Source organism: Periophthalmus magnuspinnatus, chromosome 4, assembly GCF_009829125.3.
Source record: "Periophthalmus magnuspinnatus isolate fPerMag1 chromosome 4, fPerMag1.2.pri, whole genome shotgun sequence".
NCBI lineage: Eukaryota > Metazoa > Chordata > Actinopteri > Gobiiformes > Gobiidae > Periophthalmus > Periophthalmus magnuspinnatus.
Genome location: NC_047129.1, coordinates 12,259,014 through 12,393,718, shown reverse-complemented (window position 1 = coordinate 12,393,718; position 134,705 = coordinate 12,259,014). Strand labels below are relative to the sequence as shown.

General features: G+C 39.3%; 9 protein-coding genes across 9 annotated transcripts; 4 read left to right on the top strand and 5 right to left on the bottom strand.

Annotated features, from left to right (window-relative positions):
* Positions 1 to 11,105: 11,105 nt before the first annotated feature.
* Positions 11,106 to 18,804, top strand: LOC117370329 (ceramide synthase 2-like). Its single transcript, XM_033965726.2, has 11 exons — positions 11,106 to 11,180; positions 12,257 to 12,433; positions 13,797 to 13,914; positions 15,295 to 15,413; positions 15,495 to 15,552; positions 15,626 to 15,676; positions 16,989 to 17,081; positions 17,241 to 17,369; positions 18,074 to 18,180; positions 18,289 to 18,445; positions 18,520 to 18,804. The coding sequence occupies exons 1-11, from the start codon at positions 11,173 to 11,175 to the stop codon at positions 18,715 to 18,717; spliced, it is 1,215 nt and encodes a 404-aa protein (XP_033821617.1). The 5' UTR covers positions 11,106 to 11,172; the 3' UTR covers positions 18,718 to 18,804.
* A 562-nt stretch (positions 18,805 to 19,366) lies between these two features.
* On the bottom strand, positions 19,367 to 21,334 carry LOC117369814 (kelch-like protein 23). Its single transcript, XM_033965160.2, has 3 exons — positions 20,235 to 21,334; positions 19,752 to 20,160; positions 19,367 to 19,681 (listed from the first exon to the last, which is right to left on the bottom strand). The coding sequence occupies exons 1-3, from the start codon at positions 21,196 to 21,198 to the stop codon at positions 19,378 to 19,380; spliced, it is 1,677 nt and encodes a 558-aa protein (XP_033821051.1). The 5' UTR covers positions 21,199 to 21,334; the 3' UTR covers positions 19,367 to 19,377.
* A 153-nt stretch (positions 21,335 to 21,487) lies between these two features.
* Positions 21,488 to 22,591, top strand: lsm7 (LSM7 homolog, U6 small nuclear RNA and mRNA degradation associated). The gene is made up of 4 exons (XM_033965078.2): positions 21,488 to 21,530; positions 21,733 to 21,823; positions 21,914 to 21,985; positions 22,359 to 22,591. Exons 1-4 carry the CDS (start codon positions 21,525 to 21,527, stop codon positions 22,499 to 22,501), a joined length of 312 nt encoding a protein of 103 aa, XP_033820969.1. The 5' UTR covers positions 21,488 to 21,524; the 3' UTR covers positions 22,502 to 22,591.
* Positions 22,592 to 22,764: 173 nt separating this feature from the next.
* Positions 22,765 to 28,820, top strand: tmprss9 (transmembrane serine protease 9). Its single transcript, XM_033992121.2, has 15 exons — positions 22,765 to 24,006; positions 24,097 to 24,224; positions 24,302 to 24,369; positions 24,442 to 24,617; positions 24,701 to 24,745; positions 24,807 to 24,920; positions 25,173 to 25,338; positions 25,410 to 25,684; positions 25,778 to 25,920; positions 26,043 to 26,328; positions 26,417 to 26,530; positions 26,618 to 26,786; positions 26,860 to 27,125; positions 27,199 to 27,335; positions 27,828 to 28,820. Exons 1-15 carry the CDS (start codon positions 23,880 to 23,882, stop codon positions 27,987 to 27,989), a joined length of 2,376 nt encoding a protein of 791 aa, XP_033848012.1. The 5' UTR covers positions 22,765 to 23,879; the 3' UTR covers positions 27,990 to 28,820.
* An 83-nt stretch (positions 28,821 to 28,903) lies between these two features.
* Positions 28,904 to 29,840, bottom strand: timm13 (translocase of inner mitochondrial membrane 13 homolog (yeast)). The gene is made up of 3 exons (XM_033992123.2): positions 29,601 to 29,840; positions 29,283 to 29,351; positions 28,904 to 29,166 (listed from the first exon to the last, which is right to left on the bottom strand). Exons 1-3 carry the CDS (start codon positions 29,718 to 29,720, stop codon positions 29,068 to 29,070), a joined length of 288 nt encoding a protein of 95 aa, XP_033848014.1. The 5' UTR covers positions 29,721 to 29,840; the 3' UTR covers positions 28,904 to 29,067.
* A 2,025-nt stretch (positions 29,841 to 31,865) lies between these two features.
* enc3 (ectodermal-neural cortex 3) lies at positions 31,866 to 42,960 on the top strand. The gene is made up of 4 exons (XM_033992122.2): positions 31,866 to 32,152; positions 33,368 to 34,402; positions 34,478 to 35,234; positions 41,558 to 42,960. The coding sequence occupies exons 2-3, from the start codon at positions 33,380 to 33,382 to the stop codon at positions 35,222 to 35,224; spliced, it is 1,770 nt and encodes a 589-aa protein (XP_033848013.1). The 5' UTR covers positions 31,866 to 32,152; positions 33,368 to 33,379; the 3' UTR covers positions 35,225 to 35,234; positions 41,558 to 42,960.
* A 10,797-nt stretch (positions 42,961 to 53,757) lies between these two features.
* Positions 53,758 to 73,688, bottom strand: arhgef18b (rho/rac guanine nucleotide exchange factor (GEF) 18b). The gene is made up of 27 exons (XM_055221171.1): positions 73,573 to 73,688; positions 73,223 to 73,265; positions 72,122 to 72,196; positions 71,901 to 72,009; positions 71,418 to 71,598; positions 67,388 to 67,449; positions 67,261 to 67,306; positions 66,134 to 66,323; positions 65,929 to 66,035; positions 65,650 to 65,790; positions 65,182 to 65,432; positions 64,938 to 65,063; positions 64,741 to 64,858; positions 64,385 to 64,639; positions 64,192 to 64,268; positions 63,922 to 64,100; positions 63,759 to 63,832; positions 63,425 to 63,610; positions 63,226 to 63,360; positions 63,020 to 63,126; positions 62,666 to 62,734; positions 62,518 to 62,565; positions 62,163 to 62,444; positions 61,936 to 62,097; positions 57,204 to 57,513; positions 56,210 to 56,338; positions 53,758 to 55,896 (listed from the first exon to the last, which is right to left on the bottom strand). Exons 5-27 carry the CDS (start codon positions 71,419 to 71,421, stop codon positions 55,664 to 55,666), a joined length of 3,291 nt encoding a protein of 1,096 aa, XP_055077146.1. The 5' UTR covers positions 71,422 to 71,598; positions 71,901 to 72,009; positions 72,122 to 72,196; positions 73,223 to 73,265; positions 73,573 to 73,688; the 3' UTR covers positions 53,758 to 55,663.
* A 450-nt stretch (positions 73,689 to 74,138) lies between these two features.
* Positions 74,139 to 78,918, bottom strand: LOC129456173 (uncharacterized). The gene is made up of 4 exons (XM_055221172.1): positions 78,774 to 78,918; positions 76,066 to 76,211; positions 75,231 to 75,763; positions 74,139 to 74,597 (listed from the first exon to the last, which is right to left on the bottom strand). Exons 1-4 carry the CDS (start codon positions 78,847 to 78,849, stop codon positions 74,450 to 74,452), a joined length of 903 nt encoding a protein of 300 aa, XP_055077147.1. The 5' UTR covers positions 78,850 to 78,918; the 3' UTR covers positions 74,139 to 74,449.
* Positions 78,919 to 81,459: 2,541 nt separating this feature from the next.
* Positions 81,460 to 129,877, bottom strand: insrb (insulin receptor b). The gene is made up of 23 exons (XM_033965328.2): positions 128,696 to 129,877; positions 116,697 to 117,245; positions 95,737 to 95,945; positions 95,532 to 95,665; positions 93,266 to 93,405; positions 92,944 to 93,088; positions 92,649 to 92,863; positions 92,432 to 92,558; positions 92,107 to 92,357; positions 91,823 to 91,990; positions 91,543 to 91,741; positions 90,783 to 90,906; positions 90,468 to 90,621; positions 90,249 to 90,397; positions 89,593 to 89,749; positions 89,176 to 89,272; positions 89,004 to 89,071; positions 88,680 to 88,909; positions 88,277 to 88,387; positions 88,031 to 88,193; positions 87,817 to 87,946; positions 87,603 to 87,737; positions 81,460 to 87,148 (listed from the first exon to the last, which is right to left on the bottom strand). Exons 1-23 carry the CDS (start codon positions 128,787 to 128,789, stop codon positions 86,794 to 86,796), a joined length of 4,104 nt encoding a protein of 1,367 aa, XP_033821219.1. The 5' UTR covers positions 128,790 to 129,877; the 3' UTR covers positions 81,460 to 86,793.
* Between the last annotated feature and the right edge of the window lie 4,828 nt (positions 129,878 to 134,705).

Genomic DNA, 134,705 nt, shown 5'->3' with positions numbered 1-134,705 from the left:
GCATTTACAGTTTTTTTTCCTTATGTTACATCAAATATAAAAATTAGAATGCTTCAATTGGCTATGGTTGCAGAGCATTTAGCGCTCTCCACTGGGAGGTCATGGTTCTATCCTTAGCTTTGTAAGTCTGTATATAGTCTTTCTCCTCCCTCTATGGGTAGTTGTAGTGTCCTCCCATAGAATAAGTAAGCTATAGTAACAATAAAGAAAGATAAAAGTGTATAAAATCATCTATGAAACTTAAGAGCTAAGCGTCTCTGTCTTTAACAAAGTTAAAGGTTATGTTTAAACAATAGTGAGCATGAACATTCCCATTCAATCAGATTTGAGCATGTCTACATTTTTTGTGCAGCCCCAGACAAACATCGCCTCACACAGAAAACACATGCTGGCTTCATGCTGTTGAACATGGCATTTGATTCTAATGGGGAACATGCAGTTTGCTGGCAGATCTGCCTCTAATATGCTACCTAGACAAGCATTATCTTTACTACAGCTATTGGGCCTCTCACATGGGCAAAGAAAGCACATAGACTCAAAGGGTGTGCTCACATTTACACTAACGCTGCATCAAAATTGGGACTGAACTAAATATTCTTGGGACTAAACCAGGACCAAATCTACATTCTACATTAGGATGTCTTAGTTTCTGCCATCTTTCCATTGCACACTTATCATGGATTAGTTTGACTCAAGAGAGAAAAAGATATATTGTGCTGCCAGAGTTGATTGCTGTTTTTCAGGAGGTGTTTGCTTTGAGGCTTGTGACAAAAGCCATTTGTTTTACATTGTCCAGACACATGTAGTCTTCAGGCATTGTACCCCTACTACACATTTGAAATAAAAATTGAGAATCTGGACTAAATACAACTGTCATAATGGATTCATCCAAAAGCACAACATTCATTGACAAACATTTTTCAAATCAAAGTCTTTTCAAATCATTGTTTCCAATTCTGTTCTCTGGCAACATGGTTGAGCAAACCAAAGAAAAGCTAAAATTTTGACTCTTGTTGGATGCATTTTTGACATGGAGCCCAGTTTATGCTGAAACATCAAACCAGGAGAGACCACCAGAGCTTATGAGAGCTCTAAGAACATGTCCAACCCGTCCAGGAGATCACTGTATTTCTAAATCACTTCCATGACACTGTGAGTGAAGAAAAGATGGAGTGCCAGAATTAGTCATACCGTACTACTGCCCACTGGGGTGATCCAGTGCACACATGGGTCACAAAAGCCCCAGACGACATTGGTTACAACATAAATATTATTACAAGCATGTAACACAAAAATGGTGCACAAACGCTTGCTTTTTTGTGAGAATATAGAGCTCTAAAATTCCTTGCCTTGGGACTAAAGTGAAATGTAGTATGTACCATATGCGACATCTCTACATGATTTATTGACAGCAAAATACAAGCCCAGTGTGAGCTGTGAGTATGCAAAATGTATGACATGAACATAAGAACATACAGCACATGTTTGAATTGGCAGTGCTGGAAGTTAATGACAATCAGTTCTGCACAAGATGGAGTCATTGCTGATTGCATTCAAATCAAGGAAATCACAAAAAAGGAAATATACTCAGGTCAAAAAGTACAAAAGCCAAACTATCGGCTTTTACCATACATCAAGAAAACTGCTGGCCAATATAAACAAATCTTATGTCTGAACTAATACATTCGGGATAAGAATAGCACTGCTATACTAGTGACGATAATGCAACGAATCATTGTAGCAGTGGTAGTAGCAGTAGTAAAAGTAACTTACAGTCAAAGTACTAAAGTAGTAAAGTAGGAGATGTAGCAGTCCAAAACAAAAACAATTATTTTGTGTTACAGTTTTTGGTGGATGATGATCCTAGAAGAGAACGGCATTGTCCGTTTGTATGTTTGGACAATGAAAAGGTGACTTTACTTCTCACCTTTGTGGAATCATTGTGTGCAGGTATGGTTTGCCTCATCCTACCCAGAATGCCACTCAGCTGTACTCACTATAACAACCTGCCTCTCACAGCTGTGCAGTGATGCAGTACCGGAGGAATGTACTACTTCAAAGTACTTCACGAGCGGAGACAACGAATGACCGTGTTCAGAGAATCGAAATATGTGATCTCATAAAACAGTGCACAAACACATTGGTCTGCTTAGTGAGGATGAAGAGGGATGGCTTCTGCTGTTTTTGTAGGAAGCACTAGAGGAAGAGGCGGCCGATTGCCCATGATGTTACTCCCAAGAGGAACAGCATACTTTAACCCAGCCATGGCTAAACGACTGTTAAAACATACAGTGTGGACAGAATAGTGAGTGTGACACTGGAGTTCAAGCTTAGCCTTCTTTTGTTGACTTTCTGGATGGGAGAGACTTGAGATTCCTTGTAACTGCAAATGACAAGAGACTGGAGAATAGAAAGAAATGGAAAAAAGTCAAACAAAAGATTGCAGCATGATGCCAAGAGAGTGGAAAGAATCCTGCTTTCGAACAGTGCGAGGGGATAATGGCTTTCAGATGTGAAAGTCCTTTGTATTTTAAAAGAAGCATAAAACATTCCCTCTCAAAGGAATCCAAAATACGTCAGGAATTCCCGCTGAAAATCAGGTTGAAAATCCACAACAGAAATGGGGCTGAAAAGGTTGATCTTGTGTTTGCTTATGCGGGGGATAATCATGTTTTGAAGTGAAATATACAAATACATACAGTACGTCTGGGAGTTTGGATGGACATTTGGGCGGCATACCTCTGCTCCACAATGATGTTTTCTCTTCGGGAGAACGTAGCAGGGTGGGGGTGCAGCGGCACTCTCTATTTCCTGTTCAAACCTTGGGGGAGCTGAGGTGAGGTCATTCCTCCCTAAAACTGTTAAGTCCACAGCTCACAACCAGGAGCAGCACAATATGGTTCCCATAAAATATGTCAACAAGAATGTTTAAAGTTTTGGCTTTGGATAGTTAGTGGTAAGCAAGATGCAAGTCATTAGTCAAGTGAGTTTTTGGGAGTACGTGCTCAAAGTATATGTAAAAGTTATTTTCTTTTACATCAGGGAAAAATTGTGAGGCATGGTTTGGGTACCATTTGTAGTAGTGGTAGGTTGCTGAGAGATGTATTAACTTTTTATAAATTTATCAAGATATTTAAGAATTAATGCTGGGGTACTAGGGCTGTTTCCACTATGTCTAAAAACGAGGTGTGGTTTTACCTAAGTCAAAGGTGAAGAAATGTAGACCAAACCCCCTGTGAAGGAGCTGACCCAGAGGAAATAGGTTTAGCGTACTTTATTTTAAGAACCTAGATATATTACAATGATGTTTCATTTCCTCTGTTAAAACGTTTGCACTTCAGTATGCCATAAAATGTCAAAACCATTTGCCTTAGCTATAATTTCCACATGTTAACTATGCTTATATGTTGTGCTCTCAAAAAGAAACCAAACCAAAACACATGACATATTTCATTGTCTTGTTTTCCAGACATATCTTTAATGTTAGCTTCATAGTGGAACATAATGTGGGTAACCTGTGGTTGGCCAGAGTGTTTCAAACATTTCACAATATTATGATGATGAACCACCATTTAACTTTCTGAGCTTTGCCCTGTACCCATCGTTTACAGCCCAATGACTAATTTCCTGTCTTTACCCAAATCCCCAGAGAACATTGCCTCATAGTCCAATAACACTCTCAATGAACAGGTGAAACTAACTGTTAAAGTCATGAAGTAGTTTAACAGTCAAGAAACATGAGAAGTACTATTTGTGTCTGAATATCTGTGTAAAATCATCTCTGTGAGTTATTTTACAGTTGTATGGGACTGTAGTAAATCAGAGGTACACTGAGTAAATGTTAAGTTTTAGTTTGTTGTACTCCTCTGTGGTCATTATAGGGCTGGAAACACAATAGTATTTTAGCTGACCATGTTGTCACTTTTAGTGATTTTTCCTTGAAAGCAGCTGTTTTCACCTTGAATGAGTGGTCTTCCTGTAAAATGGAAGCAAATTACTATAATTACTGTACCGCTGGAAAATAAAGATTTGTCAGCAATGGCTCTGTAAGTGTTTTTGTATGAATCTGGATCGCTTTATGGGCTCTCAATCTTGTATAGAGTCATTCCATCTGAAAATGACAGACCACATTGTCAAATACAGAATACAAAATACACAACTATCCAGGTTAAATAACTAGACTAGAACCATGTGGAAGGACAGTGTCCACGTATGCATCAGGAGTTCAGATACTCTTTTTAGAAATGTTGTTTTAAGAGAATACATTAATTAACAAATATTATTTTATTTAGAATACATAAAATGCAACAATAATTATTTAGTCACACTTCCACTTCATGGAATACATTCAGCAATTGTTTCCCGTTGTGCATAATATGACATTCAGTGTTGGTTATTGCATTGTACCAGTGAGGAAGCTAAGTGTCTGACTTTTGATATTCTGAACAATCACTGGGGACTGCTGTGAATCTCATGTCCCTTTATGAACACAAACAGTATGTTTTATCTGTGTGCCACATTTGTTTAGGTTCACAGCTCTATTCTGGCGAGGAGTGCATTTGTTCTGAGCCCTATTAAAGCCATGTATCAATGGACCACCCAAGCTTTTTTACACAAACCAAAAGACAACACAAAGCAGGGAGGGGCTCAGTCTAAAGAGCTCTCAAAAGTGACAAGAGGTAGATCTGAGGAAGTCCAGAGTCTATTTTCACACTAATCACTAATGCATACAATGGGTCTGACACACAGCTCTGGTCACTAATGCCTTGGTGTCTCTCAAGGTCAAATCTGGAGAAGTGCAGTGGACCAGCTGTGTTTGCTACAGCGCATCACCTCATATCTGTCTCCATCACATCCTCCTCGCAGCATAGACAATATTTTCCACTAATTGATTTGAAATCTAGGTCAGAGCTGTCTTTGCAGCCTTAGACACCGGGTCTCCATATGGTTTTACAAAGGAGTATTCTATAGAAAGATTTTAATAGTCTGTCACGTGGCATTTGTGCAAGAGGAACTCAAAAACTCTAAGTGAATGTATTAAGCCTTATTAAAATAAAAAAAAACTCAAAAAGCTATATTGTGAGAAGTAGTCTGGTTTGTCAGGTGAAGTGCAACAATCTTTACTACCATCTAAATAGATTGCTAAAAAAGCATCTGCCTTTCTGATTCGCTGATGATCACAGGGAGAGAGAAAACAAAATGTTTTGTCTGATTCTGAAAACAATTATACATACAATATATTTGAAAGCAGATAAATGTCATGGAGGCCCAAAACACATTTGCATGACAGGAATATATTAAACAGCAAAAGTATGTTGTTACTTTCCACATCTACTTTCTGAGAAGTAGTAGTATAATAGTATAGTTTGTCTACCTACCTTAGCTCCCTCACAGGTCTTTGAAGTGCCAGGCCCCCCCACACAGAGGGTTTGGTGGGGGGGTGCTTCAGGATTAAAGGCTGTGCTGCAGCAGCCCAGCTGTTTGCACTGCCAGCCCAACTCCAGAGCGACACCTTAGACCTGCAAGAGTCAATATTTGTGAGTGTGTGTGAGTGTGGGCGTGTATTTAATCCATTGCGGGGACTAAAATCTGCATAAACACTCATGGGGACCTGCCTCCCTTGTGGAAATAAATAATAGGTCCCCAGGATGTAAATCTTTCAATATTAGATTGATCACATGGTTTCAAGTTAAGTTATGGATTGAAAAAGGTTAAGGTTAGGGTTTAGCTTAAGGTTAGGCAAGTAGTAATTACGGTTAAGGTTAGACAATGTAATGTCCTCAAAAAGCATAGAAACTCAACATAAGTGTGTGTGTTTAGGAGAGGCTGATAGACCCATTGAACCCCAGAGATTTGAGGTTGTGGATTTGCCACTTCATCATTCTTGTGGTTCAGTAAATACTTGATGCATACACACTATAGCACTTAAAGGAGTGGTAACACTCTGTTATAAACAGTGTAATCAGGGTGAAGTGATTTCCTGAAACTTGGAAAAGGAAAAGTTGAGGTGACGGTGCACTTGTGTGGTCTTCCTCAGTTTGCATTCAAGTCTCCAGCCTTATGCGACTTCTGGTGCAGAGAGCATTAAGTTAAGGATACAAGTCTTTTATGAAAGAAAGCATCAGATACTGGAAGTGACAGCCCAAGAATTGACCCTGGCTCTGAAAAACATGCAAAGTAATAAAGCACCAGGTTCAGTTGGAAATCAACAAATTCCCCATCCAGCAACCCCCCCCCCCCCCCCCCCCCCCATTTTCATTATTATTATCATTAATATTTCATATAATGTATCACATTTTTGTATTATTTATTGTGTGATGCTCTTCATATTCATATAAATCATTCAAAATTTGTGTGATTTTTTTTTTTAAGTTTTAGGTTTTGGTATATAAAAATGAAAAAGTGTGTATACATTTATTGTCTAAATGACAATCCTATATTTGTTCACACATCAATAAAATTATATGAAACAGAGAAAGCATCAGATGCTGCATTATAGTAATCAGATTCTTTCATCTGAACTGAAATAAATATTGTTACTTCAAAATAACAGAATGGAAGTAAAAGAGTAAAGAGCTACTTGTTACTACAGAACCTCTACTGCTCATACAATAATAATACTACAGCAATGATGATATTTCTACAACCCATAACAGTCCAAATAAGCTAGCGCCTATGACACCTCATTTGGCTTATTTTAGTGCACTGAAGTCAAACATACATGTTGAAGTTTGCCTGTTGTAATTTCTGTAATGGTGGAAGTATGGTTTGAGGAATGCAGCTCCCACTGTCAGCTCGAACAGCAGCCCGTCCATCTTCATTATGGCCATTCCCACATACTGGTCATGTGATTTACTACCCCGGGCCCCAGCACCAGTGATATAGGGCAAATTCCTGACCAGGATCAGCGAGGTTCCACACACACAGATGCAGTCTGGAATCTGGAAGAACCGGGAAAGTTAGAGGATAGGATGAGGGGAGAACAGTACAGTACGGAAGATTTAGGGGTAGAGGCATCTGAAACTCAATTTGGACAAAATTCATGTTTTGATGTCAGTAAAATATTGGGAGAGGACAACACAATTCCAGGAAAGATTAATGTCATGTCTTGTTTGATTGCAATGCAGAGTGAGGAATCCAATATAACTACATTCTAGTGTATCCAGTTATGCATATTTACTTTCACTCCTTTTGCTGTCAAGTGTTAATTTATTTTACATTTTGGTACTTTTCAAAGTCTTTTTAAAGATGTAGAGTTTTATAGTGCTCAAAATCTGAACTGATTTATAGACACAAGACTTCAACACAGACATTGCATTTTACCACATGAGGCCGAAGTCACGGAAAACCTTCAACATGTTATCCTTCAGTGAACGGGCCAACTTTAAAGCATGTTTTGTGCCACACAGCAAATTAATCTTGGCCTACATTTACATCTCTACAAAGTTATAAATTTATCACTGCAAAGTGTAAGAAACCTGGGGGTCATTAGTAAAGTAAAAGATCAGATATTTCAACAGGAAAATTCTTGAACAATGGAAATGAAAACCACAGCTGGTGATCATCATAAACACAATTTACATATGGTGATTGTTAGCACAAGGAATCTCCAGACCTTTCACTCAACCGCTGAACATTTTCACAGTTTATTCTCAGAGGATGTGAGCTAACAAGCAGCAGCTAAACTAGAGTCCAAAATTATGTACGCACCCCACCAGACGCAGTGTGTTCCGGTTATCCTCACATCTTCTCTTGTCTCATGTCTGGAGAGGGAGGAGGCCAGATATGATGCAGTCGGAGAAGGCTAATGGTGCAGAGCTAATGACAGTGATTAGAGGGATGATGGTAGAAGATGTGGAGTGCTGAGTAATTGGCTGATGTCACTGGAAGACAATGAGAAGGTGCACGTTCAAACCTGTAGGAGAGCAAGACTAGAAACAGACATGATGAAAGAGATAGAGGTTAAAAAGCGTAGGTCGGTAATGAACATTATAAATGATGTAAAGATGAAGGAAGGAAATTGTCCCATATTTTATCCGGTAACCTTTTGAACTTACATTCCTCCAGACAGATTGTGGATATCATTATAAATTATTGAAGAGATAGAGTAACAATTGATTTTATATCTTTGCATCATTGATTTTCCTTTCACATACGTTCCAGATGATTCAGATTAACGCTCAAGCTTAAAGATGCATGTAACTTTTCAGGTGACATGGAGAGAAGTTTAATACTGCATACCATGGAACATTCTAGGCAAATTAATAACCTCTCTATGGAGACAAGCAGGTGGCGGACCTTTCGACCTCTAGCAGAAAGGCTACATAGTGCCACTTCTCCTAATTTTAGAATTTTAGATAAGCTTATTGTTGATGTTTTTAGCATTTAGCAATTCAGGACTGGTTTAAAGTTTTTGTTTTACTGTAGCACTCTGAGATTCTATGGAATGAAGAGTGCATTATAAATAAAATATATTATTATTATTATTATTATTATTATTATTATTATTATTATTATTACATATTTTTAAGTTTAAGTTTGGTTGTTGTGCTATTTTTTATTCTATGCATGCATTTCCACCCTTATTTCAGAATATTTAAACGTTTAATCGCACAGACCTTTAATTGCAGCTTTAAACTTTTAATAGTTTAGTTTATTACCTTTATACTTGTTGAGTTTGATCCAGATTCCACAATAATGACATGTTTTAATTCAAATTAAACAGCACACCTGCAAATAAAAAGCACATTATTGTCTTATACCTTTTCAAGATGTGTGATTTTACCTTTAAAGCGCATATTGATGTAGTGACTTAAAATCATGGTTCAAGTATAAAGCCACAACGTGAACCCCCTCCACGTGGCCTAAATACACTCAGCTCAGGATGTGTTGTTGTATGCAGAGTACTGATTTGCATCGGGTTTGTCCATGTTCGGGTTTGTTCATCTATTCAAGCTTGAACTCATTCTCAACTTGTACCAAAATTAGCCTGTGAACTCCTTTGCAAATGCACTGACTGCTCTACTGTACAGATCCTTGCTCTACTACGGCAATACTGCAATATCTGCTGCCCTCCGCTGGCAGGACGCGCTTTCTCCCCAAAGTGCAAGAAGCTACAATTGGTTACTACTTTTTGGAATCATTCTGTGATTTTCCTTACTTTACAATCCAACTATTTCCTCCATTATATTTAGAGCTTATAGAGGGTGCAATACCACGAGCCCACGTCCTGCAAGACAAAAGCAGCTGAGAAGAAGGGGACGTCCAAACAGCAGAGAACAGAGGCTCCGTTGTTTTGGTGGAGCTGGCACATGGCACTAGGTACGGTGGGTGATAGAGGCTGTCAGGGCGCATTAATGTCATGTGGGTGTTAGACAAAAGCAGCGGTGCAGAGACTGGACAGAAGATCTGCCTCTGAGTGCTAATGAGAAATACTACACCAACATCATTTAAGTGGCAACGCAAGTTATAAGGCCAACATAGACCTATTTTAAACAGCCTCATTACAAAAAAGTAGAGGGTAGAAGTGTCTTGCTTAAGGACACAACAACAGCATGCAATCATTGGAGGTTGGAGGTTGCTCGTTTTCAAGTTTTGGATGTTAAACCCCCTAAACGTTTAACACTTATTCAAACTTTTTAAAGGGTTGCACATCTTCAGTCTATGGAAATATGGGGACAGAGATAGCCTACAGAGGTAGCCTACTCATCCTGTTCAGATTTCACAGGAACATAAACAAGAACACTTAAATCTTAGATATATAATAAGCATTTCGGTTATCAGAGGCAGTATCATCATGAGGTGTTGAGCATGTGTTATTGTAAGTGACTGTGAATGAGGAAATGAACTCAGTTGGCTGCCACACTGAGGCACATGTTCCACTCATTATAAGAATTATCTTGGGCACAGACAGTTGCACCCAACAAACTGGCACCTGAATTGACAAAACCTTATTAAAGACTGTTCAGCTGTGACTATAGCACTTACTTCACTTTTCCACTCCTAAAAATGAAAGAAGTTAAAATTACAAAATTGTACATGGCTGTATTAGCTATTATTTTCAAATGCCCTTTGAAAGTTGGGGATTAAAAAGCCTATCACAATGTACAGACCAAATGCCATAATAATTATCTGTCTCTGTAAAGATAAGAATTGCCCTGAACTTGACACTTGTAACTCCTCCACATCACATGACACAACTCAGAAATAACAAGTGTGATGTGTAGATATAGATCAGTGTATTCATCTGGGCCAGTATAGATGGAAATGTACTGTTCTATATTTCTAAAAACATGGCAATTCTTGCAAAAGGAAAAGGGAAAGTTTATCTAATCTATGTAAACAGCCCTGGTGTGGAATTTCCTGCCCCCTGTATCCTGTATGCCTCCTGTAGGTGGATATGGTATGAAAAGCAGCATCATGTGAGCTCTGCAAATCTTATCGGCTTTTCTAGCTGCTGACTGACGCGCTATATGTCTGACACAAAAGCCTGTTTCTAAGTTATGCAATATTAAAACAGTGTGGCTGCCACTGGCCACCTCACACTCTATAGGTGAGGAAGCCCATAAACCAATAGTTCCATAAACTATTGTTGTCTGATGCATTTATTTAAAGGTCTTGTTTTTCAGGAAGTTGGAGACCTTTGTTGGTGAGTAAATATTATATTAATCGCAGCTCAATTGCTCTTACCAAGATTTAACAATCCCTGATAATTATCAACAATAAGGGATGGGCTACTAGGCTAGAATTAGTCTATCAATAAACAGCTGCTGTTTCTTTCTTACCTTGTCCCATGTAGATTTTTAACTATAGCAACACTAAATGACTTGATATAGTTAGAGTTATATATTATACAGGCTGAATTTATAATATACTGTAGTCTTCTGGGATAAGAGGGATTTGACAGTAAGAAACTATGTGCATTCAGGAAAAAAGACCTACATTATTTCTGCTAATGACAGACATACTTTGAAATAAGAAGCTGAAATAAGAATCTGACCTCTCTCTAAGCTGCCCATTGTCCTGACCCGACTCTTCACCCTGCTCTGAAGCATTTGCTGCATGTTTCAGCGGTGACCACGCCCACGTCAGTAGCGCATGTGTGCGTCAGTGCGTCAGACGCGCTCGTCCTCTCATCTGCTGCTGAGCCCCTCTCCTCCTCATCGCAGGAGCATGGACAGGTACCTGCTTAGCCCTAGTGTTATATTCTTACTTGGGATGATATGGACTGCTAGAGTTTGGGGATCATATCGTTGTGGATTCTCTGGGCTATTTTGCGTAAGGATTCGTGCATGAGTCGTTTATGACGCTGACTGTATCAGATCAGGGTTTGTGAGTTGCGTGCTTTAACAAATATTACGTCTTTAAGACCCTTCTAAAGTAGCTTATGTGTACTTTAGTATCAAAGTCGGTGATGTCCGCGTTGATGCGAAACTAACGAATGCGTGTGCGCGTCAGCGCGTCCCACTAGTAGCTACAGTTATGGCGCAATTAGGCTTGTCATTTATTAAAATGTTGCTCTAAAATCCAATACTGATACTACCAGTGTCTTCCGAGTACTAATGTAATTTCTTGTTTCCCATTTATTGATAATGTTCTAAATTAATGCCTCTTTGTCTACTGTGTAGGCCTAAATGAAACAAAGTTTTGTCATGCATTTTATTGTTGGTTCAAAACAGGACTCATTCATGATTGTTATGACACTTTTAAAGGCTCCGCCTTTACTGCCTCTGTCATTAAATAGTTTTATGGTGTGTATCTTGCTTTTGTTGCACGTAAACCAGGAATTGATTAGCAGGTGCTAGTATGTCTGTCATTATCCTGTCTATGCTTGCGTCATTTAGTTGTATAATATGTCTAGAATACTGCAGCTTGACCTATTATTGTTTTTTCTGCAGATTTGACCGCATCTTCCTGTTAAATAATAATTTATTTTTAAATTGTATTATTATTATTTTCTGCCCATTTCAAAAACTTCTGAGTTTAGAACCATCTCCATTCAACAGTTTTGTTTTGTTTTTTTGTTGTTGTTTTTTTACCTCGTTTTTTTACCTTTATTGCAGTTTTATTTGAAGCTCTTTGTAGCACTTGAGAATAGCATAGTAAGTGTTAATATTATTGCTGAGGTTCTTATTCGTTGAATGTTTAGAAGTAGCCTAATAAAACACAGCAGGGCATATATTTCCTGTCTTTTATTGTAGCTACACTGAAATACTGCTTTTGTTTTATCTGTTTTTATCTGTTTTTTCTCCCACAGGATGGAGGCTGTGTTGAATGAGTGGATCTGGCGAGCTGACCTCTGGCTTCCTCCCGGGACGGGCTGGGAGGACATGGAGGTGGACCCAGAACAGGGGCACATTCCTCGGCCGCGGGACCTTACCTACAGTGTTCCTCTGACACTTGCCTTCATTGCCTGCAGATGTGTCTTTGAAAGGTGAGAGCAGAGAGCTTTCAACCCAGAACTAATGATAACAGATATAACAAATATTAATTTTAACTTTTTTTTTTTTTTTAAATGACCTGCATTGTAGTTAACTCCTATTGGTTGTCACACTAGTCAGAATCTTCTTTCCATTTGTTTTTCCATTTAGAAAATTATGTCTCTTTCTGTGCAATGACCTGTAAGTTATTGTACATTTTCCTGCCACAGCCTTTGATCCAAGATTAGGACTGGCAAAAACAGCACACTGACTTCAGACGCCTTATATATGGTTGGTTTAATGCTCTGAAACATGGAGCACAATTATGTTTTACATAATGTGTTTTTATACAGTATTATACCATTTTATTTTAGTATTTTATTTTTATTTAGTGTATGTATTTTCTGTATGTATATAAAAGTAGAAAGTGATTAAATTAAAGAAAAATGACATTACATTAATACTTTTGACTGGTAGTGTATGTGTCCATATGCTGTCTGTGGTAAACTTCCCAAAGATAGTATCAGTTTATGATTACAGGGAATCTGAGTAATGGCAATAGCACTATTAAGACAACCACATAGTCTAAATAACTTGACCTACAAACTTGTAAAGCCATTCTATAATGCTACTTTTGGATGTGTGCCAACAATTGAAATTCAAACAATGAAAAAAATCATTATCCTTAGAGAACAGGTTAACCTCCTTTATATTAGACTTTCATGCTAAAATATTTACCTTGTTGTTGTTAGTAAACCCAGAATTGATGACCAGATTGAAGCTTTTGTTTTGCAATGTAATATTTTGTGTGTACTTTTGTAACCTGTCGTCTCCAGAGACAGAGTAGCAGGAAACGTGTTTTTCAAGGTGCTTCCTCGTTGTTTTGTTGTTGTTGTTGTAGCAGTAGGTAAATGAACTTGAACGTATTATTTACTTGTGTCAGACAGCAGGTAGCCATGTCCTGTGATGATCCCATAGTGCTGCTTGGTCCATAAAGAGAAGTCCAGTCTTGTAACCTGACACTGCTCTCCTGGGTCATGATGCTGTGATGTCCTATTGTCTGTGATGCCTGCCCACTTTGGCTTGATTATCTGTGAGATTGAGTTGCACATGGCGGCATGTGCATGTTGTACACTCATTTATCACTACTGCATCTCCATACTCCGTCTGCCTCCCTATCACAATAACACACACATAGATCAGGTTCCTCTTGGTCACTTAACACCAAAGCCGTCTGTCACCAAAGACCCATGAGACTGTTTGTGCTTAGGTGAACACCCCGAATCACCTTTGACAGCTGTTTTATGATGTTGTTAATTATTAATATAGCCCAGGTTAACCCTATAGGCTAACCTATTGCATGTCTGTGTCTTTCAGGGTAGTTGCAGTACCATTAAGCAGACTCTTAGGTGTAAAGGACCGGGTTCGAGTTCAAGCCGTTGCTAATCCAAAGCTGGAGGCGTACTACAAACACAACAGTCGGCAACCATCAGAAGTTAGTACTTTCTTTATCTTTATTGCTGTGTATGGATGTCAAAATTATTTGGTTAATCAGTAATATAATCATGTATAATTTATATTAGAAACATAATTAAGTAATTTAAATTCTATACATAGATCAAAAAGATAAATATAAATGTATAAGCAGTTTTATTTGTCTGTTTATGTCACAGTAACTTCTCTTGTATCATTCAGAAGGTTTTAATTTCATAAAGATGATCATATAGTAGAGGAATGGTAATTGCACAGTTGGAATGAAAGTGAATTAAGGATTTCACACTTGTTTTGGCAAGGAGTCAATAATTTTGAGTAATTGTAAATATCATACTGAAAATGATATGCTACATGAATAAATGTCTCTCTAGTCCACCTCAAACTTGTTACTTTAGAGATCCATAAACTGCCCTGAAAAAGAAAAAAAAAAGTGGCCTGCTGCCGTAGTAATTAACAATTTAAAATTAAATATTATATCTTTTGAATTGCTCTCAAAATGTCACAGATAACAGTAAGCTGCCACCCATGAATAATTAAACCTGTCTTTCCCCGTGTGAGGTTCAAGTGCAGACAGGTTTGTTACAGGTGATTCCCATCGTTGCTCTCAGCTCCTCTCACTGTAGTTTACCTGTGTTTACTTGTGTCGGCATGCTGAGTCTTTGACCTGTTAGGACCTGAATCCTCTCAAATGACAATGCACAAAGTGTTAAACCACTATCTACAGTTCACACCTGTTGTTTTCTTTTCAATTTTGCAAACTCGTTATTACTAATTAGGGTTTAATAAATATATTTAAAAAGATCATATTTGTATTTTGATCATCATTATCATTATCTGGACTATACAGACTCTAAAACACATACAAAAAGACCTTTTTAGTACAAAAACAGTGGAATTACTAAATCAAAATGTCAAAAAAGAAAAAAATGTTTCTGATTATCTTCAATAATACACTTTATTTGTAAAATATTTAGAAGCTCCCAGTTATCATATTTCAACCTTTATTTGGATAACGTTTTTGAAAATCATTATTATCTCTACTGTTGTGTCTCCCTTTACTCTCTCCCTTTACTTTGACAAGTACCTAACAAGTACCATATTGAAAATATTGATGTTTGCAAAATAAAAAATTAAATAAATATATACAAAATAAAATAACAATAGCAAGAATAGTAAGACTTGTCAACTAATCAACAAAAAAAACAAAAAAAATCGCTGACTTGTCGACTACTAAAATAATTGTTTGTTGCAGCCCTATTACTAAGTGGGAAGTACTTTGAAACTGCAAGGTAGACAGCCCTCACATTAAATTTAGACTCAGATTAAAGGAAAAGTAATACAATTCAACTGTTGTTTAAAAATACTTAATGTACTTTTTCAGAATGAGGTATCAAACTTATCAAAGCAGTGTGGACTATCCCAAAGAAAAATACAGACATGGTTCAGACACAGAAGGAATCAGGATCGACCCACGAACACAACAAAGTTCTGTGAAGCCACGTAAGTATTTTGAATTAGATTAATTTATGACCAAACCAAATCTTTTTTTCAGTTTGTGTTTGTGTCTTTTGCTTTGGGCAGTTGGCGTTTTGTTTTCTACCTCCTCTCATTCATTGTGGGCCTCAGCTCCTTAATTAAAGTGAGCAAATAATTTTCTATGGCATCATAAACAGTATATACATGTACCCTAACCAGCTCAAGTTTCTCCTTAGACTCCATGGTTTTGGGACTCGAGAGAATGCTGGAAAGGTTACCCTAAACAGGTGAGCAGTTGTGTATTTTTATTTACATCTAGACTAGATATAGGCAATATATTGAATTATCACTAATACAGTAAATATTGTTTAAGATATGCAAAAATCGAATATTGCTGTATCATTTATAACTTAAAAAATGACCTCAAAAATACTAATGTTAATGAAATAGAAATAAAAAAGCAACAAACCTATATTTCTGCATGTGTGTGGGTAATTTATATTTATTTCACATTTGTCTAAACATCAACTACTACGATGACACATTAAGCCCATGGACTACCAAAATACCCCCTAACCTACAGTAGAAGTTTGCATGTCCTTCAAATACAATAAATACATAAACATACCGTTTTTGTGCTCACAGATTATTAATGGCAGCGAAACACAATACAGCAGTTCTGAACCATATCAGTTTTGCGGTTTCTGTCTAGACTGTGGTTTTATGAAAAAAAAGTTGTGTATACACTTTTACCACAGCGTCCTATACTTCCTCTCCTCTGATGCTGTTTCAGAGCCTTGTGTATTTAACTAAAGTCAATCTGCATAGATGACAGTTGGGTGCCTGCAAGTCGGCATTCCAGCAGAGAAAGCAGCCATTCCTTTGTCGGTCATGGCCTTCAAAAAAACATTAGTCTAAATCCACTGATTACTCACCTTCTGTTAGTGCTGTGAACCTGTGATCTGCTTAAAAAAACAATGGTTAATATTCACTGCCAACTTCCTGTAACTGTGTTTGTGCAACGTTATTTTTACCCAAATGTAGTTCTGCCAGGACCTGGTTCCTAAACCTGTTCCAAAGCTCTAACCTTAACCAAAATACCCTTTTCTAAATCTAACACCTGATTAAGAAATAATATATCTGCAATAATGAGCATACGCTATCATAGCGCCTCTGCAAAGTGTCTGTTGTGTGGGATATTTCTTTCACATTTGGGGGAAAATGTGCAGTGTATAACTTTGCATTGTTTTGCATGTTTATCCAAATTAAGGATGTCAAGATTACCAGATATTCTATAGTATAATATTTTGAGAGTAATCGTGACTTTTTTACAATCAGTAATAAGATTTTAATCTACACTCACACAGGCCTTTTATGTCCAACATTACTTTTTTTATTCAGAACCTTTTATTTCATAAAGCTGGTTGCATTAAATGAAAGTGAGAATGAAAGTAGATTTTGTTATATATTTATTGGTTATGGTGCCAATTCTGAATAACAAAAAATGCAATGTTTCTTCTCACAATAATTGTAACATTAATATTTGATCTTGTCCTAATCCAAATGTATGACGATTAACATGGTGCTTTCCTTTTGCAGCCTGTGGCAGATGCTCATTATTGGTATTACATGTTAGAGCTGGGATTTTATTTATCGCTGCTTCTATGCGTCTCTGTGGATGTCAAGAGAAAAGTGAGTCTATATTTAATTTCTTAATTTAATTTGCCTGGTCTCTGGATTAACCTCTTTATACCACGTGTTCCTCTGTAAACATTATAGTAGTAGTGAATATGTTATTTTTATAAATTTTTTATGACCTTTCACACATGGGTTTTTCATTTGTTTTAACAGGACTTCAGGGAGCAAGTTATCCATCACATTGCCACTATATTTTTGATTGGATTCTCATACTGTTCCAACTATGTGAGAGTGGGCACTTTGGTGATGTTAGTGCATGACTCTTCTGACTTTTTCCTGGAGGTGAGACGCCACCCTCAGTGAAACCTGTTCAACAACTACACAGAGCTCAATACTTTACCTTAGGGTAGTGAGAACAGTATAGTGTGCAGATAAGGGGCAAAATCAATATGTCAGTCTGTGTGAGATTACCCCTCTCCCCTCATCTAGCACTTAGATTAGGAAACTAAAGTAGAGAGTTTTATTTTTATTATTATTATTGTTATTGTTGTTGTTGAGGAAGTGTTTTAACCATAGTTCTCTAAAAACCATTACTGTTTTTCTGAAATCATAAGTCTGGCCTGCAACTACACATTACACAATGGCCTCATTGTTCTAATTCTTCTAGTTTATATGGCCCAATCCCTGCTTCATAGTTCAAAGATACAATCAGGACACCTGTCATGAGCATGTGACTAGAGGCGTGGATGGGTGTAGTAATTATGAATGTCCCAAATTACGATAATTGCTTTCCAGTCTGAGAAAAAGAAAATCCTGTTCCTTAATATTATAAATAACCAACCTAACACAAATTTCTGTAACCTAAGATAACATCTCATGAGTATTAACTCTGTATTATATACCCCTAAAATTACAATATATGTTAGTCTAAGAAAAGTAGACCAGGATGTTATTTAAATTTTTCTTAACTTCAATTTGATCAGAGAGGTGGAAGGTAAAAATGGAGTACTTCTTCCACTACTGACTAACTTGTCTTTTTTATTCAGTCTGCTAAAATGCTCCACTACGCTGAACTGACATGCATATGTGACACATTATTTGTCATCTTCGCTGTGGTATTCCTGTTCACAAGACTGGTTGTTTTCCCTTTCAGGTCAGTACAAATATTTAAATGATTTTCCTAGTTTTGTTTTCCACTTTATGTATTCTTCTGGTGCATCAAAGAGTCAAAATTAAACATTTTTTCATATTTACACTGCAGGGTGGTCCACTCAACTCTAATTGTTTCTTTGGATTTCTTTGAACCATTCTTTGGGTACTATTTCTTCAATGCTTTACTGTTAGTTCTGCAAGCCCTGCATATCTTCTGGGCCTATCTAATCCTACGAATGGTCTACAAGTTTGCATTTGCCGGCAAGGTAAGTATAAATTGTCACTATAATAACCAGCATGTACGTATTCTTGTATTTTTTATTGTTTTTCTCCTCTATAGGTGGAGAAAGATGAACGCAGTGATGAGGAAAGCGAAGAGGAAGATGAACAAGAGCTCGAAGATGAAGGAGATGGAGGAAACTGGGAACTAAGCAAAGATTCGATCAACACCAAACTGGCGATACTGGCCAATAACTGTGTCCTGAATAACCTTACCAGCCAGAGGAGCATCAACAGTAGGCTACCCAAAGCCAGATAATGAACCATTTACAGTCATGTATATTTGTAAATGTCTTTACGCACATCGTACATCCTGCCTTTGAAAATCCATATCATAAGCTTGTAGATTGTAATTTAAACATTGTCAGTTTTTAATTATTGCTTTACCTTTTAACACTAATATAATTTGGACAAATACCAGTAGTTGGACTTAATTATATTCTGCACTGCTTAGCAAATGTATGGCGCCCTCTAGCGCACATAAATGTTAACAACAACGTGTTTATAGTTGGTGTAAGAGATATGAGCTCCAATTATTCCATTTTGCTTATTTTCAGTGCCTTGGCTGAAATAGGCTATTAAAATATATTGTTGTTGGAGGAAGTAAAGTAGAGCCTAGTTCAGGGGTGGGCAAACTTTTTGACACATGGGCCACAGTGTGTTCTAAAACATGTAATACACACACACACACACACACATAATGGGCCGTGTGTGGCTCCGTAGTTTGCCCGTGTCTGGTCTAGCTGTGGCTGTATGGTTGTTGCTTCAGTTACTACCACAGTTTGGACTGTATAATAGAGTATTAATTTTAATATATTTAGCCAATGGGCCAATAGTGTTTCTTGTATTTTGGATTTCAATGGAACAAAAATAATGTATGAATGTAAATTAAACTGTGAATAAATGTTTTTGAATTATATTAAGAAGTCATTTTCAATGTGACACAACCTCTGATTGGCACAGAGCAGGGTATGCTGTTATCAACCTCAATGCATGTGTCTATGTAAGGGTCGAGCAGCACCATGTTTGGAAATGCTGTGTTGCCCTTCTTCTCGCTGACAAGATAAATCTGTCCCAGGACAGTGGTGCAGCCACTGAAGAACTTCTTTTCTAGGCAGGCTTCCTCCAGCACAGTCCACTCATCTGTGTCCACATCAAAGCGTAGAGCAAAGCCTCCAAACAAGTAAAGGGCACCATTCAGCTCTGTGGCAACCAGGTCATATCTGAAACAGTTTGGTCAGTTAAAATCAGATTACCAAAACATAGCCATGTATCAAAGTAAAGATCGCTCACCTTGGATAGGGAGAATAAGACACTACATCCCACTGGTCCTGTTCCACCCCATACCTCTGGACTCCCCCATAAGCCTCTCCATTCTCATCCAGGCCACAGGCCACATAGAGGTTAGAGCCCAGAACAGCAGCTGCAGCCCTCTCCACTGCCCGGATCATTGGGCTAACAGACACCCATCCCTCTGAGCCAAGAATCAGCCTCTCCACATCATTCACCAGGCTCTCATCCATGGAGCCTCCAATCACATACAGCACGTCACCCAGCCCTACAGAGCAGTGACTGTGTCTGGATTTCTGTAGTGATGGGCCCTCAGTCCACCGCTGGTTTAAACAGTTATAAATGAGAACCCAATCCACACTAAACCACAGCACGTCTCTGAAATATCCGCCTGTGACAATCACACTGTCTCCTGTGCAAAAAGACAAAGACTATTGAAGCAAAGGAGTAGCAAGCACACAATCACTTAAATACACCTTATCTTACCTACTGCTGCCACTGAATACTGAGTGAGGTTCTTTCTCTCCAGAGGGGCACAGCTCTGCCATCGTCCACTCAGAGGGTGAAACTGGTACAGAGCCTGTGTGTCCTGATCATGAGGACCACCCAACAAAAAGAGGGTCTCCGTCCCTCTGGTTCTCCGCAGTGATCTGCCAACTGACCAGGAGGCTGGAAAGTGTTCATTCAGAGTACAAATGAGCTTGGCTCTGGGGTCTGAGCTCTTCATGTGACTCAACAGTTCAGTGATAAACTGAACAGAGAGACATTCTGGCCTTACAAGCTCAATGAGCTCCAAGAAGTGTTCTTCCCTTTTTGAGTCAAATGACACCCACCTTAAAGTGGCCTCCAGAACCAAGTCATCCTTTATAATGGTGAGCTCATCACTGGCCAAAAGATCTGCAACAGAGTCCTTGGACAAAGACAGGAAGTCATCGTCAGTGATGAGAGCAGAGAAGTGAGTCAGAGCCACCTGTCGTGCCGCCATGTACAGCTGTGAGCAGCCTAGCTGCCAGGCATAGGCCATCATGCCCAGACAGTTACTGAGGTGCAGCTCTCGCTCCAGAAACTTACAGCACAGCAGCCTGGCTTGTTCTAGCTGAAGAAAGTCTGCTGTTTCAAGTATTCCAAGAACATTGTCTCTATCTAGAGGTAAACTGGACCTCGTGCTGTATTCCATCAAAGTCTTAAAATGGTCCACGTTTACTCCTTTAATCACCACTCTGTTTTTGCTGCTCTCAAGTCCACAGCCAAAGAACAGTGCCCTAAAGTAGGGGCTCTGCATAGCCAGTTGTTCACGGTTTACATAAAAACACTCCTGTTGTACTTCCAGTATGACATCAGGTATGGAGAGAGCCTCAGTCTGGGGATCATCTAATTCTTCTTCCTCCAGTTTGCTGATCTGCTCAGAGGAATCTGGTGATTCACTCTTAGCCAAACACGTCCTTTGCATAGTGCCGCTTGCATTTAGGCAACTGCAGACAAACTCACCAGCTGGTGGTATAAATAACTCCTCTCAGTGACTGCTGGTGCTGGCTTGGTACAACAATGAAATGGGGTCAGTTTAGAGTGATGAGGATTATTATCATGGGCTTCATGAGTATGTGTGAGAAATACTTTTCTATTAAAAACACTTCTAAAATGACCTCACAACTCAGAATAAACCAGTGCCCACTGCATGACCCCAGCGCCGCTAAATGAATATCTCCTTTTCGTCAGTGGGGGCGGTAGAGCATTTGAGAGCATACTCAGGTTGTACTTCCGGGTCTGGTCGCTAACATGGCGGTGAGTTCGTATCATTTTTCTTTCATTAATAAAAAGTAAACATTGTTATATCAGTGTATTTTACCCACTATGTTAGTATTTTGCTCTAACGTCTAACATATAATATACTGGTGCGTTTCTCTAGAATATCAAATACAAGAGATTGTAGATTTATACAAGCGTTTTTGATGCTGTCTGAATTCATGTGTCCTCATGCTTTTAGGATAAAGAGAAAAAGAAGAAAGAAAGCATTTTTGATTTGTCAAAATACATTGACAAACCCATTCGTGTAAAGTTTCAAGGAGGGAGAGAAGGTAAGTAAATGACCGAGAGGAAACAGCAGTGTAACACCTGTGAGCTATAGCAGAAGAATGACTTAATACTGTAAATACCGTGTTTTGCAGCCAGTGGTGTCCTGAAGGGTTTTGATCCGCTGTTAAACCTGGTACTGGACGGGACCATTGAGTACATGCGTGGTAAGTGTGCAAGGCTCACGACGTGTACATGCATGACAGACAAGTCTGAATAATACAGATACACAGTAAATATGGTTGAACCTATTTTAAGGATTTACTTATCTTGTATTATTGTGATGGGCAGGTTTAGTTCAGCTTGGTCAGTAATCAAGTTAAGTCTGCACCATTACATTTTTAAAGAGCTGTAGAACTCAGTAAACGTAAAGAGTCCTTGTTCAATGTGCACTGCAGGTTCATAAAATCTTACTTCAATGGATACTTATACCACAGTGGAGTGCATACACTACTGTTGTCATTTGATGCAGGCTTAAACCCTCATATCTGCTTCTATGATATGATGACGCTGTTGAAGTTTCTGTCTGTGTATTTGCAGATCCAGATGACCAGTTGAAGCTGACTGAGGACACACGGCAGTTGGGGCTGGTGGTCTGCAGAGGGACCTCTGTGGTGCTCATCTGCCCTCAGGACGGCATGGAGGCGATACCCAATCCTTTCATACAGCAGCAGGATGGCTGACATCTCGCGCTGTTTGTCTCAGATTGTTATTTACAATTTATTTGGTTTTTTTTGTGTTTCTTAAATGTTGTAATAATAATTGCATTACATGCACAACACTTTTTGTTGTAAAAATGTGATGATGAAAAAGGCACTCAGAAGCACTACACTTATGTTTCTTTGTGGAATGCCAACTATAATTTGACCTATGATACAAACAGTTTAAGTGAAGTATTATTACAAATTTCTTTTTAGCGGACTGTTGACTTTTTACTTTGTTTTGATAAGAAAATTAAACTATAAAGACTATAGTGTTTTTGGAGAGTCCACTCACTTTGTCATTGTGTCATATTTAACTACTGGGCCCCATGTTAAGAACAGGGGATTTGGTTGTGATTTTACAGAGACAAAGGGCATAGGGTATAGTGTGCAGATAAGCCACTCAAGCTTGTCCGCACCCTGACAAAGACCCTGTTGTTGTTTTTTTTTAAATGCAGGTGCTTTAAGATGGGTGGTTCACTATTTCATCCTTTGAACATTGTTTCCACATCCCTTTTTATGCTCGACCAATCAGAGTCTGTGAGGAGATGTGGAGGCCATTATGCTCTGTGTAGTTGTTTAATGCTGTGTATTTTTAGAGCATTTGCGTTAAGATCAAATATGAACGTCCATCTGATTCCTGTGTACATAGAGATTTGTAACCTGGATGGGTCTTAACGCCCATAGGATCAGGGCTAATGGGCGGAGGAGTGGTCGCTGAAGGGGCTTTCAAAAGAGGGTAGCTTTGCTAAAACAAAATAAAAAGGCGAAGCTGCAGCAGAGGTACACGGCACGCCCCTTGGCAGGTGGAACAAATAGGGGAGCGGGTTTCACGGCAGCGTCGCACATCCTCAGTCCGCATTTCTGCCCCGAGTCCACTCCGTGGTAAAGCCTTGAATGTCACCGTGCAGAGGGTGAGTGACTTTAGCTTAAAATGACAGTATTGTCTACTGTAATGTAATACACTTGTTGGGTACCTGTGCAATAGGCTACATGTGTGTGCGCACTTTGAACGCAGTTTGCAACTGTTATAAATGCTACTTTTACAATGAATGCCGGAATGTGTTTTCCACTACCAGTGTGCTCTTTGCCAAGTAACATGGCTTCCAAGGTCTGCCTTACCCACTTATCTCTGCCATCTCAAAACTGAATTAGACTCTGCTGATGTTATCTACACTAAACATCCAGTTAGGCTGAATGTATTTGTTCTTAAATAAAATCCCGCATTTACACATGTTCTCACTTTGGCACAACCACTTAGTCCACAGGCCGCTATGATTTTTTTAATTTATTTTTTTTCCTTTGGCAGGATGCTGTAGACTGGGCATGTGACTTGTGAGATTGTGGGTGTGGCTCCATCATGGAGGTGAAGAAGGATGAGAGTGGACCGTCTGGAGGTTCCTCTAAGCATGGCTGTTACAGGACTGCCATTGTGGCCAGCTTTGTATTTTTCCTCATTATCGGGGTCTTTGTGGGACTGCTTACGAGTAGGTCTACAAACAGCTTTGATATTATTATGTTATGTTAAAATGTTTTAAGTTAACATTTACCTAACTGCTCTTTCTTTATCATATCAGCATACCTTGTGCAAGAGCAGCACAGCTTCATGGAGACAGTGGAGCTGAAAGGTCTTGATTATGATTCAGATCTGCAAAATGTGAACTCTGGGTTCTCCATAGTGCTATCTACAATTCTAAAGTCTAAGGTTAGTGTTGTCTAGCGTTTTGTGTAAACCTGTTGTATTTAACTTGTATGTTATTTACTTTTCTCTCTTTGTTTTAGATAAAAGATATCTTTTCTGCCTCAGCTATTTCTCATCATTACGCTGATTGTATTATTGTGGCGTATGGGTATGTTGAATTGAAGTTTAAAAAATCTGATCAGATCAAAACAAAAATATTTATAATACATTTTCTCCACAGAAATATTAATGGAGGGGTCATGGTGACTTTTCGACTGATATTTAAAATTTCAAAATTCCAACAGTATTCTGACAATTATATTCAGGACTTGCTCAGAGTTGGACTCAACTCAGTAATGCATGGCCAGCCACTAGAGGTGCCACAGTTTGGACAGATCAAAGCTATCATCTTACTAGGTATGCAAACTGCTTATGTGATAATTACAAATCACTTACACTATGTGTGAACAGAAATTATTAATGTTTTCCATTTCGATCAGGTGCTAGTGGGAAGTCATTTTATGCCATTGGAAATGAGATTAATGGTGAGTTTGTGTTTTACTTGTGTTTGTTTAAGGTTCTGGGTATAACGACTTTGCTTTATAGCTAGGTGTCCTGATAACACCTTCACCTGTGACAATGGCGAATGTGTGACCAAGCTAAATCCAGAGTGTGATTTTGTACCAGATTGTGCAGATGGATCTGACGAAGCACACTGTTGTAAGTAATCACTTTTTATAGTGTAACAAAGCACTTTAATACAATTATAAGTGTTAGTGCTAATGCAAAATTAGTAGACTCACCTGAACATCTCTCAGTCCACCATTCAGACCTATTTGACCTTCTTTGACTCGTATATAGAGTGGAACAAGAGTGGGCTGACTGTTTTTGGAGCTAAGACAACAATTTGAATGTCATTGCTTAGCGCACTCTGAGTTCTCACATAAACATAGTGACTGTGTGGTTCTGTAGCATGTGGGACACGTCCTGCCATGGGGAGTCGCGTAGTGGGTGGAGAGGACGCTCGACATGGAGAGCTGCCATGGCAGGTCAGCCTGAGGCTTCATGGTCGACATACCTGTGGGGCGTCTATCGTCAATGAACGCTGGCTAGTCAGTGCAGCACATTGCTTTGAGAGGTAGGTATTTATAGCTATGTTAAAGAGACTACCACTGTATTGTATGTTTAGTTGAAATTGTGTTTTTACAGGGACAAAGATCCCAAAGAATGGACAGCTCTTGTAGGGGCCCGTCTGGTGAGTGGTGAGGAGTCTGAGTCTAAATTGGTCAACATCAAGTCACTGATAGTGTCTCCAGATTATAACCCCATGACCACGGACTTTGATGTTACTGTTCTGGAGCTGGAAACTCCCCTTACCTTCAGTCTTTACATTCAGCCAGTCTGTCTGCCCTCTGCCTCTCATGTGTTCTCCCATGGCCAGAGCTGCATGGTGTCAGGATGGGGTGCACTTAACCAGTTTAGTAGTAAGTCTACACGCAAAATAGAAAACATAGAAAATTGCATTATATTAAGTCAGGGAATTTCACTTGTGTGTGATCCTTTTCTCTGTAACCTAGCCATGGTGCCCTCCAATCTGCAGAAGGCAGTGGTGAAGGTCATTGACTCTGCAGTGTGTAATAAGACATTAGTGTACAGAGGAGCAATCTCTCATAACATGATGTGTGCTGGCTTTCTGCAGGGCAAAGTGGACTCCTGTCAGGTTTGTTCATTGTGTTAAATGACATTGTTATTGTGTAATATCTTGTTGCAATCCTATTTGTCAGTAGTAATGGCGATAGTAATCAATAGTATTCTCTCAATTATCTTTCTTTTTTCATGCAGGGTGATTCTGGAGGGCCTTTAGTGTGTGAAGGGGCCCCAGGCAGATTTTTCTTGGCTGGAGTTGTCAGCTGGGGCGTAGGCTGTGCCCAAGTCAACCGACCAGGGGTATATTCACGGGTAACCAAGCTTCGAAACTGGATTTTGAGCTACATTGAGTCAGACGTGGCCCGTGAAAAGCCACAGTCTAACACCAGTTTGCAAGCTGCTGTTTCTGAAGAGACATTCTACAATGTACCTGATCCTTGGACGATAGCTCTGGATATGCTGTCTGATACGTCACTTTTTGGTACAGCCTTTTTTGTAGTGTATTTAATAATAACACTTTACACTGTTAATTTATTTATTTATTGTTTTGATTTTGATCTGTTTTCCAGTTTCCAACTGCAGTGGTAATTTCCAGTGTAGTGCCACTATGTGTATAAACAAGGTAAATCCAGAATGTGATGGGGTTGTTGACTGTCCTAACCAGGTAGATGAACGCAACTGTGGTAAGTATTTTTGGCTAACATACAGTGGAGTAACTTTCATTTATTATATTTGCACATTTTGTATTCAATTTGTGGGTCTTGTTTTAGACTGTGGTGTGCGTCCAGCATTAGGCTCTCAAAGGATTGTGGGTGGAGTAACAGCCCGAAGAGGAGAGTGGCCATGGATTGGCAGCCTTCAGTACCAAAGGCTTCACAGATGTGGTGCCACTCTTATTCACAGCAAATGGCTGTTGACAGCAGCACACTGTTTCAAAAGGTACTGAATAATAAACATGCTAATAATTTCATCCATGTGTAAAAACAGCATTGATTTGAGACCCTTTTCATAGTGACCCAAACCCCAATAACTGGGCAGTTAGCCTGGGATCTGTGCTGCGCTCTGGGGTAGGAGCTCTTGTCATTCCCATTCAGAGGGTCTTTATTCATCCACGCTTCAACAACACCAACATGAACTATGATGTGGCTCTTTTGGAGCTGTCTGTGCCTGCACCAATGTCCTACACTATACAATCCATATGCCTTCCCTCTGTAGTGCACCGCTTCATGACGAAAGCAGAGTGCTACATCACTGGATGGGGGTCAGTGAGGGAGGGAGGTGAGTACTATGTTATGACATGAATGTCAATTGCATTTTATATGCTTTTATCACTTTGCAACTCTCAACACAGGTTCCCTAACTAACCTGCTTCAGAAGGCTACTGTAAACATCATTGACCAGGCAGAGTGCCAACTCTCTTATGGAAATGTGCTCTCTCCAAACATGATGTGTGCTGGTTACATGGAGGGAGGCAGAGACACTTGCTTGGTGAGATGTAGTACAAGGAATTGGGTGACACATAAACCTTTGAACCTTAGGCTGTTCTTTTGGGAGGGATCTACAATCGTGTCAAATAGGGCATTTCTTTGATTCTTATCTTACAGTGGATAATTGTTCATGATAGAAACTAAATGTTTCCTTTTCTACTTTATATAGAAATTTTTCAACTTTTTAACTTTAATAATACAAACTGGTTCTTCAAGTATTCTTTTAAGGAACATTGCTGCACTTACATTTCTTATCTGATGGGACAGAGTGGACTTTCCTTCCTAAAATACAGAGCTCCCCTTCTCACCTGCTCCCTCACTGTAATCTTCTTATGTAAGGGAACCCACAGGCATTCCTGTCTCGGTCAAAGCACCTGGCATCTCAGCAGCTATTCATTCTCTTGTGCTCTATGTGGCCACCTTGCTCCTACTTAATGACATTGCATTCAATGCAAAAAATGTTAGTTCTCTCAACACATTTTTTTCTTTACAGGGAGACTCAGGAGGGCCACTTGCATGCCGTGAGCTTTCAGGCCAGTGGTTCATTGCAGGAGTGACCAGTTGGGGCCATGGCTGTGGAAGAATAGGTTATCCTGGTGTATACACACGAGTGACATCAATTAGGAAGTGGATATCTACATATGTGCATTTGTGATGAACAAGGAGCCTCTTAAGGACACATCTCTTGAGATCTACATGAACCAAAGTTTTTTAAAGTTTTTTTATGTGACCTAAGGTCATGGGTGCTCTACAAACTTTTCTGTGCAATTATGCCACCTGGGATAATCTCAAGTGCACTGAAAAACTAAGACACAGGACTTTTCTTGGTACATGTGTATTTATTTCAATTATTTATTTACCAGGCTGTTATAATCTTTATGTTTTGTACAGGCTTTGGATTAAACATTATTGCAAAGAGTAAAAAAAACTAAACTTTTTCTCCCAAGTAAATACTTTAGATAAGTTCTACTCTAGTGAAGACAATGCAAGCTCAAAGCCCTTGGACCATAATTATGCATAATATAAAGGCCCATTCACATCTGATCAATAATACACACAACTATTTGGGGAAAACCCCATGGATACAAGCCCACCACTGTGAGGGCAAGAAACAAAACTATTGTTTCCCAAGTATGCTGTTGTGAGAGACGGGGACTGGTTTGGGGGTTGTCAGCCTGATTTTTAATTTTGTTTCTGATGTCTCAGTAGACGCATGCCTTAATAATTTTAGCTACACTCCGTTAAGCTCTGCACAATTTTCAATCAGAAAAACATTATAAATGAAGAGAATTGACTGGACAGATGATGATGGCATTTGCACAAACTTTCCATGAAGAATTTATGTACAAGAGATGAATTATGAGAGCACAACAGAGAAAGGTTAAAGAAATCTTCGGCATCTTCATCCAGTAAACACACACTCTGTCCCAACTGTTTGGTACAGTTTGTGTCCACAGATTTCAACAGGGAATTAAATAAAGCATTTCTGAAAATGAAGTGTGCCAGTTTCAGTGTGTCCTCACTTAATATTCATGTTGTACACTTACAGAGTGAAACCAATATTTTATATAAAAACTTATGAACAAACTAATGTTTCTCAGGGCATCGTGGAGCAGTCCACCCAGACAGTGCTTATGTCCTGAGGTTGCGTGTGTGGTACAGTGTCATACTGCTAAGACACATCCCATGCTGCTGTACAGTCCCTCTGCATCCCTTTTATCAAAGGGGGGTTCTCACATGCGGGCTCTTTCCCTCTGTAGTCTAGAGTTGTATGTTCGAGATACAGTATTCCAGGCATCCATATACCGGTCCATACACATAGCAATACATTTCTGTAAAGAAAACAGAATGCACATGTATTATTGACTTTAACTAACCAACAAAACTATTTAACACGAAACAAACAAAACAATAAATAAATACAAATAAAATCACAGTAAATCAATACCTGTTCAGAATTGTCCAAGCTGCTCCCTGGTTTACCGATACACTTCTTAAAACATTTGTCTGTCATTCTCTGCAAAAAAGAACACAACATCTATTACTTTTAAATGTAAGTCAATGTTATCACAGTTTAAGTCACATAAAACCAAAACATAATTCATGCACAATTTACCATCTGCTGTTCTTTGTTACAAAACATTGCAATGTGTATCCCAGTTGAAATGGTACACTCAAGTAATTTGCAAATTAGCTACATCAAAGCTGTACACAGAATCATCCTCACACAGTAGTGTATAACATATTTCCTATGAGTGTATTCTACCTGCAGTAGCTCCTGAGCATTAGCCACAGCTATCTGGACCTTGACCTGCTCCATAATAGTCCCAGTGTCTATTTTGCCCCCAGATCCCCCTGCCGAAAAATCAGAGCCAAAGCCATCCATGTTTCACACGTTTAAGTACTAAAACTTCAAAAGGAAGCTCTAAAAATGCACGTGCTGATCACCAGTAAGAGCTACGCCAATGCCCTTGACTGCGGCGGAAGTCTTTCTACGTCACTTCCCGTTGAAAGGTGAGCTCATGGAGCTATTAAAATAAAAAAATAGCTATTCTAAACATCTGCATGGAATGTATCCAAAAAGGTTTGTTCGTGTAACGGCCTATTTCATAAGCAAATTGGAGTTTAGATGTACCAAAATTAACAGGCGTAGTGGTGAAAAACTATCGATTTGAGTTGATGCACGCGCTTCGCAAATAATTACCACACGGTGGCGCCACGGGTCTATTCCATTAACAGGCTACCTGTAATTTCAATTTTGTTTGGCCTTTGTTTGTAAGCTTATATCGATTGCTTCCCTTGCATAATAAAAGTTTTCATGCTTTTCTTATCAGAAGTGAACTGACTTAAGATTCGTTTAGTAAGACTACTATCAAATAGTTATTCTGTTGCTATTACAGATGAGTGTATTATAGGTTTTTACTAGGACTACTTCTTGTATACCTTGCATCTTGATTTTTACTTTTTGGTTCATAGGCTACAGCAATTAGACCCATTTGAGTTTAGAACATAGACTGTTCGAATGACACATTTTTTTGGCCCCAGGGTAAAGTGTTGCATTGTTTTGAGAGCATGGAGGCCCAGTCATGAGGCTGACCCTTTCAAAGACCCCCTCCTTATGTTTCAGACAGGATGACCTCACTGTGGACCACCTGCCTTGAGAGAAAAACTTACACCACAGCAAGTCTGCTACAGTCTCGGGTTCTGGAAGCCTTTCAGAAGTAATTGCTGGGGGTCTGATTAGTGACTTTGCTTGCATTGCTCCCATGCATATGCAAATTGTCACATAATAACCATTGAAACTAGTTTCATTATGAATTACAGGAGACTATAGGAGGATTAAGGTGCACCATGATGAATTCACTTCCGATTAAATCTAATGTAATCTCCTTAAAGTCCTAATCTCCTTGAGCACACCTAAGTATTCTGCCTGGCCAGTGAAATGTAGTACTGTATGTTATATTAGCCCTATTTTCAATTTTTATGTAGGCTGTAATACTGACACTTGTCACCTATGAAGAAGAAAATGTCATCAATAGAAATAAATAGTGATAAAAACAATCAAAACATTCTGAAATAAACTTTGTATTTGTTTTGTTGTATAGATTTGTACAGCTTTTATTCACACATTGACCAAGTATTTACCATAGTGCCTGTCCACCCTGTCCCAAATGTCCATTACACATTATACATAAACAGCTGATATGTGTTCACTTTTTGGACTTGATTGTTGTGGATATCTAAGACATGTGGTTTTCCCATGCACTCCCAATGAAATCCTTCAGAAAATGTAAAGAATTTTGAGCTAGAATGATCTCACTGTGCATTAGGCGACGTAGGCATCATGAACATGTCTGCTTGCCTCTCCCATTACACCTGGGTTAAGTTGAAGAAGCCAAATTGTTTCAAGTGTAAGAGTCATAAAAAATTGGTTCCTTTTTACTACTTTTGTGTGTTTTCTAATTATTTTTTAAATGTAAAGCAGACTCCTACGTAGGCCATTTGACTCTGCTTAAAATCAATCAATCAATCAATCAATCAATCAATCAATCAATCAATCAATCAATCAATCAATCAATCAATGCACGCAGTAAGAATGAATGATTTTAATATATACATGCCTTTAGGACACCATACCCTAGTTGAATACTACTGTGGAAGAGTCCAGGCAGTGCTCTGGACTCAAGCAGGTGACATAAAAGTGACATAATGCACCTTTTACCCAATCTAACCATTAGCATTTGTGTTAGATCATAGAGATCATAATATAAAGATCAAAACCATGGATTGGCTAGACTAGATTATGAAAACTGAGCATTATTATCTTTCAGTTAAGGCTATGGTCTAACAATAGTGTTGGACCTAGTCATTTTGCTATACATGGGTGTAGTGGGCTGGGATATGTCTTTAAAAAGAAGTTAATTGTTATTGTGTAATATTAGTTCTTCAGAGAGGCAGATCTCCGTAACAGAGGCGGTTTGGTTCAAGAGTTGGACAGAGAATAAAGAAGCGGTGCGCATTGGACAAAGACTAGAGTAGGAGGAGGAGCCACGGCCAACTCCGCTGCCTGTGCGCTTTCTCTCACTTGTACTTTGAGCGTGGCTTTACGACAACGACCGATCACAACTTTTCCTGTTGTTATAGCTCCAAGATCTCAACAACAAGACGCAAACAAATGGCTTCACGGCTGTATGGACATGGTGGACGTGACGCTACATTGAAATTAGAGGATCCTTTTGTGTAGAAACTTGGGCTAATTCAACGATTGAAGTTGGGGTCGACATAAAGGACTCGTGACCACATCGCAGTACGGTCAAGGTAAATGTTTCAAATGTCTATACTCTGAACTACTTTCTATTTTTATAATAACCGTGCACTTTGTTCACACGTGTTTTAAAGTAGCAGAGCAGTGTTGTTCAGTCCTGTCTTTGATGTTGGCTGCAGCCGCTGTTGTAAAGCTGCCCGGATGTTTGCAGACTAACTTGGGACGAAAGTTGAGCACAGGCTAAACGGCCCTGCAGATCAGAGTTTCATTTTTATCCCGATTTGAATTTCATAGTTTGAGCACTGCGGAAGCATATTTCTATTTTAGTTGAATGGCTCTTTTATTTACGCTGCTATGAAACAGTCGATCTTCCTGATGCAGGTGGAGGACTGGAATGATGTATAATGTGCAACTTTTGTTTGGACTTATTCATGTTTAGTTACACTTTAATTTAAACCAGTAGCAGAATTTATTAAAGGTGCGCTTTGGAACCTTTTGGTGAAGGGTCCGCCATCAGTTTTTTTCAATTGATGTTATTGCTTTGCTTATAATGTTCCAAGGTTGGTAAGTGTAATATAGCGGTCATTTATTCAATTAAGTGTTTATATTGCTAAACATTTTCTGTGAGCTCGCCTGACCACAAATCTGACCAGTAACTTGCCCTGATGGCACCACTTGCTTGTCTCCTTAATGCTATATAGTGGAACATCTCCCTAAAGACAATCAGATGGCTGACCATGAGTTGTAAGTTTCATAGTGCGCCTTTAAAGATACTCTCTTGGTTCAACAGAAAAAAAGCACTGAAGTTGTCTTAAAGACTTGACCTGAACTATCTTATGTGAGCCAGTAAGAACAGGAGAACCGCATTTTATTCAGTGTCTCTCAAGGTGACTCATCTCCCTGAAATGCTTATGAGGGAGAAATGCTGGAACTTCAAGGCCAGGTGTTGCGTGCTTATCATTTATAACTCAGACTTGTGTAAAGCTCCAGCTGATAGGTTATTACTGATGCTCTGAATTTTGTAGACAAAATGTTACGCCCAAAAGTCAACTCACCTGTTACTTTTTATCCCTTATCTTATCCTTGTTCCCTTTCATCTTTGAATGGTCCGAAGTCCATTTCCGCTTATCCAGTGACTGATATCATATTTACAAGGTGTTAGTCATGAGGGGACTGGTGGAGGGTGTGCCCATGTCAAACAAAATTGCCCTTTACTTCAAAGTGCTCAAATCTACCGTTGTCTGATTCATACTGTTTTCCTTTTACAGGCCCATGTCAAGATGTCTGTCAGTAATCACGAAAACCGAAAGTCCCGCTCCAGCTCGGGATCCATGAACATCCAGTTGTTTCATAAGACGTCCCACGCTGACAGTTTGTTGACCCAACTGAACCTATTGCGCAAACGAAATGTTTTCACCGATGTTGTCCTGAGGGCTGGTAACCGTGCTTTCCCGTGCCACCGGGCAGTTCTGGCATCCTGTAGCAGATACTTTGAGGCCATGTTTAGTGGAGGACTAAGAGAGAGCCGTGATGCAGAGGTTAACTTTCACGATTCGTTACATCCAGAGGTCCTGGAGCTTCTGCTGGACTATGCCTATTCAGCTCGGATCATAATAAATGAGGAAAATGCAGAGTCACTCCTGGAAGCAGGGGATATGCTTCAGTTTCATGACATTAGGGACGCAGCCTCTGAGTTTTTGGAAAAGAATCTCCATCAAACAAACTGCTTGGGAATGATGCTCCTGTCAGACGCCCATCAGTGCCAGAGACTGTATGAGCTGTCATGGAGGATGTGTTTGGCTAACTTTGCCACCCTCTTCAAAACAGAGGACTTCCTCCGGCTGCCTAAAGACAAAGTGAAGGAGCTTATACTAAGTGAAGAGCTGGAGGTAGAGGATGAGAGCCTTGTGTATGAGGCTGTAATAGACTGGGTCAAAGCAGATATGGACCAGAGGCATAGCGAGCTACCGGAGCTGTTACGCTGTGTCCGATTGGCTCTGCTGCCAGAGACTTACCTGCTGAAAAATGTCGCCTCAGAGGAGCTGGTGATGTGTCATAAAGTGGGGCGTGAGATCGTGGAAGACGCCGTGAGCTGCAAAATGAGGATCCTCCAGAATGATGGTCTGGTCACAGGGTTTTGTGCTCGACCCCGAAAGGTGAGCCAGGCCCTGCTGCTGCTGGGAGGACAGACATTCATGTGTGATAAAGTCTACATGATAGATAACAAGACCAAGGAGATCACACCCAAAACAGACATCCCCAGCCCCAGGAAGGAGTGCAGCGCTTGTGCTATAGGCTGCAAAGTAAGTATATATTTAGTAAAAATTACAGTCAGTGCATTGTGTTTGTGTTCTGATGAGACTTTTCCTGTGATGTAGGTTTATGTCACTGGTGGGCGGGGCTCAGAGAACGGCGCCTCAAAGGATGTGTGGGTGTACGACACGCTGCATGATGAGTGGTCCAAAGCAGCTCCCATGTTTGTGGCCCGGTTTGGGCACGGATCAGCGGAGCTCGACCACATGCTTTATGTGGTGGGAGGACATACGTCTTTGGCTGGCTCTTTCCCTGCCTCTCCCTCTGTGTCTCTCAAACAGGTGGAGCAGTACGACCCTCAGACTAATAAGTGGACACTGGTGGCTCCTCTCAGAGAAGGAGTGAGCAATGCTGCAGTGGTCGGTGCCAAAAACAAACTTTTTGCTTTTGGGGGCACAAGTGTGAACAGAGATAAATACCCCAAAGTACAGTGTTTTGACCCATGTCAAAACCGCTGGTCTGTCCCAGCGTCCTGTCCACAGCTGTGGCGTTACACGGCTGCAGCAGTAGTCGGAAACCATGTGGTTGTGATCGGAGGGGACACAGAGTTCTCCGCCAGCTCTGCGTATCGCTTCAACAGTGAAACCTACCAGTGGTCCAAGTTTGGAGATGTCACAGCCAAAAGAATCAGCTGCCACGCAGTAGCTTCAGGAAACAGACTGTATGTGGTGGGGGGCTACTTTGGGGCTCAGAGATGTAAAACTCTGGACTGTTACGACCCATCATCAGACTCCTGGGACAGTGTGACCAGTGTGCCCTACTCTCTCATTCCCACTGCCTTCGTCAGCACATGGAAGTACCTCTCAGCCTGACCCTCTCACGGTGAGTTATTACTACATTTGCACTATAGATATTCAGCCCATAGTGTCACTGTCTGTGTGTATAGAAGCAGTTATGAGTCAACACTTAGGTGGAAGTGAGGTGGAAGTGCCCCTGTAAAGCCCCTGACTGTTTTTAGTGTTGCCGTTGGTAACAGTTACACATTATCTAACTGTGAAGACTGGCTGTTGGGTAAACACAGAGCAGTCCTGGTTTAGAGCGCTGGAGGAATGTGAGCTGTGGGTAATTACAGCAGAGCAGTGACACAGCCTGTGACTGACAGCAGCGACGATCAGGCCTGAACATGCAGCACAGGAGATAAAGCAGCCCGACTCCTCAGGACTGGCCCCCGGACATAACTAACTGACACTATGTGAGTCAGGAGTTTCAAACTGTTGTAAATCTTAATAGCTGATCTGACACATAGTCCTCTCCTGCTGGAGCCTAAGGGAATCTTTTCTTAACTTTTCTCATCTTTGGCTTATCAAGCTAAATCTTATGAAAACCTCAAGATCTTTCAAAACATAAAAAAAAAAAAAAAACTTGTACAAAAGGTACTATGTGATGAGCAAGCAGTCAATCAGTGTCAAGAGGCAGGTCTGGATGGTGAAAATGATCTTTTACAGGATTGAAATAGGATTAAGTGGAAAGACGTCTTCTCAGTGTCAGGGTGTTCTGCCTTAAGGAAGAACAGGTGCCTTCTTTCATCTATTCAGAAGACAATACAGTTTAATCGTGATCATGTTTAATTGGATTGGGCTTTGTAGATGTTGCCATGATATTATGAAATCTGATCTGGTTCAAGAGCTGATGTACTCTTTGGAAAATATTTGACTGTCAGTGCTGCCTGACAGATTTTTTATTAGGGGCTTTGTGGTTTTATCTCATGTTTGATCTTAATATGGCCCTTAATTGAAAAACCTCTCATTAAGTCATATGTAGCCTTAAGCACCGCAGTTTAATATATATTTAATTGTATGTGTAGCAACCACATAAGTGCAGCCATGATGAAGTAGAAAAACATCCATGTAAAGTCCCTGTTTCTACAGTAAACAGCTGGATGTGATGGAGATGGGGCTTACCATGACGTATTGGTCCGTTGCCTCTCTGGAGCTGTTCTGAGGGGGCAGAGTCAGAGACAGACAGGCTGGCGAGGAGAGATCAGAGCAGCAGATCCTTATGAACATTTACTTATAGTGACTCTCATCCCCACTGACTTCCTTTATGTTTTAATTACCCCAGAGATGGAAAAAGCTCATGTTTCCAGCAGCCACAGCCGTAGACCCTGATTTAGGCTTGTATGGTGCTCTTCACATCCTGGACAGGCATTTTGAGTAGCAGTGAAAATAAGGTTAGGAAAACAGACCAGAGTGATATCAAATGTCAAAATATTAATATAATAATGCATCATGAATGTGTGGTTATCACTGTTTGGTAAGCCTGTATGAAATGTGGTGATGTCACCCTCTCAAATGGGGCAAGAGCCAGGTCTTCCTATTGATTTCTTTGAGCGAACAAGGCTAAAACCAAAATCTATTTTATTCGCCTCCCTTCTCCACTAATGTGATTTTAAGTCTGTCTCTGTTTGCTTGTGTTGCTTTTAAAACCCTTTTACCCTTGTCAGATGTATTAACACATATATTTACTGTTCTATAGCATTGTAATGTTGCATTTGATAAAAAACATTTTAGTTTGCCATTATCAAAAGTAGAAAAACTCCTGCACTCTGTCTTGCTTTATTTGCAGTGGAGCAACGTTTCAGCAGCTAGGCCAATGGCATTTATCTGATGAAGGCTTGGTGGCCGACATGTTGCTCCATTGTAATTAAAGCTCACCTTTTGCAAGTAAGAGACAGTAAGATTTCTTTTAATTTTGATTGGCATTACAGACGCCCTCTCTAACGCAAAGTACCATCTTTATGTTAAGGTTGCCATAGCTATTTAGCACTACATATTGGCCGGTACTACAGTGAGTCTGGGAAAAACAGGGTTCTATTTTGCACCATTTGGCCACCACCATAACTAAAGCCTGCCTAAATATACTTCCTTAGGCTGTTGACTTTCAGCTGGGGTCAGAGAGAAAAATAATAATGTCTGCCCACTCCTTTCATGTTTATGACCAGGCTAACAACCACAAGTCAGCTGTTGGACTGTTCACTAGTTCTGTTGTGATTTTTTACACACTCATGAAACCACTCTTCAGCTCATACTCCCACTCTCGCCCTCCCCCCTGCCGCACACATAGCTGCTATTGCCTGCCCTTTAAAAAGCCAACCATCCTTTCGCTAATTTGGGAGGAATGAAGGTGTGGCTTGCATTCCCATTAGTAAAGGTTTGTAAAGAAGCCTTCTGGTCATAGATATGTGGTTGTCCCGGCAGTTCAGATGGCATGTATGGGATTACCAGTCCTCGTGCCCTTTTTGTCACCACCTACTGCAGCTTGTGGTCACTCTGCATTTCCAGATGTGACCAACCACAGGCTCCAGGGCCAAACCCAAAAGCCACTGTTGATGGAAAAGTATTTGTAAACGCTAAGCATTAGGTAGTGTTTGTTATGGTCTGGATTGTCGTGTTAAAAAAAACAAAAAAAAAACAGGCCAATTATATTTTCCTTCCTGAATAATTTGGAATAGAGTAGGTAACGTTCTTAATTTGGATCAGTCTTAATTTTTGGTTGTCCTATTGAAAACAAAGTCTTCCAATATTCATTTTGTGTAGATAAAAGGCACTGAAATGTTCACTTTCTTCACAAAGTTCGAACTCTGCTCCAAACCACATATGTTTACTGACAGAGGATTGGCTGTAGACCTCTGGATTAAAAAAAAACATGGAGTTTAACATCATTAATTTGTAATAAAGTAGTTAAGCTTGTCTGCATTTAAAAAGAAAGAAAAAACTACTATAATGTGTTTCATGAGCCATTTAAAGCCATATACCATATACAAAAAAGCAAGAGTGAACTAAGTAGCCTCCCAGTCTAGTCTGTCTGTGAACACTTTACACTCATGAAACCAAGGGCATAGTATAAGCATAAGGTCATGCCACATTTGAGGCTGGTCTTTTGCCCCAAACCACTGAACTGTAACAGCCCTGAGCTGACTCCAGTCTGCACTGGGGCTTTTGTTTTCTCTGCTCTCCCTCCTCCTCATCATCCTGGGCCACTTCTAAACACACTCATTCACACGCTTCTTTTTACCAACATCCTTGGCGGCCATCAGAGTAGATCCAGGGCGCGAGATGATGGTGTACACCTGGACAGGGTCAGGGGTCAAACAGGGTAGTGAGCCAGCTCTCCTCATCTCTAGACAGCTGCTGTAAAATGGTAGAGGTCAGAAGGAGGCGTACAGAGGCCCCTCTCACTCAATACTAATGTTTTATTAATGCCTGACTGTGAGGGCCACCAGGAACACAAGCTGAATACAGCTTTTATTTTGGCATCTGTGTACAACAGTGTGACACACACACACTGTCGGGGACAGCACGTGTGCACACACTTTTTCTGCTCCCCAGAGTAATCAGTCTACACATTACAGCTCTCGGCACGGCTGCTGCAATTTGCATAAACTTAATGGACTTTTTATTGGGCTTTTCTCCACGCTGCCACAAGCAGAAAAAGGAAAAGTGGAGCGACGCTCCGAATGGCCGCATAATCACCCAGACTAATTTGATTACGCTCTTAAAAAGCGATGAGCTGTCATACACTTAACGGGCACCTCTTGTGTAAGCCAGCTGAGGGCCTGGTAATTAATCACTATTACGCAATATTTGTCTGAAACAGTGGCCGGAGTGCAGCGTACCCACTGGCTCCAAACTCTTTGTTCTGCTCCTAAACATCCTTCAAGTATTCATTGAGACATGGCCCATTAACGCATGTGCTGTCCTAGTTTAAGACAGTGGTGCTCATCCTCCAGTCTGTTATTCGAGGCTAAAACAATGACTGCTCTGGGTGGTCATTAGCTTCATGACCACAGGACATAAAAGCCTATAAAAAGTGTAAAAAAGTGTATATTAATAATCAATTTACTTCTGTGCCACAACCATCTTTCATTGTAAGTAACTCTAAAACTAACAAAGGCTAAGTAGAGGTAGTGACAGACAGGTTGGACCTTGTATAGCCAGTGTAAATTCCCAGTCCATCTGTTTGTAGACAGGAAACAGGCTAGAGTTACTACACCAGAGTCCACTCAGGCTTACACCTATTAACCTCACCACCTGTTTCATGTAACTCTCATCTGACAAAGTAACATTTAACACATTTCTTTGTAGATGTTTTGTCCATACTGCTGATACACTGTTTTGCACTGCCTATATAAAGTCATATTCAGTTTTATCATTGGAATCACATGGCTCTGGCAATGACCCGTGCTGCAGAACAAACAGGAGCAGTGGAAAGTTCCATGCATGTGGTGTTTGCATGGATAAGGGCTGCCACTGTAGCTCTACTGTGGCTTTGATCAGGAACAGTGAGCTGACCAGCGGCACCATAACTGTTTAGTAATGAGGCCATAGCAGTTTTTAATGTGTTTCAAAGGCATGGACCATGAGCCGCAAAGTCCCTAGTTGGGTTCCCTTTAGTTTTTTCTCTTTTTTCCTTTTACTTGTTTCATATATTTAGCCGGTAGTCTGTTATTATTGTTAATTATACAAGATAAGTGAATATATGTTTTGAATTGAGCTATACTTGGACGGGTGATATGCCAAACACAATCATCATATAATTTTGTAGAATCGATTTTTGTAGTTGGTATGTTTTTTTATCTGTTGTGAATAACCAAAGAAATGTGTTTAGTGATTGCAACCTTGGCCTCATATTATTTGAACTGTTAACATTTTGCATACTGGACGCTCTTCCTGTTGCAACTATTTCAATCTATCAAGGCTTAGGACTCACTGAAAAGTTAACTGAAATCTTTCACTCCTTCACTAACCATCACTAATGAAAGGCTAAACATTGTGTACTTCAAATATACAGTTTTTATATTTATTTCACAATGTAGCCACATGCCATTGTCTCTGTTTTTTTGTCTGTGGCTGGTCGGGTGTCCCACTGCTGCTTTGTGTGCCTCACTGTCTGCCTCAAGGGACGTATCCACAACAGTAGCAGATGTGTACAGATCAATGAAAGCTTCTGTAGCTCATCTTTGTGTTTGGAAATGAGAACTTATTAGGTTATCCAAACAGGCCCCTCGCAGAGAAACAACCCCGAACTGTCAACACTGAGTCTGTTTGTTCAAGAATAACATCCATCCTCTTCTACTCAGAAAAAAATGTTAATTACGAATAACCAGTGAGTTTGGGGCTGGCTCCACACATATCCACAGGAACATTCCACCGTAACAGCGAGGAAGGAAAATTAGATGTTTGAACATCCGAAGCCAAACAGAAATGACAGGGACGAGAGAATCCAAAGTATTCAGATAATGTCTGTGGTGCTGAGCTCAAAACATATTGGCAATCTACAGATTTTTTAAAAATTGCATTGATGATATTCAGATAATATTATGACAGTTAACCAGAATTGTGTTAAAATGCACGTGTAAATGTCTCCATTGAGGTTCAAGTATTGCATAGAACATAAATGGACTGTAACCACACAAATGCAGAAATATCAATCAGTTATGCACTTTGAACATTGAAAGTTTTGCAAATCTACAAAAATCAACTGTGGTTATATAAAATGTTCTATGTATCTCCCATATCAAATGGGAACTGCTGCTCTAGTATGTAGCCAAAAAATTATATTGGTCTTTTTTACGGCACCGAAAAACTTGTGTCCTTATTGTGAACGGGCTTACATCTCTTATTTGGCCATCCTTGGGCTTCCTCCTGCTTGTTTACTTAGAAATGTAAAGTATACCATAAAACATATCTATCTCATCATGGAGAATGTTGAAGTATTGGTTTAACTTTCTATTTCCATGAAATTATGCAGGTGACAAGCCACCTCCTGAAGGTTACATAATGTTGCTTTAAGCTGCACTTTGTTGCACCGTACTAGTACAAGTGTAATAACAATAAAGTAGACTCTAATCTTATATTTGCCTTTCCTAGCAGGAGACTTCTTTTTCATTCCAGTATTACACTAACTTGAGTACATGAGTACTTCTTGTACTTCTTGCGTCAAACATCAAATAACTCCCTCATGCCCTGTGATTACGTATTGCCCTGGCCCTTATTACCAGCGTCGTTGCCATAGACATAAACTCATGTGGACATTCCTGTTTGTCCCATGCCCTCCTCATCATGTGGTCTGGCCTTCTGAGGTCCAAACATACAGCTTTTCACAGGACCTGCATATTAATCTCTCCTTCTCTCTGTCTCCTCCAGGTCTACTGCTCCTGTCTGGTATGCAGGCTGTACCCACTGCACTGCGCACACACCGTCGCAGTCCATCCAACGTGATCTACATTAATATCACAAAGGCCAGGAGAGCAAGTGCAAGTCTGTTTACCCATCTGTCCTGTGTGGTTTTCCCATGAACTGCTGCCTGGTTACATGCCTGTGAGAAGAAATGACCAACTGCATTCACTATACAAAGTTTGCCTTGGACACATATGCCACTTTAAAGAGGCTGTACCTGATTTCTTTCTGTGTAGTTGAGCAAAATTTGTTTTATCTCAGTACAAACATATTCTATTGAAACAGATTTTCAGGTAGAGATGAGACCACAATGTGCTGTTTGCATGTAATTTTGAAGCATTTTATCCTTTTGAGAACCAGGAAGCGTGCTTGTTATCATTCTAGTTGTTTTTCGCTTTACCGGGATGGCAAAACTGTGATCTTGCCACTAACAGTTGTGAAACGTGCTTTATAAACTCATTTCTGTGAATAATTAGTATGCTCTGAACGCATAAGATAAGTGAAGAATAACTTTGGACCAGTGCAAACCATTTAAAATAAAGTAGTTCAAGTTTTGAAGACAGTAAAAAACAGGTACAGCACCTTTTATAGTTTGAGATTTTCTTTTATAGTTCACATTTCTAGTTTGAACAACCGAAGAAGGCCTAAGCAGTTTCTAGCTTGACAAGAAAATTGTGTATGATTTTTATGTCTTCTTCTTTTCGATATTTTAAGCTCTCGGATTCGGGCTTCCCTCAATTTTGGTGAACTAAATCTGTATTTTTCTCAGCATATAAATACATGCCCACATTAAACGGGCAGCCTTTTGTGGTCAGAAAAGTTACATTGTGTTATTTTGAATTCTGCCAGTAATGCTCAGTTTGTCTCAGGGCTCTGTATAGTTTTGTCAATGTTATCTTACATCTTATTTTTTTATGAATGTACTTAAAACATTCTTAAGTGATCTTTAAAAACTTTATTGCCAAACTTAAGAAGCTAACTCGTTTTTACTGACTACAGAATAGAAAGCTAACTTGTTGAAGGTATAGTTAACACATGTATATTGTAACTTTAATATTTTATTTCAAATCTTAAATAGAAGTCTTCTGTGAATAGATTGTGTTTTTGCTTTATAATGACTTTGTAGTTCCCTTTGATTTGCACACTTTGTACAAAGAACCTTTACTGGTCTTAATTTTGTTTTTTGTCTTAACCCAATTTTGGGTATTGTGAATAATCCAAGCCTTTTTGTAGCAAATACTGGAGTCCTTCCTCCTCATTTTCTCTGTGCAAGTCTTAGGATTTCCTGTTTAAGATGTACTGATAGTAGTTGTTTGTTATTTCATGCTCCGCTCATGTTCTGTCAATAAACGCCGTCATCTGAACATGTATTTCCTTGCACTTGGCTCCTGTGTCCTCTACTCGGAATGACTGGAATCCCACTTGTGTATCATCAAACGCAGCTCTAGTGGCTATAATCACACATGGTCTTAACATGCTTCACATAGTTTACACACAACGCAGGTTTGGTATTTACCAGCACACCTGTCTCACTCCTTTCTCACCATTAGTACAATTGGAAGAGGGAAAGTATCAGTGTTAGACGTGGAAGCATAAAACATTTTCATTAAGTTTGATGCCGTTACTGTTGTGGCCTTAGACTGTTCACATTCAGTATGTATGTTTATTGTGTTACAGACACATCAGTTCATACAACATTAAAAGTACTGTTGTATTTGCATCTATATTTTACTTTTGTAAAAATCACACTGTATTAATAAAGTATTACCAATAACATTTAAATTAATTATCATACATATTTAATCTTCATTACAACAGCCACGATCAAGATGTAACTTCTATGTCCATCTGTGTAATTCCATGGAATCAAACAGGTGACTAGTCTCTTATTGAAAAGTTACATAGTGGACTTTTAACATAAATGTGGTTGTCCCTATTTTATCTTTTGACGTGTTAGCCTCCCACTCATCCACTCTATGCTTCTTAAAAGATTTGCTGGGTTAGGTTTATGAGATCGTTGATAATTCTGTGATGTGACTGTGAAGAGGCAGAACTGGAAGCTGTTACTCAATAAGAGAACTGACAGTAGTAACATCATAACTACTCATTGTAAGTAGACCAAAACTTGGCACATGTTTTTAAGCGACATTGATCTCGATTCAAATGTTCCTGTGGCAACAGTGTGGCCTGTTTGTTTTCTACCTCAGCTCTGAACACAAAGAACTGCCCTGTTGATGCTTTGCAAACTGTTTGCAAGTTAAATGCTTGTTATTTGATTCCTCATATGGTTCTGGGGGGAAATATTTGTTTAGAATATGTAATGGCAGTTTGCTCTTCACAAATTAAACTGCTGTCCTCTGGTTGCCCATTTCGTTCTGTTGCAATAAGCCCTTTAATGTGTCAAATTACATAAAAAGTTGGATTGTGACGTAATGCCTCAGTGCTGTCGGGTCTTCTCAAGGCCAGTGACAGAACTTCAAATGGCCGCTGTTAATTGGACATAAAGAAGCCGCGGCTGCACCAAACACACTGATCGTCCCATCCATGACATCATCACACCCAAGCCGATCTGTGCACCGGGCCGTGCCAACGCTGGGCACCATAGACAAGCTCTTAGTGTAGGGTCAGTTATCTGGGGTATGTACATACACAGTGGCCAAACAGACAGAGATGAAACATGCCAGTTTGAAAAGAGCTGGCAGAGGACAGCAGGACGAGCCCTGACTAATGACAGCTATTGTGACTGTGAACATTCAAACACATTTTACCGACTGCAATTAAAGCACAGGGAATAAATAGATATTTCAAAGTCAGTCAAAAACAAAAGGAGCTCTGATGCTGGTGAAACAAAGGACGGGACTGTATTGAACAATAACAAAGCACCACAACAATATGACCACCCTGTGTGTGTGTGTCAGTTAATCCAGGAGTGGCGTCCTGCAAAAGAGCACTTATTGTTGTTAAGTCTGATAAAGGAGGCACTGATGTGGAACAGGCTGAGCGCCACAGTCTGCTCCTCTGCCCAAATATCGGCGTGTGTCTGCTGCCCCGGGACGCCCAGCTGGGACCCTCTCAGACCACTGCACACACGAACAAAGACGTCTCCGTGAGGCCTCAATCAACCTCCACCAACACCCCAGGGAGCACATGGGGGTACCCTGCAGCATGACGCAGGAGTGACAGATCAATACCAGCCCCACAGCAGAACAAATACTGGTGAAGGGTATAATGATGACAGTGTAGGAGTCTCGGGTCTGTGTGGCAGCACAAAATCTGCTGGGAAGGGCATCTGGTGCAAAAAAACAGATTTCTAATTCTTTATTCAAATCACTGCATATGATTTACTGGTAACATTTCAGTGCCAGCCTGCATCGAGGCTGAATGGAGAGGATTGTGCCAGAAGTATGTGGAGTGACTCTACCTTAGATCAATATGTCTCCAATCAAGGACAAAGGTTTAATCAGACTGTGCATCCAGCCTAGGAGTGCAAAGACACAGTGAACAGTGAGTGCAGACTGTTAGAGGATTGAAATAGTCAGGAGCTACATCTCAAAATAGTGCACGTTCCGAGAGGAGACTGCTTCACTTACATAAGTCTGTCTACATGAAAACATCCGTCCCTCACTCCCTCCTCCTCTGTGGCCCTTATGCTCCTTTTCATACAAGCTATTTCTGATTTTAAGTTTTTAGAGAACTCTTCAACTGTGTCATTGATGCTAAGCGCCGCTGCAGCCTTGTGTTGTGTATCTCTGGGCATCTCTTGTGGCAGATGCAGACACAGAGCTTTGAGAACAGACTGAGTAAACAAATGTGGAGTAAAGAGTGGCAGACAGACAGACGTTTAGATAACACCAAAACCACTGCGGACTACTCATGTTTATCTCATCAAATACTGGCTTCACAAACACTTTTACAGTGAGTTGACTTAAAATGCATCAATCTCACAGGCAACTAATAAGCAGCCAAGCACTTATGTTTATCTAACATCTTTATTTAATATCCAAATATATGAGACACATTCCAATGTGGAGTGTAGCAACTGTGGTCATTTATATTTGTACATTTAAATAAGTATCAAAATGATCTAATGGGAGTGTAGCATGATGGAAAATGCTACTTTTTAACTGCTGTGATTATACACTGTTGTCATGCATAAACAGTACTGTTGTCTGGTATATAATGTTGTCATGTATATATAGTGTACGTACAATACATGATAAAATACTGTTAAACCATATTTTTAGCTTGGTGGCATAAAAGGGGTTTCTTATGAAAGTGTTGTAAAACACACCTGCTGAAGACGAGGAATTAAAACACCTAAACCACCGAAACTATGTGGATAACCCACATTAAAGAGGCTGTTTACTGGGTAAAATGTGCCTTGCTCAGTACAGATTACAAAAGCAGCTCTTAGCGTCTGCATCTAATTATAAAACATTTTTGTTGTCCATGAACCGGGAAGTAGAGGGTGCCCTGTTAACATGCTAGTTGTTGTTAGCAATGCCATGACGGCCAAACTTTGCTCTGGCCTCTTAAGGTTGTAAGAAATTCATCTCTGTGAATAATTTGGATGCATTGCTAAGAATGCTTCAGGAGGAATGTGAGGATTAACTTTGGACTGCTGTTTCAAATGAAAAATGTTTTTCCTATTTTTAAGACAGTAACAATCCGGTACAGCGTCTTTAAATTCAAATGTGGTACATCATGTTTTAAGAAAACACTACAAAAATGTAGTTTGACTCATGGATATGACAAGAGTGCAGGAGTTATCCTCTGACCTCTAAGGTAGTCTGTTTATGCAGACAAGGCCAGATTAATTTCACAGCTTCTATTTTTGCTTGTCTGTGCAGTGAGGACTTGTGGTTTTGGAGCATTGTGAGAGGGGAGTGCTCAGAGCCCAACTGGCCTGCTCCGGGCCGCAGTAATAGCTGTTTACACAATGGAATAATGACCCGGTAAATTGGAGAGCGGAGATAAAGAGAGGGACATGAAGTCTGCAGTGTTGAGCTCTGACAGCTCACTGAGTTGTTTAGTTCTGCTGTGGACTCGAGCCCAAATGTGTAAACACATCACGACTTTGAACTGGCATTTATGATACATGCTCATTTAGATACTGAGGCAGGCAGTGGTGTTAGCTGTATTCACTGCACTGGGTTTGAGGACTCATATAAATTCCAAGAATATTGACAAAATACATCTATATAATAAGCCTGTCCTCCATTTACAATCTCAGTATACGATACTATTTTTATGTAAAGAATAATGATGAGTGGGCTTTGTGCCTGTTTTTTGATTCTATGGTTATCTATTTACTTAAACCTTTTCCAGGTATAGTACTTTAACGGCGCACTACGTAACTTTTCTAATGAAGGGTCTCATACCTTTGTCTGTATGTTCCATAGCATTAAACTTATCTATCTTACATTAATTCAGTTAACAGTAGTTTTATTGCTCAACACTACCTCAAAAAGTACTTAAAGCACACTTCTCCACAAAACTGCACCTTAGCCATGTGGCATCACTTTCTTGTCTCCATGACGATACAATTTAATACTGTGGAACATATAAGTAAAGCAACATCATCTCTGTGGAGACAAGCACGTTCCATCATGCACTTTAAGAAGCAGATATCAAGTACATTCAAATACAAAACTACTCATTTATTTAATTTTTTCCTGTATGGGCACTGACACAATGCTGCTAAGTGTGAGGAAACGCCACGACCCATGAGTTATCTTGTATTTTTAGGTATTTATTTATTTTAGCTCGTAGGTTGGATTTGACTAAACAGTACAGTGTGAAGTGAGTATGAAGAGTTTGGAGAGACATTAAGGAAACTGACGAAAACCAGAGATCAATCTTTCAACACTGAAGATCCCATGAACCTTTGCAACAGAACAGGAAGGCCCCACAGTTTCCATAGTGTCCAACCATAGACATGTCACCTACTATTTACACATTTTCAAATCTTGTTGTTTTTACATCAATTTCACATTGTCCTTTCATTTAACTATGGAAGTACTTAGAAAATACTCAGACATGAATCCAAACCTCTGACATAATGCTTACTACGCACATAGGTCTGTAAACACACATGCATTTGTTATTCTTTCTCTTGATCCGGTGTTTTTATGAATGTGCACAACTGTCTACAAATGACATTTTTAGCATGTCAGCGCCTTCTATTTGTATTCAGAGCTCTGCAAACTAAAGTGGGAGAAATATTTCAAGTATGTGCCCATTGTCGCGCTGTCACATCCCAAAGTCGATGTGAGGATGGATTCATTCACACAGAAGAGCAACACTGTGGGCAGATAGCAGCATTCTTCACATAACAAACATACTCATGTATCTTCTGCACTAGATGGTTTGATAAAAGTGGCATTTCCTTTGGACCATCATTAGTAAAACAGGGTTGAATTCCCGAGTGGGTTGGAGCGTGGCATGTGTGGAGGGGTGGGGACTCTGGAGGGGATGGAGGGGGTCACAGCCAAACACATCAGTCATGTCTCTATATGAAGGACAGCACTTAGTCGCCTACGGGAGCCACTAAAAAGACATTTCCCACTTTGGGGTTGCACCAGTACTATCAGAAGCAGGTAGAATAGCTGAAAATTGTAATTAAGTAAGAGTACAAACAAAGTCCTCTTGTAAGAGTTCAAAAGTATTTGGGTGAACTATGCTCTTTCTGTAATTAGAAGAACTAAACATGTGGAGAATCATTAAAGGATACACCGCAAAAATGAGAACATTATTTAATCATATCAGGACCAGTTTTGTAATGATAAAGTTTTTGCCCCTTGTAGACTTATACTTACATTGGGAAGACTCAAATATTTTCAGTATTTAAAAATAGATTTCCATGAATACCAATCTCTCCATGATCTTTTTTTTTTTTTTTAATCAGACCAAGTAACAAAGCACAAAGAAAAGATTAACACAGAAAATAATAAATAATAAGTGTTTTCATTCATGTTACTTCTTGGTATTCTTGGCAAAATGCTTCTAAATATGTTATTATTATTGTTTGGGAACTGCTTTTGTGGCCAATATCAGATTATGACTAGACACTTAAGCTGTCTGGAGCCAAATTAAAAATGATTGCACTGAGTAATGGAGTAATTGCATGTCTGAACAAGGCTGATTTTGATTGATCTTTTAACCAGCCCACAAAGTGAATACAGCTTTATAAAGTCACACAAGAGTGGTTAAAGTATAACGTGGTGCCTTCTGTTGCGGGGGGACATCCGGGGATTCACATCAGATGGGACGTGACACTTGATCCGGGGACAATGGACAGATAGTGTCAACGGCATCTGTGTGTCTGGGTTTGGCGTGTGTCCCCTCCTCCTCACTCATGGACACTACTCAAGAGCTTATGGAAAAACTAATGAAGCACACGCCCGGGATTAACATACGCGCTCCAGTGCACGTCCGTGTAGTTCAGTGTCAGACAGAGGGGTCCCAGCCAGGGTCACGGGGTCAAATAATGTACTCGGACATATGTTTGCATCCATACTATTTGAATTTATTTGATTTGGTCAGTGACAATGCACAAGAATACTGACCTTAGAAAAAGAAAATATGTGATGTGGGTTTGAGCACAAGTATGTGGATTACCCTTAATGTATTCTCCTCTGGGTTTTTGTTTTCCCACTGGCTTTTTCAGTTTTTTCCTTGCTGAGAACGAGGGTCTAAGGATGTTCTGGGTTATCCATGTTTTTGTTCCTCTTAATAATCTGCTTGTCTGTTATTGATCAATGTCTGTTTCAGTGTTGATTCTATTTTTCTGTTGGTTAAATCAATGATGCAAGTAAGTCTTAAGAGAAACTGCTGTTTAGGCTTTACAAAAATAAATTGCATTGAATTGGACTATACAGTTCACCCATTAACACGAAACGTGAATCAAACGGGTCAGTTTTACTTAATGTGCTGCAATAAACATACAAAAAGGTAATTTGTTATTTATGTTTTATGTGTTTATTTATTTAACTCTCATCAGTCATTTCTCAGTCATTTCAGAACCAACTTTGTTCATGTATTTGTAAGAATAAAGCTTGAAGATCTCAACAGCTCAGTTTGTCTTTGTTAAACAGGCTGTGGAGATCATGTCACATTCTAGGCTAACGAAACACACTTCAGCAGTCTGCCAACAGTACCTGACGTGTTATTAATAGTCTGAAATGAAAGCCATGGGAGAACAGGCCTGTGTGGGCGGTTGTGGAGAACAGACGCCCAGCTGTGATCACTGTACTGGTTTCATTGTACCACTGAGACGCTGAGAACAGCAGCAGCATCAATTCATTATTAATATGGACTGTTGAAAATGTTGTTTACTGACACCACAATCAGTCAGTCATTATCTTTAGAGACGATGCTGCGGATACAACACGCCGGTCTCATTAAGTATTTAGAAGTGCCATTTAATTAGTGTAAACTGATAATGAATCATTAACAAGTGTTGACCTTTTAACCTTTGGGGTTAGGGATTAACCAAGGACCAACTCCAAGCCTCTATGGTCTATCCTAATGACTTTTTATGATTTCCTGGTTAAGAAATATACTAAAAACCTAAATTATTCTTAAAAAGGTGAAACAACATGTTTGTTTTATGCTTTTTTTCCCCCTTTTTTGCATAAAACTCAAGCATCGATAAGAAACAGTTGTATACACCAGAATATATATATAGGTTTACTGTTAGCATACCAGATTGTACACTTTTGACTAATATTATTAGCTACTCTTCAAAGTAGCAATGCACTGTAGCAATCTGTGTATTTTAATTCACATGTTTTTATTGCTGAATGAACATCATACAATAGAAACATTTTACATAATATGTCCCCTTTAAGTGCCATAGATGCTTCTGAACAAAGTGAAGTTCACAACTTTACACAAAGGTTTCAAATGCATCATAGGAGAGAAAGTACCTTGAGCAATCTCTGGTAAGAATTTCACTTCATTTCTCTAATGTGCGTCTTAATATTCTTGTCCTGTAGCTTCATCACAGTCCAACCCCATAAACCCCCTGGTCTTTCTCTGCAGAATAAAGTGATGGACCGTGCAGTGAGGAGCCCAAAGCTTTTTCCACGCTCACTTCCAGGACTGTGTTTGCTTTGGCGCGGCTCAGGCTGACTTCAGGTTTAACAGAAAGAGTGTGAAGGAAGTTCTTTATGGGCTGTAGTGAGCACCACAGAGACCTCACACACTGCAGCCTTCAACAATGAGGCACCATGAAGCAGAGATGGGACCCGCTCCAGGACTGGGCCAGACAAACAGCCACCTACAAAGAGGAGAGAGTATATGACTCCATTATACAGGATGTCTGCCCTCAAGAAGGACTGTGGACTTTGTTTGGACAGGTTCATCTGTAGAAAAAATGGATTGTAGTCTCTGGAGATGGGTAATTATGGGTCTGAAGACATAAAAAACAAACTTGCCAAAACAGGACTTATTGGGGCCAAAAATGGCAAAAATTGAAAAAAAGAAAAATGGATATACACAAGTCCTGTATCCATCACGAACTGTGTTCATTCATTAGGTGAAAACTATGCATTCTGGAGCAGGGTCACCTCTCTACAGATCTGACATGTTACATGCTGGTGCCACTACCTGTTTGTGTTCATGGAGATCAGTAAGTCTAATACTATACTGTGGAACATTCCAGGTAAAGCAATAACATCTCTACAGAGATAAGTTGCACCTGTGTTAATATATAGAATAAAAATCTAGATTAAAAGTCTATATATTAGATTTAAAAAAAAAACAAAATTAAAACCTCTAAGGATCTTCTTTTTTTTATGTTGTGGTACGTTTAAAGCAGTTTCATAATAATCAAGGTCACATTTTTTCAGTGTTGTTGCGGTAGAAAAGCTTGGTGAGAAAACACTGCTGCGCTCCTGTTTGGTGCATGACTCAGACTAAACATTACAGTAATCAAGTAAAGATGGCCGCTGAGAATGTGACTTGTTTAATCTCCTGGTCTGTGACAAAGACTCCATTCATCACTCCTGATTCAGAGAGAAACAGGACGGGCAACTCAGAGCCCGGGCCAAAATCAGGGGTTAAAGAGCAACAGGGAGAGAGCACACTTCTAATATTGTCCTGTACCTGGTCAAGTCACCTGACACACATCTCCCGGGGCAACAACAGTAACCGTCTGATCCGACTCCTTGGCTGCCATAAGCTCTTCTTTGTGTGAGCTTTCAGAGTGCTGGCCCAACACTGCAATGGCTTTTGTTGATACAAGATGAAGATCAGATGAGCGCCTCGGAGGAACAGACATTCTCATTCATCCAGAACAAAACCAAGACGCATAACGTAACTTCAGTTCTCATTTATTTAGTCTGAGCTTGTCTGTGAGAGGCGTATCCAAGTATATCACCTCTTCACTGTTTTGTTTTTATGAAGCAGATAAGAAGAAACCCTGAGAAAGTAATTTTTCTTCCATGGGTTCCAGAATGATGCAATATTTGAACTGTCACCATAGCAATTAACAGTTTTAATTAAATATTATATCTTTTGAATGTCCTCAAAATATCACATATAACATGAAACTAAAACCCTTGAATGGTTATGTAATAAAGGCGGCACTGACTCAACGATGTTTTACAATGTGTTATCTCAGTCATCACCTTCAATGTCAGAGAACACACAGCCCTTTGTGTCTTTCAACAGATTACATATAAGTCTACATGTGCACTTAAAGAAGACATATTGTGCTTTATTTCTGCTATTTAACTGTAACATATGTAAATCATTATTCAACATTTTTTTATTCATTCTAAATCACAATATTGATCTAAAACATAGTTATAGAAACATGTTTATTAACTTTCTGTTTAAAACTACCTCTTAAATGTCTCCATGGCAAGCAGCAATTTCCATTTATATGTTTTTATTCTTTGAAAAATGCCTACATGATGGTGTTGAACCAAACACATATGACCCAAAGTCAGATTTTTTATTTTATTTTATTTTTATTGGAAATGGAAGTAAGAACATGGAAGGGCGGGGATAGGGGGTAGATGAATAGGACAGACATGCTCAGACATGCATGAATCAATCAAAATACAACCCCAAGCAACATGATAATATGAGTAAAACCTTCTAATATTTTACATACTATGTCCCCTTTAAGTACTGCCACTCCAAATATTTATCTCAAGTTAACTAACTCAAGTTAGTTATTGGAAATAAACATCTGTGAAGGAATATAGGATACTTATGTATCCATGTACTGTACAGCTGTAGACAACTCAAATTCTCGGTCAACTAAAGACATGTCCCACTAATGGATTAATCGACTTAAGGGAGCATGCTTGAAACTATCTCCTTTTTATCTGACCCAAGCTGCACTCACTAAAAAACAGCTGTATGGGAGTATGCGTAAAAGCAACTATGCAGAGAAAATACCAGGATGTATTTACACATTAACACATTAATCTTGTAAAGTTTAATACTAACTCAGTCTTTCACTAACTCTCCTTTCTGCTGTTGTCTCATATGTCTCCTTATAATCTAAATAAAATTATGAATGCAAATTGCCTGTACTGCCTGTCTCTTTTACACACAAATAAAGAACATATGAAAATGATGTCTCAGTTCTGGGAATATCTCTTAAACTATGGCATCAGAAGATGCACAGGCACTAGAGCCAGGACTCCAAGAGGACTCCCAACTTCCTCTAAACAGCATTACATAAAACATCTCAGTCTGGTCTCAGATGATTTTGGTAGACACAGAGAAACAAAGCCGGAGTTAAGATCTCTGTGTGGGGAAGATGCCTGGAAAAACAGGCTTTGAGAGGAGACAGAAAAGCCACTAATGACAGCAGACAATAAAAGTGGCCACTACACTGTGGAACATTCCCAGGCTCCGTGACAATAAGCAGGGACTGTCCGCTCCGCTGCAAGAGGAACCAGCAACCTCCGCCTAAGACACAACGGTCTGAGCAGGCTGTTATTAGTGTCTACTAGCATTCCAACAAGAAGAGGGCCAATTGGGTGGTCGGGATTATTTGGATGAGCAGTAAATAAGAGCTTAGATGTGTGGGAATATTATATGTTAAGGGCAGGCAGTTAATCCTTATATACATACCTATGCAAGAGGTATTGTACGTGCACTTTTTAAAATAACAATACAGTTTGACTTGTAACAACAACCAATTTTGTTTCAAGTACTTTATTTTTAAATTTGTCTAAAGTAAGAATTGGTGTCCACAGGTTGTTCTAACAGTGAATAAAATTCAACATTAAAAAGTCAGCAGTGTGCTACAAAGTCATTAGACAGCTCTTGGTAAATAAAAGATTAACACAAAACAAGAAATAAAAACATTCATTTTAGCCTTCAAGTATACTACTATCCAAAGTGACTAGTGTGGATTGGCCAAGGAAATAAAATAAGTTCATGATTATTTACAAGTTACAGGTCCAAAATGTTGGTGTGTCAGAACAACACAACAGTGATGTGACAGACTGGCTTTTGTGAATTTTACATCAGTAATAAGTTATAAATCATACTTAGCAGAGAAGTGTCCAATGTTGTGACTATGCAAAACAAGAGGCTACAGAAAAGATACTACATACTGGTACTACATTCTTGATGCATATGGCAGACAGATGATCATTTAAAAATGTCAATTTACTACAAGTTTAAGAAGGTAATCTTCTCTGGGATAAAAGCTACACAAGAAATACACAAAGCTTTGGTTTTAACTGAACCAAATACATACGAAAGAGTAAATAAAAACATCACACGTCATAGTACCAGAGTTGTGCACTTTAGCTTCAATGCTACAAGCACATTCAAAAAGAACATACTCATTTAACAGCACTAAGTGATTGTGGTTTATCATACATACACAGCCACATGTGTAATCAAGTATATATTAACAAGTACTACAATTTTGGCTGATGTTTGCATCTCATTCACAAAACAGGAGACATAAGACAGAAAGACAAAAATACAAAAGCTATGTACAATCTATACAAATTTGTACACAAAGCTGCTTAAGATCCAGCTGATCTACACATCTCATGGGAAACAAAACTAAAAACATACTAACAATTGGTACCTTTACGTGGAAAGTAAAAAACATAAATAGAATAACCCAACTAACCAATAATAATTACAGCTGACTTTTGGTGTGTGTTTTCATGCACAAGAGAAAATTGATCATCAAAAACACCTGGTGAGTGATGGCAGTAAATAAATTAATTACAATGAAGTTTAAAATAACTCTTTCAGTCTTAAACATTCTCAAAACCAAAACCTACGCAGACGTGAACAATCATGAACAATCAGACAGAAATCAGACTACTCCAATCTGTTGTAACTGTATATAAGTGTATCAAAGATCAGATAAGATATAAGACAATGATCAGATTTTTGGTGTGCATGTAAACACAGCCAGTGTAATTTTTTTTATTTTTTTTGAAGTCCAAATTAGCAGTGGAAACTCATTATATCCTTCAGTTGCCATATGGTTTAACTCCAAAGCCAATCTTAACTGGAGTAAAAAGTGATTTGGAATCCCTATGGAAGAGCCTGGGACAGAATCAAAACAGAATGTTTTGCTAAAGTCAGTGTATTTCATAAGAGAACATCTTTAGCTTTATGGGGTGGAGTCACAATTAAGAACATAATGATATATAAGCCTTCATATATTTGTGCAACTGTACAACAAAAGACAAACACAGCCTTCGCTACTAAAGCATCCCGGATTAATGGGGAATACAGTGTTTTCACAGTGCAAATAAAAACAGTTGGAGTGAGAATGAACCTGGATTACTCAGACTTTAAAGAGATCCAAACCAGCACTGGAGTAATTTGTGTTCACTTTGTCTTCAGCTCTTGCAACACATCTTGAAATACAAAAATCCTTCATTATAATTGGCCTCAGTTATTACAACAAACCCTGGTGAGCTCCAAATCTGCATCAATGCATCATCTGTGCATCACTGACATAAGCAACAATGGGCAAAAGCTAAAAACGGCTGCTACTTCATTCAGATATTTTTACCCATGTCAGAATAAGACTTGTGGTGGATGCAGGAATGTGTTGATTGTGCTTCAGAAAAAGATGACGTCTTCTTTCAGGTCCTCTGTGGTGCCCTGGTACGGAGGGGGCGCACTGGGCTGGGCAGGGGACTGGAGACCGAGGGTGGGCTGCTGGGGCTGGTAAAGGAAGGAGCTAGAGCTCCGGGATTGCACAGGGGCTTTATGGGTATTCACAGGAGGAGAGATGAGGAGGGAGGAAGAGCAGTGGCTCTCAGGTCCTGTACTGTCCGGTGGGCTCAGTGGATCTGCAAGAAGAGGAGAGAGAGAATCAGCTTTTGACCTTTTTTGAGTTTGTAGGGTTTAATGCAGCCACCTTTGTTTTACTTCTCACGGTTACGTTTTTGAGCTATTTAAAGCCGAGGATACTGTGATCACACCTAAAACACTTGGTGTCAGGGTTGTGGATTATGAAGTCTGTGTAAGAGGCCATCAATCATAGAGGAGGCGTGTGAACCTGAGAGCTGTTTACACAGGGAGAGGCCGGCGGACTGTGGTAGGTGTGGGCACATTAGACTGGTATCCGCTTTGATAGTGTACAGCATTAAAAGAGCTCTGTACCAGTGTGAGGCAGAGGGGAGGTGGACACAGTGAGGGACTGGTGGGGGCTGATGGAGCGTTTGGCCTTCAGGGAGTTGTCTTCTCGAGCAGACAGCTTTAGAGGCAACATCTGCTTCATATCCATTGACACTGAGGGTATAGGGAATAAGGAAAGACCACATGAGACAAACAGGAACAGACAGAGATTGTAATTAGATTAAACTTTCAACGAGAGCAAGGCCACTGCAGTTTAATCACCACTATCCAATATATCAGAGGGCTGACCCAATTAGAAGTCTAATGTGATCCTAATGAATCACTTAAGTCAGGAGGCTCTGGTCAACCTCATGTCAGGCACAGATGGCCTAGATGCAAATGGCATCATGAACAAAAAGCAATAAAGAGTACATGAAATATGCCCACCAATACTGTCTTAGTTTTAGGAGTACTCAAATCTATTCTTAAATATAAAAATGTTTGTAGTACCACTGCAACTACGGCATGACTTTATAGAGGCTGTACCTGTTTTTTTTTTATTTTCATGAAGTCAAATTTGTCTTTCTCCAGTACAGCTATATTGTAAAGGCAATTCTTGGGATCAAAATGACATCACAGCGTGCAGTTTGCATCTAATTATGAAGCAGTTTTGCACAAAAAACCCACAGGTGATGCTGTATGCTAGCATAAGTTATTGTTAGCATTACCATGACATTAAACTCCACTCTGAAAAATTATGAAAACAGCTTGTAAACAGTGAATAATTAGGCTAGGCACAAATTAAGGAACAAGTTTAAACCGCTGCACACAGTTTAAAAATACTTATTCTTCACATTTTTAAGAGAATAAAAATCTGGTTTAGTGCCTTTCACTAGAAATACTAGTACAACAACAATGAATACGACCCTCCTGTTGCTTTATCTTATGCTTTCTATAATGGATAGAATAAAAATTAATGAACTCTGTGTTCATTGCAAAGCAGAAATATAAAAATATACATTAAGTGACATTGTCATACCTGAGCTGTCAGACCTATGGGAGGCCTTTGCGCTCTTGCCTGGCTTGCTGCCCTTGATGCTGCTGAGCGCAGCTAGCTTGGTGGGTATCTGCTGGGACACGCTGACAGACTTGTGCTGGTTGGTGGTGCTGAGCAGGTGCAGAGGGACCTCAGTCTTCAGGGTGGAGCTGCTCACTTCCCTCCGCTGTGTCACCTCAGGGCGCTCGGGGTAATCGGCTGGAGCCACAGACACACTGCTCCTCAGGCCCTTGAGCTCCGACAGACCTGTGGAGCTGGGTACACCGTTCAAACTGCCTGAGAGAGGAACAACCTGCAGCACGAACATGGAGAGAGAGAAAATGGTAATCAAGCTTTACAGAGCATACATGATCTAGAAGCAGAAGTAATATAATTCATTATAATTATGTGATTAAAAGCAAATGACTTTGCTCTGGGTTTAGTGGGACCAAAGAGCACCCATGTCATTTTGCAGAATTTCCTTTTTTTGTAACTGATTGCAGCAGTATTTGTAATCACGACTTGAAAATGTGATTAAGTATAAGTCGCACCTTTTTTCATAGTCTGGCCAGGGGTGTAAAAGTATAGAATTTCACATCTCTGTCATTGTCACACTGATAATTGTGCGAGGCCATGGGGAAGTGCAGCTTCATCTACTTCCGGAGCCAGCGGAGTTGCTCAGAAGCGAGGACAAAGAATTCAATGGATTTAGTAATTTGGAGTGAGAGCGAGAGTAAACTTTTTTGCTTGTTTTTTAAGCTTTAGTTATCTGTTTAACTGTCAATACCTTACGTTAACAACATACCAGACACATATTCAGTTTGTTGTCTCTTCTTCATGTGGTGTACAAACGTGTTATGTAATCGTTGATTATACATGTTACAGTTCACTTGTTTGACCACTATATGGTGCTGTTGTATTTGTAATACCTGTAAGAACATTTACTTGACTTCATTTCTTGTATATATTTGTTATTTAATTTCCCCTTATTTATTTCCCCTTCATTTATAAGACCATAAAAGTGATCATTTTTCACTTGGAACACTATTGTAATGTTGTAATATTGTAGTTTATCATAAGTCGCAAAAACTACTTCCTGTTTTCCAGTTCAGCCTTTTACGCTAATGCGAAGTCTGGCTCAACAGAGCACTATTTAAGAAACAATTGAAAATTAAAATATAATGTTTTCGCTTCACCAGCTTGTTTACTAGCAGGGCAAAGTGGTATGTATATTTTCCATTCGTTCATATGCAGTTTTTTGTGTATATGTAATATATATAACATGTAACATAGATGTTATATTTTACGTGTTTGCTAGTTCTACAGTGTGAACTGTGATGAAGAAGTAAGACCACAGTAAACATCAGTGAAAAGAACTCTCTCTCTGTCTCTTGTGTTTGTGGACAAGCCAGCATTAGCGTAGTTATCTGATTAACTGTTAATATCTTACGTCAACATATCAGACACGTATTCAGTTTGCTGTCTATGCTATGTATGTAGCTGAATAAATATAAATGTTACGTTAGTAATTACCTGTACTGCTTTCAGTCTGTTGTTCTCTATTTTTTATTGTTATTATTGTAACTTGCCTTTAAAGATTAAATGTCTGTTCTTGGTCTCAAATTTTATAAAATAAATTTCCTCCAAAAAATTCAACTTATAGTATAGTGTATATATGTATGTATGTATGTATGTGTGTGTGTGTGGGGGGGGTGTGTGGGTGTGTGTGTGGGTGTGTGTGTGTGTGTGTGTGGGGGGGGGGGGGGTGTATGTATGTATGTATATATATATATATATATATATATATATATATATATATATATATATATATACACACCCCCACCCCCACACACACACCCGCACACACACACACACCACACACACACACACACACACCACCCCCACACACACACACATATATGTGTGTGACTTACACTCTGGAGCGACGTATAGTCCGGAAAATACGGTAATTGCACAGCCTTGCTGTAACTTTGTTTGTGGTAAGGCGATCCCACAGTTGGAACATGTGTCAGTGTACTGTTTGGCAATAAAAAACACCTGTAATTGAATAAACAAGCTGATGACAGCCCTGGCATCAGAAAAGGTAGATCCTGAACCTCTAAATGGCTCTATTTCTGTTTGATGTTCATATAATGATGGTTTGTATGAGCCCTCTGCATTATGTGTACCTCATGTTACAGAAACACTATCTATGGAGCTCAGTGTATTTATGGGCTCTATACAGAATCAGAAACACATGCGGCGCATTCTGCTGAGCTAGCACAGAGTTTGGGACGGGCCTTTCAAGAGGCTCAAGGACAATGTGCACACACCAAACGAGAAACTTAAAACCTCCAACAGTCCCTGTGCAGATAAAGGTGTGTCTAACACAACAGGCAGAGCCGCAGAACAACCACATGCCTCCAGTGACATCAGTCTGTTAGGAGTATCACAGCATTGTTCAGCTAATTACACACCGCACAAAACGATTTATAGATGAAGCTTTCTGCTCCAAGCAGAGAAGTACAGATTTAAGTACAGCTAACAAATTATCTAAAAGGTGCAATACGTAACTTTTTTATGCTACCTTCTTGTCTCCATGGAGATGTTCTTGCATTGCCTGGAATGTTCTACAGTATGACATTACACTCTATGGAAACAAGCAGGCCACAATACCTGGTCAAGTTATGAGTCTGATTTCTGAACAGATGATCCTAGATGTTTTTGAGGATGATTTTTAGAGATAACAACACCTGTAATTGAATAAATGCAGGTCAGATATGTTTAATGTCATACTGTACCATACCATAACATACATTCCGGGTTGTGCTGTGCAAATAATAATTTCTAATCAACGATATGCTTGTGTCTTTTTCAGTGAGAGGTCTACAGCCAATCCTCTGAAGTGAAAGCATGTGTGTATTGTTCAGGAAATTAATACTAAAATTTAATTGTTTTTGATGAGACATAGTAAAATCAAATTGAAAACCAAACTCTACTCACATTATAAACATGAAAGTGACAGGCATTGGAAATATCTGCCCTCCAGTGAGGGTTTTGTGTAGTTTTGCACAGCATGCTATTAGAAAGGAAACAAGTGCTTTTCCATGAGTGCTGAGCTTAAGACTTGCTCACAGAGTTCGAGTCAACAACATCATAAATCAGGAACATGCCATGGCCAGAACAGGACACAGACGACATGGAGGCGTGAGGAAACGCAGCTGGAATACATGTTTTATGAGTACCCTTATGGTTCTGTGACCTTTGTCAGTTCTTACATACCTGATGAGTATTTCAAAACTTTTTCCTAAGCGTTAACAACACCTAGAGTTCACCGACTTTCTGTGTAAACCTTTAGATCAATTGAAATAACGCACATTGATGAGGTTGTTTTTCAATAAGGCCCAAGGCTGTGTCCCCATTAAAGTGAATGATTTTTTTTTTTTTATCAACAAGTAACAAGCCACCTGTCATCAGAATGTGATAAGACATAAAGAGGTTTATGTGAAGCCCTGCATGTCGCAGCAAGACTCCTCTATACTCATATACACACAAACAGAGACATGTGCCCCATATGTGATGTTGTGGAGCCCATATACTCAAGAGTAACAGCAAATAGTTGTATTACACTGGTCTTCAGGCTGGATAAGAGTCTAAGGTCAAAGCTGATAAAAGGCTGATGTTTGGGATAATGCCTTTACACCAAAAAATGTCTTCTAATCACAGCTGATCTATGCGATTACAGCACAGGCTATACATACCCTCAGTGTGTGCAAAAAACAACAAAAGTAACTGCTGCCCAAAACACATATTTGGGTGATGACTTAATAGTGATTCAGTCTCAACAGACAAATTTTGCCTTACTTTATTTATAGGTAAAAACAAAACAAACCACATAACAATCCTGTTTACTGACGCAGTTTTCCTAAACTCTGTAATTAGAAAAGTCTGGATTACTCATCACAATAGATGAGGTCAACTCACCATCTGGATTTTTTTCTTTAAGACCTTGAATTGTTCAAACTTCTAAAATCACATAATAGTAATACTGTAACTAAAGTCAGCTGTGTCCTGTAGTATTTCATAAAAAGGGGCAATGGATAAATATAATGTAAATATATAAATATATATTATAAATAACATAAATATCATACTTATAGAGGAACTACAGGCACCAATTAGATTGAAGTGATCACGTGAAAAGTAAAAAAAAACAAAACAAAACTGTTCAGTATATTGTATGTTCATATAAATTTCCTCTTTGCATACATTTGTCAACAAAACCAGAATCAAATAATTGGCTTTAAATTACTGTGTGGATCTACTTCCTTGTGAAACTCACACAAAGGGCCGCATTGTGCTGTGATAATGGAGCAGTGGACACAAATACAGAGACAGGAGAAAGGAGCGTGATCAAGAAACTCTCCCAGACCAGGTGAACTCCAGGACTGAGGGCTCTGGATCATGTGTGGCATTATGCTACTGTGATATAATCTACAAAAAGACCGTGAAGCCCTAAACAAAAAGTCAAACACCTAATAACTGGACAGTGAATGTAAACTGCTGGTTAATCTAGTTGTCACTAGAGGGCACTTTTGAAAGGAGAAGAGATTCCAAAATAGAATATGGTCTGCAGATTTTTATGAAAGTGAGGCAACCAACTACTCTACCAGCACATAAATCAAGCAAGAATTATTCCCAAAACTTTTGAAAGATGTATATGCGAGATACTTACAGAGGTCATGACCTCTATGGTCTTCCTCTTGTTCTTCTTCTGGTGCTCCAAGCGCTCCTTCTCTTTCTCCACGGCTCGAGTTGACTCTCTCAGTCTCTCCAGATCCTCCTGATACTTCTCTCGCTGCCTCTCCAGCTCTTCCCGTTCTTCTGCAAGTCGTTCCTAAAAATCAAATATGTTATCAAAAAAAGAAATCTATAATATAAATGTTGGAGCAGACAGCTTACCTCCAGCCGTTTGCAGTCTTCCTCCCTCTGCCGCAGCTTGGCCTCTGTGGCCTCCACCTGGTGCTGCTGCTTCTCTCTCTCCTTTTCCCAGCGCTGTTGTTCTTGTCTATGCTGAGCTTGTAGTTTGTGAAAATTGGCCAGTTCTTCTCTTTGGAGAGCTAATGTTCTCTGTTTCTCTTGCTCTTGAAGACAGTTACCACGGTAGCGACTCATGAAGGAGGCACGCTCAGTCAATGATGCTCGATGTAACTCGATTTGACTGTCCTGCTGGGAAATGATAGCCTAAAGAATACAAGAAAAAATACAAACATTACAAAGTCAAAACTGAATGTAAAATCAATGTCGCTAGCATTACCTGCAGACTGTAAAGCCTCTGAGAGAGCATGAGCACTCGATCGAAGAACTGAAATGAAAAACAGCAACATCTCAGAAATGTCTCTGAAATGTTAATTTCCATAAAATTCTGCCAAACAATACCCTACAGCACAGAGCAGTAAACTGACCTCAGCCTCAGGGAAAGAGTCACTCCAGATCCGATTCCACCTTGGAGTTGAGCAACAACTCTCATCAACCTGATCAGAGATGGACAAAACAATAAGCCTGGGAGGGAGATGACATCACACACTCTTGCTGTCCCTCTCTATTTAAACCACACCCACTCCCTCTCCATCTTCTCGTTTTGGTGCTCCTTCTACCCAGCCCATTATTTTTATCTTTAAGGTATAAGGGGGATACAAAGCTCAAGAGCCCTTTCAAAATCTTCAAGTCTGCAATGATGATTAGCTCCATCCAATATTTGAATTCTTATCTCACACTGTGTTCTGAGATTGTGGTCTTTGTAAATGTAGAGTGCCTACCGTTTCTTCTAGTGTGTTGCTGCCACACAGGTCTTTGAGCTGTGGGTCAGAGATGGCTCTATGACTCCTATCTCTGTTTTTACTTTCACCAGTCTTAACAGTGTGGTCTGAGACAAAGAAAAAAAACAAAAAAACAATATCAACACAACAGCAGAAAAATGTTAAATATATATACAAATGAGCCCAAAGTGCTTGTCAGAACTCACTGTTATGGAGGATGGCTGAGGTACTGTCAAAACCCCCAAAAGTGCCTGCTCTCTTGGGCAGAGCCCCAGAGATCTCCTCCAGTCTGTCTGATTCTTCTTTTACTCCAGACAGTAAAAGATTCTGCAGGTTCTCCACTGATGTAGACAAATAAAGTTAATAGTTATGGTAGCTAATTCAAAAAGTTTGAAAAGTGCCCACCTTCAGTGATAGCTCCTTTGAGAAGTGTCTCCCCCTGCTGGAGGTCTGTGCCATCACCACGGAGCAGCAGTCGAGAGCGTGAGGCAGTGTCTTCCACTCCAGGTACAGACTCTGCTTTTTCGGCGAACAGCTGCAACTTCTCACTGAGAGCCTGCATGATCACTGCATCCTTCTGGCTCAGACGCTCTATAAACACAAGAAAATAATTTTAACAATCACCCCAAACACCAAGAGTCGCTAATTTACACAAACACACTCAAATTTAAAAGGACCCTGTGTGAATCCAATTGTACACATGCACCCCCTAGTGGTGTAGCATTTCCTTTTAAGTTACCTTGGAATTCTTTCAGTCTTGATGCTTGTGCTTCCTCCTCCTCACTAAATAATCTCTCTTCTGTTTGGGGACAGCTGTTGAGCATATAACACATTTTTTAATGTAGATGCATTGCAAGTGTAATGAAAATCTAAATATATAAAAGTTGCACACAGGTGACTACCTTTCCACAGCTTGCCGGATATGTGTCATCCATGTGTTGCGCTCCTCCTTTGAGAAGGTGTGGATCTCATACATTTCTGGTTCACTGGATGAAGCACAGATGAGAAACATGGCTTTTTCCTCATGGGCCACTTCCCGAACAATCAGCTTCTGAAGAGAGATCACTGATGGCTTGCTATCCTGTGAAGGGAGATTTGTTCATGTTAAATATCTCAAAAGAAACATTCATGTCAACATTAAATGTGAATGTGCGTAGTGTCAGATTACTCACCACAGCTGCAAAAACATATCTCTGGTCTTTTTCTTGTATCAAAATCAATACATCGGACAAGAGCACAGCAAGTATATCTGCAAAAAACAAATGTTTTTTCTTATCTACTTTCATCAAGAGGATTTATCACCAAAGCATGACACCTGTAACTGCAAACAATGAGCAGATGGATATTTAGATTCAATGCATGTACCTTTGAGTCTTCCAGACGCTGCCTTCCAGTTGACTGTGCCTTCATGTAATAGCCGCCTCCGGCCTTGAGCAAGGTCCTCCCTCCGAAACACTCGTCCATCTTTGATTTTTCCCTGTGCCTTTGGCTCCATTTTGTTGTAAATATCTCGGAGGCGGGTTGTTTTCTCATGAAGGTTCACCAAAGAGTCCACTTGAACAATTGTGTGTTTAATAAGAGTCAGTGCATGGGTTAAATCTTCATACTCTTGTGTACCAGCTGTAGAAGGGAAAAGAAGAGGGACATTGAGAATAAATGTTATCTCTTTGCCCAATTACCTAAAGGAAATGAGGACATTAGTAGCAGAATATAGACTTTACCTTCAGTGTGGTGAAGTATCCGTTCTACTAACACAGGATATTTAGTGATGCGCTGCGTCACGAGCAAAATACACTCTGTCACACCTAACCTCCGCACGATGGACAAGTTGTTGATTTTCTGATTTTTAAAAAAGATGAAATGATTAAAATACAACAGATTTAAACAGACAACAATGTAAAAATAGTAGTTCTTCTACCCGAATGGTGCTGTGAAACTTTTTGTTGTTTTGTAGCTGCTCTTTATAGTAGCCAACAGCCTCAGAATGGTGACTGCAAAAATCTCCATAACTGTCTTTCATCTTCTCTCCTATTTCACCTGAGAACTGAAAACACTCGAAAGTGTCATTTGTCATATTGTTGCTTTTCCTTACGCATTTTACAAAATATTTAATTCATATTTTAATATATTTATGTTTATAAGGATCAATAACAGGCCGGTACCTGTGTGATGAGAATATCAGCCACTCTGTGTATGATGAAGTTTCTGTCATGGGGAGATTCTAGGCTTTCTCGTCGCCGCTCTTTGAGTCGGGACAAAAAATGTGTGTGCAGCTCCAGCAGGTTTTCCAGACGAGGGAATAGACAGTCAATTCTGCCTGAATCCATCTGAAGACTCTCCTTCAGCTCGCAAACATAAACTCGAAGCATGATTTTCAAGGTCCGTACATGGTGCATTTCTGTCTGCATCAGCTCTACAGGATCACAAACACCAAATTTTAGATAACAAAATAATAAAAACTTTACATGCATCCCACATGCATGATGAAGAGCAGATGGAAAATAGCAGCTCATCTTGTCTTTTGTAAGATTTGTAGACTGTAAGATTATAAGAAGACATTTGTACATGATCCCTGACAAATAAGAAAAAAAAATAAATTTAAATCAACTGAACAGAGAAGACAAATTTACCATAAATGACATCCTGTCTCTTTACAATGTCTTTGGAGTGTTTTTGGACAAACTGTTGGTCAACAGCTAAACTCCATGAGTCTGCCTCCAGATCCTGAGCATCAGACTCTAGATCAGCCCGCACAGCTGCATAGTGAGCATCTGAGAGAGACAGTACACACCAATTAATGTAATACTACTATTTAATACACCTTCACCTATCTTCTAAAACCAAAAGATTTAAATTACATCTTTGTAACAAACACTAAAAATAAAAACTTAAATCATACTTAGATTTACCTTCTACAATAATTGACTCCACTGTAGAGGGAGCAAGAGAAATAACGTCCTCATTACAGCGTTTGGATCTTAGACTATCCGTTTCATCCATGTCCCCAGGTAGGGATCTGTGAAAACAAAAATAGACACTATTCAGTCCTGCAGCTAAGTGAACCCATTACAACAGAGGAGAAAAAAAATGGTATTCGGCAGTGAAGACACTGACCCTGAGCTGCTGTGGTGACGGAGGCTGGCCATAGGAGCGGCAGAGGCTGCGCTGGAGCTGGTGCTGTAGGCAGCAGCTGCTTGAGTGTGACCTCCCCGTGGAAAAATGGTCATGCCTGAGACACTGGGATAAGTCGAGTGGCCATCCGGGCCCTGGGACGATAATGACTCACGTTCTCTGTCTTTAATGGCTGGGGCACAGAAATGAAAGACAGATGAGGAAGAGGAGGAACAACAAGAGGAGGAGGAACAGTAATGACAAAGTGGCCAGTGATGAAGATGAGAAGATGAGAAGGATAGAGACATGGCATGTTTGCTGGACTGCTGCTGTCCATAGAATCTTTTCACCCAAGATCTTGACAAAGAACGGAGGAATCGGCAGGTGAGTAAGTCCCGGTGCATGAGTAGTCGCACTCTGACTCGACCCCATGACGACGCTGAGCATAGGGAAGGCGCTTTGACTTTCCTTGTACAAGGTTTGGAGGAGCTCCCAGGTTTCTTTCTTAAAGCTAAGGCCATGATAAATGTGTATACACGTTACCTCAGCTTCAGCTGTAGAGCATTAAGCCCAAAGAGGAGAAGGCAGTTCAATGCATCTTATTATAACAGAGCGAGGTGTTCTAGCAGATTCGAGAATACAGTTCAGCCTTTTATATTTCTCACATTTTAGCTCCTTCTCTTTGTCTTCCTGACCCCCTACACAGGTCAGTGATTGGCTGGAGCATGTATGGGCACAAGTCAGGTGTGTTTGATTAGACTCCAGCTGTTCACATGACAATAACAATGGTGACAGGAGATTAATTTAAGCCGCTGCTGGCCTCGCTTGTATCTCCTGTGGTTCTTAGTCACATGCAACTGAATATGTCAACTGTTGCAACAAGTATCAAGTAATTACATAGCTTTGGCCCTCTTCAAACTCTTCAGTTGCATATTTTTTAATACCCAATCTCAGAGTAAATGGCATATACATCCTCCTGGCACATGACTGAGTTTCATGTTTTAATTAAATAAGCTATTACAAATCACTAGAGAGGTAGCGCCGCTACTTTAATTTGACCCAGTGGGACTAAAGCCACGTTTCTTTGTACCATCACACACCTTCTACTATACTATGTACATGAAACTTACCCAATTGAGAGGATGCTGATAAGCTAGTCCTTGGTAATATGTCTCTCTGTAGAAAAAAAAGAAGGTCCATTTGTGAATACAAAAGACTATTTCTAGACAAGATAAAGTACAAACAAATGTGCTATACCTTGTTACTGGTGCATTCGGTCAGCAGGCTTTTACAACTCTTGTGGACATTCACAGCACAATCTGCAAAACAGCAGGACAGAAAACACACAAACATTAGTGCCTCTGGCTTAGCCATTAACTGTTTGTCAAGTTGTCCCAGTTTTGTTTTTATAAAGCACAACTGTATTATTGTCACTTAGCTCAAAAGCATATGTTTGGTGATAATAGGCCAACAACCCTCTTGGTGAACAAAACAGTTGCAAAAAAAATAACAAAAGTGTGTGGCTTCTTGTGCAGGCTATCCCTTGGGAGGAGGTGGGTCAAACAAATGATCAAACTATGCAAAGTGGCTATACAAACCATGAACATTGAGCATTTACTTCTCAGACCAAACAGGCGATTCAGTTCAGATGCCTCGTACTTGATTTTATTTTGAAATTAAAGATCTTAGTCCTCCCCATCTGCTTATCAATGTTCAGAGCTTGTGTGACTACTGGCTATGGTTTCTCCCAGTATCAATCAAGTGATTACTGTAATTCTGTAAATTAAAGACATTTTAGTGTGTGCAATTTTAATATAGAATTTTTAATTAATTCTGTAATTAAAGACATTTTAGTGTATGCACTTTTTAATATAGATTTTTTAATATAAAATGATTAATTAAGGTGATTTAAAAAAAAAAAAACAATATAATATATCTTGGTATAATGAGTCATATGTCTCCTCTGTGCTTTAATTCCCCACATGAAATTACTGTCCAGTCAAATATCAGAGTGGGTCAGAAAATAAAGAAGTAAATCAGCAGAAAAGATACTAGGTGGTAAGTCCAAAACATCTTTCGAGTCTTTAGATAACATCAATGGACACAATTTAAGTGGTGCTTCAGAGAGTAAGGTGTTACCTCACTCAGCACATTCTCGTTTGTAGTCAGTTCTACATCAAAACCACCTCCACAGCTCAAATCTGCTGACGAAGAACTAGCCCTCCCACAAGAAGCAAAAAACTAGTGCTGTCTGCACTTGAATAAGCAACAGTGAAATTGAAATACAAACACATCTCTAAAGATTAGATTTGAATATGAAAAGTGAGTGGACAACAGATGTTGTATTGAGAAGAAAATCATGAAAGTCATTTAGTATAGAGAAAATGTGTTTACCTGTGTATTATTGGAAATGTGGATTCCAGGAACACAAGAGTGTATCAGAGACAGAATCATAGAGCAAAGGGAATTGTACATGTAACCTAATAACTCTATTTCCACAGCAACTGCAAAACTAAAAATCTTACTTACTTATCCATAAATACAAAAATAAAAATAAAATTTGATAGTTATGGAATTAAGATTAACGTAATATTCTACATGATTACTTTTTATCTGTCATCTCAGCACTATTACTGTAAGTTTTGTTATTTTCAGTGAAATTTGTTTTTGAACAAATAGCTTTTTGACATACAGTACAAACATAATACAGTTACAAAGTGTAAGACAGAGTTATGTTTCATATCAGCCACATCAGATGTTTCTGGTTTCATTGCAAAACAGGTTATTCACAACTGTCGAACTAAACGAAACACTTTTTCACACAGTGATGTTGTTACAAACTAGGTTATATAGGCTGTTTTGAGGAATGTACTATTTGAATGAACTAACTCAAAAAAACAAAAAAACACATTTCTTAAATGCCCCATCTGAAGGATTATCTGTATTAAACACCAATCTATGACCTTCTACTTCATCTATGTTTCAATATACAGCCCCTTGTGACAAAGTTTGGACATCCCTGAACATGGAAGGCAGGCAGACTGAAAGCAAAAGCTGTGATTTGTGTAAAAAGAGAAGAGAGAACTCACTGGAGGGCTTGTTATGGTCTAGCTAGCTGTCCTGCCAAGTACAATTAGCCCCATGTGATCCAGTCAGAAATCTAGTCAGAGCAGGAAAGCCTGGACCATTCCTATTGCCTGGTACAGTACAAAGATAAAATGAACAAAGCCTATAGTCCATGATATCAAGTAGGCAAATAACAACCTGCATATAGTGCCTTTACCTGTGTTAAGTATTCACAAAAATGACCAAGATAGACATCTAACATTTCTGGATAGTAATATTATTATTATCATCATTATTATTATTATTATTATTATTATTATTATTATTAATAATAATAATAATAATAATAATAATAATAACATTTTACTTCAGTATTCTTCTGTACAGTGCAACCTTCACCAAAGCTCTGAACTAGGCACTCAGACCTACACCATAAAACTACTGTATTACACTAACACAGTAACCGCTATCGAAGATATTTACAACTTGTTGTATCTTTACTCTAGAATAGGATCATACACTATAAAAAACGTGCTAATCTAGGAACTTTGGAATATCAAACTTTATATAATGCCCTTGATACAGCTAAAGATGTTAGCATCACCTGTTGAGCTTCTGCAAGCTGCAACAACTAACAACAAAACACAAACTCCTCTGAGCTGGAGATGTTGTGAGCCTCGGGCACAGACTTTATTAATAACGATGTAATAAAATAAACAGCTGTAAATTTGATCACGTTAGAACAATGAGAACAATTCAGCAGTGACTCTAACAATGTCTTTCTAACAGCATCGGTCCAGGCTAATAGGCTAACGGTAATAAGCTAACTTGTTAGCACAATGTTGAACACAGTTTAGGCGCACGCAAACAAATATAGGTTGATTGAGTAACAATATTTTTAAAACTTTTAAATGGTTCACGTCACTTTAAACTTTGCAAATGTTAGTAGGTTAACAGTTGAATTTGTCAGATATTAGCCGTTAGAATAAAGGTAGAATAAAGGTCTCTCAAGTCTTTGAGCGAAACAACGGGAATTATCCACCTGATCCCACTATGGACCAGTAGCTTCAGTTTCTTACCTAAACCGTTTTAAATTCAGCCATTTCCTCTCGCTGCAAAACTGTGTCGATGAGTTTTCTTTATATACTTGTTTGTTACAATCAATAACAAGAAATGTCCACATCGTTTGTTTTATCCAGTTTTGCTTGTGCTCTCCACTGGGAGCCGTCTCTGGCATCGGCCACAGACGATGCATTCCACAGGCTGCTGCTGTCGGCCCTGCGCAGGGCTGGGTTCAAATTAAAGGGACACTCACTGTGACTGTAGGCAAGACAAATGTCAAAGGGTCGAAATTGTACATCATCACTTGACTCGTAATAATAAAAACAAGAAAAGGAGGAACAAAAAAAGAAAACTGACTTTTGTTACGGTGGTGTGTGTCTTCCCCATAATAACATGATTACTCAACACCACCTGTGCGTGGAATAGGCTTGTAGCCTAATCACAAACAAGTTTTGGACTCAAAGCAGATATACAAACGTATTAGCCCGAACTAAACAGTATGCCTAAACCAGCAAACTTGTTTCAGTCTTTAACTACTGCCTATCCTACAGCCTACACACAGCTGCATGTCTTTTGTGATGTAGGCTATTTCATGGTTTATCATCTGACCCAGAGGGATTGAGCAAGGCAAACATACGCAAAGCCCAAAGCATCTGTAAATGCCAACAACAGCACAGTCATAGCATAGTATAAATATAATATAGTACACTGATATAAAGTAACTAAAAACCGACATCTGTCAATCTGCCGGGATGGGCAGATTGAAAGACAATAGTGACTCAACTGAGAAGTGATAGTCTATCTGCCTATCACTTCATCAAAAATGTGACGAAGTAATGAGAAAGTACAAAACCAGACAGACTTCAATGTGAGGCTGTTACTATTTTGGATATTTTGGATCTTGTAATCCAGTACCAGTTAAACAGCCCAAGTGTTCTGCAGTGTATAGCCTAATCCCATCATATGCATTCAAAAGTTCATATTATTAAAAAGCACAAAAATGTCATAAACAATACGCTTCACAATAATCTTATGTGCTTGTGTACAGATACATAACCGAGCGTGCAGCGGTGATATAAATAGATTGGTTTGTGAGAGCTTTGCACCTGTGCGTGAACATGCATTTATGTGGGGCGTGTGAACATGTGGCATTACTCACTCATGCATTCCAGCCCATGCTTCTTCTGCAGGCCTTTGCTGCACAATGAGCAGGTAGCACAGCTGGAGAAAGCACCCGGCACCAAGGCATGCCCGTTACTGCTGATGAAAATGCTATTGCGCTGGCGCTCTTTAACCTCTTTCTCCCTCTCTTTCTGCTGCTCTTTCTCTCGACTCTTACCCTGCAGGAAAACACAAACCAAACAAGAGACAGGTGTTAGATTAAGGTTGGCTGTTGACTTTGGGTCAGGCATGCTCTACGTCATATGGGCCATTGCAGTGTTTGTGTAATGGGATTAGTATGAAGCAGTGCTCTATTTACTCTTCCTTTAGGGAAGTAAATATAGCCCAGGGTCAAAACGGTTGTTTTAGTTCATGACAAGGCAGTTTGTGACGGATAATCTCAAAGATAAACCAGAAAAACTCTAAATTAACTGTGGCCACAGACGTTACAAAACAGATTTACTATTGTCGATAGAATTACCTTATCTTTATTGAAGGAACCAGTTACTCTGCTCCTGAGAGAGCTGAGCTTCCTCTTAACTTTGGTGCCTTTCTCCACTTTTTCTCCGCGGTCTTCCTCCTCCTCATTTCTGATACAAAAGGTACAGTGTATGAAATACAGCACAGTGTGTGTCAAATAAAGTGGTTTTATTTAAAGGGAATATGTTACAAATATAAAGTGTAAATGTTTGAGATACATACTCATTCGAGAGGAATTCGTACCAGGTGACATTTCCTGAATCTTTGCATTCTGAGGTGCTGTTCCTCTGCTTTGCACTGTTGGGCAGAGTTAGATAAAATAAGAATACAATCAACTGTATAATGTTTGGTTTAGAGAAACAAGAGACATGGCAAAACAACTGAATGCTGGAATGGCACAACTGCCGTTAAAACAGTATATAAATGACTTACATATCAGGTCATTTGAGGGTAATGTGCAGAGGTGGGTAGTACATTTACTTCTACTTGAGATTATTTTTGTTTGGAGAGTAGTACTTGAGGAGTAGTTTCTCCAAATACTTTTCTTTTTCCTACTATTACTTGAGTAATTCCTTGGACCACTACTGTGTAGTTTTACTTGAGTAATATTATTGAAGTAACGTTACTCTACCCACCTCTGATGTTTAGAGAGAGTGAAAATGTACATGCTTGGATACACCAGGAAGGACACCCTGAATAAAACTTTAAATGAAGATGCACATCAGTGCACACTATAATACAGGTGGTTGTGCGCAAAACTCTTGTTCTGCAAACATGTGGAAATGCACAGTAAAAACATGCACAAACAAAAGGCGTGGCCACTGTTTCTTAAGATGGTGCGCAATAAAAGCAGTCGTAGGAGCCAGGACCTCTCTCTCCTGTTTACTTACCCATGATACAACTTTAGCTCCTGCAGGACTTTCTGTACCAACAGCCTAAGACAAACAACATACACGGCCTGAGAGAGGGCTTACAGCAAGGAGAGAAGAGAGGAGCCCAGTGTCAAAGTATAATTTACAGTAGAATCCTCCCTGGTCTGCTGTCTCAACACAATATAATACATACACATCAGGTCCCATACTGTACAGTGGGGGCCTTCTAAGGAGCTGCAGCCGAGGACTGAGGGAGGAGGAGGTTGTGGACACATGACAGGGAGCAGGACTACAAGAGGCGGGGTAGGAAAAGCCTGTGTTATGTGGGAGTAACGATTTATTACTAAGGAACAGTATGTGCACTACTGTATCAGCTACACCACACTGCAGGTAGCATTTGTTTACACCATTAAAGCCAGACTGTGCTGTGCGGTAGTGTTAGTTTACTTACATATGACTCTGTCCTTCTTGCGAATGTAGGTTTTCTTCTGGTTCTACAGCACAGATAAGATTAATTAAAAGGTGTACAATATAACCTTTCTGGTGGAAGGTCGGCCACCTGGCTTGTTTCCATGGAGATGTAACTATTTTGCCTGTAATATTCCAGACATTAGATTTTTCAAATTTATCTTGGATTTATTCAAGTGTTTTATGGCTCAGAAAACCTGCCTGTTTCAGAAAAGCAAGCACGCAGAGGACCTTCACCCACAAAATTTACAGAGAGCACTTCAAAATATGAGTTAATGATGCCAGTATAAAGGCGCCTGCAGAGTGTAAATGTGCAGACACAATGAAGCCCACCTCCTGCAACTCTGGCAGCCTGTTTGGAGGTCTGCACCACACGTGAGATGTGAGCAGTTCGAGAACATTCATCCACAGCCAGGACCTCAGACCGGCAGTTATGTCTGTCAGCACCAACCGTCTGAAATCACAATAATTTCAATAGGTAAAATACTCCACACTAGCTCAAAATCTGGAGATGGGTCCCCGAGCACACTGCTATCACAGCTAACTGCTCCTACAGAAGGCATTGAAAGATGGGTCAAAAGTAGAGAATGAATTTTCCTCAGAAGAGATTAATATAGGGAGTAGTATGCCTTAAATTTAACTGTATTCCAGTACAGTTACTCTTTCATTTGATGTATTCAGAATACAGGTTCTATCCTAAAATCACAGGATTACAAAGAATACCAAAAGAATGGTATTCGATTGCACAACTGAAGTTTTGAAATCCATTTTAAAGATATAATAAATTGGACAAAAAATGTTTGGAAAAAGAATTCCTGGAAGTACCTATACTTAAAGAGACAAAAACTACAATGTACAAAATAAAAATAATAGTAAATGTTTGATCAGTCTTGAAGTCCAGCCAACCTATGAATTTAAACTGTGCAAAACTGAACTCCTTAATCAACACCTATCCAATGTTACATCATTCTTTACTGCTCCTCTGTTTATGCGTCAAGTAACAAGTATGTGTCTAAACTAATAATCCCATGGGAAGACAGAAACAATGAGGTGATCCCACTGACGAGAACCTCTGGTCAGGATCACTGTTATTGTCTAAACATGACATACAAAACACATTAATAAGACACACGGCTGCACTGGTTTACACATTCCCTGTCCACTGGGAACATTCAGAGTCCTAGCTTCTAACTATAGGTCCTATTTCAGATCAAATAACCTTTGCTCTCAAGATCTTCAATATGGGTCCGTCTGTCTCGTCCTCTTCAGGTTCTTTGGGCTGTTTATGGGGCAGAAAGCTGCTATTGAGTCTGTCCTCTTCTCCATCACTGTCCACAGCAGCAGTGTCCAAACTGAGCCTGCATTGTGCAAAAAGAAAGAGAGGTGAAATTGTGAGTGGTCAATATCAATTATATATATTTCTGTGAATCTCATGTTCACCACCTTAAAAAGTGGTCAGCATTTATTTTAACATAAACAATATTCAACACCATTATGAAATAGCTAACCGAATGCATAAATCCTGAAAGATCAATCGTTGTTAATGCGAACAGACAATATTGTAACTAGTATGCTTTTGACAATAAGTACAGAAAATAATAAGTTAATAATAAGTTATAACGCCACAAGGAGAAAAGTAATTTAAAGGTGTACTATGAGGTCCACTACCACAGGAATGTTATTGTTTTGCCTGAATTGTTCCACAGTATGGCATTAAATTTGTCTTGCTTGCATTTATTCAATTACAGGTGTTTTATTGCTCACCTGCCCACTACGTTAAATGCCATACTGTGAATCATTTCAGTCAAAACAATAAGATTTCGATGGAGACAAGCAGGTGCAAGGTCCTTTACCAGAAAAGTTACATAGTGCACCTTTACTGGGCTATATGCTTTAAGATTAGAGGTGATTAAGACTTTAAACATTAATTAAGAAAGTGAAAAAAGAAGGCAAATACAAAAATAGTATAGTCTGAGATATGTTTCCTCTACCTTCTTCCCAGGTTAATGGGGGACACAGGATTGCCCCAGCTGTGCCTGCGAGATGTGGACATAGATCGGACCAAAGTGGGAAAGCTGTCAAGATCTGTGTCTAAATCCATATCTTCTGGTTCCTTTTCTGGAACTGTCGACTCCATGGTTCCTACCAGTCCATTCAGGTTGATGGTCAAACTAACACCTTGATTAGACGAGAGACCACTGTCAATGATTTTTGTCAGAATTGGCTTGGGTTGGAGCTGGGTGACCACAAGGTTGCAATGGAAAGTGCAGGTGGACTGAGAATCAGATGGAAGGTGGGTGTAGTTGGGGTTGGGGCCGTACTGGGGGACAGCAGAGGGGGCAAGAGGGTCTGGGGCAGGGGGGTCTGGGATAGTGGCACTTGTGGTCAGTATAGATGGCAATAGTATTTCTTCCTCCAAGTCTTTAAAATACTGACAGTCACTGAAAGAAGAGTTGAAGTCGTCACCACTGCAAGTCTCCTCCTCAGTCAGGCAGTCATAATCACTCACCACCGAACACCGATCCTGTATCACAAAATGTATTTTTGTTAGACACCACTTAAATTTCTAAATTGTTACTAACAATCATGATGCATGCAACATTTCTGATTTTTAGTTCTTATTAGTCAGAACAGATCTAATGCAAATGCCTGAGAAATAAAAAAAAAAAAGTAATAATAATTTAAGCAACTTAATTAAGTAATGATTTGCAGTGTGAATTTAACACTTTGGTTAAGAATATGTTGATTATGAATAAAAATATTGCTATAATAAACTAAATACACAACAAATAAATTAGAAAATAGCACAGTGGTCATGATTCGTACCTGGTCCTCAGAGGTGGGGTCGAAGAAGACATCTTCAGCCACACAGTCAGATGACACTGAAGAGGCAGAGCTGCTCCTGGTCTGGGCACTGGATCTAAACTGGCCACAGGACACACGGGGCGGGATACACGGCTTACACTCTGAGCCTGTAAAAAACCCAAAAAACACACACACATATTTTTTATCCACCGTGTAGCACTAAAAACCTATATAAGTCTAAGGTGTGATCTATAGGAAGGATGTCTCCTTGGCCCATAACACAGAATGTCTGCCAAAACCACCATCACCAAGAGCATTATCTGCAGCTCAGCTTCTTCACAGCCTCCTCAAAGTTAGAAACATGACGTTACAGGAAAAAAATAACCTACAGTGGACACTACCGGTCCTGTGGTAGAGTAATCTGTCACATTTTCCTCTGAATTAGACAGTAGACATCAACTATTTGGCAGATGAACTCTGCAGATGTCTGAAGGGGGATGTGTAGGGGAGATTTTTTAATTTTCTCTAAATGATCTCATATAAATTTCCAATACTGTGTACTGATCTATATAGGTAAAATATGAAAAGAAAAATAATCTAGCAAACCTGTGCCATCTTGGTATTTAATCAGGTAGTCAGTCCAAAACACAATAGGGACTGGCAACCAATATATTATTCTAATTTATATCTCTAAGGTTGGTTGGCATAATGCATTTCCAAGTGTCTGGGACCATCATAGCTACAGCTGCATGTTACATAAGAGTCATTTAGTGCAGATGCCTCCTGTGAACCCGAATCTAAGACAGAGTAGCTTCTGGGGACTTTTATCGGCCTCTCTCCAATATGTGCACTGATAGATCAATCTATGCTACATCCTCTTTAATACAGTTAGTTACATTCATGTAGGAAAAAGCCAAGAGAAAGTACTTCATAACACTATATAATATTGTCTTATTGTTTTGACTTGTGTGGCATGGGCCTAAATAATAACTTTAGATGCTTGATTTAAAAGATAAAATATGCAGACAACATTGACGGTCATAGAAACTACTAAACATTGAGTGAAACAAGGTACCACAAAATCCCTCCTAAAACTAGCATCATGGATACCATTAAGTTGCCGTCCTAAATCAAAGCACCGGCGCTGTCTCTAATGTGTAGTATAGAGTTGGCAACCGAAAGGCACTAGAATAAAATTATGACATGAGTAAAGACGCCACGGCCTTTTATGGCTGGTCGGTTATATCTGCTTATAAGTCACAGAGGTGAAATGTCACAGTGTTTTGGCTGTTGTTTGATGGCATTGTACTAATCATGTGCTACTAAAACAATACAGTTAAAAGACATGTTTATGTAATCATATGTTTTCATTTATACTGTGGGGTTGTGTCCTTGTGCATCAGCATTCACACACAGATTTTCCGTGCATGTAGCATATCTGGAAGGGTATTGCTAAAGTTCCAACACTGAGGTTTCTATATATAAATTTTGTTTTTCTACCAAGCTCAATCTGAGCATCTGGAAAATCAGCTTGCTTCTCCGCGATACATAAGTGAAGCGATTTAGCCAGTACCAGAAAGAAGAAAATATTTTTGAAAGGTTCACAAATTAGGTAATACGTGAAGAAAACTCCTTTACATTATAGATCCCTGAAATATATTTTAGGAAGTAAATGCAAGCACATGCCATCCACACACACCACTTTAAAAATTCTTAAATTTCCCAAAGTGACATGACAATCACAAGAGCAACTCACAAGACCTGCTCAAATGACTATCCAGCACAATGATATGAAACTAACCGCACAGAGTATGGTAACATAAGCCATGCACTGTTGATGCTGGCAGCTGCAGGGACCACCACGCACCTGCCCCATTCATCACAGTGCGTTTGTGACTGCGTGTGTGTGTGTGTGTGCCTGAGAGACTACAACAGAACAGGTCTGTTAGAAGTGTGATAGAGACACATCAAAACCACTATCTATTCTCTCATCTCTGATCACAGGCACCACTGACCAGGGCTGCACACTACTCCACCACATGTTGGTAGAATAGTGTGCATATCAATGTACCACAAAGATCACATTTGATATTATTCAAATACCAGATTTAGAGCTCCTGGTTTGGTCCTGGCTTTATTTTAACCCAGTTTAGTCCTGATGTAGACTTGGTTTAGTCCTGCGCTGGTCCAGGTTTAGTCCCAGTATAATCCCAATATGTCTTCCTAAACCAAACAATAAGTCACAGTACTATTTATGGTGAAAAAAACATGTGTTTAACTACTTTTTTAAGTTTTAGCAACAAGAAACAAAACAGATAATACATTTGCCAGTTCAGAGTCAAATGTTTTGGTTCTAATAGTTCTAGTTGCAGTAATAAGTACCAAACAATATAGAAGTAGTAGTGGTAGTAGATGTTGTGTAAAACTCTGTATTTGGCAGACTACCTAAGTACCTGATTTAAAGAGTGCTATTTTAAATTACAAGTAGATATCCAAATAATATTTCCCCCACTTATTGATGGCAAAAATATTGAAAATCACCTACTCAAAATGTTATTTGCACTTTTTACATATATAACCATATGTAAAATGTGACAGCCAACAAGAATTTATGAAATACTGAAATCTCCACAGAATCTAAACCAGAAACCCAACCTAATGACCAGATGCCTGCACACAATACTATAATACAACATTTCCTAAAGTAAATGTATAAGTCCAAAGAATACCTCGTTTGAAGGACCATCTCTTCATCCAGAGTTTGGAAAAGGATGGCCAGGAGTGGTTGAGGGGAGAGTCAGCCATGGGATCAGAGTAGCCAGGGGGGACAAGAGGAGCTGGAAGAGGACTGTACACTGAGGCGCATGCAGTCAAAGAGGGGAGGAACACAGGAGGTGAGGTAACACAGAGACAACCCCACAGAAGAGAGAGAGGCCAGAGCAGAGAGGAGAGCAAAAACAAGTGGTAAAAAGTATATTTCAAAAGTATATACCAAAAGCAAACAGGGAAGTATGAGTTATAGGAAGTGAGTTTTTTGAATACCAAAAGGAAAGCGTTGATAGAAAAGGTTAGTGATAATGAAACAGTGTTATAAATGGCAGAACTAGATACAAAAAGGAAGTGTTAGTCAATACATTTTAAATAGCTTTAAGAGAAACAATAGAAAATCTAGTGTAATTAAAAGTGTAATGATGTAACTAGGATCAAAAGGAGGAAAAGGTATGAGGCAAATTAAATTATGGTATTGAGTAGCTAATAATTCTGGTGTTCTAAGAGATTATGGTGCCCCCCTATAGTCTATCTAAAAATACCTTTAACACCTATTACATTGACATAACAAATCACACTCTGTTCACTTTCATTTTTCATATAGTATAGGAAATACTGTATTCCATTAAGAAAAGAGATTAGAGCTAGGAGTTGGCCTGTCACAGAAATTACAGTTATTAAACAAGGATTCATTTTGCATATGTGGTACAAAGGGGTGGGACTAAACAAGCTTTTGCTTTCACTCACTCCTTTTCGAACATGTATTTATTTACTATATACAACCTAATAAGTACAATGCTGGTTTTCTTTTACTATACATCTGAGAAAAATGACCCTCTACCAACATCTGAGTTTGTGTTGTGTTGTGCTGCTTTATGCCAATGTTTTTCTCCATGTGAAAACACACACAGACAGAAACAAAGCCATCCCACCTCATCCTGGAATGACAAAAACATAAAAATATAACTGTACTCACTGTTTTGGGACTCTCTGTCTGTCTGGTGGTTTGAAAGATGCAGATGTAAACCGATAGTGAAGAGGACAATGTGTGTGAACGTCCGGTTGGTGTGTCCTCACTTTGAGCTCGGAGACAGCCACTTCCTCTTTCCTTCTTACTCCTCCACCAAGTTTCACACATCACTGCTCTGTTGAAATCTATCAAGTTAAAAGCACCCAGTTTGTTCAGGCCAAGGGAGAAAGAGTAAGAGAGAGAGAGAGAGGGAGTTAGAGAGAGAAGGACAGGGGGAGAGAGACTTAGACTATACCAATACCATTAGAGAGAGTTATCTCATGACTCTCATTTGGAGGATGCGAACATCTTTCTGCATAAGGATTGAAATGGGGCAAAGAAGAACTGCCAAGCTCTACAGTGGTTTGACCTCGGTAAAGGTGTAAATGTGCTGCTGCCAGATGTGCAGTGTGCGTGTTCAAATATGCTGAAGTCAAAAGACCTGCAGGTTCCCAAAGATGTTTTTTGCATTTTGATGTTATGATGGTAGACATTAAACCTGCCCGGATTAAAATTATTTATTTAGCAGATGCTAAGCATCAATAAAGTGTAATACTATGTAAATGATATAATTATATTATTTATTGTATAGGTTTTATAAAATTGAGTGTTTTTATTAATGCATGTGTTACAGACATGTGATGGTATTTATAATGATTAATTTATAATCGTAATTATAAATGAATAATTATAAATATTATGTAATAATTACAATTATTATCATTATCATTATTATTTTTTAATTTTTATTTTTTATTTTTTTGTAAAGAACTATAAAAAGGGCCTTACTTTTTGGGCCACTGGTCACTGTGGCTCAAATGTGACAAGACTAGTTTATACCAGGCAAAATAATTGAATGTGCCTGTTGCAAGTCATACTTTATTTTTATTTTATTGTTTTCGCCATATGATCATATAGGCAAGGCCAAAAATACTGTAACAGGGCATCAGAAGAGCCTTATTGTAGCATAGGCTATGCTTGAATTAGCCAGCTTGGTTGGAAAGTGACTCTATCCAAAACATAAATCTAACAGAATTTCATAACAAATGGTAAATTCAGTTTAGTCGATTAGCCATTACACCAAGAGGGAAAAAGTATTTTAAGGTGAACACAGAGAGGCTAATTTAAGTTAGCTACTTACCTGCATTTAAAAATGTGGATTCTGGACCTTTTTTATTGCCCTCTACTGACGTGATGGTGACTTTGTTTCCCTTGGGTAAACGCAGTTAATTACTCAAGATGAGCTCTAGCTCACTATGTAAATAAAATGTGTACTCCTACTGATAAAAATGTATTAACAACAAAGCACAACTATGATACATCAGGGACACAAACACAGGTTTGCTTTAGCAGCAGGATCTGGCAACCCAGAAGCAAGAAACTCAATCTGCTTTCTGATTGAATAATCAACTTTAGGACAGAAGTAATGAGTGTATGCAAATTTGAAATTATGGGGGAAAAAATTGTCAATTTAAGGGTTCCTGGTAAAATTAATCAAATATGATTTGAACATGTTTCATAATCATTAGCCATTAAAAAAATAAAAATAATCCAAACTGTAACAGTTAACTGTAAAAATATAGGCCTATCCCAGTATATAGTTATGAATGCACAGAAAAAAAACAGATATTCTCCAATAATTTTATTTATAATTTTAATATAAACAGTTAATTGTTGAATAATTTACACACAGCAAGATTTTATTTTCATATCATTGCAACATTTTCTGTACAAGTCACTACTTGGCTCTCCTTTGAAAACATAGAAAAAATAAATTGTCAAGCGTTAATTTAGTCATGGCACATTTTTGATCCTGTACAATATGCATGTCTTTCTGCTCATGTGTGTTGTGTGTCAATGCAAACAAGTCGGTATTTGTGGTAGGCAATGGCACATATGGATCCAGTGTGAGGGGTAGCGTTGTCTGTATTGGGGTATAAGATTTGGGCTCGGACACACATTGGTTAAGAGGTATCCTGACACAGCATTCCCGGGACTGTAGTGTATGTGCACAGAGGAGGAGGAGGAGGAGGAGGAGGAGGGAGAGGAGGGAGAGGAGCAGGGAGCAGCGGTCAGAAGTTCAGACATGAGGGGCGCAGTGGTAAAAACAACACAGAAGATACAAATTCATTGATTTTAAACAAGCACAGGGACCAACTTTTAAAACTGGAGCAGACCACTGAATCAGATTCCCCATTTTCTCCAAAACAACATAAATGTGTACAGTTACAAATTACTGTACTCCTACTTTACAGTCCAAACTTAAAAAAATATTATCAGTAATAATAAAACTCACTTTTTTTTTTTTTTTTTTAGCTTATTTGGGATTTCACACTCATTTGTCTTTGATAAAGGATGTGCAGTGGTCTTTTCCAGTTTGTCACAAAATAAAAAATAAACATCTTTGATATTTATAACATATGAATTCAGTTTTAGATGGGCTTTAAGAACAGACTGCAGGCCACAGTTTTACATCGTGCAGCTCCTTGACATTTGCCATGGCTCTACATTGAAAATTTGTATCTTTTCAATTTAGAAAAAAGTTATATACAGATTGATAACAATGTTAAATTTATAATGTACAAGAATAGTAAAAGTTTACAGTCTGAAAAAGTCATTGTTTTTACCCTCCCTAACTTTGGCTAAAAAAATAGAAATCAATATCTTCTAAAATGTAATACTTTTTTCTCAACAAAAAGACAATGATAATACATACAATGCTTTGTTCTCACCTTGCGCTGCGTAACTATCATGCTCTGCCCAACCACTTCTGAGGTCATCAGAGTTCAACAAAACAAAACCGAAACTTCCCCTTATAATCAAGTGCTTGTGTTAGGCCCTGGGGGGTGTAGTGTATTCACAATAAAAAAGAGCTTATCAACTTCATATTATATTTTCATGGAAGTGGAACAGCTGTTTTATATGTGGGATCTGAATTAGGTCTGCATGATTTTGGGCATAAGGAAACCACTACACCTCAAATTACTGGGCTATCTGCTGGTATACATTTTTCATGATCCATGCACAAAGCAAGCCAGCCAGACAGAAGCAGAAAAGACCTTTGGTTAAAATAGTTATCAGCCAACACAACATCTGAAATGACAGTATTTTTTCATCAAATGTTAAATTAAAAAAAGCACAGAAAAAAAGTAAATGATATTTTGAAGATGGAAAATCCTCTTGAGGGACCGGTGAAGACTTGCCGGTCAGTGGTGGTTCTGCTGAGGAGGAGTGGACCTTGTGGGAGGGGTCAGGTGGGCTGAAAGTCTGAAAGCAAGGCACTGTGGAGTTGCTTTGCCACCCCTGACCTGCGATGCTCCCGTTTGACCACAAGAGGGCAGTCCGAACCACATCAAATGAGAGAAAAGAGGAATTCCTTCTGATCATATTCAAAAATAAAGGGGCACAAACTCATTTTATGCAATGGGTTGATTAGGTTTTTGTTGTTGATAACATGTCACTGGGCTTTTTGCAAGGATGCTGAGAACTTGAGTAAGTCAGGGTGAATATAAGGTAGGTAGCTCTCCATCCCCCTCATCCTCTTTCACCCTCCAACCACAAAGCATTAGGCCGCCTCCCTGAGACGTAAAAAGTTACAATCGAGATTTCAGGTCTGTTTAGAATAGTTCGTATGGCACACAGGATTGTCCCAGTCCAGCTTTCCTTTGCAAAGAAGGAAAAAAATAACTCCCCTTTTTTCCCAATAATTGAACCAGCCCATATACCACTGTTCTGGTCAGCTTAAAACTGAACCAATCCATGGCATTGACAGAAAGTAAAAGCCATATTTTGATATTCACAGTAGAAAAAAATAACATATAGAGCAAAATAACAACAGAATGGAGAAGAAGGTGGAATTGTTTTGATAAGACGGACCAAAGACGAGAAGCAGGGCATTCTGCTACAGTTTAGTCTAGTTTTGATTACAGAATATGAGGGTGGTGTTTTGGACACATGCAGGTGATCAGATATACTTCAGTCAGCCATGCCAAGTCCCATAAAAAAGTGAGGCCCTTTCTGTGTGTATAAGCAGTGAAAATACAGTGTCCAGGATAAACCTACTAGCCACTGTAATACCACGCTCATGCCAGTTTTAAGTCACATAACAATAAAGTTGAGGTTGAGATAGAGTAATTTTTGCAACAATAACACAAAGAAAACATAGGAGGTCTTAAAATAATTGCAATGGAAAATACTAGAAGTTAAGGTAGATGATAGGATCTGGAGTAAGTGAACTACAAGATTGATTTAGGCTCTTCAGACTGATTCATCCATATGCACTGAGGTAGACTCTGGCCAAACACAAAGACGACAACACTAACAACTGACTAGCTCTCCTCCAGCTGCGTGCTGCCAACTACACTTGACACGACAACAAACAAGGCCATTACACCACACCACGATTCAACATTGTAAAAATACTCAACTAAAAAGCTAACTCTGTTCTTCTTACACAATGACAATGATCATAATAAAATAAATATCTGGTCTTTCAAAGATATGGGCACCACCTTAATTTAAAAAGTTGCATATGCATTTGAAGTACACCATGGGAGAAGCAACATAGGCCATTAGGGCTCTGTCTCCCAGTCACTGCATTCATACAAACTTAAGTTGTAATCGAATGCAGAAAACAGATATTACTTCATGGTGACATTCTGAAGTATATTTAACAATTATTTCGTTGAATAGAATCAAAGCTCACTGTGTTCTGCAATGTCTGCACAGCCAACTGACAAGCATGGACTTTTTACATCATCAGTTTTTTTTCATTTCCAAACATTTTCATTATTATATTACAAAATACAAACGAAAATAAGATTGTAACTGCCCTGAAAAGGCTATTTATGACATGACCATCTTAGGCTAATCCACAGTGTCACTGCTGTAAGCTAACACTTAAAAAACTGTTCAGTCTCTCCCGTCTGTGCCCACTTAAAAACACGAGACTATTGTGACGTGGCTCTGCGTTAGACAAGGCACTAGTTCATTTATGTAGGCAGCTTCTCTGCTTAATCTTGCTCTTGTGTTCTGCAGGTGATCATTGTTGACAAGAAGATGCCAACCCTTTGGCTTTACAGTAAGTGCTGAATCCTGTTTGGTAATATTGGCAAGCTCACTGATGTATTGACTTAAGAATTCTCTCTCTGTTTAAGCAAAAACTGACATGAGACTGAATCAATGTTAGTTAGGCCATTATTCTGAATAGGCGTTTCAGCATGGACATTTCGGATACATTTTCTCTTGACTGAATGTCCTTGTATGTGATGGTACAAGCAGTGCCAGCAGTCATTCATCCTGGAATGTCAGACCTGAGTGACAGAGCTGCTGTGTGTGGGGCCATCACTGCCTAACTAGGAGTTGTTAGGGGGAATAAGAGGAATAATAATTATCACTTGCTACAGTGAAACGAAGCTCTGTTCCTCTCTACCTGCTACGAACATGGAATTTTCCATACTTCTTACGGCAAACTCCAAACGTGGAAAATTCCTGCAGTCTGATTTTGGAGTTGTGGGTTTCGTGACCAATAGGAAGCTCCCAGATGACTGAAGAGGAGGAAGGAAAAGGAAGTGGGCTGAATAGTAAAATTCTTCCAGAGGTAAAGTCCATCTAAGGACTTTTTACATGGAAGACCAAAGGTCAAACCCACTTATTAACTACAGCTTCAGTGACATCCCCTAGCAACCAGAACTATTATGCATTAGGCTTGCAACAGCACCACACAGAGGCCTTGCTACAGCAAGATCTGACCAAAGAACAACAGCAGACTGACAAACCACGTGCAATTAAGAAAGACCTCATATCCCCTTTCTAAAGCTTTTTGGTTATTCTTTTTTTTTTTTTTTTTTTTGTTAATATTGTAAGGTTGCCTCCAAATGTTGACAGCTTCCAGATTTTAATAATAGTAATAGAAAAAAAAACATGATGTGGTGACTGGTGACAATAGTTTGTGGCTTTACCAGCTCCATCCAGATGCACAAAGCAGTGAGAAACTGGAGGCCTAAGACACACATGAATAGTGATGGTAGTTTAGTGGGATTTCTGGGGCTAGAAAAATATATATACTTTAAAATCTGGAAAAAACAGCAACATAAAAATGAAATACTAGCAAAGCCTCTGAAAAACATTACAAATATGTACTATTTACAAAAACACCAATGTGTCATATATTATATATACAATATTGGTGCACAACCAATATTCCATATATAGTATAAATTATATATATTTATATTCTTCTACTCCCACTAAATTATATCAAAGCAGCAGCTATTGGTCAGTCTGAGGAAATATTTTGTCCAATTCATAACAGTTTAAATATCCTTCAGCCATAAAGTGAGGACAGGAAAAGAAAAGAGAAAAAGGAGCAAACAAAACAAAATAAATTAAAATATTAAAAACCCATTGAATCCAAGTGTAGTTTGGAATTTTGCAGGAATTAATTGTAAAAACAATTTCCTCTAGGAATATATGTTTGATCTATGATTAAGTCTTTTGCAAATCTTACATTGTTCCAAAAAGTCATTGTTTAAAAAGGAAATTAATAGAAGCATTGAAAGGCGCTTTGAGGCCACATATAAAAGGCCACTATCTGAGTAGAAAGATTACACTTGGGGAGCAGTGGATGTGGAAATGCAGACTGGTGTGAAGTGGAGTCTAGAGAGGTGGAGCATAAGCAGCCTTCTGGTTGTCTAAGGTTTGTTGCGTTCACAGTATCTCTCTGTTTCTCTAAGGAGTTTGGGAAACATGATTAAAAACAACAGAAAGTTTGATGAACTGTGGAAGAAGGAAAAATGAGGAACCATGTTTGCATCATGTCCGGTTTTGCCTATGACTGGCAGGCATGAGGAAGAAAGTAAAGGTCCTGAGATCTGTGTTTTTGAAGTAGAAAGTGAAAAATGCAACAGAAGGTATAGAGACGGACTGGAACAGAGAAAAGGAGAAATGGAGTTTGTAGAAAACAGGAAATGTTAGGATGGGCTGGATCTGGGTAACGATAAGATTCGTCCATTTTTCTTTCCACCATTCATGTGTGTGTAGGGGACATGCTCCTCATAATTTCCCCTCAGGCCAACTGACGGCCCGCAGTCTCTGCCTAAACTCTCCTCTCTCTGGGAGTAAGACGATGGGTCCAGTGGGATGCTCTCCATGTTTTCCAGGTCCAAGTCAAACTCCTCAGTCTCTGGGACCTTGTTCTCCTCACTGTAGAAGAAGGACACATCCTGGAACGATGGGTGCAGGTCCTCCCGCAACATCTCGATTATCTCATGGAACGTTGGACGCATCTTGGGGTTGTATTGCCAACACATTTGCATTAGGCTGTGCCTAAAAACACAAATGACATTAGAGATGAGGGGCTGTAGCCAACAGTTTTCATGTACCCAAGTAAATTTTTTTCCCCCACCACCACCACCACATGCTGTCATTTAATTAAAAAGCTTTTTTTTTTCCACAAACCAGGAAGTAAGGCTGATGCATATACCAGTTGTTGTTAGCATTACCATGATGGAAAAACTCTACTCTGGCCTCTGAAAGCTGAAAAAAAGCTTATAAACTCATTGGGGTGATTAATTAAGATCCTAGGAATGCATTAGGGAAATATTACCAACAATTTAAAATTAAAGTTCAGTTTTACACGTTTTTAAGACAGCGCCTTCAAGATCCATATTACAGCTACACTGAGCAAACAAAAATCCTTACGATGAATTAATGCTGAGTCTTTATACATTATAAATTAGGAAACACTATGTGGTTGTAAGTAGTAGGTTTTGGTGCTCACATCCTCTCAGGGCAGTTGTCAGGCCTGTCCAGGTATCCTCCGTCCATAACAAATTTTAGGACCTGTTCGTTGGATAGACCCTGGTATGGCTGCTCTGCCAGTGTGCTGATCTCCCACAGCACAACCCCAAATGACCTACAAACAACATTCACAAATAAAGTGACTCAGAGTGAAAACCTGTTAAGAATCCAATGAGCCTTAGTTCATTACATACCAGCAATCAGAGTGGGCAGTGAACACACCGTCCTTTAGAGACTCTGGTGCCATCCACCGGACAGGTAGCAGGCCTTTCCCGCCTTTCCGGTAGTAATCGGTTTCATATATGTCTCGTGTCATACCAAAGTCTGGAGGAGAGAACAATACAAATATCAATATACAATTCATCTTTACCTTGAGTTTCATCTTACAACATTTCAATCTGTTTTTACCTCCAATTTTTACTGTAAAGTCCTCTGCCACCATGCAATTTCTTGCTGCCAGATCTCTGTGCACAAACTTCTTGGCATTGAGGTAAGCCATACCATCAGCTATTTCTGCAGCCATCTGGATCATTTCTTTCAGTGTAGGTGGTGGCCGGCCCGTTGGGTTGTTCTGCACAGTGCATAAAACATAATGCATCAAATACCAACAATAATTTTTATATCAAAGATATCATCTCTGATGAAGACACCCACCTCAGAATCAGGCCTTAGACTGCGTAAGTAGCTTTTAAGATCACCGTGGGTCATCAGCTCCATGACAACCAGTGTGGGCTGACCTTTTGACACCACACCAAGTAGACGGACCTACGCAGAGAGTGACAATATGATTGTTTAAACTAAATGAACAATCGTGTCCCATAAGAATATACATAATTAAGAAAGTACATAATTAATATGTTATTATGTCAGGTACTACCGTTGTTGACAAACAACAGTAATGCCCAACATCAGTGATTACTAAGTGTGAACAAGTGTTTGTGGAGTCAAACTGTGTGTCAATATGGCTGTGTCATCACAACAAGAGGCTCATGCTACATGAGTCATGTATGTTCATGCTGCTTGTTTATGTGCAGTTTGATGAAGAGGGGCTTCATACCACGTGGTGACAGCTAAAGGCTTTCATGACTGAAGCTTCATTGAGGAACTCTATTCTCTCTCTCAGACTGGCTGACTCGTTAACAGTCTTGACAGCGACGCGTGTCTCTGGCTCTCCTTTGACGATGTCTTTGGCGATTCCTTCGTACACCATGCCAAAAGAGCCCTGTCCCAGCTCTCTCAACACATTAATCTTCTCTCTAGGGACCTCCCACTCATCGGGAACATATACTATTAAAAAAAAAAAAAAAAAAAAAAAGAGCAAGATTTTGTTTTATATGGGTCATGTAATATTTACTTACAGTTAACTGTATTAGAAAATTACCATCAATTGCACTAATGTACTCAGGGTTAGATGAGGCAATAAGTGGTCCAGTTGGACCTTCAGTCTGCCTATAGAGCAAGCACAAAATAAAGTACAGCATTGTCAAAAATATTAGATAAACTTGTATTTGTATACAATACAGTTTTGATAACTTAGTCTTTTAGGTCTTTACCTCTTTTTGAAAACAACAAATACACCAGCTCCCACGATAAGCAGCAAGATGAAGCAAATAACTGGCCCAATAACAAGCCAAATAACATCTGGATCTTCTGTAATGAAAAAGGAAGAGTGGCGATCAGTGACCATATGCATAGTTTATTATATCTTATTAAATCTTCATTAGTGTCTACACATATTTAATGTTAAATGTCATGTGTGTGTGTGTGTGGGGGGGGGGGGGGGGGGGGGTGTATGTATGTATGTATGTATGTATGTATGTATGTATGTATGTATGTATGTATGTATGTATATATATTATATATATATATATATATATATATATATATACACACACATATATATATATATACATATATATATATACACACACACACACATATATATCCCATCCTGGGTACAGCAGCCTTACTGTTAGGCACGAAGAAGTAGGTGGTATCTGTATAAGAACCGTTTCCTGCTAAAGACGTGGCACGGACCCTCACACTATAGTTGCCTGGGTGCACAAGAGGCAGCTTTGTCCCACCCATTTTGAGGTAAGCTGGCCGTGATACACAATCAGTCTGAAGCTGGAAGAAAAGACAAAAACATAAAATTTCTGACAATAAATGATAGTTACAGAAGACAGACAGAACAGTCACGTCACACATAACAGACCTATGAAGTTACACAGCATTTATTATTAATGAGGCTAAACTGTTTAACTTGCTGCATTCTGTAAAAAAAAAAAAAGAAGAAAAAAACGTTTGATTGCAGTGCGCAGGAGATGCCAGTCAATTCCTGCCACTGCAATCTAGTCTTTCCTGCCTCTGTCACTATGGCAACAGGGCTGCTACTGGCTCCTAGGGTCAGGCAGTGCAGCAGTGAATAGCAATGAGAAATGTATCCACACACATTGGAAGCAAATAAGCAACAACAAACATGCAAATGATTGTGCATTGAATATAAATATATAACAGAAGTATTAACATTATGTTTTTATATGATAGTATCATCTCCATTATTTATTTATTTTGTAATTTGCACTTAATTTATGTCAGTGTTTTAAAAGCACTTTGTTTTACTAACCTCTGTATCCCCAACCCTCTTATAGAAGACTTCATACAAAATGATGAGACCATTAGGAGAGACAGGGGCACTCCACTTAATTAGCACAGAGTGAGTATCGCCGTGCATTATTTCATGGGTGACGGGGCCTGGAATATCATCTGCCTTTTCTGTAAATACAAAATATAAATGTAAGACTTTACCATTTGCAATAGTTAGCACTGTTTAAATTATTCTTACCTTCAGGCATGGTGCGCGCACTGACATAGGTGGGCATGCTGCAGCGCTCAGGATCTGTGGGATCATTGCAAGCCATGACTTCGATCTTGTAACTGGTGAAGTGCTGAAGGTTGGAGATGACTGTGGACTCCTTAGAGAACACTTTGAGCTCAACCTTAGGCCAAGAAAACACACACAATTTGCCTCAATGTCTTGTTATATAATTCAACTGTACTAATGTTGGAACAATAAAACATACTTAACACTAAATATACTAAAATTTCCAATATGATCATAAATAATTCTCTCTAGTAGTAATATTAGTGAACAAAATACCTCAGATCCTTCTTCATCTTTATTTTCAGGGGTGAGACTAGTAGGGCCATACGCAAAGGTGCTATGTATAAAAGGTGTATGGGTGGCATTGGCAACCCCTACAGAGCGTCTGCGCCTGGCTGGTCTGAAGAGGAAAGAAAGATGTCAGAAGAGATTTGACCAAGACCTAATCAGAAACTATATTTGACTCAGACAGCCTCTGCGGACAAATTAGAGCCTAAATAGACATGATTTACCCCATGACATATGGATTGTGCTCTCATTAACCTTTAAAATGTGTGGCAGGTCCAACTTCATGACATTTATTTCCAAATACCACAGGTAAAGCAAGTATAACCAAGACTCACCACTGGGTGGAGCTACTCGTCAAAGTCCACAAAACGTTAGGTGTTTTTAATACAGTGAAGAGGTCATGAACTCAAGTTCTCATCTATTATTTTATTTTAATGTATATTCCCCAATATTTATGGGATTTAATTTAATTATTAGTTGTTGAAAGTTGGAAATCCAGTCAGGATGTGATGTGTTTATGCATGCACCAGGATACAGTGTGCTTGACTGCATTCGTAACTGGCATGAATGATAATGGACACAGAAATCCCCCTCACTGTTAATGTGTGAACCAGAAAAAAAGTGTAGTGCCCACACAAGCAATGCTTCATTCTCCCAAACTCTAACTTTAATGTCATGTGCAAAAGAAAAGGAGCAGTGAGGAACAAATAAATTTTTTTTACAAAGCCCACAAATAATGCCAACCTACCTGATCTCAAAGACTTCATTGTGAAGATAGTTCTCAAATATTTTGCCGTACTCTATCTCCTCCTGCTCTTTCTTCAGTTGGATTTCCGTCTTAGGACAAGCACAACAGTTTCCCCCCACACTGGGCTCCTCTGTATGATTCCACTTCTGTTTGTCATCGGTGTCCAAATGGGTCGGGGTACGAGAAGGTAGTTTCATCCCTAAAATAAAGTGTCATTTTAAAATGTAGAGTCAAATACAACTGATCTGATTAAGAAAATTGGCACACTCTCAACACTGACCTTGTAAACAATAGTCAAACTTGTACAGGTCACTGTCTTCCGGCTGCTTTCTACAGATGACGCGGTAGTGTGTAATGTTGCCATTGGGGTTGGTTGGAGGCTTCCACTTTAAGATTATCTGAGAGGATGAATTAGAGGAGGACATATACACAAGAGGAGTGGAAGGCCCTGAAAAAGAGAATATTGTTACCAGCTGGCGTAAGGCAAAATATTGAAAATACTACAAAACAGATCAGATGTGAAGAATGCAAAACCCCTTTTATTACATGTCTGATGCCACTTACTCGAGGCGTTGGTGCGGACATAGATGATCTCACTCTTTGCTCCATAAACCTGGTGCTCATCAGAGGCAGAGAGCTGTGTTTTAACCATGATAGCGTACTGGGTCCAGGGCTTCAGTGGTCTGATCAGGTGTCCGGGTTCTTCCTGCTTCTTGGTGTCTGTTCCACGCCGTGGGGGCTCAACATCTGCAATAACCCAGCTGTTTGAGCCACAAGCATCCTGCCCATCAAACTCAGTCACATTCTTGAAAGGCCTAAAATACAAACAAAGATTAGATGAATGCATATAAGGTATCAACAAATGCAATGTATTGTTTTTGATACATACGCCTCTTTGTAAAGAACCATAAATCCCAATAAGTCCCTATAATCCGGTGGCCAGAATGCCTCCCACTTCACCACAATCTTGTTTGATGATATTTTCACCTGTGTAAATTTTAGAAGTTTGGTCTCACCTAGAACAAATGCATAGATTAATAAGTAGTTTATTTTCAGTTGGGTTTATCTATGCACATGCTTAGTATATTTTTAAGTGTTCTACTTACAGGCTGCTTGGTCCCCATTGGTTCGTGCAGCAATGTCATTCTTTTTGTTGCGCTCCTTCGCTCCTGTTACCTCCACCATCTTTCTAATTTCAGACATGCAAAGCTTGGAGTTGAAGTGGAAGAATGTGCGGCCATTCACAATGGTTAGGTTGTGTTTGGACCAGTCCCATAGCTCACGCAGGTTTTGGTTGTCCAGAGCATAAAAAGCAAAAGCACTACATGAAAACACATAATAAATTAAGTAATGAAATATAAAATGTATTTGTGTCCACTGAGAAGCAAAAAAAAGTTTTACTCTTGTTCCAGATGTTCTCCTCTGATGAAGCGCAATTCTCGAAAAAAGGAGAGAGAGATGAGGGCATAGGCTCGTCGGACCATCAGGTAACCAGTGATTACCTCAAGCTGACCCAAATTAGCTTCTAACTCAGCCGCAATATTATCTGTAAAGACAGGTCCATTACAAATGAATGCCAAATTGTAGGTGTTGACTGCTTATAAATTTAAGTTTAAAGTGAAATAGACAATAGAGAAGATAGGATCGTGGTGTAAATTGAGAAGAGACATAGATCAAAACTCTCACAGGGCCCCAGTGGGGGGTGAAGTGTGAGTGCACTTACTGCCTCCTCGAATCTTGATGATCATGTTGCCTTGGAGCACAGTGCAGCCTCTCAGAGCCTGAGCTGAAGTTACAGAGTCAATGGTCTTGTTTCCCACACACAGCTTGGGACAGAGGCCAGCACATGGGGTACAGGTCAGCCTGCACACACATTCATACAGGTGTCATTCACTTATGCATCAACTATACAGTTTGTATACATTGGTTAGAGAATAATGCCTACTAGAATTGCAAAAAGAACATTACTCAAATTCTAATCAATAGAATAGTAAACTACATAACAGTTTAAAAAGGTATTGACACGATTAAAAAAAGCATAGGCATAGATCGAAATTGGACCTTTAGTAACACAACATGAAAATGAATTATTTATAAGTTTATATATATACTTGAAAAAAAGTATTGAAGTTTTATCATATTTTCTCTCATGCCTACTGAGCAATCCAAGAAGTAATGGTGTGCCTACAGTGTAAAAGGAGAGTATGTTTTGGGCCTCAGTATCAGTCAGGTTGGGTTCAGTCTTAAAGAGACAGTGTCTATGGCACTGAACTCTGTGACATGAGTATGACACACACACATTTTATATATATATATATATATATATATATATATATATATATATATATATATATATATATATATATATATATATATATATATATATATATATATATATATATATATATATATATATAAAATATATATATATATATATATATTAATATATATATATATATTTATATATATATATATATATATTAATATATATATATATATATTAATATATATATATATATATATATATATATATATATATATATAAAATATATATATATACTCAAATTGTGTGTGTATATATATATATACACACACACACACACACACACACACATATACATATATACACACATACATATATACATATATACACACATACATATATATATATATATATATACACACACATATATAGATAGATAGAGATAGACAGATAGACAGAGGATCTATATGTATATTTGTTTGCTTGTAGACTTAGATTGAGGCTACACGCTAATCTGCACCATGTAACATGGAGCAAAATGACTGATCATTTCAAGTAGCTAGTTAATTAAATGAAAACAGATGTCATCTTTTTGGCTGCATTTTATTTGACCTAAACAATATTAAAAATGTATATTATGAAGATGTCCAGATAATCCTGTTATTTTATTTATAGTTTTTATTGTAACAAAATTAAGCAAACACACAAAGAATGCCAGGCAGCATTGTGCCTCAGGGGGTTCAGAATCAGACTTAAAGCAATGTTCTTTTCTGTCCAAGTACTTGATAATCCCTGCAGGTTAGTAGCAGGGAAAGTCAATCCCTTTTACACACAAACAAGACGTTTGACCAAGCCAAAGTGCAAATAGCCTTTCCAGTTCACTCGGGTTGTAAATAAACCCCAAAATCATTAAATTTAAGAGATCTGGACATACTATTTAAATACAAAAATGTATAATAATAATAATACAACCAAAAGTTTAATCAAGCAAGATTATAATAGATACGTGATAAATAAGTATGTTGACTTTTAGTTTTTGATGTGAGGCAAGTTTGCTTTTCAAATTATTATATTTTTAATAACACCAGCATTAAGTTTTAAGATCTAGTACTTGACTTCACAACCTTCTCTACAGTGTGACTCGGCATTACATAAAAAATTTGAGACCACAGGACATTTTTCTGCAAGTTTATTATAACTGTATAATTTGTGTCTGGAAAAATTGTGGCAATGCAATTACTACTCCAATATTTCACGCAAATGCAACTGCAAGTTGAATGCTAAATAAGGTCATGCCCTTGCATGTTACATATACACAAAGCTCTGAGCTAAACAGCAACAACAGAGTGGGCCCATACTGGGATCTGGATAACATGCGTGACATACACTGATGACATTTATTCACTAAATCACCACCAACTCACTTTTTAAACAGCCTTTACTACAGTCTTGTGTTTTTGTTTGGAGAAGTCAGAGGCTTCATAAAAAGGAAATTGTACCTGGCTTATTGTTAATTCAGTCTCCGAGTACAGTCATACAAAAGTAGAATGATAGTATAATTATGAACATTAAAACAGGTCCATTTCCTTCCTCCTAACTGCCAGAGGAGAGTGCTGAAAGCATGCGTATGTGCGAATGGGGGTCATCTGGGATCCATAGAACCATTGTTAAATTGGTAACTTTTGGTTTATCTAATGTGTTGACGGCAAGTGTGTGTAATACTCACGTGTTGGAGTTTACTGTTGTGTATCCAGATGGACACTCAGGGATGCAGGCGCCATTGTGAATGACATATTCAAAGCAGTTGGATTCTCTGTCCTGGTTCATCTTCTTTATTTGTTGACACTGGTTGTGCAGGTCCTAGATAAAACACATTTCAGAAAGTGCACACTTATTACAGCCATATGTCTGAAATAGCATGTGATAAAAACCTGGCAGAAGGAGAAGCTGACGCAGCGCCATCCTCTGAAGATGTAGTACCCAGGAGGACACTTATCCACACAAGTACTTCCATGCTGGAGGTTCCTGCAGGCCACACAGCTGCTGTAGTTACCCGGCTCCGAGCACCCGCCCAGGCACTGATCGTGGCAGCACTGGCCTTGGGGAGTACATGCTCCATGTTTGCAGCTATCAGAACACACTAAAGAGGGAAGAAATAATACAGATTAAATAGAAATAATAAAAGAATATGAAAAGACAGAAAATAATGAAGGAGAGTCACACTCATTTTCCGTTAAGTTAATTAGGGTTACGATGCTGTATTTTCTGTGATACCAAGGGTTTGTTTTTGTTTTAAAATTCAATGTCATGTGACACATACAGAGCAGATGTGGTCAACATTTGTACACCTTTGTCAGGATTCATTTGACCTATTAAGAACCCATTTGCTCCCAGCGCCTCAGTGTCAGCTGTGATTGGATTAGCTGTTGGCACTGACCTGTGCTCTGCAATGATCTAATAAAGTAGTGGTTACGGCTAACTCTGTGGGCCAGGAGAGACTCATTATATCTCACCTTTTACCAGCCAATGACCTTTTCACCAGCTCCACAGTATAACTGGCGGTAGACACAATGGGGAATCACTACAGCATGGTTTGCCAAAGGTCAGATTTTAAAAGGAAGTTTGAGGAAGGAACTTTTTAGATTTAAAGCAAAATAAAATAAGCATAATGACACTTTGTAGTTGATATCATCAACATTCCCTGGGGGTGTGAAGTAGGCACTGCTCTGTCTGATGCTTTGTTACTCAAGTTAAACTTTAATCTGAGCTTTGTTTTAACACAATCTGACCAGAAAGAACTGACTTAGCTGGAACTACAACAGATGAGCAAATTTTGTGCTGTTAAACAAGTCTCTTACACATAAAATTACAGTCAGAGTTACAAGCTACCTAGCTTTAGTCAATAGTTTTGCAGTCACACTCACCATTTTCATCAACATCAAACACCTAAACTGAACCATGAACACCTGAATTGATCACAGGCTCCTTTAAATGTGTTTAAATCAATTTTGTGTTTTTAGACAGTCTAAAGTATTTTTTGCTAATGTGGGTATTGCGGTACCATAGTAGTTGCTGAACATTCTACCATAGAGTGACATGTAAAACACCTCCAGCGTCATGTCACTGGAAAGTATTAATTATAAAAAATATCATTGCAGTTCACACAGTAATATTTTAACTCTGCTTTTACAGAGCTACTGTTGGTAGCTGTACAGTCTTCTACCAATAAAAAAAATGCAGAGCCCTGCCCCCTCAGCCCTCCCCTTCTGTCTGTCTGCTGCCTGTGTACATGCAGTGTGTGACCGTCACATTATTTCAAATGCGGCACTCCAGCTCCAGATCCAGTCCAGAATATTACAGCAGCCGCAGATCCACCCTCAGCTTCAGCCAATGTGTTTGCTGCTGGGGGAGGCAGCCATTCAATGGTCTTTTCCATGTTGGGAGGAGAGACGCCTAAGGTTAACCCTGGCCTTGCTGGGGCAGACGCAGCCGAGGAGCTGCGTGCACCCGAGCCTTGACTGAACTGGCTAAAATGGGAGTGGGGCCAGTAGTGATGCATAAAACTAAGAAATTAGCTTAATACACTTAAGATCAATTCGACAAAGACAAAAAAAATCATCTGTGTAATGGCCATTTGAAGTTTACTGCTTAATCAACCAGAATTTAACTTTACAGTAATATTACCAGAAGTGTAGATCACTGCACGTTACAGTTTTTTGGTTTTTTACCAATTATTTGGTTGTTCGTTATTACATTATAAATGTGTGAGCTATTGTGTCCAAGTAATCGCCCTTGGGACCAATAAAGTTTGTCCAAGTCTATTTAAAGTCTCTTTGTTTTAGCAAATGTGAATACAATATTAAACACAAATGTGTGTTATTGCCTGGATGCCAGAGCTCTAGTACACATGCTTTAGTAAGCTTCCTGATTCATTCATGCCCTCCTACTGCATGTTCTCCTCTAGCCTTGTCTGCCACAGCCTGCCCTGCACAAATATCTATCGCTCTATCTGCCTGCCTTTCTAGGCCACTCAGCCCCTCCCACTTTCATTCATACAACGCCTTGTTTTGTTTTCATGCTTAGTGGATGGGGGTGGAGGAAAGCATGATTTCACTACGACTTGAATAACAAAAGGAGGAGGTGGCAACATCATAGAGAGTGCCGCTCGCATTAACATGAGAAGACACATGTGAACCTTGCTTCATTCAGTCATTTTTATGTTTAGTACGCACATACACACACAAGACCAAAAACACAAAAACACACGGTTCCAGTAAGACCTTTTAATGCAAATGCTGATCAAAGGTGCGTAGTGTTTACCTTTCATTTGGCCATGGCAGTAAAGGCTGCTTAGTCCCCAGGGAAGAAACATGGGAGAAACAGAGCAGCCAATAGTGTTCAGCCACACACGACAACACTTCCTGCTCTTAACACATAAAACCTCCCCTTTAATTGGCAGTGTTGTCTACAGGCGAAGTGCTGGGAACAATAACAAACACGTTTTTACCCTAGAGCCATTTACTCAGGAGAACACATGCACACACGTTTCCACACACAGAGCTGCTAGGTTCACGTTTACTATATTTGGCCACTGTGGGAGTCCTAAGCTTCAAAAGCCTGCTATAAATGCGTCAAGAGATCTGATGTAAGACACTTGCCTGGAGAGAGTACAGCAGAGGAAGGGGGAGGGGAGGGAATGTAAACAAAAACACACCGATTGCTCGGAGGGAGTAGATAATATCGTTTCCACAAGTGTCACTGTGCAATAACTTAATTTAAAAGGCAACCCAAGTAAAACTCAGTCAACTGCTCACAATATATTTAAAAAGTTTTATTCTGTTTGTAGTTCACATTGTAAGCAACTCCAGCAACACTAATATTGGAGAGAAGACTGAAATATGAACTGATAAATGAATAAAAGAATCACATGCATTTCAGAATATGTTGGCAGAGGTTTACAGGTAGAGAAAGAATTTTCTATAAAAAGATTTTATTTTATTCTTTGGATAGGATAATCTATTATTTAAATAAATATAACCTTTGTGATTTGATAATTACACCAACATAACTGCTATTTAGATTCAATTGCATATATTGTGCATCATACACAGTACTATATAGAGACTAAGTAAATTCTATTTTCATATTTCTGCCAAGCTGTGATCAAGACAATAATACCTGTACAAATGCCTTATATCAAAGTCTGTTTAAGTTAAGAGTCAATGTTTGGATAAGACATTTGTGTGAGTTCAATCAGTCTCCAGCTGAGTAAGTTTGTGACTCATCGGAGCACCACACACAGTTATCACTGGGTCAACATGACCTTAGGAAGCACTATACTCTGCAGGTGTACCAGATGATGCTTAACAATCAAAGTCCAAACTAAATATGTTAAACTTTACCAGGGAGCTGCAGCACAGAAATAAAATTGAAATAAAATCATCCCTTTTTTCATTAAACAGCTCATATACACAATCCCTCACATGTGTATACTTGTCTCAACCTGTCCAGCTGTTTCCTTATATAAACAGTGGCACTGAAGTATTTCTCCAATTAGTAAAAGAAAGCAGTAGATAACACCAAGAGGCTGCAGTGTGTACGCCAAATACTGATCTTATAACCAACTGTCATTATCCTTTCAAGACTTTACAATTTATATCATCAACCTCAGACAAATTACACTGACACCACAACATGCCAAGTTGGTCATATAAATAGAGCAAATGCATGAACCGCTTGACAAACCTAAAAGAACTCTTTCTGATCTGAATCCTTACTACCCAAACTCTAGTACCTGCAGCAAATTACACTGGGTTACAAAAAACACACTACATTTTTGAAAGTTGTCTGTGTTTTTTCAACTGAATTAGGACCATTTTGCACTGCTAAATCCAAAAATGATATCCATTTTTCTCAGTCAGGTCAGGTTTTTATGCTAATTTGATTTAGAAAAATCCGATCTTCTGACTAAATTGATTACAATTTTGTGACATCATCAGTTGATTTTCTTTAATATTTCTCATCCAAAATATGTTTTAGGAGATAAAAAATAGTTTTCTAACAGAATGTATTAGTTAAATGTTACGTTGTGTTAATTGATAAAGGTAAGTACATGTAAATTGGAATCGTTATCGTGCAAAATTCAGGACATGAACTTCTGTTTTTATGAGCCCCTTGAATGCTCAGCAGCAGGGATGTCTCTCTTCAGAGTCCAACAGTAATCAGCCATCATGACTGCATCCCAGCGTCCCTGATACCTGGTCTCCATCTCTTTTATGTCCTGATGGAATCTCTCCACCTGCTCATCACTCAGTGATCCCAGATTCTCAGGAAACCTGAACATTTAGCTCCTTTTGGGAAAAAGGATGTGGGGCATCATCATTAAAACCACACTGGAGGAATCTTTGTCACTGATGTCAGGAACTTCTACAAAGACAGGAACTGGAATTTCATCACAGTGAGCTACAGGACGACGTGCTGATTCACGGTTAGGATACTTGAGGCTGCTTCGATTCTTTCTGTTGATCCTAGTCACATCAATAGCCCAGAAGTAGCTATTGATGTCGGCTCCCTCCAAACCATGGGAATTCCAAACTTCAGACAACTCTTCTTGCCTTTAGTCCACTGACGCAGATTCTCGGTGCATGACTTGCATGCCATGTGTGGCACCCAAGCTTCATCTTGGTCACCAAGTTTAATACCAAAATATGCATGGTAAGCACGCTTTATGAAACTTGTGACTTGATTCCTGTTAGGAACATTGGTGTATTCACCGCAGATGTAGCAGAATATGTCAGGCTTCTTTTTGCAAGATCTTCTAGTCGAAGCCATTTCATCCACTTGTAATATTAAAAAAAAAAAATTAGTCATAAATTGGCACATGCAAAATCTTCAGAATTTGTTTATAGCGAGAAAAATAACAGAATTTTGCATCATATGACGTGAAAATACTCATACATGTAAACAAAATCGTCCAAAAACAAATATGTAGCTTAGTTCAGAACGTTGACCTGATTGAGCAAAACCAATGTGATTTTTGGATTCAGCACATCAAAATTACCCTAAATCAGCTAAAAAATCTTAGACAATAAATTTAGTGTTGACCAGTGTTATTAATCAGTGCTATTGCAGCCTCTGCAGCTCAGTGACAGAATTCAATTCCAATTTATTTTTGTTGCCTCTTAGGGCTGAACATGACAATTGATTTAACCAACAGAAAGTTAGAAAATCAACAACGAACCAGAAACAGACAAGCAAATTAATTAACAGAAAACAAGCAAATGGATAATTGTCCCAGAACATCCCCGGTCCTTAGACTCTCCTTCTCGGTAAGGAAAAACAAAAAAAAACAAAAATGTGGGAAAAAGAAAAACCTCAAGGAGAACCACAGTGAAGGAGAGATCTACTCCCATGGACGGGCAGGCTCTAGATATGTCCAGGACTAATGCGCAACCATTTGCAGATAAAAGTTCAAGACTGTAGGGCAAAAAGCCCACCCAACTAAGGGACAATTATTGAATTCTGGATGTTTTGAGCTTTCATATGGCCTGTCCATATACTGAGAAAAACATGTACACATCCTCTATCTGCAGGTTAAGGCACTGGCAACACAGGTTTAGTTGTGATGTTAGCACATTTTTTAAATACTGTAAGAGCACAGACTACACACAGTTCCTTTAAAAATATATCAACTATACAATTTTACCTTTCTATACGTGTTAAGGAAACACACAGAACTTTAAAAGTAACAGTAGTATTTATGAACGTGGCTTTGTCTGAATTGATTTCCTCATCTGTTCTGGCCATTCCTGCTGGCCCATCTTGTTACCATGGAGACCAGTCCAGACATCGACTGTCTGCAGTAATTAGCTCCATGTGCCCAACAGGCATTTTCTGAGATTTCCCTCTAGTCATCACTTGTGTCTCATCTTTATGTTATAAACACATCCCTCAGGTTAGCCGTTAATCTTGATTTCACTTCAGGCTATGGTCCTCGTTTGTTGTGACACTGCTCGAGCCAGTGCCCATCTCCTCACATCCAGGAAAGCCACAGCACTTACCCCCAGGTAACCAATCTGCTTCTGCAACAACTACAGCACTAGATCTCATTACAAAGGTGGAGGGTGGGGCACTAATCGATATGGCCTCCAGGCGCACCCTTGTTTTCCTCTTCTTAACTCCTCTGGGAAAACTTTACAACTCTTCAAGTCCAAGTTAGCGTCACACCTCTTCATGGCACATCTGTACCATTTCAGCATTCGTGAATGCATGCAACTTTTATGCGACAGAGGTGTAGACTGCCAGGTGGAACATTCAAGGTCAAAAGCCTTGTGATGTTCTTTTGATCAGAGGTATACACATCATAGGCTGATTATCGAGCTAGGGTATAAGGTGTAAAAAATCTAATCGTGATGTCACCCAGGTTATTTCCATTCTCTATGAGAGCTGGATTATACCAGTCAACTTTCAGTAAATGAAATCGAAATCAGCTGACATCAGCTGACTCAAGATTATTTCCACCATTGTCATCTACTTTCTTATTGTTTGTAAAGAGACTCTGAGTGTCCAAAAAGTGCAATGTAAGTTTGAATTATTATTATTTATAATGTTAATTAACAATAATTGTTATTAATAATAATTAACATAATAAAAATGGTTATACACATTTTTTTACATATGCCCACTGCTATTTGATGTACATGTGCAAAGATGTTTATATGTCTCATTCATGGTGACTAGACAAGAAAGACAGAAATACATCTCACTTAAATGAAAGAAAGAGCAAAAGAATGGCACGAAGAGTATATCAGTAAGGTTGGTGTGATGCTGTAATGAGACATTTTAGTCATGTAATGCCACTGAAAACAACCATGTACCTTTAAAATAACAAAATTAACAATGTGATGGAAAAGCACATTGATGATTGAGGGCAAAAAATGTAGGAGAACTGGAAAGAAAGACTTCATTAACAAAACAATCTTGGCCTCTTTGTACTTTCAATTGTGTGAGTTGATGAATGGTGCAGTCAGTGATTTGACATCTTTAACTAGACAGCCCTAAGTGCAGTTTTATGGATTATAGCAGTCTTGCAGATAAATATTTTGTTTCATCTATAGGTAATCTAATCAGTGGTGCTGAGGGGCAGCCCAGTCATGACTAAGGTGTTTTAAAACCTCCCCTTTTGCACCGATGCTCCATTATCTGCTCATATCCAGAGACCAGACGGGACACAGAAACGTCTGATACCTCTGTCCTCAGTTGACACACAATGTTAATGAAAGCAGTTACTACTCTCTATTCACTTCTACCATATTTGGCTGAATACTTTACATACAGTATTAAATACATTACCTACTGTGTGACTTGATACACTTTTTTAGTGCAAATGTGATAATTTATTAAAAATTCAGATTAAAGTTAACTGTCAAAGAGAAATTCTTGAAAGAGCTCACGCAGATCAAGAATCTGTGAGATGGGAGAAGAATTGTACAAAAGTTGTAGAGAAAACTTGAGACTTATAACTGAGCACAAATCTAGTGAGTTGGTAAAAGAGAATGCTGCTCACAGAGGATCAAAAATGAAACAGTTTTGCCAGTGAAGGAATCTGAAGTGCTTAAGGGCAAATCAGAAATCAAGGCCAATGTGGAGAAAATATAACAAAGACAAAACAGACGTGGCATCTACAGTGGGAGGAGAAATAACCTCGGCCTGGAAGGAATTTAAGGAGGTCACAGGCAAACTTCAAGAAGACAAAAAAGCATTGATGCAGAAAACCCCTGAACAGCTGCAGGCACCAGTGCAGATAAACTGAAATTTTCCTAATTTGTGACGACGTCATCATAAAAACTGAAAGACAAGCTACAAGGGAGCAATTCAAAAAGTATTGCTGGGCAAGCAGATTTCTGATACACAACAAATAATAATAATACATTGTATTTATAACGCACTTTACATTTGAACAACAAATCTCAAAGTGCTACAGTGCAAAAAAAGACATTAAAAACAGAAGACAATTAACATTAAAAACAGAAGACAATTAGTGTAAAAGCAATAAAACAATAGCCGGTGTTTATCTGTAGGCCAAGGTAAAAAGGTAAGTTTTCAGTCCTCTTTTAAAAGCATCCACCGTCTGTGGAGCCCTGAGATGGTCTGGGAGGGCGTTATAATGGAGCAGATGAATGAAGAAGTGTATAGGAGATCCAGAGAGAGGCCTAACGGAGAGAGGCTACCTCATACAAGAGTTACAATATCTGATTTCTGATTGAGAAGTCATCCCTCTTGAGGCAGTGTGAACGTGCTACAGTGTTACATATCACCCCATTTAGCAGATTTACCAGATGAGTTTTTATGGATTTTCACATTTGAAATAAAGGTATGAGCTGTAAAAGAAAAAGCCACAGCTTCATTATCTGTACTCACACTAGCGTGTTGTAGCAGACTGGCCATAGTGGCCAGTATCACTGAGCTCCAGAGTGGATGGCTGCAGTGCAGATGCTCGCTGCCCTATTTCATATTCACAACATCACACTACAGCTCAGATACACACAGGAACAAAGACACGCTTGTGCACTGCATGCCTTTACACAGCCAGCTATAAACAAACTAACTTCAATAAACAGTCCAGATGATACACCATTTCATTTACTTATTCAAAACCTAAAATTACTACATTGAAAAAAATGTATGGGAAAATGTATCAATCATTTATCAGTGTTGTTCACTGCCAATGCCAGACTTGGGACTTTTGGGAATGTAACAATTAACAGCATGACAACAGGAGTAACATACATATCTGGATTCAGTTCAACTATTTAAAACAATTTAACAGCATTATTTTATAAATGCAGTTGTCATAATAAATAAATTAAAGTTAGATAAAATATGAACCCAAAAATAGATGTGGTCTATGAGGTTTTAGAGTAGCCAGATTAAATACATATGTTTCTATATTTTACATATTAAGGCAGAAGCCCATAACCTTTATTTAAAGATATCATGCGTGACTGTTTGAACCATTATAAGTGAAAGTGACAGTTGGCAAGTTATACTGAAGTGCAAAAATATCAACATATCTCACTAAAATTTTATTTAATTTTAGAATTTTATCATTTGTGTTAAAATATCATTCACAAAATACACATATATTGATTTAATTCAAGATCAGGGAAACATGGTGTGGGCCCAATTCTACAGCATATATCTCCTACTATGACTTCAACTATGACTATAGGACTTAACAGCCAATAATCGTTTTTTGTTCAAATTGCAGTTTGTGCAAAAAGCTTAAGACATATTCAAAAACAGCCTTTTCTTTGTTTTTTCTTGTACTTTGTTGTAATCTAAATGTGTGTCTTTGGAACCTGAGAGATGAGTAGTGCAGAGGTTAACAAAGCGAGCAGGTGAGCCATCGATCAGAGTCTAGACTGAGAATGAGCCACACTCACTCAGAGTTTACTTGATTAATTATACATTTTGTTCACTGAATGTGCCGTTTGTGGCTGGGAGGAGCTGCACCAAGTCAACAAATACTCTGACTTCCACCATTTTAAATAAAAAAAACTCCAACAACACATAATGAGAAATATAACTGATCAATCGCAATAAAAGGCTGTAAATAAAAAAGGTATCAAATAAAAGCATTGATTCTGCCAGCTATTCATGGATTTCAATCTCCTGTTACATTTTTAGGACTTTGTCCCCATTCAAAGATATAATATTTTGTTGTAAATTGTTGATTGGCAACAGTCTCAACTTTAAACCCATGAAAGTGTTTTTGAAAAATTTCAAGGTTGTATCATGGTTCAAGATGTCCTGGTTCAAATCACATTCTTGCAACACAAACAAAGAATCAATGCACTTGTTTGGAGGCGAGTGAGGCGGAGGATGGCCAATGACAAGTATGAAGGACAGTGGTCATGGACAGTAACCCCATTACCAAGACAACAGTGTGAGATATGGATTGGGCGGTGTGTCTCATTCTGCCCTCCATCACTCATTCATTCACTCTGATCATCGCAAAGCCCCTCCCCCACAACAGTTTTGCCCCATGCTACAGAAAATCACAGGGGGTCTGCTTAAACTCAGGATTAAACTGTAGTCATGTTACTTCACCCAATAAAGACTGCGGGCCAAGAAACCAGTTGTCAACCTTTAGGGCTATCAATTTTATCGTAATATTATTGCGTTAATGCAAAGAAATTTTAATGGCTACAAATTTCTAAAGGCAAATTAATCGCATTGTAATTTTGACCATCAGCGAATTCCAACTTAAGCTGAATTTGAGGAGAAAGGGGTGAGCGATTCATACAAAAAACAAAGTGTGCATTATTGACTTGCTTTGAACATTATGGCTCTGGGCTCTGTTGGCTCAGATTCTGCAAGTTTTGGTCTTCTCCTCTGCTGTCCTGCGTGAGTGCCTGCAGAGGACGAGAGGGGTGTGCGTTTACTTCACGCACGCAGAGCAGGAGAGGAGTGCGTCTGTCCTGTCCTTGCTTTAAAAGTGCTGCTAAGAGCAGCACCTTCCCCTGTAGTGTCTTGGTGTTAAAATCCTGGAGCACATTTGCAAAATGCACAGTGTGTCCTCTCATGTCGTCGCAAATATCCAAAGCAATAGCTGTCTAAAAGTACAATAACTTCAACAAGTTTCGCTGTTTAAGACATCAAGGCTTCGTTAGTTTACCTAAAGGTTCTTTAGTGGCTCTTAAAGAGCCTTTTTGTGAAAGTCAGAGAGGGACAGAGCAGATTACTGTGGAACACTTGACAGGAGTAGAGCCACAGCAGCCTCTTTCACATTATTACAAGGATAATATGTTTTTCCCAGAACACATTTCTAGATAATATTTACACCTACAAATAAAGATATTAGTAAAGAAAGCAATGAGAAAGGAGAAAAATGTAATATGTTATTAAAATACATTTTAATTAAATGTGATTAAATGTGAGTTAACTCTGGACAGTCTTACGATTAATCTCAATTAAAACATGTACTCAATTGACAGCCCTATTTTAAAACTATAAGTAATAATAAATGCAGAGTTATATACAGAGCCTGAACGAGGATTCAATTTCCTATGAATATTTCATTTTTATCAAAATAATGTTTAAAAAAGATTGTATACAGTCACAAAATTACAAAAACTCGTTCATTTTATATTTTCAAGTGTGTAAGATAAATAAATAAAAAGGCTGAAGGATAATATGTACCACAAGGGCAGATGAATAACAGCGAGTGCAGCGAGCTCAGCAAACAGAGTAGTATAAGTGCACAGGGGGAAGGCTCAAAGGGAATAAGCATATATAAGCGTGCTGTATTGACATACATAATACATGTGCCACAGGACAAAGGAGAAGAAACACAACATATGCATTAGAGGAAAACAGGGCATCAGAGCAGGTGCTCTCAGCAGCCCAGCGCAGGACCAGTGTCACAGACACACGCCCTCACACACAAGCAGACACAAGTAGAACAAGTGACTATAAAATTGTCAAACTATTTTGTGCATTACATTCTGTATCTGATTCAGGAACAGGACTGCATCAGAAGAGGCAGTAGAGCCTACAGCTCAGATGAGCAGGAAGCTACATATTTGCCACAGTAACATCTCTGCATGAGAACAGGTGGCTTTATGTAGAGCTCACACATGCTTAATGATGAGATTAATGAGAAAACCTAACTAAGCAGAGAAGCGAAATGCTGCAATGCTTTTTACTTGATGAAGTAACAAACAAGCTAGAACTAAGTGCCCAATGAGTTTCAATTGTGCAACGACCCTGTATTTATGTGGTCACTAAATATGTGCACCATAACAGTGTATGACAGATGTGAGGATCTGATAGGCAACACCCAGAGGACTAGGGAAAAGAGCCAGTGCGCTTCTGTAATAAGATTTTTAAAACTACAATGAGGGACAAATTGAATCTTGACAGGAGCAAAGTCTGGGTGGTCAAAGGGGCAGCAGTTAGCAAATGCTGGTAAACATATGTTGATGACTGATGTTGGAAACCGTCAGGGTAACAAAAGGCGGACCAAGTCCTGTTGAAAGTTTCAACTAAGAAAATTGATTAAAGTCAGTATGTCCAAGGTATTGTCCAGAGATCAGTAATGGCACAGGGCATGATTTCATATGGCCCACTACCACTGTATATCTTGTTCTAAACCTAGAATACACAAGCATGCTTTCTGCTGGTCCCAACCCCAGATGAATGCCCTACCTATGCAATTCAATAGGAACATTAACATTATCCACACATTCATATTAAAGAAAATATCTGATTCAAGATTGTCATTTTGCCTGTTTGTTATTGCCAGAGTGAATCCTGTTGTCCTCCCATGGTCAGCCATAGTGCTATTGACACATTCATCTCTGTCAGCAGCATGCAGGAGGCCAGCGCTCAGAGACATCTGTCTTCATCTACACATCGGGTCCACAGTTTGGACGTATGGAGTGTCAGACAGTTCTCCTACACACAGACATACTTCCCACCAAGCCAATGGGAGAGCCAGGTTTGTCATACAAACCACTGATCAGTGCTGAGGGTCAGAGTATGAGGTAAGTAACTCAGTAAGAGACTTCAAACCATGCAGAGAAGTACCAAGATCATTTAGGCTTAAGCTTACCACTAGTTTGATCGTGTATTCATGTAAGAAATGTCAGAGGCATTACATCTTTACAACTCAGAGACAGACCTGCAGGACAGTCTCACATGCCCCCTTATATTATGTACTCACCAAATCTGAGTCTCTGATGATATCTCTGGTTTGGTGAAAATACCTCTAACGGAGTGCAGTGCACTGTAAGTCGCCCTATGCACATTTGTTACAAGCGTACACATAAACCTTTGCTGCCAGACATCCTGTACAACCCCTGCTACCAATTAGCTTAGTGAAACAGACTTTGTGAACTGCAGGGATTGGCAATGGAGGAAGATACTAGAAGATAAGAGTAATATACAAAACAGTTGCCAACATCCAGTCTCTGAATCAGAGAAATCCTTTATCAATCTTGAAAATGGGCAAGATCCACTTGGGCTGAATGCAGCTTTCCCATCAATGCAGTGTGTATCAGGTCAGGAAGCTGGAGGCCTTACATGGACTGGTTTAGTTGCGTTGAGTTCAATGTCCGCTGTTCCCTCCTCGTGACTGACATGAATTAGTGGGTCACATACTTACTGTCCACACACCTCAAACACAGAGGTCAGGTTTATTGTATAACCTAAATACTCCATTAAGATGTTCGTTTATTCCTTGCACAGTTGAGCTAAAAGAGGAAAAGTGACAGCACATGACCGAGGAAACAGTCAGATGACGCATTACCATACACACTTTTCACAGGTGCAGAGCGGCTAGTTTAAAATTACCCATCAGCCCCTTGATGATCATGTGCTTAGTGTGAGCGGGACAGAAGGGAGTGGTATGTTGGGGTGACAGCCGACAAGAGGTGCTGAAGAACTGGACTGGTTTTAAAGTTGCGACAATACCATCACAAGGCCAAGAGTGGCAGCCCCAAGAGGAGGAACAGCCCAGGCACGCCAAATATGAGCAAGGCCGGACGTCATTCTGCCTGGCGATACGCACAGGCACATGCCCTGGACCAGCCTGCTGTACAAGCTCATGCTCTAAATTAAGGACAGCACAAGGTCCACGCTCTGTAAGACTGTAAAAGTGTTGAGCTCTGTCTCTGAGTGCTGCGATTACCTCATCCATGTCTATTTCAGGCTAAATTGTGGCCTTATATAGTATGTAGCAGTTCAAAAGCTGTCACAATAAAAGAAGTAAGCACGCAGAGACGAAAACAAGACCAAATAGGACTAAGATAACTTTTCCTCAGGCCCCCTTTTTATGTTGTTGGAAATTTTTTTTGCACTCCTACAAGTGACACATTTCTCATTTACACAGTTTAGCAAACACACATGTCCATAACCACATGAGGGAATGCCACGACCATACATTACACACACAATCATGTACCAACACAAACAAAACACTGAAATTTGCACCAATAACATGTCAGCTACGGACAAACAAGTGGTGGCCAATCACATGGGAAGAAACTCCAACGTGCACCAATCACAGGCAAACACACTGCTGAGGCGGCCATCTTTAGTAACAGCAGCCAGGGCTGACAAGTTTGGTCTATCATTTTGAGGCCCAGAAATTCCTGCATGTCTGCATACCACAGCGTGGAGAGGGGAGGAAGAAGGGGAGAGCGAGAGCACAAAGCAAAGTAGGAAAGACGAAGGACAGGGGAAAAAACTGTTTGGGAGGGTGTACATAGGGAGGATCTTTCAGAGAAAGGTGGGGCAAAAGAGTACAAGAAAAAAGACTTAGGAGTACATTGATTCAGTTTGAGATCACTCTGTTCCAACTGTGCGAGACATCACATGAAACGACAAGACATCTAGGTCTGGACAATTATTAACCACATTCATTTCTCATGAGGACAGAGAGACCATAAAAGTAGAGCCAGCGGAGGTGAACAGAAAAAGTACATACCATAAGCATGACAGCATAGAAAATGCAGTCAATTTCAGCGCTTTTTAAGGGAGAATAGCCACACAGGACCGCCCTCACTATCTGTACATATTCATTTAGGAACAGTATTAAACATTGGTATATTTAGCTCAAATGAAAGTTGTTTTTATTGCAAAGATGCAGGGGCATTTAGGTGTATTACAAGTCACACTCAGCCACACACCATTGTAAAGCAGGTTAAAACTTCTGATGTGGATTTCTTCAGACAATGAAAAACACTAGACTGCGCTGGCACAAGGTTAAGCAAACCATTAATCTCAGTTATGAACACTCATCTGTGAATATCACCAGTGTTTTGCAACTAAACATAACTGTTTCCATGCACCTGTCCATTTTCCACTACCACAACTGACCCATTAAAGCATTTTTTCAGCTAGTATTTTGACACATTTGGGTGTCACATTAAACCTCATTCAAACACTCAGGACATGGTCTAGTGTATATAGTATGTCCACTTAACAATGGGAAAATGACTAAGGACAAGTGTTTATTTTGAAATATTATACTTGCATAGACTACTTTCTGGGCATAGAATAGGACTTCCAAGAGTGTATCTGCATTTCTCCGTGGAGCAAGAAACTACTTGTGGAAGCATTTCCCAAAATCCAAGATCATGAAGTTCAACAGTGAAGTACATGGAAATGCTGGGTCAGAAAAGGACATGAAGGATGTGGAGGTCGGGCAAGGACAATCAAACTCAATTCTAGAAAACCAAAGTACATTTCCAGTGCTCGATATTGACAACTTCCTGTTGGTTGTGCTGAAACATATGATCAAATGAGGCAGTACCAAAAAGAAGGACAGTATGTTTTGTACAAAGAAGTAATGGTTCCATTAATGACATTATTAAATTTCATGGGGTTCTGACTCTGTTGAGCTGCTAATGAAGACAGTAACAATGGCCATTGGGTTTGTGGTGATACTTTTGAGGAAATGTCTAAAAGGGAAAAGTATAATTAATATCTGCTTAGGGTTTTTAATTTGCACTGAGCAGGGCACATATGCGTCCTTAACTATACTGTAATAGTACTAGTACTAGTCCAAAGCAAGGTGATTAAGGATTTGTTGTGAGATTTTGGTGGTGAGTAGTGTAGATGTCAAAGCTGGAAGCTGGTTATTCGATCTGTTCAAAAACCTGAAAACAATCCACCATCTCTTGACCAGAGGGAGTCTCCTGTTATTCTCCTTGCGCTCTCACTATGTTACTTAGTTCAAGTCATTCTCTGCTGCATGTTTTCCTACCATTTTTTACCTGTGACACAATCTCTTTATTTACTATATTTTACCACACATAATATATCAAACACAGTGCTTCCCCCATGGGTCCAGTGATAAAGCGAGGTAGTAGGAAGTGGTTTGAACAAAGAGGGGAAGTAATGAGGAAGTCGTTAGAGGTGGTTCAGGCAGTAACAAGCCCTGGCCTGCCAGCACACTTCCATCATATATGGATTCAGCTGAGAAACACTGGGCAGATTCCTGGGACATGTAATCACACAGGAATGAGACAGTAATTAGGAAGTAATCGCGCAGTATCCTCAGAAGCCCCTGTGTTCTCGCACTTATGCACTCTGCTAGGAGCATGTGATGGAAGCAGTTAATGTATGGGAAATATTAAGTGTGCAGACAATTATTTATCAATCAGATTGCAAATTGTAAAAATAAATATTCAAAGAAACTCTAAAAATGTATAAGTGGGGATGTGATCTGTGGGATTTTTTGTATGGAAACAAAAATACAGCTGCCACAATAAGATACATGCTTTTGAATGTGCTTTACTCTAAAGCTAGTGTTGCATGTTTAACATATCTCTGTAGTTCACAGGCCTAGTAAACATTCTGGTAGGGACAACACCCAAATAACTAAGGAGAAGGTTCCCCAGACCTCTTGAGAGGATAAGTTAGCACAGCCTGCTCTGGAGTCACCCACAACACGGGCAAAGGAGGCCACAGGCAAGTCTCTACACAGCACTGATGCCAGCCTATCAAAGTTCACTCGGATATGCTAACAAAGATCGAGAATGCCAGAGGGGAAAACACTACCTCTCCATCTGTCTCAATATGGCTCTTTTATTGTCTCAAGCTGGAGTTTGGTCTCTTTCTCTCACTTCCTGCCCCTTATAAGATATTTATGGTAATACAAAGACCAGAGAGTGTGCCTGTGTCAAATGAGCCACCACAAATAACACACAAATGTACAGTAACAAAGCCTGAGAAACTCAAATTACTGTTAACTAATCATTACAATTGAATTTACAATGTAATGCATGTGTTATTATTAGTCTAAATATTTTTGTGCTTTTTAAAAGTGCTGGACTGTGCCCAGTGTAGAAGTCCTTTGTGAGTGCATGTGCCTGTAGAGGTTGTGCGAGTGCTTGGAGATGATTGGCAGGTAGAGGCATACAGGAAAAACAACAGGCCTCTGCTCCAGATGGAGCTGCAGTCGTGAGTCAGGAGAATGTACAGTATGTGCAAAGGTTACTGCTTCAGCGAGCAGCAGCAGCACAGGGACATTTATACAAGTGGTCCACTCCAAGAATGCACTCTCAGACCGTCATCTTTGGACACAAAAAACACAGGTTAATTCGGTATTGATATGTTTGGTTTAGTGTTGGTTAGACGGAGACTATTAAGGAAAATTATGGGCCATGAAATAATATTTGGGATAGGTCTGTTTATGACAGAGATCTGCTTCTAGTTCAGTTTTCATGTAAAATATTCAATCTTCATTACAATGGTTTGAAAACACCTGCTGTGGCATGTTTGAGAAAATATTTAGGACATGAATCAGCCTCAGTGAAAAGTGAACAGGGGAGGGAGGGACATCACTGGAGTGGAGGTACTTTTACAAGGAAAGCTAAGAGGCTGGCCTAACCAAGAGCTTTTGTTTTGACTGTAGGTACAGGTCATGCTTCATTGAGTGCTTCTATCCTTAATATTGTTATTCTCTTTCTTGAGTCTCTTCTGGCCTGGCCACCAGCCATTTGGAGAGAAGCATGTGTGCTTTATGAGTATGCGTGCACCTGGAGCCACACTTGAAACACCCCTCCATGTTTGTTTTGCTCTGTTTGTTTTGCTATGCCCAACCTCGGCTCTTACCCTACGAGCCTCCTCAGCTGACACTCATCTTATTTCACACTGACTGCCCAGATTCACAGTTTCTATTACCAACGCAACCTAGAAAACAAAGCTAAAACAACATGCAATATAAGACATGTGTGACAAAATACAAGTTATTATACGCTTTTATTATCTGTCAAATTAAACTAAAACAAAATTAAATGTTTTAAAAGGACTTTTTACAGTGTCAATAAATGATAAAAGTGCATGATATGGGTGTGTGATATGAGGGGCTTTTGTTTGACAAGTTAAACAGTGTGTGAGTGAGCTAGACATCTAGGGGTAAGAATGGACTCAGACTTGAACTTTAACAGTCACATCAAATCAATAACATCTGCAGCTTTTTACTATCAAAAAACATTGCAGCAATCAAAGGTATACTGTCTAAACCAGACTCAGAGGGACTTATCCTTGCATTTGTCTAACAGCTTGCTGACCTGCCTATCCAAATGAGCAGTAAGACAGCCTCAGTACATTCATAATGTTGCTGCTCAGGTCCTGACTAAAACCAGGAAGTTCTAGTCAGGATATAAGTCCTGTACTCAGGTCTCTGCACTTGGAGAATAGACTTTAAAGCAGCTCCGCTTGTGTACAGGTCTCTCCATGGCCTAGCACCAAAGTACATCTCCCACATGTTAGTGCCATATGAACCATCTCACACATTGAGGACCTCAGAAAGTGGCCTCCTGCTGGTGCCCAGAGTCAGGATTTAACATGGGGAATCAGCATTCGAGTTTTATGCAGCTAAAAGCTGACGATGTGAGACAGGCCTCTACTCAAAACGGTTCTGATTAGCTGTGCAGGAGTGAAAGGTTTTTATTCTGCATTCTTTTATGATGATTATTTCTGTTTTTATTTATTTGTATTGTGATTTCAATGTCTTTTTTTCTGTTAAGGACTTTGAATTACTTTGTGTATGAATTGTGCTATACAAATAGCCTTTCCTTGCCTTTTGGTGCCTTTTGGTCTGGCTTTGAAAACTATTAAAGAGGCTGGGTACAGGGAGGATAAACTTTGACCTGGAAACCTTTTAGCCTTGTGCTGCTTATGTCTGTTTGTGTGTTATGAGCTGTCCTGGCGTCACTTGTGCTCAATAAATTCAGAGCAAACAACGAGTGACTTTTGCTGTTTCCTTATCACCTTACTCCTGTCTAGTTTTGTTGTCTTTTTGAATACAGTTTTGGTTCAATGACAACACAATCTACTTGGCTAGAAATGTGCAATACTGGGAAAAAAACTGTTATTTATATTTATTCTATTATCTTGACAACGTATTTTACCAATTGTAAAATACTGAAGGGACAGTAAATTTAACACATAAGTGCAGAATAAATATTACTTTATACTTCTGCTCTTCTCAAGTTTAGTCTGTACATTTTAATAGTTGATTCTAATTTTGCACTACACCAAAACAACTAATCCGATTTTATATTTTTACAACACATTTGCCACCTCTATAAAGGGCTATCATGAGCACTGAAGCACAACACAGTGAGTCTAATATTCACCTTTGCTGTTATATGAGAGAATAGGTGTGTAAACCATGAATATGTCTGTGTAATCCCTCAGTCGTCCAGGTGTGATCTTTTACAAAAGAAAAATGAAATTCTGTCAACTTGACAAACGTTTTAGAGTGAAGACATTTCAACAATGTTTTTCATTTGCTATAAAAGTTAAACACCTCTTGACTGTGCTACTGGCCCACATTATCCAGCCTAAAGCTGAAACATAACCATTTGATCTGGAAACGGAGCCACGGCGACTGTTGGTAACTTGCAAAAGCAGAGCTAAGTAAACTGTCTCAATAGAACTGTCATAACAACTGACCTAACAGACCTCGTAACCCTTTGCCAGTTCTTCAGGTTATTGTGATTGCAAATGTTTCAAACTTAAAACCTGATTCATACCACTTTTACACACATCCACACACTCGCACAGTTTTCCTGCTCGTAAGGAGTCTGCACAAGATCAGAGGAATGCTACGCATCCGCCGGCTCTTACCTAGGGCAATAGTGGAACCCTGTAAAAAGCATAACAAAAACAACCTCACAATTTCCACTCACGCATAAACTCTAATGCCCCGTCTAATGTTCCTCCACCCCGCACGGTGCAGCTGGCCTGACATCCTCTGTAAGCTCAACCATTCATTCACATAAAGCTCTAATTAAACATTTCCAGCTTTTCCAGTGCTACTTTAGTTTTGTAATAATACAGTGAAACTACTTCAACTTAAAGAAGTGGAGGAAATCAGATAATCCATTTATGTGTCCCAACTAATGCATCACAAACTTTAGACATGTGTACACAGTTATTACCGTTTTGTTTTAGCAAGAAATGTAAACATCCTAGAATTAATAAAATCTCAGGAATGTGGTGTGCTGTTGTAATGAAGAAATATGGTGCAAACATTTCAAAGTGTAACAAAAATACAGTTAAAGCCATATATGAAGTGAACACATGCCCTCCCCTACAGCAATGACACAAAACTCCATTGCATCATTTTCTAGAAATGGTGCCTATCATGTGACGCAGAGTTAACAGTCTTACCTGCCGTCCTAGTGCCAATGGCTACCAAAATTATACCAAAATACTACCCTGCACACCACTTCAGATATTTGAACCTTGTGTCTGTGAAAAGACGTCAAAAGCAATCTCATGCAGGGAAATAACTCTTTACCGATTAAAATAAAATCATAAAAATATTACTAAGTTTTATTTGGTGATGTGCAAACAATGATTTCTTTTCTCTTACAACCATCTGCAGATACATGACCAGAAGGCTGTGAATCCCAGTTCATCCTAAAGCACTGCTCTGCTTATTTTACACGCAATGTCTGTACAGCCACATCTCTAAAGAGCACGTATGACGATTAGCATGCTCAATAATGTACAGTAACAGCATTACTTTTATATGTTAGTAACAATGTGACTATCTGACACATCAGGGGAGCTGTAGGCATATAATTATATGACGCAACACTCGGGTCCATCTTTAGCAATCAGAAGGCGTGGCATTTGCACGACCTCTGGTCATTGACATTAGTCGAAGACCTCCACAACATGGAAATCATTGCGATCATTAAACAAACGCTTTGTAATGAAAACATCCGTCACCTCCATTGATTTCTGCAGGAAAAATCCCTGGTGCATGTTCTCAATGTGTGCCAATAGATGTCCATACAGCCTTATGTGTGATGAATTACAGTGGATAATAGTGTGGTGTAGCATAAATGTGTTGACTTACTTCTCTGACAGTGGTCCTGTGACCAGCATCGGCCCCGGAAATGCCCGTTGATGGTGTTCTGAGGGCAGATGGTCAGGCCCTGCGCTGTCCCGGGACATACATCTCCACATTCCCTCTCGTTCTTATTTGCCACAATGTAGTTGTTTTCCATAGAGTCCAGGATCTTGGACCAATCGAGGGTTGCCAGGTAGCACAGGTCTGCGTTCTTCTCGATCCTCACAGCTCCTCTGGTGATGTTCATCAGGCTGTGCAGACCCAGCTCCCTCATCTGCGGCATCTCGTACACCACTAGTGCGTAGTTGAAGAAGAGGTTGTTGCCACGGATTACAGTCAAGTTTGGGAAGAGTTGTGCCAGTGTCTCAAGCCCGTAGACTCGGAACAGCAGCACATAGTCGGTCACCACTCGGAGTTTGGGGTAACTGAGGCCTCGGAAGTCATCCGTCTTTGTGTTGAACATGAGCAGAATCTTTAGGTGACCCTCGATGATGGTGCAATTTTCCAGCGCCTGCAGGTTTGTCACATTATTCCTGATGTCTCTACTCTGGCAGACTGAAAAATAAAAACACAAAAAGTTTAAGATACTTAAAACAATCATTTATATCCTTGCTTGTTTAACAATTAGTTATATTACTCATATTCATGTCTGTAACAGTTTGCTCTAAGGCAGTTATAACTGACGGAAACGCGGATATTCTCTGGCGCCTATACTATATGAAACATCATATAGTATAGGTTCTTCTAAGTGTTTTGCTCAAGAGCACAATTATTATAGCCAGTAAGACTAGGGTCCAAACATGCAAACTGTCCAGAAAGGGTCACTAACTAATTTGTTTTGGGGGGGTTTATTAGTAAAAAGTATCTGATGTTTAATCTCCATCAGCATTTGTATGAACAATGGGTAAACATGACAGGCATTTTTAAGACTAATAATAAGACAAATAAAAACATACACAGGGTTTACCAGAATCATAAACATCAAGCCTCATTTGTGGTTAAAACAAATGTGATTCTCATGATCTGAAGCATCAGTAGCAATAAAGTGGAGCCATTCATAAAGTATCCCCTCTGTCTCTCTGCCGGTCTCCCTGCATAGACACACATATACACACACAGGCACACACACACAGCCTTGGCTTTCATTGGCTCCTCTAGCATGTCTCTGGAGAGGAAATTATTGTATGGCAGTGTCTGAACTGAATGAAGCAGACATGAGAGGGTTAATAGAAATGAAGCCTGCAAGCAAAATGCTTATCCAAGCTCATTCATACTCTTAAGCTGCTGCAAACACACAAGCCCTGTGTGTTTGGGCAGTGCCAGCACTCTCACATCACAGGACTAGAGGATGCATTGGACAAGAGATCTATTAGAGTCTATGTGATATTTCTTGCACAAATTTTTGCTTTGAATAAAGTCAATTGCCCCTGTCAGTTTGATTTTACTGTTGTTCCTTTAACTGTGTGAGTCTTCAGAGAATCATCCCCGTCAGGATAAATTAAACAAATATTTTAGTTGACAATATAGTTCAGTACAAATTATTGTCAAAACATAACATAAAGCCAGCAGCTGCAAAGGCAAGTGGTGTAAACATATTCAATTTGACAAGGTGTAGGAGTGATAGGAATGATTCATTAAAAGAGCTGATGAGAGATATTCACAACAAAATGAAGACATCACACATCTTGCTGGCTTTATTCAAACTTACCATCAAGCATCAAGCATAAATCATTCACAGGTGTTCAATTAAAATATGTGAGTTTTCACGATCTGGTGCCATCATATTGCAGGTGCAGGCTACAGATTAACTTCCCATTCTGTTAATGATTACACGCACAAACATGTCAACAAACCAGGAACAAACTCTGACCGCCTGAATATCAGTGGAATAGTTCTGCAAAGTACAATCACTACTACCATGTTTGCTACTACTACTACCACTGTGGTTGCAATTTAAACCAATATCTACAATATAGCCTTCTGATTGGCCACACTCCTTGTAATGGTAACATTTTGAAACTTGATCCAAAAACATATTTCTTCCTGTGTAGTGTGATAACTGCAACACTACACCTGGCCGTCCTTCCTGCCTTATCTACTGGTCACATCAAACAGGACCACAGGCCTCTGGCACTGTCAGCTGCTGCTTACCGGAGACCTGTTGTGCAATATGACAATACAACAACTGTTACGCAACATGCCAGGTTCAACATGAGCCCCACTTATCATAAAGAAATGTTAAGAATGCACTCAACTATTTCAATTTCGATCCCGACACAGACATAGGTTTATACACTGTAATATGCATTTAAATGAAAGTCACATATTTTGTACTATGATGCAACTACAATAGATCAAGATAAGGCGTAGGTGAGCTGGGGTCATCTTTGGGTTAGGCGAACCAAGACAAGTGATTGCATTGTTGTGTTAGTACAGACATTTATCAGTAACATGTTAAATAAGCTGGAGAGGAACATTTTTGAAAGAGTTTTACAAGGATGATTTTCCTTTAGGGTCACTGTGAAATTGGCAAAAAAAAATTATACTGTCATTTATAGTGTTATTTTCTGAACCAATATATCACACTTCAAAACGTGTGCTCATGACAGATCTACTCTCTACTATACTTTTGATGTGCCTAACTATATCACCAACCTAGAATGACTGCAACTGAATTAGCACTTAAATGTATTTTACAAGCAGTAATAATAAAGGTACAGTGAATGAGTTTGGTCGAGGCCCTACCTAAAACAAGCTGAGTGGGAGAGCAACTGAGGAAGAGTGTGTGGGTAGAAAAGGGGGGCATATGAGGAGCGGGGGGGTGAAAGTGGTGTAACCTGAGCAGCGACAGGAACGCGGGGTGACGTAAGGGACCAACAGGACGGTTGGCCATCACATGCATGAATGGAGGCCTGCTATGGACCAATGTTACATGACAGGCTTCACGTACACAGCCACACAGGGGCAGAGGGGAGGGCACAATAGCCTTATTTACCCAACAACAGACAGGTTTGACAAAGGGCTAGTGGTGAGGTCATGCAAGGACATTTAATCAATATCAGTTTTTAGTGATTTTATGTTTATGCTATTACAGAGGATAAAAACTACTGAAAACAGAGTTAGTGTCGGAGACTTGCTGGACAATGACCGAAAGCCTTCAGTTGCGCGCCCTCCCGCTGTGGACCACCCATACGCAGACAGCTTGGTGCTCTCACTGGCTGTACAGGAGCCCTTAATTACAATAACAACTCAATCAGCGCCTAATGAGCCAATGTGGGCTGGGGGGGTTTTATTCAGAGGGACAGGAGAAAAAAAGGGGGAAAATACCAGAGTGCAGACTAGAACTTACTGTACCATATTGTGTAGAGCCCTATATGAGAAATGTGGGCCATCCTCCCGCCTTGCCTGTCTGTTTGACACTTAATTTGGCAGCAGGAATGAGAAAATGGAGAGGGAGGGAAGTATAAGGGATGTCAGACAAACAGGAACAGCACAAAATAAAGCTGTGAACGGGGTGAACGAGTTTAAGTCTTCAGCAGTATTTGTATACTTGAAAAAAAAATATGGTGGCATTCATGTAAGATACAAAACTAACTAATCACTTTATAGCGGTGTTTGCACATGTCAGTAATGGAATTTCAACTGCAAAAATGTAACAATAACAATTTCCAAAAAGTATGTATTTTTTTACTAGATAGTAGTTTCTCTAATTTCAATATGGTATGTGTCAAAATTGTTCCTTGGAATCCAGAATACACACTTCTTCAATACTTTACGAAGGTCTGAGTCTGGCCACCTGTGAATCTCCCCGTTTTCAAATGGGCGTGACTGAGGGCTGGATTAGTCAATCAGGGACATGCATGGTCCACCATATCGGGCTGAAAAACATTTCGGATTTCTGCAGAATCAATGAGCGAAGCATCAAATTTGATTTTATTTGTAAATCATAGGTGACCAATGAGGGAACCACACTAATATCAATCTGTATAAAAAATACACAGAGTTATTATTCTGGAATTGCCTGGCAAACCCATTTGTATTATAGCTTTATGGTCCATTATTTCTGACAATAGGAAAAAAGCAGTTCAGACTGTGTTTTCGTACACTATGCTTAAATTTCAAAAATACAAGTCTTTTGTTCAATATGGTGCCAATAAAATGAGTGATGCTGTTTTAACCCAGTGTACCATGTCTAGCCTTATTAGAGCGATTCAGCATGAGGTGCAAATGAGGTCATAGCTCATAACATCTCTGTTCATCTCCTATTCAGTCAGCCCCCACAGCTGCGAGCTCCGTTATAGAGTAACTAAAATTTCAGACTGATACTTGTCGTATTTTTAGCATTGTACTCCCTGCAGAGAACTTAATATGCATCAACTAACAGTAGCTGGCATGGTCATGAGAAAGTGGATCATGCTCACAGCTTTAGAAAGTGAGAGAGCAGCTTTATGTCGCCCAGGACGAAGAGGTCTGCCTTGGACGTTGGCTGAAGCATACAGCAGCTGCATGTTAGCATGAAACCAGACCAGGCTAATAGAGCGGGAGGCAGCTAACTCTGGACAGCAAAAAGTGATGAGGTGATTCTCTGATTATAGACATGTCAATAAGGAGACAATATATGGATGTACAAGGCAGCCAGCAGGCAAATGTTTATACAGCTTAGCTATGGAAAGTTCTGGGAACTGGAAATAAAGCAGACATGCGTTTAAATATGTATAAGAGCACTGAATATTACTCAAGCTACCAATTTTAAAATGGACCCTGTCTATCATAATGATGGACTGTAATCCACTAAAACACTATGGCAGAGGAAATTTATTTTTGATGCAAAGTACAAACTAACCAATGGGGGAAAAAAACGAAATACCAGCAGCGCAGAGAGGAGGACAATATTTAGGAGCTAGCCTTGGTGCACAACTGCCTCTGCATGTTCACGTTCCACATTGGAGAAAATAAGATTGAGGTGAGATGAATGAGCATCAGACTTATAATGTGTCTGTTGCTATTACCCCTGCTCCCATGGAGAGCATGGCAAGAGGAGCAGCCCCAGCCTATTTATAAACACCACTGGATCCCCTTACAGCTGTGGCTGGAGGCCAGGCAGGCTGGGATAGCCTGAGGCAGCATACAGGTTGGGTCACCAGTGGGTACTGGTACTGCTAAACTTGTTATTTTCAGAGACTGTGTAAATGTCTTAGTTACAGATGTCACATGCACTCTGATTTAGGAGTGCAAACATTTCCACATATTAAACTGTCCTGTCTACATGTCAGTAATTCTGTATAAAATCTTTTGGACATCTAAGCATTGCTATTTATCAATATGCAATAGAATCAGCAAAATGTGATTAAAATTATTTCAATAGTGAGCCATCATGATTATTTAGATTAATCACTGTAACCCTAGTGAATAGTATGGAACTGTAAGAAGTAAGGTGACCATACCACCTTGAGAAAGCCAGGTTTAGGAAAAGTATTGATGACAAGTAGACATCTAGTTGATTGGATAATGGCAAATACTTAAAGTACCAATATCAGCATATGTACAGAAAAGGCTAGATCAATGTATCCCTGATAGAAATTGAATTAGCTCAATTAAACAAGTTTTTTTGGGCTCAATATTTATCGTGTGTACAACTTCTTTGCAAAATGGGGAGATTTTTGTAATTTCTGTTGTAATACAAAAAGATGTGAGCTGTATAGTGTTGAAAAAGTAACATCTGTGGCTAACTGCATCATTCAGCTATTTATCTGTTGCAGCCCATGCCTTTTAACGTTACCATTTGTTAAAAATGGTTTACTGGGATTATCCTGCATTGTTGTTTTCGTGTCCGTGGCATTTTCAATATTATAATTTATCACAATACATCTCCATAACAATATATCACCCTTCAAAATGTGTTCCCATGACAGGCCTAACTCCAGGTATTATTTATATATTGGTTAAAAGTTTCAAATGTCAGTTTAACATAAAATTATATTAATAGGAATAACAATAATATAACATATAAATTTATATTATTTTTCAAACCAGTACTTCCACCAAATGAATAGGATACCATGCTAAGGGTAACATTTGACACATTGTAGCGAATGAAAATCAAGCGTAGACATAAGTGTGCTGAAGTTATAGTCCAAATAAGACCTGAAACATCTGAAGCTCTTTGATCGTCCCTCAGCAGTGCATACACTGGTGTGGTGAGAGGGAGGCCGCCTGTTGGACTTGTAGCCACATGGCAGCAGCTGCAGGGCCCAGCCCCACAAACCAGAGGGTCCATTTGGGACAAGCTGAGCTGCACCACACCTGCCTCCAGTGAGTTCAGTTAGAAAATGCTTCCCTCTCTCCCTCTTTAGGACTAAAACATGTGTCCACTTTTATTGGACATCATGCCCAGACCTTAAACAGATGTGACATACCTGTATTTTCATGGGGAGTTGTATTCAGGACAGTATTTCAATGTTAACTGATTGACCATTATCAATAAAGTGCGGTGTAACAGAAATAAAAGCCCAGGCCTAAAGCAAAGGAAGCTGTGGATGATGGAGGAGAGCCCAGCTCAGTTTAATGGTCCATTTGTCTGCTGCCCGAGACCACCGGCTCACTCACTCACAGGTCTCTTCATCTGCTTACCCCAGCTCTCCCTCTTAGACTGTTGCTAAAACACAACTTCAATAAGTAAACATTATGTTAAATATGTTATTTATATATATATATATATATATATATATATATATATATATATATATATATATATATATATATAAAACTAAATACTAAAATAAATATTGTCTGCCATGTTAACCAGTCAGAGTCAATTAGGATATCTGACATACCAGTGAGCTGAGCGAATAAAAAAAAAACTAAAAAACACAAGATGTCATTACACTGCCACTTCACATCAAGCAAAAACAATGACCAGAAATACTTACATGCCTGTTGTTTTTGACTTTCCCCATCAGACACTGATTTCCCTACAACATTCCCAGGTGTGTTTCCATGCATTTCTAAGTCATGACATTTGAAAGCACCACATGTATTAACTGTTACATAGTACTTTGATTTTGTTTTACATGTTGACAATAAAAAATAGCTTAATCTATTCTATACTGAAACAATCACAGCATCAAAGAATGAGTGAACACAAAATCATACCGTTTTATATTAGAAATAATATATCCATGTGCAATATGCATAAAACCCTAAAACCACAAACAGTTTTGAAAGGGGAGTTGGGGTGAGTATTGTAACCTATTGCCGGTACAGCTAGTGCTGTCACCATAGTAACGCATCTCAGGCTGGTTCATGGGGACAAAAACACAGACCCCTACCTGACACACATACGCCATAGCTGAACACATAATAAAAGGATGAATGACATGAAGAATCACAAACATGCATCCATAATCACCCTTGCTCTTAGTGAATGTTTTTGTGCTGCAGGTGCACAGAGGAAATAATGCACAGCTGGAATAGCCGCCCTAACTCAAGTGAAGAAAACAACCAACACAGCAGATGGAAAGGTGTCAATAACACAGCACACATGTAAAGGGTCTGGAGTCAGCTAAACTCTCAATAGGTCAGGATAAGCAGGTAAGTGTCTGTAAAAGACTGTGCATTTGCTGCAGTGACAGAAAAACAAATGAGTGCTGAATCCTTTCACCCTGCAGATAAAAGTGCAGGGAGTGAGATATGAGAGGAAACGGAAGAACGACCCAGCTCTAGAACACAACAAAGGACATCACGTCAACACAACTTTTCTGAGCTCCTAGTTTCTATGACATAAGATAAATCCTATTAGAGTAAGTAGTGTATATGCATCTCATTTTAAATTTAATCAAAATCCTAGACTATGAGATTACAGAAGCTAAAAAGTTTTCTTTGAAGGAACAGACTTTTGTATTTAGAACTAAAACCATCAATCACTGTACACAACACAGTCCTGTGTGTGTATGTAGGCATAATTATCTGTTGAGAAACTTACTGCACTGTGTCAAATAGCCATGTCTTTAGTCATATGACGGTCTTAAAATACATTTAACCCATCAGGTTCTGTTACACTGCAGCTCCCAGCTCCAACATGTCATATGCGTAGTACTGCATGAAAAATATTTTTATAAAGATTCCAAGTGGCTATTTGAAGTATCCTAAAAGTAATGTATTTAAAGGAGAAATCAAGACCATTTCAGCTAAAGATGTAGTGAATTTAAACATTAGAAACCCTTAAATGCAATTTATACCACAAAACAAAACACTTCAGTTTATTTGTATTTAATATCATATTGTAGCTCCAACAACTGAAAACTGACACAGAATCTCACTGTAGCGACTGTAACATGAACTAGTGCTCAACCCTGACTCCAAAGATGCCCAAATCTGTGGCTTGATCCGAGCATTATGAGACTTAGGGGTTTTACCATGTGAAGTCACAGGTAGTGAAAATAGAAAACAGATTTATACAGCGTAATAGCATTCTGTGTGTGTGTGTGCGTGTGTGTGTGCGTGTGTGTGTGTGCATGTTACCCTGCGCTTCATTAGATTTCTTTACACGGGAGGTATACACATAGTTCATTTAGGACTGACTTGCAGTTCTGATTTTGTCAGTAGTATTGGTTAAGTATCGGTTTAGTAGCCAGTACAATACTTTAAGTAGCCTGGCATAAAACTTGGCTAGGACGTACAGCAAATCTGAAAACCAACAGCCACTTATTTGTAGTGCACATTTTTCAGATGAAGAAGGTATCTCCTCTCAAATATCCTTGCATCATTCAGAAAAAAATGTATCTCAGTATTATCTCAGTAGTGGCCAAAGACATGCACTCAAGAACACCAAGTACCACCAGCTCTAGAACTCCAAATACCACCAACTGTAAACCAGACACCTGTATGAAACTGGCTGAACTTATCCTGGATAGGTTTGTCTTACTCAGACAGACTAACCCAGACATGAGTGTCTATGGATAACGGTAGGACAAACACAAATCATTCATAACTCACTGTGTCAGTCCTGGATTTTCTGAATGAAGCCGCCATACTGTGTACTTGGGGTCAGCTACATATCCCCAGAGTTCTATGTTCCCACGTTTGATTGTAGAGTAATGGTTAAGGTTAAGGCCTGTTCTGTTAAGGTTAGGGTGAAGGTTTATCCATTTTCAAAAATATCTTTTAAATGCTAAAAAACAGAGTTGTAGAAACATAGAGGTGGGGGAAAGTAAGTGCACTCCCATGTAAGAGGAACTGTCAATTATCATCATAAAATATACCAGGAATTAAAAGATAAAACATATGTCAAATGCGACTGCTGCGTTCATGTGTACGTCTCAAAGAAAGTTCATCAGTCACCGATAAAGCAGACTGAAGCACCAATGTGCCATCTATCACAGCACAATGGGCTGAGTGAACAGAGCAGGGAGTAAAGACGCACAGCCTCATACAAGTGTGGGTATAAAATAGTGAATATATTCCAGTTTGGAATATCCTTTAAGGCAAATGTATTTAAATATCATTGCACTTGAAATTCTGGGTGCAGAACAGCTGGATTCTCGTCTCTGATTAGTCAAAGAATCTTCTTATTCTGGAAGTTAACTTCTGGAGTTCAAGACATTTGTCATACAGATCTACCCCGATAGATCTACCTTCCAGGTGGGGCCACTCCCCATTTTTTTAGGAACCACTTTTCTAGACCAAACAAAACATGGAATATCTGTGTGATTACCAGATTAGAAATTACTTGCATTTTTGAACCATAAAACATCACAACAACAACAAAAAAATCTACAATGCACAGTAGTAAAGTAGCCTGCTGGATCAGATCTGTGTGGGGGGGTCAGGGGCCATTCAGCACAGAGGGGCCAGTGCTAACAGGCCTCCTGCTTTTCAGCCTACCCTAGTACAAACTGTTCTCATGCATGGCCACCTCCTCTTGACAGACAAACACACAGGAGCAGTCTGGTCAGAGAGACTGTGGTCTGTAGGAGCAGTCTGGTCAGAGAGACTACAGTGGACAGGAGCAGTCTAGTCAGAGAGACTACGGTTTGCAGGAGCAGTCTGGTCAGAGAGACTACAGTGGGCAGGTGTGGTTGTTGGATCAGCTCACTATGCACCTGCACCACACACAGCTAACAGGCTAAATGAGCAACAGGCACTACAGTTATAAGTATTTGTCTGATATCAATGCTACAAGGTTACAACTTTGAGTTAATGTAAGACTTAAAGGCAGTCATTTAATTTACATAATTTTAACAGGAATACAGGAAAGTATGTCATGTTTTTCAACATCCTACCTACAGCATACAGATTTCGGTCTAAGAGTTGTGCTTACAAGCTTGAGATGAACAAGAAGGGGGCAAACCTCCTAGTTGCACAACTTGTTTTTCAAAAGTTTGACCTGGAGACAAGTCAGCAATTCAGAAAAGCACTTCACTAGTGCCTATGAGATGACCACAAAGAGGCAAGACTATAAAAGTGTTAACATGAGTGGGTAGACAGATCCCAGTTAGACAGTCTCTCCATAACAGGGGGAGTGCTGTGAGGCAGCATGTGCAACAATAGTATTAGAGTGGTTTGCACTCTCATCATAAAAATCTCTTAACTGCCAAATATGGTCACTTCCTAGGGATTTGAGTAAATCAAGACCCAGATAACCAATGACATCTACCCTTCTTTATAGAGGAAGAAAACGAAAAGAAAAAAATAGGAAGGAGGAGGGTACAGAGCTGGCCCTGTCCAATTGCAACCCCTTATGGGCCTCTGCTCTGTCTGCATACGTGACCTGTGAAAAGTAGCCTCAAGACTTCCTAAGAACCAGGCCAATGAAAGTCTTTATGCGATAAAACTAGAAGTGAACATAATCAAGGGAATGGAAAGACACCTACAATGCCTTTGTTCTATAACATTTCAAATGTTAAGGCAAAACGGATCTGGTTAAAGTTTAATGTGTAACCATTTCCATGGTAATGGCTTTCAAAACTTTACAAGAAATTTAAATAAATACCTAATAGTGCTGCGACGATTAATCAGAAGAATCATGACTGACTAATAAAAAATCGTAGTAAGTAGTATTTCATCGTTACACCACAATATTAAAACAAAATGTCAAAAAGTAATAATTCAGTATTATTTTCAACGTGAATACACTTCGCTATTTTTCTATCTAGGAGCTTTCAGTCACCGTGTCTCCACATTAAATGGGTTAAAATGTTTTTTTGTTTTATTATCTATATGTACAATAAAAATAAATGTATCTAAATGTGACTTTATAACATGTGCTGAATAAATTAGAGTTTAATTGACTCCTCCTGAGCACTCAGAAGCACATGTAGACGCATTGAGGTTCGTAGGCGCCTTGCACGCTCGCATGGGACACAACAGACAAATCAGCGCTAAACACTTGTAAGCGTCAGCGGCTTGTTTGTTTGCTTTTATGTTGTGCGCGCGCCTCTGCGGTGTGTTTGTGTGTAGCTATGAGAGGCCTAGCCGCGCTCATTGGGCCAATCCTGCTATTCCCAGTTTAGACTCGCTGCGGCAGACCACCCTTGTCCAGTTACATCAACTAATCTGGCTCTGGGGCTGGCGCAGGCAACACAGGCCGCTGTTCAAACGTGTAGCTTTAAGAAACATGGCAAGGGGCGGGGTCACGAGCGCGTACGACTACAAAACCTGAAATTACCAGCCCCTTAATTAGACAGAAACAAACCACGGAGCATGCGTCAAAACAAGCGTCTCATCATTAAAGCGAATTCAATTAGGAATAAACCAAACTAATAAACCCAACTATATTCAAATAAGGTATACTACTTGACCCTTACGCTTGCGTTAACTTTACATTTCACTGTGCAACTAGTTTGCAATGAGTTTTAATGTTATTATTTTTATTATTATTGTTGTTGTGGCCTAATTGAGCTAACAGTGTGTTAAAGAAAGTAAATGGCTAATTTAGCTTCTTATTAATGCCAATCACCAGTGTCTGTCAACATAGATTACACCTTGAGAGGTAAAACAATACTTACTTTCCCCGTTGATCAGTCCACATTGGCATATGATGCAGGTGCTGAAGATAAGACACACTATTTGTGTTCGCAGTTTTAGCGTCCACCGTCCCATTTTGATATATGGATAGGAAGAACCTTCCTTCAAAAGGCCCTTAAAACTCCAGTATCAATTGATTAGTGTTTTAACTCTTCAATAGATGATTATCTTAAAACAACTTGTTCGAGGTTCCCCTCCCGTTGTCTAGGCGTGAGCACAGAAATCTGCACACTACTAAATAACGTGATCTTGGGTTCTGGCAACACATGTACGAATGAATATCTTCATCTTCCATAAGCGAAGGCGACAGTCCACGTTCATCTGTTTTGTTTTGGTGATTCCCTACATACAAAAAATATTAGATCCTTTTTGCAGCGGGCTGAAGAGGTCCAATCGGTTTGTGCTCATTGCAATATTATAGTGCTCCAGTGAAATAAAAATCATCCAAAACCGGTGCTAAAAGAATCGCTCGGATGCAGAATATGCAAACAGTACGTCCATCACGCATGGGCTCAACTTGTCGCCCAAGTATCGGTTTAGAAGCCGACAGGTCTTTGAATTCGCCACTTAAATGCAATTTCTCAGCAGAAGCTCCCTTTTAAGACAGGAGTGAACACATCCCAGGAAACTGATCAGAGCAGCTACGTGCAGTAGAGACGCAGCTTTTCCCACTACGACCTTCCTCTGAACTCCTTCACCCCCGCTGACCACCACGCCGCAAGCCACTCCGCCGCCAGAAACGACCAAACGGATAAAACTAAATAAGGGTTGAAAACGTGTGAGCCCAAAGGTGATCTGTATCCGTCCAATGTATCAAAAAACGACGGAAACATCGGCGGCGTTGAAGCTCCACGCTGCAAATGGAATGAGAAACTCCACCACGCCGCCCGTTTCTTTTCTCAGATGAACGATAGCTGATTTGGAAAACAGCTAACGCTAGCGAGCTAATCCAAAACAACAAGGTTTTCGAGTCAGCCCCACAGTTCGAATAAAGCAACACAGACAAAGTAACTATTCCTTGCCCGAGAGTCTAAAATAGTGAGGTAAACAAACATAAAAAGACTTAAAAAGACGGGTCAAGTGTAAAAACTTGGATTCCCGTTCGTATAGCGACTGCTCTCCCTCAGGTACCTCCTCTTTCCGTCTCTCCACAGTAAACAAGTCCTGCCAGTCCTCAGCTGGGCCGCGGCCTGGTGGAAAACCCGGAGCGGATCTCTGCTAACTCAATAGGTCCTGTGTGGATCTGGACTGCTGCTGTTACCGGGGAGGCTCTGTGCTCAGGCTCTACGTGTGAACTGGACTACAATGAACAGGAATGAAGGTGCAAAAGTAAACTATGAGCAAAAAGATTGCATTTCAAATACAAAATTGTAAAAAAAAAAAAAAAAAATATATATATATATATATATATATAATACTCCCCAAAATAATACAATTAATAACGATATTCTATGACCAATAATACTATCTAGTCACTAATGTTTATCAAGTCACTGCAGTCCACCCATTATCACAACTGTGAATATGAATAATAAACACACTGAAAAAATACTGAAATTATTAAGTCTATGTGGCCTCCTCTTACAATTGTAGATCTGGCTTAAAGACATTCACACGTGATTTTTCTCACCGATGAAGTAATGTAAACATTGTACACAGTAAGTAAAATACCCTTAAGAACTCCACAACAATTTGATATGAATATACATGTGATCTCTGTGCCAACTTCAGACAGAGCACAGAACTATCACAAAACTGCTCTATAAGAATTGACCTAATGTGGCCAATACATGCAGGCTGGGTTAGTCTTCTTTTTAGTTGGCGCAGTCTTATTATTCTGAGGAATGTTGTTTCCCAGTGAACAGAGTAGATGAGGTCTTACTGAGATTAAATGTCACAGGTCTGAAGGACTAAGGGTTGGGGAATCTAGTCAAAACAAATCGTTCTGTGGTATTCCCGCTGTCCACATTCCTCTCCTTCACTATGTACTTCCTCCTGAGTGAACTGGACGAGTGAATGACCACCCCACTAAACTAGAGTGCTTTTATATGAGTGTAAAGGCTCCACTGCTATGCTCTACTATCACTCTGTTGTACTATGACTTTATTTCAGTAGGTGGCACTAAAAATAATATCTGTCAATTCGCATACTCCAAATGTCAAATAAGGACAAAGAGATACAACACAGTACAAATATGCAGCAGGTAATCTGAGGCATGGTTGACAGATATTAAAAAAAAAAAAAAAAAAAAAAAATACTATTTCATAGTAAAAGAAAGATTCAATTCTGTCAACTGGACAGAAAAGGTTTTGAGTGAGGAAGCTCATCCAAGCTGCTTCCTCAGTTCAGTTCAGATTGCTGGTGGACACTGCCTTCTACTATCTATCTGAAGGGAGAAACTAACTACACACCTGTTGTTTACAGTTTCTGTTTATCCTATTCTATACAATTTCAGTTTATAATTTAATATAATTTCTGAAGAATGGCCGGCATGTTTGTTGTCTGCATATCAAACACTCTGACAAAGAGATCAATGTTGACTTTTAAATGTATTTCTTTTTGGTTATTTGAAGACACTTTTACATTTTCTGAATGCCAGCTACAAAACACCAATTTTTAACTTTGCACACATTTAAAGTTTTTGTAAGTTTGGTCTCCTTTGCCATCTGTCAAGAATGTGCTTGACAAATCTGCAAAAAGGCTGTGTCAGTTGTTCATATATGGCTGGTGTTGCTGCTTGTAAATGAAGGCTTATTAAGTTTGAATAGGAAAAGTATTTCCTTTGTTGGTAGACTCAGTGATTAGCTACATGTGAAGCTTTGAGCAGGACCTGTGTATCACTGCAGAGGAGCTGTATATAGGGCTTAAACACACACATACCCGTTCTCTTCAAATGACCCCTTATGTGGGTTTTATAGTTTTATACACCAACTGTTTTGCACTTGTTTTATCGTCGTTGTATACTCTCAATTCCACCACTTCTACTTCTGTTAAATCTCTGAAAACACCTGTATACGTTAGTTACTGTCACAAATATGTTTTGTTTATATATGATATAATACAAAAACATTTCCTCTTCATCCTTTGTTTCATTCACTTCATGACACTTAGACATGGGCTGAAAAAGTTTTGTATTTGTGTTGCAAAATCTTCCTAAACTCTGCATGTTTGTGAAACTAGTATCTACAATCTACCACATTCACATTGTCTTTATAGATAACCAACCACTCTGTATGCCTTACAGGTGACGTAATGTCATATTGTGGCAACATAGAGATGCATAAATATTATTCATTTGCACATATTGTACTGAGTACACTTGCTCTAAATACATGCCAGGAGCACAGGCCACTTTGAGCCATTGATGAGGAAGTCTAAAGCCTTTGGAAAGGACACAGGGCTCCACTCTGTGATTGGGCCAGTGATCCGATAAATCTGAGCTCCAACTACACAGAGCATTGTGATAATCCAGAGTGATAACAGCTGCAGTGTCTGGGACAGAACTGCCTCGGTCACGTCATCAATGACGGCCACTGATCACAGGTAACCAAGGCTACAGCAGCACACCAAACCTGCAAACACATTTTATATGCAACACACTGTATGTCTGCTGATACATTTTTTTAAAGAAATTGTTTAGCAGTGATGCCAGTGAAACAAGCCAATAATGTTTATTAATTGCATGAAACTTCAATGTGGGATGAAACATCCTGAGAGTTAATATGAGGTGTTGTTATCCACACGTGGAGCTAATATAGACAGTTGTCACTGAGACACAATACAGATAATGTTTAAGGTTTTGGACAACACCTGAGCTTTGGAGTTCCTGTGCAAGTCAGGTCCCTGCACTTAGCTCCTTGTACCAACGTGTGTGTTCAGACCACACTTGGAGCAGCACAGACACAACCCTGGGTCAGGCTCACATCCCATAGCCTGTGTTCCCACACATGGACCACTGCACTTATTTAGACTATGGATAGATTGAATAGGTCACTTTTCCTCTTAACCCTGGTCACCTGCCCCTCAGCCCCTCTCACATTCCTGCTCATGGCGCCTTTTCCTCCTGGTGTTTATGCTGAACGACTGTATGTCCTGTTCTCACACTGATGTGCAGGGGCCATAGGGCCAAGCGCCAGGCCAGAGGATTAGCTTCATCATTGATAAGAAAGTGCTTGAACCTGAGTGGCCTTCCTCACAGGAAGTGTCAGTGACAGCTTTATCCACATATTGGCAGAATGACAGAGCACAGAGCGATGAGAGGGGCTCAGGGTGGACAGAACAGTCAAGGTCAGGTCAATGTCGATGGGGAAAGACGTGCTCAGGAGACAGCCTCACTTCCACTGGTACAAGGGCTCCAAGGACACTTCACACACATGTTCCCCCTTTTCTGGAAACAGCATGTTCTCAGAAACATTTCCACTCCAAACACACAGAGGTCAAAGGATGCTTTTGTTATTGTTATTTTTATATATATATCCACTTTAAAGCTTATATATATATATATATATATATATATATATATATATATATATATATATATATATATATATATATATATATATATATATATTTATTTATTTATTTATTTTATTTTTTTGACTTGATTGATTTAAATGCATACCTCCTTCATTTTTCACAGTTTGATCAAGTACCACAGCTTTAAACTGGATTAGTACAAGGTGTAACTTAGATCAAATACTATGTGCTATACATCTTTCTAGACCTTGTATGATAATTCTAATTACAAATCTTCATTCCAAACTTTAAGTCTATGAATCTTCAGACATTATAAACAATGTAACATTATAAATATAAATATTATACCTTTCTCATAATTTCCTCATTTATTACATTTTATATAAAGTGAACTTTGTGTCAAACATGTGACTGCACAGTTGTATTAGTCTAACCAAACACCTAATTTCTAATGCACACATTTCTTCCTCTGTTGTGGGTGAAATTAGCATGGGGATGTGTGAGCGCAGATCAGAAAGGGGATAAACATTCCCAGGATTCCACTGACCCAGGGACCTTACAATGACCCTTTGTGCCCTGTTTAAATGTTAGGTGCTTAAGCAACAACACATATTCTGCCAAGAACACCAAATCAAAATGAATTAGGGACAGCAGAGGTGACAAGCTTCCATTTAGTCTCAGGTTTTGTGATGGAGGATGAAGTTTAAATTACAGAATATCTTGGCTTAATTTATCTCAAAATTTGTTGAAAAAGGTCTAGATTCTAGAAAGTGCAAAATTGAACAAAAAATTTTAACAAAAAGATTAAAGCAAAAAAGATCTCGATGGGGGACCCTCGATCAATTCTCCAATCTGCTCCAATAAGGGTTATACTATTACAGTTTAAATACAATCTACTGGAAAATGGTCACATTTTATATAACACTTTTCCACCTTCAAAGTGGTTCAAGGTCAACCATTCACACACACATTCATACACACCAGTGTACGCAGACAGTGGGGGCAATGGGGTTAAGTGTCTTGCCATAATGACAGTATTCGTATGTGGGGAGCTGGAATCGCACCGCTAACCTGTGGGCAATGGATCTGATCGGTCTACCAATGGTGTTTATGCCGTGAGGGGGCTTCGGATCAGCAGACAAACAGCCTACCAACTGATTACAATTGCACAGTATATTCAGTTTACAGAGGTCCCCCAACCCAAAGGTCAGAGGATCGATTCCTTCTCGGACCAAGTTTTGTTGTGTCCATAGGCAAGACGCCTTGCCTCTTAGGAAAGTGGTCTGTGTGGTGCAGATTGGCAGCTGTGGCTGCAATACTATCATACTAATGGGGGGAATGAATAATGTATTATGAATAAACAAGTGTAAGGTATTATGATTATTAGATGACACAAAGCCAAGTTACAAGCCAGATCTGTGAGAGGCAACCCCACTCAACATAAGACTGCATCTTTATCAAGGCATTTTTCACAATCAAGCACCAGTAATTATAAATGTAACCCGAAAAGTTACA

Bases quoted from the DNA above. Each gene is read 5' to 3' on its own strand.
- LOC117370329 (XM_033965726.2), top strand. The intron at 12,434-13,796 runs GTGAGAGCAGAG...TGTGTCTTTCAG, and splicing joins TGCAGATGTGTCTTTGAAAG to GGTAGTTGCAGTACCATTAA. The intron at 13,915-15,294 runs GTTAGTACTTTC...GTACTTTTTCAG, and splicing joins ACAGTCGGCAACCATCAGAA to AATGAGGTATCAAACTTATC.
- LOC117369814 (XM_033965160.2), bottom strand. From the start codon at position 21,198: ATGCAAAGGACGTGTTTGGCTAAGAGTGAATCACCAGATTCCTCTGAG. The intron at 20,161-20,234 runs GTAAGATAAGGT...CTTTTTGCACAG, and splicing joins GTATTCAGTGGCAGCAGTAG to GAGACAGTGTGATTGTCACA. The intron at 19,682-19,751 runs GTGAGCGATCTT...AAACTGTTTCAG, and splicing joins TCTTATTCTCCCTATCCAAG to ATATGACCTGGTTGCCACAG.
- lsm7 (XM_033965078.2), top strand. The intron at 21,824-21,913 runs GTAAGTAAATGA...CGTGTTTTGCAG, and splicing joins GTTTCAAGGAGGGAGAGAAG to CCAGTGGTGTCCTGAAGGGT. The intron at 21,986-22,358 runs GTAAGTGTGCAA...GTGTATTTGCAG, and splicing joins GACCATTGAGTACATGCGTG to ATCCAGATGACCAGTTGAAG.
- tmprss9 (XM_033992121.2), top strand. From the start codon at position 23,880: ATGGAGGTGAAGAAGGATGAGAGTGGACCGTCTGGAGGTTCCTCTAAG. The intron at 24,370-24,441 runs GTATGTTGAATT...TTTTCTCCACAG, and splicing joins TGTATTATTGTGGCGTATGG to AAATATTAATGGAGGGGTCA. The intron at 24,746-24,806 runs GTGAGTTTGTGT...TTTGCTTTATAG, and splicing joins CATTGGAAATGAGATTAATG to CTAGGTGTCCTGATAACACC.
- timm13 (XM_033992123.2), bottom strand. From the start codon at position 29,720: ATGGATGGCTTTGGCTCTGATTTTTCGGCAGGGGGATCTGGGGGCAAA. The intron at 29,352-29,600 runs GTAGAATACACT...TCTTTTTTGCAG, and splicing joins ATGCTCAGGAGCTACTGCAG to AGAATGACAGACAAATGTTT. The intron at 29,167-29,282 runs GTATTGATTTAC...TTTTCTTTACAG, and splicing joins GCTTGGACAATTCTGAACAG to AAATGTATTGCTATGTGTAT.
- enc3 (XM_033992122.2), top strand. From the start codon at position 33,380: ATGTCTGTCAGTAATCACGAAAACCGAAAGTCCCGCTCCAGCTCGGGA. The intron at 34,403-34,477 runs GTAAGTATATAT...CCTGTGATGTAG, and splicing joins CTTGTGCTATAGGCTGCAAA to GTTTATGTCACTGGTGGGCG.
- arhgef18b (XM_055221171.1), bottom strand. The intron at 62,566-62,665 runs GTCAGTTTACTG...TTTTCATTTCAG, and splicing joins ACTCTTTCCCTGAGGCTGAG to TTCTTCGATCGAGTGCTCAT. The intron at 57,514-61,935 runs GTAAGTATCTCG...TTCGTGCTGCAG, and splicing joins CCATAGAGGTCATGACCTCT to GTTGTTCCTCTCTCAGGCAG.
- LOC129456173 (XM_055221172.1), bottom strand. From the start codon at position 78,849: ATGGCTGACTCTCCCCTCAACCACTCCTGGCCATCCTTTTCCAAACTC. The intron at 75,764-76,065 runs GTACGAATCATG...TTTGTGATACAG, and splicing joins ACCCCACCTCTGAGGACCAG to GATCGGTGTTCGGTGGTGAG. The intron at 74,598-75,230 runs GTAGAGGAAACA...TGCACAATGCAG, and splicing joins CCCATTAACCTGGGAAGAAG to GCTCAGTTTGGACACTGCTG.
- insrb (XM_033965328.2), bottom strand. From the start codon at position 128,789: ATGGGACGGTGGACGCTAAAACTGCGAACACAAATAGTGTGTCTTATC. The intron at 87,738-87,816 runs GTATGTAATGAA...TGTTGTTTGTAG, and splicing joins ACTGCCCACTCTGATTGCTG to GTCATTTGGGGTTGTGCTGT. The intron at 87,149-87,602 runs GTGAGCACCAAA...TTGTGTTTTTAG, and splicing joins GACAACTGCCCTGAGAGGAT to GCACAGCCTAATGCAAATGT.